We start from the raw sequence: 122,988 nt of genomic DNA, 5'->3' as shown, positions 1-122,988 counted from the left end.
AGATCATTGGCAATCAGAAGAAATTCACGGGTGATTGCTGATCCAGTGTGCTAACATTTCCTTTCCCATTGGAGTCACTGCAGCTTCCATGACAGTGTTTGGTTCTAAAACTCTAAAACAAGGCTGGTTCTCCAAAGGTGCCAAGGAAGAAGTCTTGAGGAAGTCTGGTCACATGACTAGGATGACTGCATCACAGAGATGCTGTCCTAAGATGTTTTGGACTCATATAGAGTTCCCAGATTCTCAGCCACCACACCATGTTTGAGGTTAGGAAAAACCTTCTCAATTCCCGACACAGAACCCTTTGAAGTAGAAAAGCCTGGTGTATTTATTTTCAACTGTTGGCACCTGATAGAGTCCAAAGTGGCCACTTTGACATGTTTTGTCTGGATGCGCTTTAGTTTCTTATATTTTCCTCATTTTTTGGTAACCTTTTGCTCTCAGTCTCAGGTGGAGTTGTTGGACTGGCATTAAGTCTCAGGTTTTCCTGTCTGGACAGTTCTTCCCACGCCTGTTCCTAATGGTGTGATTAATGAATAATTTTGTTGATGGGTGGTGATTGTCCTTGCTGTGGTTGTCTGTAATCTCCTGTGCCTGTGTAATGCTCTTTCTCTGTGAACATGCTGCCTCCAAGTCACACATTCCTGAAGACTGTGAGCACCATCAGCTGCTTTTCTCAGCTCTGGCATGCCAGCACAGTCACCCTCAAAGGACTAACCTCTTCTCCACCTGCTTGCCAGCTCTCCACCCATCTCCTCTCAGCAACTAGCTAACCAAGTATACCTCCTGAGTTCTGAGTAAGACACTTGAAAACTCTCACTCTTACCAGTATCCGTCTTGCTGCACTTCAATAAACATCTAAACCTGCCAGCGTCTGCTCTTGGTTGGTTGTTCAAACCAGCTTAAGACACAGTAACAGGTGAGAAATCATATTTCATTACAGAATGAGTGTGGACATTAAAGGGAGTGGTAAAGCAAATATACAGAGAGCTCATAAGGCACATCTATCTGCACAGCTGAGGCTATTAGAACATATCTGCTTAACTCTGGTTCTAATGTATACACCACAGATCTGCAGTGAAAGACCTGCAGTCAAAACAGTAACCTGCAATACTGCAAGACTGACCTGGGAAATGTTTGCAGGTGAGACTGATCTGGAAGACTATGCCAGTTCAGTTCTGGGATGCAGACACTTTTGCATTACAAAAAAAGGACAATAAAGCTGTACAGCAAAGCAGGAATGCAGCCTTCAGGTCAGGGTACAGAGGAGCCTACAGCTCAGCCATATTTACTTCCTCCTCTCCATCTGCTTTCACGCATTCACTCATTTAGGGATCTGAATTCAGCCTACAAGAAGTGTAGCTCCTTGATCTTCCCAGTCATTCATCTGACACCAAGAAATACCAAGCAGGATGCAAACAGGCAGACAACTGCTCCGATTTGACTGTATATCATTTTATTTTGCGTTCTCAACATTGTCACAGTACTAGTTTTACATCAATGGGTATTTTTCTACTTAGAAACAGAATGCATAATAAAATAAGAGCACTCCTCTCTTCCCTTTGACTTCAGAAGTCTGGCTGTGAGTGTGAGAAAACAGAAGCATCTCAGGAAAGACGACAGAAACGGTGTTAGCCGTGTAACAATTGGCTGTTCATCTCTAGATCCTATGATAATTCAGTCCTGTCGGAGGCAGAGAGAAGCAGTTTGATTATGTAAAGATCACAAGGGAGCAGGAATGCACCTTCAATGTAACTGTAGACACTGAATAGTAATAATAAGAATAATTAATAACAATAATTTACAGACTATTTACATATGTTACTCATTCTTTATTACCAGCTTGCCATTAAAATATTTCCTCCATGTCCAGCCCTCTTTACTTTTACTTCAAGTCACATTAGATTCCATATTTACACTCAGCAGTACCCTGCCAGGTCTTTATACTCTACAGTGGAAATATGGGTGAAATGCATGCCGGAGGAGAATGATGCACAAACAAAAAGACACACTAGCAGGCCAAAACTCGTCTAGATGTAAACAAGCACAAGTCAGGGAAGTCGTAGCTATGCTGGAAGGTTAAGTTCTAGTCAAGCACGCCGCTTGACAGAGCAACGGTTGAAAAAACAACAACAAATGAAACCAAAAAAAGAGAGTAGAAGAAAGAAACAGTAGGCATCAATGGCATGCAGCAAAGCACCTCACATGGAATCTGGACAGGTTTCACAATAGATCAGTGCTCTGAAGGAACTGGAAGGTTGTAGGGTAATAAAAGTAACTCGGGCTCCTTTTTTGGGATCTGCCTGTACCTTTACTCTCTAATAGCCTGTTGGTGTTCGAATCCTGGTCTGAAGACAAACTTTGTGATTGGTCGGGTACAGCGTTGGGTTTTAAATACAGCCCGCAGTAGATTTCATGTTAAACTGATTTTAACAATGCAATATTGGCACTTTCCTGACACTGTAGCACAGAAACTGCAGCCAACTATAAGGTGTGAAAGTTACAGGAGCCTACAGTGCACGGACACAACAAAATCTATTTTAAAGGTACTTTTTGTAAGGACATATTGCAAATTGTACACATGCGTTAATAAAACTTTCACCACCAGGAGGCAGTGGTTTTCTCAGCAGGTGTGTTGAAATGTTTACGGAGGCGTCGTTCTTTTCATTTTTTATGTTTTTTATTGTGTTGCCTTTTGCAGGCTACCATTGCAAATAGGAATGTTTTCGTAATGATTTACCTGATTTACAAGTTGTAAAGTTACATTTATTTCAGCACCATCTTGTGGAACAAATGTGCATTGCATGAAAGTACGGCTGGGCCTTATTTTAACTTAACCCTGTAACGCCAAGTATATCATAACTGATACATGAGATTTTTAGACCCTTACATTATCAGTGTGATTTATTTTTTCCTGAAAAACCTGAATAAACTGCACAATAAAATTTTAAGCAATAAATTGCATAAAAATGCCAGTTGTAGCAATAAATTAAAACTCATATATGCAAATTGATATTTCACTTCTTTTTTTGTAAAAAATGAAAAGTGAGGTTGAATAAACACTCTCAAATGAATTTTCTGGCAGTTATTTCTTGGTTCAGGCTTTTCAGGGTTAATCCCATACAGAGATGACGTCGATGAAGTCATAGTATTTGGTTTCCCCCCCCACATTATTTGACAGCTTCAGTTCATTTCAGAAGTTTTTTATTCTAATGGAATAGATTTTAAATACGTACCTTTAAATAAAATTTTACTTTTTCTACAAAAAAAAAAGAAAAAAAAAGAAAGAATCTAATTGTTTTTTTTTAAAAACATTACTAAATGCTTTACAAAATCAGTAATAAAACTTTAAGAAGCACAAGCTCTGGGTTGCCAGGTTGTAAGGTCTTGGCAAATCTACATCCTCACTGAACATTTCCAGGAAATATTGAAGCAGTTCTCATAGTTTTTGTATCTTATTTGCTTAGAGTATCACCTCAATAAGAGGCAGGTTATACTGTTTTATGTGAGAGTGGAGGGGAAACTGTGCCAAGTGTGGAACCTGCTTTGTATATCAACGAAAATCACTTGAAACTGCCCTATGGACTTTGCACAAACTCTAAATTCTGCTTGCACACGTGGGAAGTTTTACTTGTGCTTTCCAAACCAGAGTGGAATCATATAAAATTGCTTATTAAACCTACTAATGTTTGGAAACTCAACAGAGCACCTTTAGCCTGTGGAAAAAATTTGAAAATTACATTTGAAAATCTATATACTGATAACATTGTGCAGCCAATCAGAAACTAAATGGCTTAAAAAGAAGGAGAACAGAGCTGTAACTGCTTGTTTCAGACAGCGCTAAACTGAGTATGTAATGGATTATTCTGAACAGTGAAAAGCATGCAAAGCTACTGCAATAAAAGCAGAGAGCTAAAAAACAGTGTAGCAAATACCATTTATAATAATCAGCCAGCTGCAGACTACAGATTCCTGGAAAAAAAAGCTACTTTTGGCTGCTCTTTGCCAAAGCAGTTAGCGCCTCATGTTTGATGCCCGTCCTTACACAAACACCAAGGGATCTGTGTCTCTTCTCTGGGTTGAAGAGGGGACGTTTGGCTTGTTGGGTGAATGTGTAAACTACTAGACTGTTAGAGAGAAACCTTAAAAACGTGTAATTTATAGTATATCATAAAAATGTGTAATTTCCTGTATAACTGGGTAAACATTAGGCCACAAGACACTTTCCAGAACCTGGCAACCCAAAAGTTGTCTTATAATGAATACAAAGAGCATTTCTAAGCGTATTATTCAATCAAACATTATGAAGCAAGTACAAAGTGTGGCTTTAACTGAGGGCATATATATTTAAGAATACTGATCTACTGGACACCACTTGAAAATGGTAACGTGTGCGCCGCTGACAGACAGAGAGAAAATGTGAAGATAAAAGTTTCCTTTTTAAATAATCGATTATCACTCTGATTTTCAAATGACAGAACACACAGAGCTTCCCCGTTACAGCTTTGATCAGGTCCTGCTTTAACTACAGTTGAACACTAACGATCCAGTTTAACTACTGTACTGCATGTGGATCGGGTTAAAATACAGATTTGGTTACTTATCGTCTGGAGTGACATGAACACATCGCTGACTTCGGTTAGCTGTATTTGAAGAAGTCAAAACTATTCTACCATTCTTTTTTTTTTAAACAACTGTCAACTGTAACACTGATATAGTTTGGGAGTACACAGTTTGAAAATAGCCTCAAGATATAACGTTACATGCAGTTCTTTTCTGTGACACTCTGCATCAGTGTGAAAGGTCCAGTTCCTCCAAATCCATGTGGATACTTGCACTTCACTGAAACACTGAGAAAGAAATGCCAGAGGACGCCGGAGGGAGAAAGTAAAGGGCGAAACTAACAGAACGACCAACAGATTGAACTTGTTCTTCAACAAAAACAAACAACAACAACAACAAAAAACAGTAAATACATATTGCACTAGTTTAAAAAATGCATCTCACAGTCTTTAAGCAGATACAGACTAACTCCTGCCATTGATATCAGCTATGTAGAATGAGCGCTGCATCTGTTGCTTTCAGAAACAGAAAATATGCTCCAGGACAGCAGCCCCCCTGCCTCCGCTCCACACACACACCACAGATACTGTGCACGGGATGACCGGGAGGTACAAGCAGCCATCCCATAATATGTCAGAAAGATGATTGATATAAAACCGCTCTCCGTAATGAGTCAAGCATAAGGGCGCTGTCACCATCACAGAATGATAATTATTGATTTTTGCTCTGTGGCGTCCATCCCAGGGAAAAAACCTCAAGACAAAACAAAACAGTCAGTTACGGCACGCTCGCCGTTCCAGCAGACGCACGGGGAAACCGAAGAGGGAGAGGCCACGCTCAGCCAGCTGAGAGCTTCCACAGTGGGACATGTTTCCCTGCTGCACAGTTTCTCCCTCAGTTTCCACATGAAAAACATCCAGCGTCGTCCTCCTCCCCCTGCAGGACAGACTTGCAGAGTCCCACCAGGCTGCAGGACAGCCTTTATATATTCGTATTGTTCATTGGATTCTAAAAAAATAGTTAAAAAAATAAAAGGAGGGCAGGCAAGCAGCGAGTGCCGCTGGCTTCCTTTGCTTTCAGAGCAGGGGAGAGAGAGAGCTCCGGCCCGGAGACACGTGCAGTGGATGAGACTGTAGGTGGGCTGGAGTGCAGCAGCCCTCAACAATCTAACTTCTAGCTCAAAGGCAACCATTCACAGCAGTACTCTTGCGTCCGACTGCCTAACTAAGAAAAGCTTTGATTGGTTTCTTAACAGTGAAACTACGCCATCTATGTGCAAGTATAATACTGAGAGTTTTCATCGATGCTGTTTGTTCTGTAGTAATAACTATAATAATAACATTTGATATTATTATTTTACAAAATACTATGCACAATATACATAAAGCAATCTGTGTGACTAAATTAGTAAATGCTTTAATAATTGGCACATTTATCACTGCTAACAGAGATATCACAGTGCACTGTGAGCTACTGCTACATTAAATACTTGCACAGCCACGGCTGAGGCTGAGCTGTCGTCTTCGTGTCTGTTCAGCCAAACCGTCTTGACAACGTTTAAAGTTACTGTGTGAAGATTAATATGTACTTCTTGTGTAAAATACTAGTAAGCGAGTTCCGGTAGTTTACTGAGAAACAAACAGTAGTTGTGGTCTTTGTGCATGCTCTTGTCTGTTGCTCCTGAAGCGGGTAGACATGTCTTATGTCCTGAAACAAAATGATAGAAGCGGCTCTACAAGAAAGGAAAAAAATCTGAAGGAGGCACAACGGGATCTCGTCTGGCTTCGTAGCCCCAGACCGGCGATGCACAGTGCCACCATCATGTCAGCCCAGGAGGAAAAAGTTCAGCTGCAGGGTCCAGAGAGGACGACCTGCCCCTCACACCACTGTGCTGATGCCGCTGTGCTTGGGCTTGGTGCTGCTGGGTCCCTGGGAGGATGGTGGCGGTGCGCCGTGGTGGTGGGGAGGGCCGTGAGTGGGGTGGGTGGAGGAGTGCGGTGGGTGGCTCCCGTGCCCATGGGGCCCGTGAGGATGAGCCGGGTACGGCTGCTGCTGGCTGTGAGACGGGGGAGGGTGGTACTGGTGCGGTGGGTGCTGCAAGTGGGCCGGCGGGTGGTAGTGGTGATGGTGGTGATAAGGGGGTGGGTTCTGGGTCATGTGGCAGAACTGGGCGTGGTGCGGGTGCATGGGCACCGGTCCTTCCGTCTCCACGCGGGCTGTGTGGTGCAGGTTGGCTGGGTGCGGGGTGTGGGAGATGAGAGTAGGGTGCAGCTGGGGCTGAGGGGTGGGGCTTGGCGACTTCACACGCCTGGTGCCGAACAACGATCCGAGCAACGAGGAAGAGTTGGGCAGGGACTGGGCGCTGTGACGGGATGGGCAGTCTCGGCTGGACGGGGCTCTCCGCCGCATGTGAGGACTGCTAATGATGGACCCCTGCAAGAGAGAAGGCTGTCAGATCACACAGACAATCACGAGATCCACAGCAGACAAACGCACACCTGCACTTTCGTATGCTCTGCAGCGTGCACAGCCTCGCTCAATTCTTTTCACAGCGACACCGACCACATGACCAGCTACAGCTGATCTCAAATCTCCCATGATTGCTTGTGCTGCCTTGTGGAAAAGCATCGCCATTTCCTTTTCCAGTTCACTGCCTTTGTTTGTCTATCCATGCTAACATCTCACGCTCCACTCTCCCTAAATGGTCTGGAGGCTCAGCTTGCCGAGCCTGTCAGAGCCTGCAGTGTCTGCGCTGTCATGAGTAGACACACAGCTTGTACGTCTTCAGCTCTGACAGCAGATGCTTTTGTGAGTTTTCATCACTCCTACCTCTGGTTTCTGAGCTCTCTAAATACATGTAAAATCACTTATGGATCTGTGGACAACAATCTGACACTGCAGACCTGAATAAGGTTTTTTGCCATTTGCATGCAGCTCATACTTTTAGATTTACTGTCTTTAACTTAAAACAGAAATTTCCCCCAAGCCTGGTGAAGAAGTAATTTGTACATTTTCTTTACATTTTCATAGCACAAAACACACAATAAACGATAAATATAACATAAGATAAATACAACACAGTCTAACCAAAATTAATAAAGCCATGCATAAAGTGCACAATGAACTTATAATAGATGATCTTCAAAATCCAAAAGTTCAGCCTATTTAATTATGATCTATACGTGTGTTTTTACACATGAATACTGCTAAATTAACAGAGTTGCATAATATTCTGAATGATTTGCGATGGTGTCAGCGTGCTTTGAAGGTAGTGCATTTTATTTAAATGACAAGGAAGGGTAGTTGTGAACTGTTTTTAAAAGTTAAACACTTTGAGCTGGAACTAATTGACTTGTGATGTTGGTTTATAGTGCTGAAGGAATTTAAATCAATCTATTTATACGGCGTCAAATCACAACAACAGTCACCTCAAAGTACGATATAATGTAGGGTAAAGACTGCAAAAATACAGAGAAAACTCCAATAATCAGATGACCTCTATGTGGAAGCCCTTGGTGACAGTGGGAAGGAAAAACTCCCTTTTAACAGGAAGAAACCTCCAGTACAGCTTGGGGGAGAAGGGATGGAGTAGATTCAAAGTAAATGTGTTTTAAATGTGTTTTAAAGCCTTTAATATTTCTGTGTTCTGTTCTAAAACATAAAATACATTTTAAAAAATGGTAACGTAGCGATCATGCTTCAGTCCCAGTGATTCTGAATCTAGTCTGAAGCTTTTCAGAGATGGAGAAATAGTAAGTTGTGGTATCTCTTCATGGGACTTGTGTAGTAATAGTTAGATTCAAGCTAGCATTGAAGTAAACTAAAAATGTATGCTAGTCTCAAATCATTAAATCAAGTTAACTCTGTCAGCCATATATAAAACAGACCAGGTCATGTTCTCATTACTTTATAATTTACAGTATCATTTTTTTATTTTTGAATTACTCATCTGAATCTGCTAACATAAGTTATCAATGCAAACAATAGGGTAAAAACTTCCATATTATCCTGTAATACAAAGGTAATGCAGAACACTGGACTGGAGCACAAACTGGAGGAAGTTCAGAACAGTCCCACTCTGAGTAGGTACAACATATCATCCTCTATGTTGGATAAGTGCAACAGTGAAAAAGGAAAGGACTTTCTTGTTGATGTCAGAGGTCTGTAAAAGAAACTTCAAACTGTGTCAGCATGCAGTAGAACTGTCAGGATCATCCTGAGTGATCAAAAAAGGACAACATTCGGGTAATGGCTAAAAACTGTTCCCACTACAAAAGCCAAGATAACTCAAACGTAAGAGCCGATCATCAACGGAGCTGTCAGGACTTTATTAGTCGTGCCATGCTGTGTACGTGAAGGGTTAACATGCTAGATGCAACATCATTCCCGTTCTACTCAAAACATGCACAGCAGCCAATATGCTCACGACTAAAACACAGACACTCAAAAAAAGAGAGAAAAACACTACAAAGAAACAATGAAACAGAAACTTGTGATCACAGTGAGCAACGTAAAGTCGGAGGACAGCTCAGCATCAGTTGATCCAAACTTACTTCCATATTGCTGTCTAGTGATCCTGCACTGCTGCGTCTCCCACGCTTGCCTGCCCAGAACATGTAACATGACAGATAAGACATGCCTGGTTAAAATATGGAGGTGCACATATTTCTTGTCTGCGACGGCAGGATGCTAACACGCTAAAGTGGTACACGGCTAGCTGGTGGCAGACTAGCGTGGCAGAGGGAGGCGAATAAGAACTAAAGGAAATGGGAAAGGAACAAGACACTGCTCCGAAACAAGGTCAGAGATAAATCTGTGCAGTCAACTTGAGTCACTGCTGGCAGGAAACCTTCCCATCAGCAAAACAACTGATCTGACTGCAAGAAAATGATTCTCATGTCCATTAAGATGAAAGACTCCCAAGGGACAGTTCTAAAAAAGACTGGGTGAAATCAGGGGCTAAAATATGCAATTATAAGCAATATTCAGTGTTTTAAACTCAATGTCACTAACTAAGGAATGTCAATGAATGTTACTGACTCAGGCTGATGGTCTAAAATTCTCAAAGGAACTATTACACCCACAAAACTGTGGCTCTCCTCATAACTGGTACTGGTAGATGTGTAGAGCTCCCCTTTAAAGATAGAGAACGTTCCCCGAGAACATCTAGGCTTCCGAAATCCAGATATTGATCAGGCTTTTAAAGGCTGTCCCCTCATTTACCAAAAAGACACACTGATAAAAAACGACAGCTCACTTCAGTCTTCGAGGTTGCTTCCTCACTTTGAGGTCATTGAGTGTGCTTGTGCAGAGCCGACTGTCTACACCCCGCCTGAATGGTAACATTAATTCCTCTTACTGCTAAGACTCTCAAATTGATCGCACTGACCTACATAGCTCTGCCTCCTCCCCCTTGCGATGCAGGATTATTAGTTGATAGCCTCTGGTAAATTATACGTAGGCCCATTAGCAAACACACCCATCTCTATCTCCTTGCTTCACTGGCTCAGACACTCTGTACCGGCAGGATGGCCGCCATGCCGTATTCCAAGTTTCTAAATCGATTAACATCCAGAAGGAGTAAACAGTGTCATGCCAGCATCTAGCACAGGTACACAATCTACTCAGCCTAGATGAGGGATGAGACAGCATGTTACTATGGCAACCCCTGACTTTACCTGCATCTGAGAGATCGCGTAGGGAGCTGCTGAGGGCGCTTCTCTTCAGACCTTCACCGATGGCATAGCTGTCGTCGAGGCTTGCTCGGCTCAGGTTTCCGTTTCCTGCATCCTTCTTTAACCCGGAGCTCTGGGACATGCTAGGCCTCACCACGCCCTTCTGTTTTTCCAGCTCAGCTGTGCAAGGAGAAAATACATATGTGCCATATACTCCTGGCTTCCACATATTTTCTACTGATGCGAGACAGCTGCTGATATCGTCTATAAAAAATGGGAACAATTTACTCACATTCTATCCGGTACTTCTCCATCTCTTGGACTTCTGCAATAGATTCTCGCAAATCATCAGTGAACTTTTTGCGGTCCTGAGGATTGGGTGCATTGAAGTTGATGAGGACTTTGATATCAGCTCCAGGAATGGCTGAAGTCAGGCGAACGCCATTGGGATAGTCTAAAGAATGATGAAAATAACATTTCAGACATTATACTATTGAAGTCTATTAGAGTTAGGACTGATGTTACCAGTAGGACATAATAGGATCTGAAACCAGCTGCGGGATATCAGAACTACCATCAGAGACAACAGATTTAGGATATTAAAGTATGTGTATGTGGAGTATGTGACTTGGATTATAGATATAATTCAAAGTTTCCATGATGGCAAGCTCTGAGGTTGGCTGTTATCCATCAAAAAGGAACTTTCCAATAGACTTTCCCATTGGGATTTCTGTTAAAGGAACCATGTGACTTAAGTTTAAGTGCGAGAGTTTAACCTTCAAACAGTCCTTGTTTAGGAGGTTCTGTTGATGGAACATTTGGGATCTTTGACTTTGTTCATTTGTATTCTTGTATTTTCCCACTAGTGTCCATTGGCCATTTATAAGAACCTGCAACTGCAAACAGTTATTTTTTGTGCCCGCTTAGCTTTGAAAAGTCATGGAGCTACAGAGGAAGTCCTGAACTGTCTAGGAAGTTTTTGCATAGAAAGGCATCAAACCGGATTTTCAAGCATGACTTTTGTCGGTGCTATATAAATAAAAACGAATCAAATGAAATGAAATTTGACACAACAGCCTACAATGAGAAAGTCAGCTTTAACATTCGTAATAATAATTTAAAAAGATGCAGTTTAAAAGTAATAGTTTCTGAAAATGTCCGCTAATCAATTTGCGTTATGAGATCAGACCAAAAACAGGGCTGAAGAAACTTGTGGTTCCCTAACATTAGTTCCCTAACATTAGTTCCTAGAACTAAGGGGTCTGGGGACTCTCAGTGGACACACATCTATATCACAGTGAGTGCTTCATGCAAATACTACTTACACTGATTCTCAAAGAGGAGGACTTGCATGCCATAAAGAGAGAAGGACTGTCGAAAGCTGTATGTCACAGAATTCTTTTTCTTCTGGAAGATTTTTGTAACCTGTGAAAAAAGCAAAGCACACACTCTTTTTAAGAGTCTTTCACTCTAAAACAGAGTTTGTTCTCTTTTTACTGAAAGTAACATCTGCCGTACCACTAGCAAGTCATTGAAAAGGAAGATCTCCCTTTGGTGCAGGCCCAACTTTTGAGGTTTGTTGGGGTCGGGCACTTCAAAAAGTCTGCAGTAACAGACCAGTCTCCGGTGGGGTAGAGATAGTACCTGCACAACACAATACAGTATAATTTCTTATTCTGTCTCTTGGTGCTTCACAGAGAGCTTTCAAACATGCTGCTTCAAACTTTATGCCTCATACAGCCTTGAGGAATAACAGAAAAATCCCACTCAGTGCTAATATGAAAATAATTGAAAGGAAATACTTACACAGCCAAGACCATGATGTAAAGAGCCAATCTAAGGAGTAAGAAATCAAACAAAACACATTTCAGAGCTTGAGGGACACATGTGAAAATGTATGCAACAAGAATGATAAGAAGTTTCAAGCAATGTTTAAGACCAAATTAAAAACCAAAACAGTTTTACGGATGACAGAACCACGCTGCCAGAGTCCTTCACTTTCCTCTTTTCCGACTCCGTCCCCCATAATGGTCATGACATCATAAGGATCATCTCTCAGGTATCGACTCACAGGAGTAGTTTTCAAATAAACGGCTTCAAGATCATTATGAGCGAGGCTGTTTATCTCATTTTTACACAGCTTGTTAGCTCAGACTTTTCTTGTGGTTGGTACTCAGGGCAAACAACATACTGCAGTAATTCACAATGGTATAGTAGCCCTGAAGGGTCGCACGGTGAAGAAAGCTGGCCATGAATTAACCATCACACTATAGCAGTTCAGAGGCACACTGGGTAATTTAGTGTTAATGCTCCTGCTTGGATTCAGCTCTTGAGTGGAGGTTTTTAAAGGAAAAGGAGTTACACTTCACATGTAGCTGTCCAAGGTCAAACTCCAACTTACTGGCTTTTTTCCAACGATTAGCTTTTCCACTTTCTGAACCTGGGAAACGTGGTCTTCATTTGTCTTGAGCTCCCGCTTGCGAATCCGTTCGTATATCCCTACGAGCATCTCTCGGGGGATGTCCTCCCCATCATCGACTCCTGCCGGGGGATAAGAGGAAAAGAGAAATAGAGAAAAAAAGAGGGATTAATGATTAAATTGCAGATTTATGCAAGCCAAACCTCTAAATATACTTACTTGCTGCATTGCTTATGTATCTCAAAATACATACAGAAATGTCCTTCAAAGCTCTTTGTGGACAAGTATTTTCTCCTCCATTCAATACTGTACTTTAATTACAGACACTTCAATAGGCAGAAAAATTATTCAGTCATGCCATAAAGCCATTTCCTAATACCCTCAAAATCTGTTGAGGACAACTAAAAAGTACTTTGCTTCGACAGGAAAGCTTTCTTGGCCATGACTTCCAAAAAAATAAATACCTTATTGACATGGCCATTAATCAAGGCAATGTGCATGCACAAAACTCAATTTTAAGATGAATATTTATCCTCAGAGAAACAGTAATGTGTCAGGGGAATACTGGTTTTGTGACAGAACGTTGGATGTGGTGCAGTGAGGGAGAACAAAGTACCTCTAAGGTTCTTAACAAAGTCCTCCAGCTTCATCTTCCTCTCAGGCTTGACGTTGGGGCTGTACATGTCAGTGTTGAGGAGGATGATTGCAAAGGCAAGGATGAAGATGGTGTCGGGGTTCCTGAATTGTCGCACCACACCGGGGTTGCAGATGCAGTAACGCTGGCTGGGAAGAATATGTAAGGAGCAGAAACTGAATGCAAAAATCATTGTTCTGATAAAAACAATATGTGTGTAAATTAATATTTGGGCCATTAATCCACCTATATTTACCCCTAACAGACAAAAGCAAAACTATTTACTTTAATAGCACAACTGTGCTATCAAAGTGCAGCCATTGCTAACTTTAGCTAGATAAACTAATATATTAACAGAGCTATTGTATGTATTATAAGAATTTACTATGATGTCTTTACATAGTCTACATCTAAATATAAGCATTACATTAACAGACAGAGGTGCAACAACTAGAGTCATGGTGCCACGACAATAACTTGGTCTTAAACACCAAAAAGACCAAGGAGATCATTGTAGATTTCCGGAAGAGGGGTCATAACAACCATCTGCCTCTCTTCATTGGCAGTGAGGCGGTGGAGAGGGTGAGCAGTTTTAAATTCTTGGGGGTAACTGTGACCGAGGACCTGTCCTGGGGCAACCATATCACCTCAGTTGTACGGAAGGCCCAACAGCGCCTCTACTACCTGAGGAGACTGCGGAGCGCACACATTCCCAGATCTCTGATGTTGAACTTCTACAACTGTGCCATCAGCAGCGTTCTGACGTATGGATTTCTAGTGTGGTTCCCCAGCTGCACCAAGGCCGATCAGCAAGCACTCCAGCGGGTGGTGAAAGAAGCTGGCAGAATTATTGGAACAAGTCTGCCAGAGATCAGTAATATCTTCCCTACTCGCTGTCTGAGGAGGGTGCACAGTATCCTGCGGGACCAACATCACCCTGCGCGCCACCTTTTCCATCTGCTGCCCTCAGGGAGAAGGTACAGGTCTATACAGGCCAGAACATCCAGACTGGCCAACAGCCTGTATCCACAGGCTGTGAGGCTCCTGAACTCTCTGCCCCCCTCTCACGGACAATAACCATATCCAACTTCTTAATAGCAATGAACTGGTCTGCATTGGTGCATCATATCTTTATTCTCTTCCCCCTCCTGCCCCCCCCCCCCTCTTTCTTAAATAGATAACTATCATATCTGATATCATATCTCACAGTACAATAATATTGAATGGGTTGCATTGTTGTATTTTGTCATGTTTCTCAGGTCTTTGTCTGAATTTCTACGAACATTATTGCTAAGGATTGTCTTATTGCATTGGAGTCACACTGGGTTAAATATGTACACTTGGGTTTTAAGGGGTATTTATTTATTATTTTCTTCTTTTTTTTGGGTTGTATGGAAGCCCCAAACGCAATTTCATTGTTCTTGACAATGACAATAAATAAATAAATACCAAATACCAAATACCAAATGCATCAGTACTGACTAACGTACAGTAGGTGACAATATGCTAAAATTAGCACGCTAGACTAATTAGCTCATTTAGACTACCCAAAGACTTGAGACCTGAGCCAGTTTCTAAAAATGACCTTAATGCTACTGAAATAACACAAATAATATTACATCAATTTCACTTTGACTTATGTTAGATGCATTCTGGAAAGTTACAATGCAATGTTTTGCTTGAACATAGGAGCTAGTTGATAAGAAGGCATCAGTAAGACAACTTACTGGCAAAGTAAAGGTGTAAGCTTCCCTGTAAGCGATTAGTTCGGGGCATAGGTATCAATGCTTCACCTGATATTAATATTGAGCTCTCTGCTATCTGTTCTGCAGTCAAAGAAATAATGTGCAAGTACAGTAACATTTGTCAATACAGCCTCCATGTATTACACGGGCAATTTCTGAACCACCACAAAGGGAGCTTGTACTCATATCTGGATATGGCTGCAGGTGAGCACCAGATGAGCAGTCATCACTATCTCCCCTGTAACTGTGCTGTTTACTGAGGCCGAAATGTCCTTGCTCACTGCTGATCGAAGCGAATTCTCTATGCACACGAGGGCACCTTTTCTGCTGGAAGTTTTGGAAAAGTAAATGAGGCACAAACAACATCTATCAGCAGCCCTGAGGGAGGTATTCCTTCACTCTTTGAACTAATTTTCTCTAAATCATTTTCTACAATGCCTTGGTCGAACAAAAGTCTGGATTTGAAATGGCTTTGCACCGCTCTATTGCTTTCTGCTCGCGACCGTTACATTTAGACTTTTTGGTGTCACCTTTGTTTTAGAGGATAATGGTGTTGTTGAAATGGAGCAAAGCTGGTTTGTGCTATCCATTAATCATAAACGCTATATTGGTGGTAAATACTAGACACGGCAATGAACCCCATAATGACCATCCTGTCACATAATCAGTTAGTCTAAATTGATGTATGACCCTATTTGCAAAAACATCATTTTACACCTCCTTTCTACAGAAAGGCACATGAAGTGGTTTAGATTTAAGCTACCTACATTGGTTTGGGAACTAAAGCCATGGTTTTGCACCCAACTTTTAAAAGCATGCCTTACCTGAAGGCCTCTATCAGTCGCTCTACCTTCTGTGCTTCCCCTTGGACTCTGATGTGTGCCTGGAATTTCCTGAGCGCTTCATCCAGCTCCATAGCTGAGAAGTCCATTTCATCCACTACGCAGCTGGTGAAAAACACACGAGTTCACAGTGAGCAGGAAGTTTGGGAGTGTAACAAGCACCTGCCAGTTCAACTGAGAATATTTTAGAAGTTGTTGGGTTTTTTTTGGCCACGTAGGTGAAGAACAGTTGCAGAAGTTTAAGATTAAGGATGACTACAAACTTGGCTGTTGTCAGTGAGTAAGCTGATCTGCTGTTGATTTTTCAGATTATATGCAGGACATGAAAGGGAGCAAGAGTTTTTCTGCTCACTTGACACTTACTTAAGTAGAAGAAATGTTCATTTCTTCCTCTGCTGAGAAGAGGATTGTGACTCAGCACTCCAGAGCAGTGATACCTTGCATGTCTGGATTTATAGACATTTTCTCAAGGAGCCCTTTAGTTATGCCTGTCAAACTGACACCAGCGGACCTTTTCTGGCCTTATCCTCCAATGAATCTCAATAGGCTCTGACAGAGCTGGTGTATTTCAAGTGGGTCTAAGATAAGTCTGTGCAATCTAAAGCATGAGGCACTATTGGAATGATACAAAGGAGTGGAGAGTAGACAATCTATACGACTGCTCTCTCATATCAAAAAACCTGGAAACTATAAAGAGGATCTGTATGTTTATCTGAGCATCATGGCAATTTCCTGAGTGGATTCCATTTCTGCTTATTTCCTGCATGTAACTTGAGTCATTATATAGTCCTTAGACAGTGTGAATGAGGGTAAATTACAAACTGCCAACCTTATGTGCAACTAAATGATGATTTATATTTATGTTCCCAGGAGGCAAATAAACTAACATTCTGTGCACTGGCATAGTTGGCAACTTAAATCAAAAGCCTGAAATGATTCATCCTCAAATACAAATATTCCAAAAGAGTACACCGGCATGATCTGCTGCAGACTCACTCGAGGACATCCCGGTTGAACTGTTTCTGCCGATTACCCAGGAACTCGCCAATCATCTGCCTACTCAAGCCTTTCCTCTGGAGCAGGAAGTGGGCCACACCCACCGGAGTGTCTGGAACAAAGTTTCGCTCTATCAGATACTGAATGCCTTTTTCTGGCTTCCTAGAGACACAGGAAAGAGTAGAGAAAGAGAGACCAAAAAAGAAAGAGGCAAAATGAGAGTGGGTGAGGACACATTCCAAATCTGTGATTATCCCGTTGCGCTCCTAACCCGGCCAAATGTGTGTCGCATGAGGGACAGGACGTAGGGAAGCCAGGAGAGAGTTACAACTCTCTACGGTGTTGATCACAAATGATTAAAAGGCATTTTATAGCGGGCTCAGAAAGCAACCAAATCCACAATCAGCAATGATTAAACAGATTCAGCCGGGCTCAAACGAACTGGAGCAGAATGAGTTTGAAGCTTGCTTGCACTTTACGCAGAACAGGCAGAGATAGTTCTTGTTCCAAACAACTTCATTGCATTTTAATGTGAGGTTCATTTCGAGTTTCTAAGACAAAACAAACACAAAAATCCCATTTTGTAAGTCATGTGAAATGAACTGCATCGAATTTGAACAAGCCAAAGAGTGTGAATGTATCATGTGTTAAGTGACGTTCTATCGTGTGGACGTACTTGTTGAAGAGATTTAGGCCAATGCGGTAATGCCTCTTGCGAATGATGTCATTGCTGAATGCAGGTGAGTCCCAGCTGTTGCGAGTTTCTTTGTGGTACGTCTGCTTGCTGAGCGTCTGTTCACGCAGGCTGTCCCTGGACGAGGATTCAGAACTACAATTGATGGTATCGTTGGAGTTCGATGTGCTGTTGATGCTGTCATTGTCGCCATCTGAGAAATCCGACTCTGACTTGCTCTGCCGGTTTGCTGTACCATTGATTGCCAGATGGGCCTCCAGCTGTCGCGATCGATGTCGGGAAGTGTCTTCTTCTCTGGAAGGCCCTCGAGGTGGCAGGCTGTGGCTGACTTGTTTAGGGCTACTCTGCTGGTTGCTGATGCTTCGTTCGTAGGCATTCTGTCTCTTTAAAGAGCTGCGGTCAGAACGATCACTCAGCTCCACTGAGCTATCACTGGGAGGCTCTATGGTCAATAAGGGTAGGTGATCTACCCGTAGACGTTGCTCTTGGCATTCCAAGGAAGGTGTACTGCGGCAGCTGGTATCGGTGTCCCCTTTTTCATCCTTATGAGCAAGAGACCAATAATCTTGTGAGGAGTTGAGCGAACGCTGGCGCAAGTCTGATTCTGTGCTTGAGGGCCGGTCTACAGACTGAGAAAGAGGAAGGGGTGGTGATAACTCCTCTTCGTCGATGTACAGGGTGACATCGCTGTAAGACGCTGTCATCTCATCGAGTTTACGGTGTTCTGAGGCGCTGTGGGAGGGTTTCACCTGACAGGTGACCTCTCTGTCCATATCCTGGAGGCCTCTCCCTGGCTCTGACTGACTGTCTTCACCATGTAGGCTGCGGCAGTTCAGAGCATCATCTATGGACTCGGCTAGAGATTTCACCTGCCTTGAAAAGGCATCTTCTAGTTCTGTGATGGCATCTGTGAAGTCGCTCTGTGTGGTGGGGGTCTTGGCCTGCACACCCATCTCCCCGCCATGGTCTGACTGCCTTAGTGCACCAATTTTAGTGCCATCATCTGTGAGAGAGACCTGCTTTCCCTCGAAGTAGGAGCTATGGACTTTTTCAGGTCCTTCAAAGGAAAACTGCATTCTCATATTGGATAGGACGATCCGTCTGGACATACGGTTCTCAGACATAGAGCTTCTAAGACGCTCAAAGTTTTTGTTCATCTGGTATTGGCGGAAAGCTGTCTGTATGGTGCGGGCAGCATGCCGGGTTATGAAACGCCCACCATATTTGCGCTCTAGCATCTCCACCTGTAGGGAAAGGAGGGGAATTTGAGAGAAATGAAAACGTATTGGAAACATGGGAACACTTTCCTCAATAGTCCCTTTAGACGTGTTCTTACGAGACTTGAGACTTGCAAAAGCATCCTACAATGGTACAACCGAAGCAAAAAACCAAAAACTAAACAAAAATAAGAAAACCCAGAAAGCTAATTTCCTGAGCTCTCTGGCAAAATATATTTGTCTGACACACAAAAAACATCGTTATGATAAAGATGGTTCATCTATGATCACACAGTCTAATTAAAGACACTTGACCACATTATTTTTAAGAGATGCTAACACCAATAACTAAACAAGCTTTGTTCACTGAATGAAGCCTTGGGAGTAACAGCTGAAAGCTCTGAAAAAACTAGCAAGGATTCTAATCCTTCTGTCCAAAACAACAAAATGTGTGTCTGTACGCCACAGCCTGTAAGCACAATAGGTACAGGTGGCTTGTTTTATGAGAAACAGTACATTTTCTAACTGTATGACCACTTTAGTTCATTAACATAAATGTAAGATAACCAGAAACTGCTTTTTTCTCTGAAACTGAAAAGAACAAATCCTACTGAATCATTGCAGTGCTTGAGAGAAACAGTATCCTGTCTTGTATTCTGTATATGACTATACTGAAAAGTCTCAAACTATATGCCTCTAATTAGAATAATGTCAGGGCTGAATTGCATTGTCCCCCTCTCATTCCCGTACCGCTTACACTGACCTGGTTTCCACCTATGGACTCATGGGGGTAAAAAATGACACTAAATCTATACCACTTCTGTATGGGACGGCCAAGGAGGCGAGTGGGTTTATACTTGCCACAAATGGAACATGACAGGAAGTTTCAATGCAAGAAGTTAAGCAGTGACAAAAGGATTAAGCGGTGATATCATTTCCTATCGATAATGTATTACTAATATAGATGTCATACAGATGCTATTTATTATTGAAACACTATTATTTTGAAACAATGACAGTTTGACGTGTCATGTGATAAATAACTCAGAAGAGCATTTAGCTACATTTGACAGTGTGCTTAGTAACTCTGGTCTTTCTGGTTCATTCTAAGTTCTTAGTGCTTTCCTGTGGGCTTCAGCTATATGAAACTATAGAAGTAATAAATAAATGCAAACAGACTCTAGATACTCTATATAAACAAACTATGCTGTGAGTCTGTTTGGTTGGCACACAACCAGAGCTAAGGAGGGAATGATGCTCTCTACTGGGGTCACCAAAGTCACTAGATGATCTTTTATGTAGTTCTTCTAAAGGCCATGCACATATTTTCCTGTCATGTCCTTATACAAGAGTCTCAAATTCTACTCAGCAACACACTTTAATGCCTAGTTGCCTGCTTTTTCTTTGGGCTTGCTTACAGATAATACGCTGTATGGTTTCCACTACCCATAGTCCTCTCCATGTTGTGGTCAAGCCACAACCTCTGAGGCTGAACAATGAAGTCGACTTTAAAATGCCAAAAACTTCAGTTCCTCTAATGAGTACGGTACTTGAGGATGGTAGCAAATCTCAATATACGCTCAACTTACTCCTATTTAAGTCACTGAACAGGACCCTTTGACTGTGTTGATGCCTAATTTTGCTGCTAATTAAGTTATTGGTGTCCTCTGGAAAAAATGGAGGGATTCACTGTCATGTGGAGCCTTAGTACATGGCTGAAGACCAAGCAAACCATCCATGCCTACTACTGCTGGAAAAAGAAATGACTCTGACTATGAATTTTTTATGTGTTGAAAGCCTGTAACAGTCTGCACGGCCCTAAATACACATTACAAACTAACTGGACTTCCAAACTAGAAGGACTTGATGCACCACATCAGATATCATGGGGTGTAAAGCTAATAGATAATGGTGGGCAGCAAACAACAGGTTGCAATTTTTTTTAATGTTGACAGAAGTTTTGTTTTTATACTTTCAGAATGAATCAGTCAGAAAGTGAAAAATGGAAAAACCTTGGCAGGGAACTGCAGTTTTGGCTAATAATTCTCCTTTGATGTGCCACGAAAAACTAGGATCTACTACACATCTGCTCATAATGCCTCTGTGTTCAAGCTACTCATTACTCTAAGTTTTAACAAATTTAAGTTAGTGTGGCCCTTTCCCGTCTCACCTGCTTGTCCTGTAGGTCAGATGAGAGCTCATAGCTCTCTGACAGCGAGCGGGAGCGCTTGATTGCCTCCTCTTCTGCTTGCTTGCGGAGGATGGACTGAGAGTGCTGAAGCTTGGGCCGTCTGGGCCGTGGGTGGCCTGGCAGCAAGATGTGCCCGTAGAGCTGGCTGTCCAGGTGGTCGGGGCCGAGCCCGCCGCTGTGGGTCACTGGGACACAACTGTAGCCACCACTAGGGTCCACAGAAGCTCCCACTTCAGTTCCTGGAGCATCACCTTCCACACTGCGGCACACAAACACAGAGAGCACGCCAAGTTAGTCTGCTTAGTCATTTTCCTGAGTGCACACACTCCCTTGTGTGTGTCAGCACAGAGCACGTGACAGATGGAAAAAGTGAACTTTGATACTGCTGGCAGGGTATAAATGCGAGCGAGTGAATTTATAGCAGCAGTCAGTGTGCAGCCTGTCGTCTTTACACATTCTCTTTCCAGAGCAGGAAAAACCTCAGGCTATCCCAAGCAGCCGTACGAGCGAGGCACTATGTCTTAATTAAAACAAATGAAATGACTGTGAATAAAAGCTGACTGTTAAAGACACACTTTAACTCCACCGATGCTGAAATTACCACAACATTATCAGAAACCCAATCTTACTATAAACAAAGGGGCACCATGTCAGAACTGATTAAAGCATGTGAAGTAGTGCCTTGAATATTGAGATCAATACAGACCTTTGTTCTCTCACAGAAGTTCAAACATCAGTTTGGATAAACTGGCAATGACCGACCGGCTCGTTCCAGACTATAGATCGGTTCTCCCAGCATACAGCTGGTCTCCACACATCTTACACTGTTGTGATTTTCTACCATATATTCTCAAAGACAGCTCCATAAGTATTCCTGTAAAGAATCAAAGATTCTGCCTTACAGGACTGATCTGACTGCTTTTTGAATGTTTGACGTAGTGAGATCTTCCTCTCCACTGACAAATGTTTGATTTAAGAAACTTTTTCTTTGTACAAGACTGGATGTCAATGTAAGGACATTAAATGCTTATGAGACTGCAGATAAACATTTTAGTCAAAAAAAGGAAGGAAGCTGAAATGAGGATTGCTGACGATAGAAAAAAAAAAAGATGGCAAATGAATCTATCATGAATCAAAGTGAAACTGCACTTCCTCCCTCCCAATAGTTGCAAATCATTTTTTGCTCATTTACGGCTTATACTATCCACTGCTATCTACACACTTAAAACACAAAGTATAGAGTTGCAGGTGACAGCAGCGTGTCGGTCATACAGCTGGACAGCTGTGTGGCTCACTTTAAAGTTGCTATCGGCAGGCTTCCTTTTACTTCTCTTTTTACTTCTTCATTTTGGAATAAATGTTCATTTCACAATGTAGTGGCTATAATAATGAGAACATGCGTGTTCCCTATCAGTCACACATTTACTATGCAATTCTGTTTATCACCTTGTATGATGATGATGGCTACCAAAACAGGAAGGGCATATCTACTGGGAACTTACCATAAGGAGCTGAAATACTAATGGCAGAGACAAAATTAAAGGAAACCTGTTAGCCTAATACAGGTGTTTAAAAAAGACGTTTGGCTAGCTTTGATGGGTATTCTAATGACTTACAGCTGGGAGACATGACTTTAGGTCCACGACATGAATCATCCTTTAAACTCTACATCCTTTAAACAAGCATTACTACTTAAGCATTACTGCAACTACTAAAGGTTCATTAGCTTTGCAATCCCCCTCCACCCCAGCTCCTCCTTTCATGCCATCATGTCACTGATTCCTGCTCTGTTCTGCACTGGGTCTTGCTGATGCTCTTACTCCATGGTGTTCCATGTATGCACATGTGTGGAGGTCCCAGAACAGAGCTACACAGCCAAATATAAATGACAGCAGATGAAATAGCTGCCTCTCTTTAAATGCCGTGGTTTTGATTGAACTGCAAATACAATCCAACAAAAGGTGACTGCTGATATGTTCACAGTGGAATGTTTCTCATGCATGCAGTTGGTTTGCTTTCTGCACATGCCATTTTCCCGTGAATGTAGTCATGGAATTATTTGTTGCAAAAACAACAAGAAGGAGATCACACTGAAGCAATTGGTGAACACCTCAGGTTGGTGGCCTCTTAATATGCAGTGAGGTGGGGATAATAATCATGGTGCACAACTACACTTGTATCTTTTGTTGTAGTTCTCACATATGAGTCTGAGTTGCTCTTCAGTACTAATCATTTAGACAGCAACCACTGGAGACAGCTTAACTGAATTTTTGTGTCTACATTGTTTTGTGAAAGATATCAATCAACACTACAAGAACAGGTATAATATAGTACAACTCCAATTGCTACTTCCTATTAGTGTAAGCCGTCAACTGCAGTCGAGCTCACTTCTAAATTAGGCAGAACACTACATTAAATTGCTAATCAACAAAAAAAAAGACAAGCCTATCATTAAGGCTGGCTGCGAACCCCTCTGTTCACCACCTCCATCTAAGAACCACATGTGGTATATATCATGACTTTTTTTTGGTTTATTTGGTGAGGTCTCACTTTGGGGAGGCCTGAAAAATAGATTAGCCTAGAGCTTGGCCTCTGACCATTGATGTGTTTTGGCTCAAGTGGGGTACTTAAAGGACAGCCCAGCTGCTTATACATAGTGTGTAGGCATATTTCTGTATGTGGAGAACTGCTGTTTAAGAAACTCTGTGGTATCAGTGCAGAAGAATGGGATGTAACATTTGTTCCCCAATTCTTGATATTTTGTAACATGCATCCATGGTTGTTACTCTTCATCTGCATCTCCTAAACAATTATTTCTGCATGACAGACTCTCTTTTTCGGCCCTCAGGAAGCAAATTTACAAGTCCACCAGCAACCAGCAACCAGGCTGAGACATCACACAAATCAGAAAGTTGCCAATAGCTTCATGTGCAATCGTGATTTGTAAAAGATCACACCAACTACTGCACTGGCATGAGGAGTGAGACATCCAGAAACACTTAGCAGATATGCTTTTCATTATCAATTCATTTCACACAGCAGTACACAACGGCAATGTCAGAAAAAACAAGACATCCATGTTGCAGGATGTTGGCCTATTGTTGGCTGTGTACCATCTGACCTGAACAGTCAGTCAGAGACAGAAACGTGTCAGTGCTTCATCAAGCCAGGACGTGGTGGGGTCTGACTTTAAAAACAATGCATAATCAGTTTGACCAGATTTCAGCAGTTTTCTCTTAAAACAAAAATGTTCCTTTTGTCATCAGTGTGATGGGTGAGGTGGAAAGGCTCATCTCTGTGGGAGAATGTGTCAAAATTAGATAATAAAGGGTGAAGTAAAAGTTTGAACAGGAAAGAGATTTGACATCCAGGATAGGGTCAAAGCGGTAGACTAATGATTCCTGTCATCATTCTGAAGAGGATGATATTTAAATGGGGCTACATTCACATAAGTTAGACTTCTGCTGAGAAATATGACATATCAAAGCAAAACAGCTACATTTTATATTGGTGGTGTTCTGAGATAAATCTGAAAAATGATTCATTTGTTCAGATGCTCTAAAGAACCAAATGTGTGTTCATCTCCACACTGGGAGGTGTCCGCTCTACTCTGACCCACACAATCTGAGAAGTCCATTTCTAACATTTGTTTGTGCAATTTTATTCTTTCAGTCTAGTCTTTGGACAAGTTCCAATTTGGTTCCAATAATGCTTCGCTGACATGGAAACCTTTCTACTCCTGTCCTTGCATGGTTAGTATGGAGTTTAAACAACTCTGAAAAACAGCTGTGGTGTAACTTCTCCTGAAACCACAAACTACTGTGTTCCTGTTTTGCTCTGTGTAAAACATTTAAACAAAAAAAAGAAGGGTTGTGTTAGTTTGTGAACTTTGAGATGAGTGAGTCGACAGATATTTAAACACTGAGAGGAGCTACGTTAACTATTTCTCCCTTCTTCAAAACTTTAAGCTCAAGTTTGTACTGGGGAAAAAAAAAAGTGCCTAAAATTAACAATAGCTTAGTAGTGGCATTTAGAACAAATTTGGAAGGCCGCACATTCCTGTGGGATACTTTGCAATAATGTTTATTTGGCCAAGTCACTGTAATGAACGACAGTTTCTCTGTCACGTGATAACATCTCTCATTAGGGAAAACGTCCCCGCTCTCCAAGCTGGACACTCACGCTCATTTTAAAACCACTTTCAGCATTTTCATTCCCTTCCCTGTGCACCCTCAACACATTTTTAATTTTTAAAGGAACTAATCTAATCAGACAGAGAGAGCCCTTTAATTAGACTGAAGGGCGGGCCATAATACATCTGCTCCAGCAGAGGAAGTTTAATTGGAAATATCAATTCCGTTAGACGGAAGAAGAGCTTGGCATGCTCGAAACGTGGCACCAAACTCAAACCACTTACAGCATGCTGATGTCTTCAGTTAGCTGGTTATGTTGCATGAGAATGACTGAAGAGTATGTTGCTTATATTTCAACATATATGAAGTATATGTTGAAATATCCCCAGCAGTCAGAGAGGGAGAGAGAGAGATTTGTTCAGAGCAGGAAGAATGAGTGTGACAGGTTTTAGAAAACGCAAAAGGATCTCCTTCCTAGATAGCTCCAGTCTTCATACTGTAGTACTGTATAGGTGCATATTAATTAGAGGTTATACATGTAGCCAATTAACTAGCAAACTTCTAAAAAGAATGTAACTACATATTATTGCTAAAGAGATATCATAAAGATGCTGGAAGAACTGGGATTGGCACCTCCAATGTTTGAGATGCTGATGGAGGTAATTCCACTACCGCAGTTTGGTACGTGTTTGGATCAGTGCTGGACCATAAACTGAGGTGCAGCAGCGACTGTGGGGAGCATGACTGAAGCAGGAAGTACCCGGATCACTGATATTTGTTTAAGCTAAGTGTATCAGTGTTACTGTGTTGGGACTCCACTTGTGTTAACTATAATCTGGCTTCAACCTAACACACTGCTACAGCTTCCAAAATGTCAGCCAGTTGAATAATTGAACTGCTTTCATAAGAGTAGCTCTTTCTATTTCACTTATCCTGTTAGCAGTGGAACATTTCAGCCTTACATCTGAACACCCCGCTCATATTTCAGTGATTGACAGCCATCTTGTTACTACATTAGACCGAGTAACATTTCTGAATGAGTTTCAGTGCAGAACAAACACGAATGCAGTTGACAACTGACAAACGCCTAACAGCCACGTGACATAATCCTAGAGCCTAATCCTTAGCAGAATTCCCCCAGGAGGACTCTTTGTACGGCAGGCATTTGTTTATTTGCATTGATTATTTTAGAAATTAGTTTAAGAATACTTAGTTTGAATTATATATCCATCCAACCTCTTTTCTACTATGTGTTAATAATAAATCTGATTCAACAAACAGCTGCATCTGAGTGCAGATATTTCACTGTTACTATGACAGACGTGCATAATTCAGTTCCATTCAATTTTCTTTATATAATGGCAAATCACAGCAGCAGTCACCTCAAGGCACTTTCTATTGTAAGGTAAAGAGCCTACTATAATACAGAGAAAACCCCAACAATCAAACTTGGCGACTGTGGGAAGCAAAAACTCCCTTTTAACAGGAAGAAACATGAGACAGGGCAAAAGACACACTAATTATTGATAACTAACGATTAAAGGGAGAGTGTGAAAAGAGGTAAGCAAAGAAGAAAGACTCAGTGCATCATGAGGTCTGTAAGATTAGTTGGGGCTGATTACTCAAGACCTTGTATGTGACGAGAAGGATTTAAAACTTAATTCTTAATTTAACAGGGAGCCAATAAAGAGAATCCCCTATGGGAGAAATGTGCTGTCTCTTTCCCTGCCAGTACTCTCAACTGAAGCCTTTTAAGGGAGGTTTTAGGACAGCCTGATAATAATTATTTACAATAATCCAGCCTAGAAATAATACATACATGAAGCAGTTTTTCAGCATCACTCTGAGACAAGACATTGCACGTCACGGTATTTACATTTCTGTGGAAAGAAATGTAAAGAAAGTGTAACTTCCTCTTATGTCAGGGAGTCAGATACATAATACTGGGCCTTACTGCCAGATTTCACTTGGAAACAGTCAGTTTGACTGCAAATACATGCAGAAATTGGTCTGATGCCGAGATCAGAGAACTGCTCTCCCTTCATGTCAAGGATAAGATAACGAGTGTTTAACAGGACTGCAAAGGTCTTACACGTAATACCCAACTTCCTGCACCGCCTGGTCTAAATTAGATGCCAAAGTTCTCTGAAATCCTCAGCATGGCTGTAACGAGCTGTAAGGAAGCCCTAACATAACAGCCACCCACGTGTGTATAACACAAACCCAAACCAATAATATCGCGACAACCCCAGAAAATCACGTAAGGAGTTGTTTTCTTCCCTGTCTGGAAAGTCCATTTGAGAAATGGTCCAAAGCGAACGATTTATTTACAGAGTGGCTGAATCGGTGAGACGCTCTGCACATTAGACCCGCCCTGTTTTATAAACAGCCGCTTCTTCCGCTTTCCATGATAAAACTTCAGTCTCCTGGTTCAAGCTAACATTACTCCAGTGACGTCGCAAATCTCAGGTTTCAGAAAACTCCACTGGAGCCACTGAAGACATTACGCAACTCTTTTCACCATTTCAAAATATTAACCTCTTCCTGACGTTTAGAGGTCCTGCCGTCCAGCAGAGGTGCCAGATGTGGTGTTAAAACGTGAAGTCTTAACACAAACAATCACACCCACATTTCCTCCAGGGTGCACCTTCCCTCTTGTTTCATTACAGCTGCCGTTTCGAATCAGAAACTCACAAAGTGCCTCAGAGTCCCATGACAGTGCATAAATTGCGGCCTGATAGAATTTTAATGATGTGTTGGTAGCGGGCGCTGGTGTGTCAGAGCAAGTGGAGGGGGAGGGAGGGGGAGGGAGGGCAGGTGATGCGAGGACAGTGCTGGTGTCACCACCTCCCCTGGAGACATCCTCCCTGTGCTGCTGTGTGACTTCTTCAAAAACCAGAGTCTCTTCTCACTGTGTCACTCTGCAGTGATGAATTAATTACTGCGACCTGCCACTCACACGTTTGCCGTGCAGCCACGCTGACTTGTACGTTTCATCGTGAGCTGATTAAGCCTAACTTGATGAAACCTGAGTTAGAGGGCACTGAGTTGGGAACAGTAAAATATGAGTCAGCTGCATTCACTTGCTTGGCACTCAGTGGGAAAATCAAAGGCTTTCATGCAAAGCGGGCTTCTTCATCAGCAGCTACACCCTGGCACAAAAATCTACTTCATTAAATGCAATTCATCTAATAAGCAGTACCAGCAGTTTTGTTGGACATTTATTAATGCTTTTTCAATTGAGCTGGCAGTGGCCCCTAAATACAGCAGCTGCCATTAGTGAAATGTTCAAGCTGCATCACGAGACCCGTTCAGAGCCAAATCAGAAGCTAAGTACGTGTCCAGCAGCTATTAAAAGACTCAGAGCAAGCACGCACACTTACCAGCTGTATGACTCCAGCTCCAGTAAGGACTGAGTCCTGTCAGAGGCACACTGCAGACACCACATGTTACCCTGCGAGCCCCTACTCTAGACCCATCACCGCCCTGACCTCGCTTACTCCATCCCTGGGCTAAATGTTCATTTGCTGGCTGACTGTGCTGTGTTCTGACAGAGGACGGCTCCCCTCTCCTTCAACTCTTCTCCACTAAAGCTCTGGCCTCCCTTCTCGGCTTGTGAGGAGGGGCGTTCGCAGGAAGAGGGAGGGAATTCCTCCAGAGGAAAACTGGGTCGTGTGGCAGCGGGGGCACTAGTGTCCCATGGATTTGGAGGGTCTTTAGCAGGAAGGGGCAAGAAGTTAAAACTGGACAGAGAGGGAGAAAACTCTGGTGGTGAGAGAGAACTGCAGTAAGGATGAGGCCTGGGAAAAACCCCCTGGATATAGCGTTTTAGCTGGAGTTGGGATTGCATTAATATCAGTTCACCTCAGTAGATCTGCCCAACGTTCAGCTTTAATCAGCACCTGATAATCAGCTCTCTAGGACTGCTGATCAAAGGCCTTGAAAGTGTGCATTAGAAGATAGTATCACAGCCACAGCTTTCCAGCCAACATTACCCAAGGAACAGCTGCTCAGCCAGCTGACTGGCTCAACCATCCTTTAAACAAACAATCCGAGTTTAGAGGGAATGTTTGACTCACAACTCTTTGCATCTTTGTGCTGATGATGTTCCCACCTCAACCACATAAACTAAAGCCCTGAGGAGGGCCCCTCCACTTCCGGTTCATGACATCATTACCTCTCCCCCCCAAAAAAGATGGGTGTGGACCAAAGATTATATCAACCACATATAGTAAAGCAGTGTGATAAGACAGCTAACAGTGGTAGCTGGGACTGTAAGGCCTCTCTGGTTACACATCTTATATCCTATTTCCCCTCAAGGAAACAAAGAATAATGGAAAATAATCCTGAATACAATAAGTCAAAGGTAAAAATAAAGATAGAGTATGAAGTGAATAAGCCATTACAGAACTTAGAAAAGAGGACAAAATGTCTCCCTTATGGAGGTTTTATATATGGTGCAGCAGAGTGTAGTGATAAGAGTTTAGCATTCATTACTGCTATCTGTGGTACACAAGGGAAGCTCAGCTAGCAGCAGAAATGTTTTCACAGCAGAAGAATATTGAACTAAAACGGGTCTGAACTGAGCTCAAGTGATGCAAAAACCTGGATAAGATCTGAAAATCCCACAAAGTCCCCGTCACTGGCTGAGTCATTATTTATTAATTAAAGTATTCACCCCCACTGAACATCGCCGGGGGAACCTGGTTCTCCTTTAGCTTTAATCATGACTGCGCAGCTTAAGGTAGAGCAGCAGCATTTAACACTCACTCTGCTTGAATGCAGAGAGGGACAGTTGGAGCCAGCTGCCTTTGATCAGACCTTGGGTTATTTTGGTCTCTCGCATCTCTATCGTGACAGCGATTACGGTACAGTAGTTAACAGAGATGGGATGTATTCTTACCTCCCAGATGAGTTTGAGACAGTGCGATAAGCTGACATGGAAGGACTCGTAAACACACTGCAGCTTGGTAAAAACATTAAAATAATCTTAAGTGTTGCCTGCTCCATATAAAAGCAAAGTTGCTGATTGCCTCTCATTCATCTTAGATTAGGGTTCCAGCTGGATCCCTAATCTAAGATGTTAACTAATGTGAATTTCTGTGTATGGAGACGCAACAAATTTGCAATCAATGGCAAGAGATATTCACAGCTATATCACACCTAATCACTGTATTATCGCAGGCGGATTGGTACAGCTTTTGTTTTATTGCCGTCTCGATGCATCAAAGACGGTTTGAACATGTTTGACTGACACTATTTTAGCTAGTGTGACTGTAGCATTGCTGGACCTTCAAGCTATTTCCAAGGTTGAACCATTGCTCACTTTAAGCTAACCAATTTACATCTTGATATAGTTTTCACATACTCTCTAAATTAAGCAACAAGGACATACATATAATTTTTATATTAAAATTTCAGCACAACTAAGAGACAATCAATAGTTTGTGAAATAAAATAAAATTCAAAATTTAGTACTCACTGTGTGAGCCATTAAAATACATATGACACAACAGATCTTATTATTCATCCAGTGCTGTCTACTTCTCCCCCACACCACCTTACATCAGGTTCCCCCTGTGACCTTTGAGCTACGTGAGCAGAATCACATCATCTGAATGTCTGTATGTGACAGGAATAACTCAGAACATTAATATTACAAATGTGTTGATTTACAGACATGTTGTCAGTTTTTTAAGGTAAGCTAGCTTTTCTGTGCTTACAGTTAACTCCCATTTTTCACTGCACTGGTATGTGCGTCCTCGTGTGTTTACCCTTTATTGATCCGACACAAAAGCACACGGAGGAATTCATAAAGCAGCTGGTCTTTTTCAAACAGCCAAACAGTTTCAATTGAGTGCATTCAAAGCGAGTTTAAAGAGTGACAACTCATCACAGGATGGCTCTTTTAAGGGCTTGAGTTACAGACACACCTGTCACACTCTGTCTAGACTCCAAAGTGGGAACAGCAGTGCTCCTTGTCCTTGTATTAATCCCTATATCACTTCCAGTTCCTCAGCGCTGAGGACGGAGGGTGTGACAGCTCCGGTCCAACTATAACGACCAGATCTTACTCTCGTCTTACACACACTTCAGTCTCCGTCTACGGCAGGCAAACCTTAGCTCTTCTCACTACCAACACCTCCTTATACAGCCAGGATGACAACATGCCACACCCACAGCTGTGTGGGTGTGGCACATTTCACATACTGCACGAGACACCAGCGGGGGCAAAAATAGAGTCATTGACAGACACTACATTTTCTGCTTCACTTGGTAAGTAAATTGAGCAGTCTGTGTGAGTCGGGTACCTGGAGACAAATGTGTCTGCATGTCCACCTTCCCCAGATGCTCTGATCTGTGGTTTAAAACAACAGCAGCACTGATTAGAAGCTCAGGGAGCTTACCCGGATTCACTAGGCAGAGTCTCAGAGGAGAGACATTTTTCACAGGGAGAGGTGATGAATAAGTCGCATCAAATAATGAGATCATCAGCTTTAAAGATCTGGGGGCCTGATGCTTTTCCCTGTGTTAGATCATTGCTAGTTAAATAACCTGACAGTTAGATAACCCGCATAGCAGGGAAACATTTTTACAGACACATCTGAAAAACTTAAGGAAGCTTGGTCACAGCCATGGAGCTGCTATTTTTAGTTTCTGTTTACTTCCTGTAAGTTCTATTCTGATGAGTTGCACTCTCGCACAGAGAACAAATATCAGCTTCTGTTTCAAACAGACTCAAATGTTGCATCACTGGTTACGAGAGCTGTTCCTCCAGCTACGATTGGGTTGAAGGACCCGAGGTTTCCAGGCCGGATAGTGGCTGAATGTTCAGAGAGTGCATCTTCTTTTTGTCTGACATTCACCAAGAATTCATCTTCTAGGGTGAGACTGTCAATGTTGAGCTCTACTGTAATTTCTGAGAACCCAGAGCAGTGCCACAGTGCACTTGTGTGCTGGCTTAGAGCTTTTCAGGAGATTTTTAGCCAAACCAACACAATCCCGGCTAATCACCAGATCACTTGCCACACTTGAGTGCCTGAAAGTTGAGGCATTGTTTTGACACACTCGAGGTGATTCAGCAGGAACCATAGAGGTATGGTAGAAATGACAGCTCTTCCATTGAATGTGATTCATGAGAATATGATCTTGAATAAGATCATACTGAATAAGAGATCTTCTAAAAATATTTTCTTTTCATTTTATCAGCAGCTGACCTCATTCAGTTACAGCAACGAATCACCTTTTCCCCCATTTTTTTCTACCAAGCTGTTTTCATACATGTAAAAATGTAAAAAAGTGAGAAGGAAAACTCACTTTTCAAGGTGCTTGGAAGATTTCACAAAGAGTAAAACACAACCTTGTTTGCAGTTGCTATACAATAAGCATGGTCTGCGGTGCACTCCCTCCCCCCCGTTACCACCACAACAAAGTCTAATTCTATGGGAAACACTGATGTGACTCAGGAAGTAAAAATATTTTCAGAGTTGAGAATGTCTTTGTTATAGTTAGAAATATGAGATTATATTTGAACTGATTCTTTTTACAAGCCACTTCACTTTAATTATGGGTCAGAACTAAACGTACACAAACAGGCACCATTTCAAAAATTCAGTGGAGCCATAAAAGCCGTTTTTCCATTAACCTACACCGACTTGGAGCAGAAGCTGTAGCATATTTTCACAAGTACCAGCTCATTCCTAATTATCTCCTGTTTACAGACGCTAGGGAATACGTTCATGTAGAAGTGAAAACAAAGATCCAGGCCCTTGTGCTCTGTTGGAGCTGGTCACACCACCCACAACCCAAACTGAGCGCTCCTCAGGCCCAACCCAGAAAGCAGACAGGGCGTCTGGCTGCCCGTTCTAAAGCTGTTTGGCTCCACTTCAGCCCTGTAATCCCTGAGCACAGAACCCACCCACGTGTGGCCTTCACGGGGAGGCGGTGGCCCTGCCCTCTCAGCCTCAAGCCTCTTCATGAGAGAGAGAGACAGAGAGCGAGAGAGGGAGGATTAACTTAACTAACCGCTGGTTCTCATGCTCTGTGCTGGTCATGTTGCTCCTAGCCAGCAACAGAGCACATGCAGCGCACAGCTCACATTACTTAAAAACAAATAACATTCACATGCAAGCATCACCCATTAAAAGCTATGAAACAAACACACACATACTGCAGATACAAGAGCTGGCAGATGAAAACATACTTGATGGTTTGTTGGTGTCCTTATGGAATAATATCTGTTCACGTTTATGCTCTGCTGTTGTAGCTCCTCCGACCACCACGCAGTTATTTAGCTTATCTCCTCTAATCCTCAAGCCATAACTCTTCCTCCATCCTGTATCTGAGCTGCCCATGAGCTCTAATACCAAACCGTTAACTCACAGCAGCACAGGGAGAAGTAAATATTGAGCAGCATCACAGGACGTTATTACAACCCGAGTCTTATCATGTATCGTTTCACTTTTAAGAGCTATGAACACAGTGATGGATGCTGGATCAGTGGTTCTGCAGCACTCACCAGGATACAATGTAGGCCTCTCTTAGAGAATAAAAGAAATATTCTCCTACTTTGCTCTTATGTAGAAAACAAATTAATATATTTCTCAAAAACAGTTGACGTCAGTTTTACTCAGTTTGGGATCTTCCTTGCAGAGGTCACATAATTCAATTCAATTCAATTTTATTTATACAGCGCCAAATCACAACAACAGTCACCTCAAGGTGCTTTATATTGTAAGGTAGACCTCACAATAACACATACATAGAGAAACCCAACAATCATATGACCCCTTATGAGCAAGCACTTTGGTGACAGTGGGAAGGAAAAACTCCCTTTTAACAGGAAGAAACCTTCGGCAGAACCAGGCTCAGGGAGGCTGCCCAGTCGTGGCAGATAGCCGATCACATAAATTCACAGTGATATGCTTGCACTTGCAACAACTTGCTGATGTTACTTTCTACATTAACAAATACAAATAATACTTTTTAATATAATATGACATTTAAGGGCACTGTAAAGGTTTAATCTGTTCAGATAAAGTGTTTATAGTAAATGTCAAGATTATTTGACCCTGGTTGATTTATTTTTATTTTCCTCATCAGTAGAAGTTTGACTAAACCAATCCAACTATATTTTAAAATCTTTTCAAATCTGCTAAAGGTTTCCAGTATTACTTAAAATAAAACCAAAGTTTTAATAAACCACACATATCTGTTAATCAAGCCAGTTTATTCCCAGCTCTAGTAAACAAGATTTATCGCTGCCTCGGATTCTAAAATCAACCAGTGTCACTCTCGGGTATAAGTCCGTGCATGGTGTTAAGTTCTACTTTATGTATGTGTTCCAAAACAGGGCTGAGCTTTTAGAACCGCATCCTATCTTCAGTATTTGTTGTTGTAATGTCTGTGCATTCAATCCACCCAAACCATGATGCTATCAGGTGATTCAAGACAGGAAGTATTTTTCAGATGTCCCCCACAGATGGTGATGCTGTCTCGTCATTCTTTTTTACAGATTTTTTTCCATTAAGAAAAACAAAAGAAAAAACAATCAGATTTCATCCAACCAAATGACAGTAGATAACATTTACTGAAGCTCATCGTGTCGGTGTCTCAGACAGAACACATGGCAGATCCCGACACGTTTAGTTTGCAGTAAAAACAGATGAGCATCTTGCAGTGGCGTAAACCTGAGGCGCTCTCTGTAAAGCTGCTGCTGCTTCATTAGTATTCATAAACATTTTTCTATTCCAGGCAGAGCGGCTGGCTGAGTGTGCTCAGTTTGAGTCTGAGAATGGCTGGACACTGGCTATGCGTGATGGGAAAATGCAAAAGTACCAAGGGGAATAAAAAAAACAAGGCGCGCTGACTTCAGATAAACTGAAACAGGATAGGAACACGGTTCACAACAAGGATGCTGAAACACTCAGTCCGCACTTTACTGGGACAATTTTGACTTTCCAAATCTTTCCTCATTTGCCTTGTGCATAAAAGCAATTTTTATTTCTTCCAAAATTTTTACCCAATCCAGTTATTGTCCACTGGTCAGTTCACAGCATATCAAAGTGTAACTACTAACAACCAGTGGTGTGCCGATCATCATTATTAACTGTGCTTGTTTTTGAAATTCTTATCTAAAGTTCTGATGTCAGGTGGCATACTCACACAAGTTTCAACCTATAAGAAGTTGCTGCATATGAAACTAACATCTGCTACCTTGTTCCACTAAAGCCTTGCATTTTTTGCATGTTATGACAATGTTGTTTTAAAATGAACAAGTCTTGGAAGAAGAGAGAAGAGGGAAAGTCAAAGTTTCAACCCACTGTGGTTTGGTATTACCCACCCACACTAACTATCAGATGGCTTGAGACTGTATAAAATCGAAAGCAACAACGGCTAAGCAAACTCCCTAGAAGTGAATCAGTAGACTGAGCTTTGGTATTCAGTAACCTCTGAATGTGAAAGTTGCTTCCTGGTAACAAACTAGTGAAATGGGATTTAATTCTAGGTGGAGCAGAGACGCGCTGCCAAGTTTCCTTTTCCCTGAAGCTTCCACACGCTTATGAAGAAGCTGTGTCCTTCTGTTGCAACTTTTAACTTAGCTTTTATAGACTGCACATTTACACCCTTTACAGGCAAATTAAATATCAGTTTGCATAAAGGTAATAAACACTGATAAGTGAAATTCTGAAAAACTGCATTGTAGTGTCTGCAGAATTTGACTGGTTGGTGTGAATGCTGTTGGGATAAAGGGCATAAAGGGAAACAGACATGGATGGATGGCTAAAACACAGGACGTCGCATACAAGACTGACTTTCAAGTCTTTTCCCATTTTCAGTTGTTCTTTGGTTAGTTTTAGGCAAGAGAACTACAAAGTCAAGTTTAGTAAAAGGTTATGGTTTAGATTTTACAAACTGAAGACAAACTTCTTTGCTTTCTGCCGGGCCACAGGAAATGAGAGAAACTGATGACGGCTGAATACCCTTCACGGGTCCCTCGGATCACCTCCCCTTTCTCTTTATGTCCCTTCTCTACTATCCATTGCTCATCGCTGGCACCGAGTGGGCAGCACTGCTGCCAAAGTGACTGATGGGCAGCACCCTCCGCTGTCCGCTCTGAGCAGGACCATCAGGCCAAAATTATGCAGTCTGAGATCCTGGCTGAGCGATCATGACAGGTTATGGATTTGCCTGCTGCCCCTGCTGGTTTCAAGGGCATTTTATCCAGACAAGGGAAACAATTCAGAGGCTCAGGAGAAGCACCTGTACATCATCTGCTGCAAGACACAAATGATGGAGGTGGTGGTGGTGGAGTGGGGGTGTGTGGGTGCTCTATTATCAACCAGGAGAAGAGACGAAACCCATCTGGTTCAGGCCTAACAGGATAGTTCCCAAAATGTCACAGATGATACAGGACAAGAAATGGAAATAATCAGGACCTTAAACTAACAAAGAAATGAAATGTCATTCTGTGTTAAAGAAAGAAAATGAAAACAGAAGAGAAAATTCGTTCTCTGTGAAGCACGCATGCTGTACGACTGTTGACACGAAGAAAACCAAAGACACCAGAGGTTTAAAGACAAACTAAAGCCACGGCAAGATTACGCTAAGAACATGAACCTACCTTCATTGTAGAGAAGCTCAATAAGGACAGAGGCCTGTCTCGACCTAGGGAGACCCAGCTAGACTGTTCATTGACAAGTCCAGACAGCCTGTGGCAGCAGGGCACCGGCTGACGCTACTACCACTCTACACCGACAGACTTCCAGAGAAGCACGGCTCTAGTTCTGGTTAGTGTGAGTAGTAGACGGCTCCTTTCCCGCCCCTTTTTCTGTGATGTAGAACATACACACACATATACACACTGAGGCTGTGAAGGACAGGCAGCACCTCTGTCTATACACGCTGGCTTTGGGCGCTGCTGATGTTGGCATCTGTAATAAAGACCGCCTTTCTCTTTGCTGTGCACTCCTGCCTTCCCGCTGGAGTTTTCACCTCTGCCAAGGAGAGCTGCAAGGCTGAAATGGAAGAAAGGTTGTATGACGGCATTGTGCCGCCTGTGTGTGCCTGCCTGTCAGGGGAAGGGAGTGGCAGCCTGGTGTGACACACTCAATTACACTGGCTGATTGGGGATTATTTTTGGCTTCTACTGGCACCCTAATAAAAGCGAAACACTATACTGCGTTTTCTCCTATAATTACCTCTTCCACTCGTTGCATTAGTTGACCATCGTTCATCTGACATCAAATTACCCTGTTTTATTTAGAGGAAAACACGCTATCACATAACCAATCTTTTTAAAGTGCAACATATGACACCCTGTCAACTGACACCCTGTGCGAACTTCAAGAAACAGTGAGTTCAGTAGGAGTGGCAGTAAGTTAGAGTTATCAGCATTTCTGGAACAGCACATGGTAACTTGCGTGGTTTGCGAGTAATAATGGAGTTTCCATTCTTAATCTAATTGCAGATAATTAACTATTGATAATCAGTGGGGCGAGCCACAAAATAGCTTCACGGCTTAGCCATCTGGAATGCCCTAAAAGTACTTGGACAGAAAAAAAACATGGCTGATTACTACCATATTTTGCCAGAAGACAACAAAATCCTAAATCCACACTAACTACCGAAAAGTTCCTTCTAGCATTTTACTGACCTGAGTAGACTTTTCATTTTTTTTAACATCAGGCTTGAAAAAGCTGGGATGGCCTTTTCTTTTAGAATGAAGAAAGTCCCATGTAAAGATGGTTTAACACAAAGATCAAGACATTACAAGCTGCACTGCAATGGGATGAAATTGTACATACTTCCTGTATCTTCAGTAGGCACAGCTGGAAGTCTTGTAAACATTACATGGATAGAATAAAATAAAATTGAGTTGTATTTTTGTTATTGACCAAATACTTATTTTCCACCCTGATTTACGAATAAATTCTTTACAAATCCTACCATGTGGATTCATGGATTTTTTTTTTCACATTCTGTCTCTCACAGTTGAAGTGTACCTCTGGTGCAAATTACTGACCTCTGTCATCATTTTAGGTGGGGGAACTTGCACAATCGGTGGCTGACTAAATACTTTTTTGCCCCACTGTATGTGCGTTCATGTCCAGTTTGAATTGAATAGACAGAATAATCTGCCACTAGTCTACTGAAGGGGCAGGGAAGTGGCAAAATCCATCAAACACAGATCAAGTGCAACCTGAAGAAAACAAAGAAAACCAATGCACACATTCATAAAAGTTCCTTAAACTGCAGTTACTCTTTTGGCCACTGGAGGCTGGCGCTAAAAAAAGCCAACCCGATTCGAGTACCCAAATGCCCAACTTTACAAATTCATAAAAATGCAATGTTAAGGGATTTCTTACCTGTTTGATTTTGTTAAAGATTAATCAGACAGATAAGTTGATTACTAGGTCTCTTTCTCACTGGGACCTCTCGACTGCATTTGTCATGTTGGTACCTTTAGTTGTTCTTTTAATGGGATAAACTTGAGAATTTCCTGCGTGGTGCAGGCCATTCAAGAAGTCTGTTCTTTCAGTTTTGGTGAAATGCTAGTATATTATTGGTCTGTTACTTAGTACTATCTACTTCTATGTGATGTAGCTAACTAACTAAGCTTGCTAGCATTGAGTCCAGAAACTAAATGCTATTTTCATCTTTTATATACAGTTTATGACACAGATATACGCAGTGACTTTAAGATACAATGTTTTGTTTTGCAACCATTGTCTATATCCAACTGTGATCCCTTTAGAAAATGTTTCACGATATCTTGTTGTTGTTTTTTTGCTGAATGCTGGTGAGCTAGCATGTGATTTAGTTAGCTGTTAGATTAAATGAGGTCCAAAGAATGCAGAATGAGCTTTATTACTGCCTACCAATAAAAGTAATGTGCTTTACTTTTACAACTGACCCCACCTCTGTCAGGTAGACTAACCAACTCTAAATCCTCCACACACACCTTGTATCTTGCATTTAACATGTGTAGAAACAGAAAACAAGATTCTAGATTAACAGACAGGCAGCTATCCAGTTTGGATGAGTGACCACCAAGTTCAAATAGAGCTAAGTGACTTCTGAATGTTCTCAGAGCTTTGGTTAGCAAGCCAGCGAAGAACATAACAATGTTTACATAAGACAACTCCAGATTTAAAGATGCAGCTACAACATCAGCAGCAATTCCAACTAGCATCAACAGCTACGTTCACTGAAAATAGCATCAATCGTCTGTATGTCTAATATTAAAATCTGTTTGATGATCTGAAGCATCTAAGTGGGAGAAATAGCACTTTCTTATTGTACTGTCCCAAATATATGTGTATTTTTTAAATTTTCTGATTTGCATTGAAGACATGTGCGTGGTCTTTACACAAAGACCTTCAAATAAAGCTAGGTGAATTCTCAAGGTACTCAGACCTGTTAAAATGTTAGCTAGCCAGCTAAAAGCATAAAGATCAGTTCCACCAACAGTCAGCAGCCATGTTCAGTCAAAACAAGTGTAATAAATCCTCAGACAAAACAGCTACAAGAAATATACAGTGCAGTTAAAGACCCTCATTCTTTTTTCTGTTCTCCAGACAGAAACTGAGCTTATACACCATCACCCACTCTACACTAATTTAAAACTTTTGCTGCAGTTCAATCATATAACTCCCATTCACTGCCTCAGCTATAGCCTAATCCTTAATACTTCAAAAAGCAATCTACCATATGTTAAAGTCAATCAGTATAATTTATTTCCCATTAATTTGCTGATACAGGCTTTGAAATGGCCACTTTCAATCATGCTCTGCGGCATGTACTTGTTGTTAAGGCTTTAAACATTTCATTTGCATTCATGATGTATGTTGCCAGGCACATTTTATCCTGTACATTTGTGTAGCATAAGTAATTGGCCAGCTGGCCGAGCTGTCGATATTAGTTTTAATGAGCAGGACAAAGAGGTCCAACATGCATACCAACATATACACTGCCAGTTAGGTAACAGAGGCAAGCGCAAATTTATTTTAATGCCATTCAAGACAGCACATGCTGAAAAGACTCAGCCAAGCAGAGGTCAACCAGGGGCCACTGAAAATGCTTACTCTTTCCCAAATAGATCCTTAGACTGATGAAAGGATTTTTGGTTCACTCCTTCTCCCCGAGAGATCCATTCTCCTCACCTTGAACGCTTCCTCTTCAAATGGGAATGCTGCTAACCTTTTGAACCAGCATTTCCTCTACAAATCTACACGCCAAGGGGCCCCTTTTCCACAGTTCGCTCTTACTCTAGCATGTAAAGGAAACCTGAAACACTTCAAAACATGACAAATCTGAGCAGGCAGACTGGGTGGTGTTAAAACATGCAAGTACTACTGCTGACGTACAAGTGCAAAAAAATCACTGTAGAATAACCGTAAATTTCAGGGAAATATGATTTGGACAGTTAGAAGTTATTTCCCTAAGCTAAACAAAATATGGATGTCATGAAAAGGAAGGAGATGGAATTGTTTTTAAGAATGAGAAGGTGAACAGCACGATATATCAAAAAGAAGAGGAAGGAACATTTCCACTCATCATTTCCTACACTGTTGTGGGCCTCAATCTCAAGAACTAGCAAAAGCTTTTTAGTGAAGTGAGCATCACGTGTCCCTAGAAACTATTTGTCAACTAGTGTTCTGAAGTGTTTGGTGGAAAAAGCAGACTGTGAGGTACCGATGACTAGTGGCTGTTTTCTAAAAAAAATCCTACTGAGGTGGATTCCCAGCAGCAAGATTTCCCAGAAGACAATCATCTTTTTCTGTCTCCTGAGACTATGAATACACCATTTGAATATCTTTCCAAGCAGGCAGCTGAATGGCCTGATAAGACCTGTAGGTTTGAACACGATTGCCAGGCACATCCATCCACTCCCTCCCCTTCACAAGGTTACGTGTACGCTTAACGACATGACATTTTCTTTCCAAGAAGCGAGATTATCACCACGATCTACTGAACTGATTCTGAAATTTCCCATATACACAGCTAATATATTCAAGAAATAATTTCTTGAGTACAAACTCAAAATTGTTTCATCCCCTAATGAGCCCCCCCACTCCCCCACAGAACTGTGACATTTTGACACCAAATTAGCAACAGTTCATGTTTGCTATGGTGCTGTGAGACTGTCCTTGCACTTCTTTAAAACTTAAAAACGGTGATGATTCTCAGCAAAGTTTATTTTTTATGCATTTTCCATTTAAACCAAATTACTTCATGTTTATCTTTTAGTTCAGTTTTTTCTCAACTCGGTTCTCTATTTCATACAAACTGGGAGTGTCTCATATGCACATTTTCACACAGCTTGGCTGATTGCACTAAAGCCCCGCCTACCTTTGTTTTAAACTTTTGTGTGTAAAGGACAGCCAGTGGGATGGAAGCTTGCTTTAAAACAGGGGAAATAATGCTAAAACAATGTTTCAGGCTCAGTACAACCCTCAGTTCATCCTAAATTGTACTAAGCTGGAAATAAGAGATGAATGTGGACTACATCTTTACCAACAAGCGGGAATTTGATGCCAACTCCAGCAGCTGGGTGCCAAAACTCATCACGCTCAAAAAGAAATCTAAATTTTGTCATTAATTCATTCCAACAAACATGTTTTTTTGGGTCTGAGAAAATGGCTAACATTTCTTAGACTAAATAGAGATTGTAAATGTCTCACACAATTGTTTCAGCTGCTGAACGTCCAGTTGGGTGCATCAATTAAGCATTTAACAGCATTACATTCTTCACTTTAAGCTCATTTAGCAGTTTTAATTCCAGTTAGGAATCTATTTGAAAATCCATATTCAATGAAGGTCACCTACTTGATGTAGAGCACAAAGCACATGGCCGAAATTATTTGCCTATCTGACCTCAGTCTGCCTTAAGAATCACATCAAGTCTCATTTGAGAAATAACAAAAATTAGTCTGCAAATGAGCTGCTATTTGCTTATCATGAAATTCCAACAGCTCTAATAAGTCTTTCTTTTAAGCATTACATCCAGCGGTACATCCTCTCTCTTCACATTCCAGCAATTGGAAGCTGACTAGCTGCACCTGTGGAAATGTTTTCCTTGAGTAGAAATGTGGAAAACCCAGCTGCCAAGCCACAGTCACCATGGCCAATCTGGTGCAGACCTAGAGTACAAATGGAAAAAAACTGTTCCAACTTTTCACACCACATGCTGTAGACTCAGGATACACTGTACTTTATAACTCAACAATAACATTTCAGCTAACTCAGAGAAATGACAGGGTGCAAGGGGACAGAGAACATGAGATATTACAATTCATAATCAGTGCATTAATTCCCAGAGGGCCAGTAAGTTACTTCAGCTTAAGCATCTGTTTATTGAATGTTTGGTTTTTGTTTATGTGGACAAATGAGCCGGGATAGAACCACATGGTTCACACTGACACAGGGATAGATAATCTTAAGCAGCACACAAAGCGTGTGAGGAGATTTTCCACTGATCCTAAATGCAAAGCACACAATCGTATTCCCATTTTCCTTGGCGAGAGTACAGGAAAAGTATGGCCGCTATGAAAGCTCCATTCACTTTATGTTTGTAACAACACAGAGGTACAGTGTGGATTTATTTGAACCATTAGAGTCACAAAAACAAGCTTCATTTGTATGTCGTTACAGTGTGTTTGCACATTTTGAAAGCCACGAACAGAAGAAGTTTATGAATGTCTTTTGTTTTTTTGTTTTTTTTTAGTTCTATGAGTTTAGGTTCATTTAGGTTTGGGTAAACAAACACCCAAGTTTTATTTTTAATATTTGCTGTTTTGCTTTTCTGGACTTTGATGAACAGTTTTCCTAAGACAATTTACACTTTCATGTAGGGTTAGGATTAGAACTAGGGTTAGGGATTAAGGGGGACTTAGACCACGAGCACATCAAAAACAGATCAAATGGAGGAATCTCCTTTGCAAGGTTACACACCCAACAAGAAAAACACAGTCACATGAAGAAGAAAGTTTACACAGAAGTCTGCATGGTCCGCAGAAACCTAAGCATTCTGTTACTGCTTTCATTTCTCAACATGACTGAAATGCTGTATCAGGACCATAAGAGAGCTGTGCATGTACAAATCCCTGCAAATGTCAATGAACTGAAGCAACTTGGCAAAAACAAGATTGCTCCATAGTGAGGTAGAGAAAATGATACAGAATAATGGGATATACTATATTTTTCACATGACGACACAGAGTAGGGTAAAAACTTTCTTTTTCACTTGATTGTCACTCCCACCCCTTAAACCACCCTTTATTTAAAGGCCTGATTTAATCCCACAGGAAACTGTCAGCCTGTTACAGCATGCAGAATACTCATTCCTGTAGTGGGTTTGCCATTCTGCATCAAAAATGCATTGTAGTAGTGAAACTAAATCACTATGACACACGATCGTCCACAATTTAGAGCATCTCAAGAACCCCTGTTATAGCTGCTGACAGTAATTGTGGTAATAATAGGAAGAGACGAGGTGAGCACCAGCATAATAATCCCCTGCAGCCTTTCCCTGCCACATGTTATTGGGCTTTATGGCAGCCTGTTGACACCAATCCTAGAGACTCAGTGGACCAATGCTGGGCAGGCATAAACAGGCTGTAATCTCTATGGCAGACTGGCTGGAACCATACGTCTTATCACTGGGCATTTGAGAGGTGGAGAATTGTGTGTATACAAAGACTTGTACTTTCGTCTAAACAGTAATGCCCACATCCTCAGGTATAACGTAGAGCCAATCAATTAGTAACACAACAATCAGAAGTGCACGGCCACCATAAGGCCATTTGTGTGCCTGTTCTCTAGAACCATGCAGGGGTCAAAAGTCACGAGTGGTCATCAAGCACGGCAATAAAAAAGACAACAAGAATGGGAAATTGTGGTGGTTCCAAAACATGACGGCTTGGACTTGAACAAGTTTGTTCCCTTCACAGTGAGCCTGCACCAGTTTGGAGTGAAAGGCCTGTCTCACCCTGTGCCTCACGCTCCACCACTGAAGGACATCTTGTGTGCATAAACTGGCAGACCACATGCTTTGACCAAATGGTCAATGACACTCTGCGAATGAGAAAGGTTGGACTGTGCATGTGCAAAAATGTAAAGAGTAACTATAATCTAAAAAATCTCTCAACATTTCTATTCAGGATGCTTTGAGTGATATCACTCTAGCATTCTTGCTGCATATGATTCACTTGACCAAACACAAAGAGGGCAACTCAAATTTAAAGATGAGAACAAATGTGGCTCTGATGACTCTGTGTATCAGATTTTGGATTCCATTCAACCTCAGCAAACTCCAATCAGAATCATTATCCTGGAGTCGAGTCTCCTTGGAGTGATAATGACTGATGGGCCAGCAGAGTGAGCCTCTGTCCGGCCGGCTGGGCCCATACCTAATGCCTTTCAAATCATATGCAAGATGAGTCATCAGGAGCTTGTCAAAGCTTCCTGGCTCCTTTTCACCTCCTTTGATTCGTCCTCCTCCTTCTGATGAGCCTGTGATTTATCGAGCACTCGCTGATGTAGTTTGCATTAAAAAAACAGCCTAAACCTTTCTGCCTGCTTCACTCTTGGAGTGATTTGGATGCGTTCTCTTCTCAGAACACTTATGGCACCATCCGCTTTATTTTCTGCACCCGAGCTGCAGATTCAAAACAGGCAGGAAATGTCTTCCTAAACGTTGGACAAGGCAACAAATTTCCTGTTTAGCAACAGCTGTGATGCACTGAATCTAAACCCTAAAAAAAGTGTAGAGTCACAAACATTCTCATGAGTGCAACACAACGGCAGAGCTCAACCCATTTTAATTCATAACCCTAGAGGATTTCATCATTGTAGAATTATCTGATACCAAGCAGCTTAATGCTGCATAATCTACCCAACCTGAAAATCCTGCCCCTGAGGACAGAAACCAAGAACCGAAAAAGCAGTTCTGGCCTCAGAGCCTGAAAGCCCTGGATGTGGGCTGTCAGGCTACATACAGGGAAAAAAAAATCACACAAGTTAGACGTAATCCTGTGCTGCGGGCCAAAGCAGGATGAATTAATATTGAATTAATATTATTAAACCGTATTAAGACATGCAAGCCAATGAGTACTGGTACAAGGCAGAGGGGAGTGACTGCTGAGGACCCTCCATCTCATTTGCAATAATGGTTAGTATGGCACAGGAGCCTGTCCACTTTGTACGCTGAATGCTGTCTAGGTCAGCAGAGAGAAGCCTGATGTAATGAACTATTCCTGGGTCTGTTTAAATGATCAATAGGAATTCATCACACGAACGCCTGCCCTCAGCAAAAGTAGAACCGGGATGCAGCAGAGTTAAAGACAACACCAAAGAAAAAAAACATCAACAACAAGTGCACAACCCCTGGTTTGCAAGGCTGCTCGGAGGACACATCTGCCTCTGCATAGAGGGAGAGCAGATGGGGGGAGAGAGAGAGATAAAGGACAACAACAGTCCAGGCGCTGTCTGAGAAGTTGGACTGTCCCTTCAACCCCAGTTTGCTACAGCGAGCAGCAGGCAGCAAACATCAGCTGCCATGACATCAGACTATTCGAGAGAGATGGGAAGAGGGAGTGATGAGCGAGGGTGGAAGTGGTGGGGCGTAGGGTGGGGGGTGGGCACAGTGCATTTGCAGCTGCTGCAGTCATCCCTGCCAGACACCTGCTCAGGCAGCGGGTGTAAACAAGATCATACGTAGCCCGCAAGCACTCTCTTTCTCCGTCTCTGCTCTCACCTCACACACACTCCAAAGATTAGAAAAGAAGAAAAAGCAGTCCCAGCTAGGCCAATATGCAGGTATGACATGACAGAAAATGAAAATAACAGAAGCACGAGGAGAAGCAGCCCTACCGGCAGGGAGAGACAGCGAGCAGCCCGGCATATGGTCGACACTGGCAGCGTGAAGGCAGGGGACCATCCGTCCACATTCACCTCCAGCTTCAGAGAGAGAGAGACAGCTCGGGCCCTGCTGTACTCTGAGTCCCCTCAACACCACCACCACTTTCTGTCACTCTCTCAGCATAGCCCCTCCTCTATTCCCTTTCTCTAACTCTCTGTTTCTCTCTCTCTAACCCCCACTCACTCCCTCCCTCTCAGTGGAGTTGTGTGTCCAGCCTGACGCAGCCCGGCAAGTCCTTGCCGCTCGCTGGCAGCACAGCAAGGTCAAGGTTTTTCTCTGCACCTAGTCCTTCACACTGACAGAGAGCGAGAGAGAGGGAGGCAGCACTGAGACCTGAGTGCGTGCAGCGGCTTATTCTCCTCTCTGGGCGAATGTGCAGTAATTAATGAGATGAACTGCTCCGAGTTTGATTGCAGGGAAACATGCAGACAGCAAAGTGGGAAATAAAGAGACGTAAACATCAGTGATTCTTCTGGGAAAATGGTGAATTTAATCCGTATGACTGAACAAGAAATGATCTGTTTTTGCTGAGTAAGCCTCTGAGTTTGATATTGTGAAGATTTTAGACTGACAGTGATGCCAATAACTGATAGCTTGCTTGGAGAAAAAAAAAGGTGTATATTTACTCCATTGAGCCAAAACAAAAAAAATATTACCTCCATGTTGTATGTGGGATCAATCAGCAGGTATAAAGATATGATTGAAAAAGGCAGGACCCAAACTGCAAAGTTCACATGATGGTAATTTGACAGTAGAGAGACCACATTCTGATGGTGGTGTGACTTACCATCAACAGCAGCAGGATGTTGGAGGAAGTGTTGGAATAAGCCTCATCCCATTCTAAGTCACAGCTTACATGACCTATAGGATGTGCTGCTAATGTCTTGGCACCAGATAGATAGAGGAATCTTCGAGGCCTGGACTCTAGAAGACCTGTGATCGGTTAGAGGTAATTTGGCTGCATGCAAAGTGTCACGGTCCTGGGTCTCCTGACCCAGCGTTTTTAGTTCTTTGTGATTTTCGTATTATTGTACTTGTGTGTGATTTTATTTTATGGCTTCTAGTTTTGATCCCTTGCCCTTCATGTCTCCCTGTGTGCCCCTCTGTGTATCTGTGAGCCCTCGTCTCTCCTTATGTTTTATTCCATGCTTCCCCTGCCCATTATGTCTAAGTTCTCCCCGTGCTCTCTTCCCCCTGTGTGCCCTCTATGTATTTATGAGCCCTCGTCCCCTTTCGTGTTTATTCCGTGTCTCCCCTGCCTGTTACGTTGGTGTTCTACTCGTGCTCTCTCTCCTCTGTACTTCCTGTTTCACCTCTCCCGTCAGTGTTCAGTTCACCCCGCCCTGTCTCGTTATGATTATCAGTGTCACCTGTGTTCCCCGTGTGTTCCCACTCCCCTCGTTAACCCTCTGTGTATTTCTGTCTGCGTCTCCCTCTGTTCAGTGTGACGTCGTCCCTCATGTTGTGTGGATCTCCCTGTGTCTCTTCGCGTATGTTAGTTTACTTTTCCCAGTTTAGTTTTGTATTTCCTATGTTCGGCCATTCCAGCATTAAAGCTGTGATTTTGAGTTCATCCCCGTGTCTGTGAGTTTTGCGTTTGGGTCCTCCTCCTGCCTGCCACACAGCCGAGCCGTGACAGTACGACGTCACCAGTAATGGACCCAGCAACTCACAACCCCTCCGCTGAGCTCCGGGAGGATTTGATCTATACGGTGGAGTACCACTGTCAGGAGTGGGAGGCGCTGCCAGGAGACGAACACCGGGAGGTCGTAGCCGCCCGTCTACAGCGGATGGTGTCCGGACTCCCGTGGCTGTTCGGCGCGCTGCACCCCCACATCCGGGACTTCCTTGTTTCCACCGTAGGCGTCCGCCCGGAGCTGCCTCTCCAGTGTGAGGGGTCGGAGGACGTTCAGCCCGGTCCGCTGGAGGATTCGCGGCCCGGCTCATCTCCTCCCCCCTCTCGGCGAAAACGGCGCTCACGCCGCCGCCGCCCTAACGTTTCTGAGCAAACTCCGGTGGTGAGTGACACTAACTGTTTCTTCCATGCCACTTCCAAGTCGGACCAACTCGGACAATATTCTGCTCCTGAGTCCGCTGTTTTTCAGAAGCCGCCTGTAGCCCAGACACCAACTCCACCACCACCATTTTCGCCCGAAGCTCTGTCAGCCGCCCGGCCCGAAGCTCTGTCAGCCGCCCGGCCCGAAGCTCAGTCGCCACCTCCACCACATTCAGCCTCGCTTCCCATAGCACAGTCACATCCACAGCCTGACTTACTACAAACTTTATTTCAATCCTTAGCCCAATCAATAGCTCAGTTGGTAGAGGAATCATCAGCCTTATCGACAGCTCAGTTAGCTCCCTCGCCGCCACCCGCAGCTCAGTTAGCTCCCTCGCCGCCACCCGCAGCGCAGTCTCCAGTGTCCCCAGTGCAGTCTCCAGTGTCCCCAGTGCAGTCTCCAGTGTCCCCAGTGCAGTCCCCAGTGCAGTCCCCAGTGCAGTCCCCAGTGCAGTCCCCAGTGCAGTCTCCCACTCAACCACCACAACCATCACTACCTCTAGTTCATTCCCCTGTGCAGTCATTAACTCCACCACCTACTCCACTCTCACCACCACCGTTACTACAGACATCAGTTCAGTCCCCTGTGCAGTCATTTACTTCTCCACCGTTAGCAGCTCAGGTCCCCGTGTGTCCAGCAGCTCAGGTCCCCGTGTGTCCAGCAGCTCAGCTCGCACCTGAACCATTGGCCCAGTCCCCGATAGCAATACGGTCTTCTGTTCGGCTTAACATTCAGCCAGGGGTCCCAAACCTCTCTGGCTCTACATCAGCTCCTGCTGGAAGCTCGGATGAGCTCATCCAGGACTCCGCGGCTCCCACGCCGCCATCTACCTCGTCCGCTGGGGGTTCCAGTGAGCCCGGCCAGCACCTCCCTGTCTCCGCTGGAGGGTCCGAGGGGCCCGTTCAGCCTCCTGTCTCCGCTGGAGGGTCCGAGGGGCCCGTTCAGCCTCCTGTCTCCGCTGGAGGGTCCGAGGGGCCCGTTCAGCCTCCTGTCTCCGCTGGAGGGTCCGAGGGGCCCGTTCAGCCTCCTGTCTCCGCTGGAGGGTCCGAGGGGCCCGTTCAGCCTCACGCCGCATCAGCTGGAGGGCCCGAAGGGCCTGTCCAGCCGCCATCTGCGACCGCTTCGTCATCGCCTGGGCCAGCCTCAGCCTCTGCAGCTCCGCCTGGTCCGGCCTCAGCCTCTGCAGCTCCGCCTGGTCCGGCCTCAGCCTCTGCAACCTCGCCTGGCCCGGCCTCAGCCTCTGCAACCTCGCCTGGCCCGGCCTCAGCCTCTGCAACCTCGCCTGGCCCGGCCTCAGCCTCTGCAACCTCGCCTGGCCCGGCCTCAGCCTCTGCAACCTCGCCTGGCCCGGCCTCCGGGTCTTCGTCTGCCGCAGCCTCCTCTTCAGAGCCTTCGTCTGCCGCAGCCTCCTCTTCAGAGCCTTCGTCTGCCGCAGCCTCCTCTTCAGAGCCTTCGTCTGCCGCAGCCTCCTCTTCAGAGCCTTCGTCTGCCGCAGCCTCCTCTTCAGCTGCCTCGTCTGCCGCAGCCTCCTCTTCAGCTGCCTCGTCTGGTCCGGCCTCCTCTTCAGCTGCCTCGTCTGGTCCGGCCTCCTCATCAGCTGCCTCGTCTGGTCCGGCCTCCTCATCAGCTGCCTCGTCTGGTCCGGCCTCCTCATCAGCTGCCTCGTCTGGTCCGGCATCCTCATCAGCTGCCTCGTCTGGTCCGGCATCCTCATCAGCTGCCTCGTCTGGCCCTGCGCCCACCGGGCCATGGCCGGCACGCCTGGGACTGGAGGGCCGCCGCCGCCGTCCGCGCGGCCGGCCTCCTGAACTGCTCCGTCGTCTCCTTCGCTGCCTTGCGCACGGCCGGCCTCCTGAACTGTTTCCGCGTCGCCGCCGTTGCCTTGCGCACGGTCGGCCTCCTGAACTGCTCTGTGTTTTGGGTTGTTTTCTTGGGCTCCGGTGTTTTCTGTGCTCTTTGTTTTCTGTTCCGAGCCCTCCGTCCTGGGCCCCCGCCGCCCGCCCTGGGTTGTTTTCTGTTTGGTTTTGTTTCTCTGTGTTTGGGCTGTCTGGAGCCAGCCCTTGAGGGGGGGGTACTGTCACGGTCCTGGGTCTCCTGACCCAGCGTTTTTAGTTCTTTGTGATTTTCGTATTATTGTACTTGTGTGTGATTTTATTTTATGGCTTCTAGTTTTGATCCCTTGCCCTTCATGTCTCCCTGTGTGCCCCTCTGTGTATCTGTGAGCCCTCGTCTCTCCTCGTCCTCCTCCTGCCTGCCACACAGCCGAGCCGTGACACAAAGACTGACAGCATATTAGCTACTTAGGTGGTCAGGATGCTTTGGCACATTGGTAACCTTTTGTGATTTGACCAATTTTAAATGCTTTCATTTAAGAACTTTGACTATTTGTGGATTGGAATGAAGTGGTATTTAAAAAGCCATATTACCTTTTTCACATGCATTTATGAATCCACGCACTTGAGCAATTTATCTACCTTGTATTACACTCATGGCAAATTTTGAATTACCAGATAACGTAACAACTTAACTGTGGAAACTCACAGAGAAACACACAGAGATGTGCCTTTACCTACCAGGAGGTTTGAACCAGCTGCCTTCTAGCTGTGAGATAATGCTACTTTTTGGATAATAACCCAAAGTATCTGAATTGAAAATACCTCCAAATCATTACTAAAGTTAAGTACTACCATTAGTACTGACTTTGAGCTCTACTTGGTTTCTATGTTTAGCTGAAACCCATTACTACAACACCACCACCATCAACAACAATAACACAGCAGCGTGGCATTAAGCCAATGGTCTAAATTTAGCTAAAACTGTGAGGTGATAAGCACTGCTGAAGCTGACAAAACTGGCTGAAAGGTGGTGATGAAGCACGCAGTCCTGCATCTGACAGACGATGGAAGTCAATTAAACAGACTAACAGAGAGAAGCGTTCTTTTTTTAAATGAAGGAGCTTCTAAGAGTGTACGACTCACTGTTTCGACAATGAACTGCAGCTGGCATGGAACGGCATTAATATCCTGAGCTCGTTTCTCTGTCCACTTGCTGAAAGTTTGCCAAGGGTCATGTCCTCTTCCAAGACTGGCACTCACAGGCTTGTGGCCACTACTGTTTATACAGCGAGGCCACGAGAAACTGACATAAGGAGAGAGTGGAGACTACTTACTGTGCTCCTATCACTGGGCCTATAGGATTACTAGTAATGGGATTTCCCACTAATGGCTCCTCCTGACAGGTGGCGTCCCAGTTTAGATCACATCACCTAGGTTTAAATATTTCTCTTCCATGTGCTGCCAAAAAAACCTGCCTTAGCTGTTTACACCAGCGTGTTCCCTGCAGCGAGAATAAAAATAACTACTAGTAGCTTCAAATAATTCATTCTGCAAACAAGTGACACCGACATGACAGCACCTTGAAGAAAGCCAGATTACTGAATCAAATCGTGTTTTTAGTTTGCTGTTTCTAAAAGATGGAACTCAAGACAGCAAAAACAGAAAGACAGGGCAAACGGGTGGATTTGGAGTACATATACCTACCTATGTAGGCTAATACAATGCTAGGATTTTAGTCAGAAAACCTGAAGCATGGATGAGTTTAACCCCACAGCAGGTCAAATTATTTCCACTAAAATGCTCCAAAAGCCACAAACAGCATTACACAAGAGAGAGGTCGAGTTCAGAGAGGTATTAGCTGAGCTAACAAAAACCTAGCAGGATCCCATCTGACACTCAACGGAGACCGAATATAATAATGCACAAATTCGAGCCTGAACAAGTTTAAGAATAACCCCTATGAGCTTTCTGTGGGGAATGATGCAGTCAGCCTCACGGCAGCTATTTCAACTTCCACACTAGCTTCATTTCTCAGTCTTAGAAGTTGCTGTTCAGTTAGGGGAAAAACTGTATGTGCTCTCATATTAGCTTTAACAACACTAACTGAATTCCACCAGTCAGAAGCACAGACTGTATAAAAAGATATGGAATAAGCTCTGGGTCAGAAACATTGATTTGATTTTACATGTCCATCTAATGTATATCAGAATATCTGTTTTAAAGAGACACTCAGGAGTTGCTTTTAGCACCTTTCTCTTGAGCAAATGTACTTTTTCTGTTTCCACCATTTCTAGTGGGACAGAGTTGTAGCAGGCAGCCCTGAGATTTCCTCGACAATGTTATGCTTTCCTCACGTGTCTCTTCTCCAGACAAAGTTAACTAAGATACAGCTTGTCTGGCTGGTTGTGTCTCAGGCAGGGAAGGGAAGGAAAACAAAGGGGAGACGGAGAAAGACAACAATAGCTAGAGGCTACGTCATAATGTAATGGCGCTAATGAGGATAAAGGAGCTTGTTATCGTTTCTCCATAAGCCTCTGAAAGCAGGACAGCCTGTGACATCACAGGCATCAGCGGCAGCGCTTCAAATGTTGCAGAGCAAACCAGAGGAAGAGCACGAAGAAAGCCAGAGAGATCTTTCAGCCTTTTAAATCTAGTTGGAAAAGGCTGATAATTTTAAAAAAGTGCAATTTTTAAAAAGTATATTTTTTTAGTATATGGTAAGACTTTCCAGTTTGAATCCAGTTTAAGTTTGGAGGTGGCAGAGCTGAAGAGGTTAAGATGTTCAGGTTTCCAATCAGAATGACCAAGAGTACATCACAGGGACAGCTCAGGTTGAGCAGTTTGGAGGAGGAATGATTGAAATGGTCTGGACATGTGCAGAGCAGGGATAGTGGATATATTGGACAAAGGATGTTGAAGACGGAACTGCCAGGCAGGAGGAAAAGAGGAAGACCACAGAGGGGGTTCTTGCATGTAGTGACATGCAGAGAGTTGATGTTATGAAGGAGGATGTTGGGGTTGTTGTGAATGGAGCCAGATGATCCCCTGTGGTGACCCCTGAAGGGAGCAGGTGAAAAAAGTAGAAACAAAAGTAGAAGAAGAAAGGAGGAAGAAGAAACCTGATCTGAAACCACTCCACCAAGTCTTGACTATCTAAGTACTGCATAATTTTAGAGCAGCATATTCACTTTGCTAAAACAGCAGTTCTTAGAAACAAGAACAGATTATATCAGGATGATAGGTGGTGACGTAATTATGAAGCTCTCTGGCTAGTTGGCTAGCTGCTTCTTAGATCATTCACAGGTTGAGCCAACAACACACTGTCCCCTCTTCACTCACATTTTCAGCTTCACTTACAGTTTATAAATCTCAACAAGCAGTGCCCCCAGAGTGTCAAGTCACTTTAAGCAGCAGCAAGTGCTCAGTGGCTAAGTTCTGGGTCTGGGCTGTAAGACTAATTACATGAAAATTAACCATATGGCAGTTATACATATTTGGTTTTACAGCTCTGTTCAAAGACTTCCACACCTATCCAATTTCATACCCTGAAGGCCAAAATACAGGGAGAGAAGCAACAAAACTCCCTTTAAAAATAGAGCAGATATCAACAACCATGACATGACATAGCATGAATAATATAAAGGGTTGAGGTGGGTTGCAAAGCACCTTGGAGTGACAGCAGCCACCGTGCTATACTGGCCTGAAGCAGCCAGCACTACGCTTCATATGAAATTAGCCAATCATCATTTTTGCACAGTAAGACTCATGATCACAGGTTTGTGATGAATAAATCCAAACATTAGCCAATTAGCAACGCGCTGATTTTTCACATTTTGTTTGATATATTTTGTGTAATATTTTCGGATTTCTAAACTTTGGATTGAATTAAAGAAAAGAAATGTGAATGCATCATCTCAGAGTTGAGAACAGAATTACTGCAGGCATTTATTGAATACAAAGATGAATCCAGACACAAATAGGCAGGTTAAAGTTTATGTTGGCCGACCATTCTTAAGCTTAGTGTGAATGCATTTAAATGGAAGGCATTCACACAGAAAATGAGAGTTTATTGTATCCAGCCGACTTCTGAAAAACGGCCTTGAATGCATGACACAGAGTGATCTCAGAAACACGAGAGAGAGTGGAGTAGAAGTAAAGTCAGTGCCATACAGAAGAAGATCAAGGAAAAGTTTTAGGCGTGACATCCTTGAGACAGCTCAGACGGGGTTTGTAATTAGAGCTGGGCAGATGTAGGAGTTACATAACAGAGGTACAGCCTCGAGAAATAGTTGATGTAACAGAGCGTTTTAAATGATCAAGACTGGTTTCTCTGAAGCTCCGGGTTCACACTATGGTAACAGTGCTTCAGAACATAGTAGCACAGTGTAGTCCACTGAAGCGTACACTGTAAGTACTTTTGTGTGGTTTTCAATTAATATTTTCACACCGGGCAAACAATCCAGAGCAAAAGAAGCTGCAATTTCATCCTGATGAAGGCTGAGGTAGAAGAACTTTTACCATTTTCTGCCATCCATCTATTGTTAAGGTGAAAGGCAGGGGCCACCCCGGACAGGTCACCAATCTTTCACGAGGCTCCGATACACTCAGAGATCAATATAATAAACACTCTCTGACTCTGAATGTGTATGATAATCAACTATAACCACAGTAAATGTAAAATGTTTGTAGATTCAAAGGTTTTTGTGGAGAAATTCATATATGACTAACCTAAGAAAGGAATTTTATTGGACGCTAACTTACTGCTTGTGCATCATTGGTGTTTTAGAAATCAGCTTCTAAAGATAACAGAGCAAAAGAACCCAGCAGCTCATTTTTGGCCCCCAAGCAGCAATTTAATTTGGCTGTGCAAGTGATGGACTAAATGACTAATAAATATGGATGATCAACAGAATCAACACACCAGGCCTTTTAATTTATTTAAGCATCCATTTTTCTTCTTGCTAATACTTTATCACACTTTGCATAAGAATTTAGTTTGTTTCCGCACATTTTGTATCCACGTAATGTGATGTGTGCACACAATTTGGTGAGCCAAATGACACGAGTACACTGTTCTTCCTGGAAACCCTGGATCTTGGCACACGTGGGTGTGCTACTGTGACACCAGAATGCTTAAATACATTTTTAAAATCCAAAATATGTCTTTGAATAATGTTGCCACAAGCTTGCTTTGATAAAGAGAACCGAAACACAAAGATTTCATGTCATAATTGCCTGAGCTTCACGCCCTGAGCAGTTATCAAGCCTCTGCTTTGAGCTGCATTCACACACACACACACACACACACTGAACACTGTCCAGACGTGTCTCATAGCAACAATATGAGAAATGGCTTGCTCCACCTCTTAAACCACAGCCATGCCTTTACTAGAATTAATAAAAAAATAAAGACATTTCACTGTGTTTCCCTCTGGATCCTTTGGTGGTTGAGCTGAGCTAACATGTACCACGGTCCCCTGTTGATTTTGTTTCCCTCTGTTGGCTGTGTTGCTAACTGAGCAGTAGAGGGCGTCATTATTCCAGTCATTCCAAAGAGCACTTTGACATTAAGAGCCAACAGTGTGATTAAAACTAGGTGAAAAAGCAGCATTCATTTGGCACATCAGAGTCTCCCATCGTCCAAAACGAACACCTGACTCTGCTCGCGTCACCCATGTCTTTCTCCTCGGGCTCAGGACATACTGGACGACGTAAACCTCGGGCCTTTGCCAGAAATTATAATTGGGGTGAGAGGACCTGCTTTCACATGAGGCAGAAATAGATTTTTCTTTTACTTTTTGTGTCACTCACTTTAAACAAAGCTTTGTCTCCTGTTAGAGTGAAGTCCCTCTTTCTTCTCCCACCAATTAGAGGCGAGCACGCTGAGCGAGGGGGAGGAGAGAGGACGGGCCATCTCCATCGGCCTGCTTACCACTCAGGGGAGCTCATTAGAGGCGCCCGCAGCCCAGCGGCTTGGTGTTGTGCTGGCACTACTTCTGACACCACATCAGCACTGTCGGCTTCAACGCCACGAAGAGAAACGAGTCGGCGTAAGAAAGCAAGACACCGTCTCCTGACAGCCTGTCACAACATTAAGGTGTCCAGATGTAACACGCTACTAAAGACAGCGCTCACAGCATGTCTGCTTTCTCACAGCGGCCTCCTGGAACCACAAATTGAATTGTGACTTTTACTTTTTGTGGTACAATGAATAAAGCAGCTCAAGCTGATAACGGCTGCACAAATCTAAGCAGACACTTCACACAGACCAGGTTGATGTTATCACTTTGATAGAAATGATAAGTCACTTCCTCAGAAAAGCACCTCTGTACAGGAAACAGAATCTGAGGAGAATCCTCGAAAATGAAACCAGGCCTTGCCCCACAGCCTGCGATATCAGGACGGACGCCGTCTGCAGAAAGGCAGCGAGGGCCTGGGTTGTGCTGCGTCAGGGCTTCTGTCGGAGCATTTAAACATCCGTCCACGCACATGTGAGCAAGCAGCAGGCTCTGCGCAGGATCCGGGATTCCCTCTAACACACAGCGGACCTGCTTCAAGCCACGAGGAGGCGGCTGCTTTGTTTTGGTACCAGGACCGGCTGGCATTGTGTGCACTGAAATACGGTGCGCAGAAAGGCATGCTACGGTGCCTGCTGGATGGGGTCCATTGAGTCACCACGGCAACAGACGGCAGATGTTTGTGTGTTCTGGCAGAGCTGGAATTAATGAGTGTTTACCGTCAGGCAGCTGAGTGCCACCTCATGGCCCGACGCCATGCATCACTTTAAAGATAAATCTGATGTAGTACGAGAGTTCAATAAGAAGCGTACTGTTGCTGGATTTGTGAGAGAAACGTCTTCAATATAACAGTTTGGATGCTAACAAACCATAAATGCAGATGTACTGCTACTGACTGTAGGGAGGGGTTTTCATCAGATGATCTGATCATTTAAAAGCAGAGCCAGAGTGGGACAATGGCAGAATCATTCTTTGGAAAGAGTCTCCAAGTCTTTCTATAAGATATGAGAAGACTAGAAGCCAATCCCCCCCTACCAGTCCCCCCCTTACCAATCCCCACTTCCCCAAATATTTCAGGCCTCTTTTTTTCTCTTCATCCTGAACTGAAAGGAGCATCTCAGTTTCATGCTCTCTCTCTCTCTCTCTCTCTCTCATACCCATTTACACGCACAGACACGCAAATCACAATCTGTCTGTGTAGAAGAAAAGAACTCTCACACTATGCAGCTTATCTGGGATTTTTTTGGGTGCGCTGCCTATGCCCCTCTCGCATGACTTATAAATTAATCAGTGTGTTCATGCGGCAATTTTTAATGCTGCTGCATAGAAGCAGTGCTTGAGTGTTCCTTGCATATTAGCGACCACAACAGACGTGCACTGTGTCCATTCCAACTGGTCCGTGTCTGAGCAAGCGTGTTCTGACACACTAGGGTATGCTAAAGACACGCAAGCCACGTGAACCTTAGGGATCAGTGGATTGCCCAGTGGGCTAAGACGACATATTCTTATGGCAGGTTTTCATGAAATGCAGTTTAATCTGATGCTATCTGCTTCTTTTCATTATGAAGAAGGCATTCTTTAGCATTGCTGCCTTGACGTTGGTTATTGAGAGATTTTAGTCCTGAGATCAAGTCTGCTATCGAACATGTGCCGTGCATGTGTGCATTCATTCCATAAATTTAAACATTTAAAAGATTTGCCCATATACAAAAAAACCTCTGTGGGGAGATTAAAGCACTCAAATCTACTCTGACAGAGTAGATTCAGGACAAGATCTTGGTTTGGGGTAAAATATGTCTCATCACAATAGCGATCCTGCATGCAGAAAAAAGGTGAGCTGGGAGTGACAGATATGTCTCACTAATAGCATAAACTGGTGCATCATTCACTGCTGCTAAAGGATACCTTGTGCAAAACAGACATGCCAGTGACTTTCACTTAATTGATGCCCCTTGAAGACATCCATGGATTGCATCATAAACAGCATCAACCAAGCAAGTGACTAATTGATGATCGCTGTGGCTGCTGTGACTCTGTGACGAGTCAGAGCAGGCTGTTTGAAAGACGAGTCTGTGGAGGATACACGGACAAATTTATCGTTTTAAAGGAAATATGTTTCTGCTTCTTTATTATTTTGAATGATACACCTTGGAAAGTTCACGGGCAACAGGATTCTGATACATTGGCCTAATCCAGGGATGTCAAACATAAGGCCCAGGAGCCAGAGTCAGCCCCAGTCAATGTGGCTCATTGGATGGCTTTGAAAAATGTGAAGTAGGACATAAATTCTGGACTTTTCACTCTATTTTTTTTACAAGTTTTATAGCTTTTCCTAGTGACAAAGATGTCCCCCATGGCCATTCATACTACACCAAATTGTGTAATTACAGAGTTCTTAATTTTACACATTTACTTCTAACAATTTAAGCCCAAAGAGGGGTGCTGACAGAGCAGAGCATTTTTTTTATCATGTAGAAAAACTGAGACTCAATGTTGAAACTTCACTTCTTTTTCTCATATCAAGCTATCTCTAACCCTAACCAAATAAGATCAAAGTGGGCTGTACGTGGCCTGCAATGTAAAATGACTTTGACATTGTCTTAAGTTAGAAACAAATCAAGGTATGTAAGTGTTTAAAAAAACCGCTTTGACCCATGTTTCAGGTTTAAACAGGTCAGCAAATGGGCTACTGAATCATGTGCAAATGTATTAAAACTTGGACAGGAATTTCCTTTGAGCTTTAGTGTTCACCTGCCACGATCAGTTTGGCGGCCATTTATATTTAACAAGTATGCAGGATGCACCATAACAGCTGAACACATTTCACACAGCACACACACACAGCTACAGCTGAGCGGCAATCAAACAGCCCGGCAAAAACCCACTACCTTTAGGTCCTGGCTGCTTTGCGCAGCCAGATATTAAATAATGTGTGGCATGCTTCTGCACTGTCACTACAAAGCATCCTTCCAAAGTGCTGTCTCTGGTGAAAAATGATGATTCAGCGACATCTGTGACGAGGTTTTAGTCAAAGAGTGAAAACAAACCTTTGAAAAAAGAACAAATAGAAATAGAATACAACAAAAAGTCCACAAATTGTTTGCATGGACTTCCTTCAAAGACAACTCGTATTGATGCAGCATGAGAGCTCATTTCTGCAAGAGAGCTCTTGTCACCGTGACTTGATAGAGGCGATCGGATGAAAGCTGCCGGCGTGAAGCACAAGCAGAACAATATGATTGTTAGAGACTCTTTGAAGAATTGTTGTTTTCAAAAATTAGAGTGGTTAAGTCACGAAAAGGAAACAATATCACAGAAAGTGGTGGAAAATGCCAACGACAGCCATTATGTCTCTGATGTCCATTTTCATTTGAGCTGTGTGGATAATCTGCTATGAATTTCTAATGGGCCCGGGCTCTCCTGTGTCATCAAATACTTTATCTGTACAATCCATCAAAGGGACACCTCTGCGGGCCGAAATGGAGACTAGGAAGAAACCATAAAAGGCTGCACATAAACACGCAACCGCACACTTATGAAAACATTACTGACCTCCGGTGTAATTATATCTCCACCTGCATCCCTCGGCTCTTCAATCAAAAATGACAAACTGCCGGCAAGCAGGCCCATTTTCCTAGTCTCTAATAAAAGTCTCCAGACCACACCCACTCCCACAGAGTGACATTAAAAGCTAATCAGATATTAAAAGGCTTTTCATTAGGGTCCAGAAGAAGACAGACTGGTGTGTTGGGACCACTAACTGAGCAGCAGGGCTTCCCAGTAATTACCACTGGTCCACCACCTGCACCCTCCCTCCCCAGTCACACTACCATCTCATCCTGCTGCTCATAAAACATGCTTCCACACAGCTGTGCACATCTACTAGCCATAGACCCTATCTGAGACAATGGACCCCTGGAAACGTCACATTGAGGACGCGAGGGCCGTTTGCAGTCAGTTTGAATCTCTGCGTGGTGGTTTCACAGCTGTTTTCATGTTTTGTTAATTTGTGATTTTTTTTGTGCGTTTCTGTGGAAATGTTGTACTTGTTTATAGCCCTTACTCTGTGCTTTTATTATTTTGTGTAGCATTGCTGGAAAACTCATTGTGCAATAAACTTGGTCATATACTCTGGAGAGTGTATGACTACATTCAAACAGTGCACACACAAATACAGGATTTATTTTATTATCTGAAATCTCGTTAAAAACATTAGTGAACCATCACCACTCCCAAGGAAACTTTGTCTTTTGTGACTTCCTTCTTGGACCCTATTATGTCAGTTTCTATAGTCACAGAAGTCACACATTTGAATCCTGTAACACCATGAAAGTTGGGGACTGGTGGTGTTTGCGATAGCAGATTGAAAGTTTGATTTAAAATTATTCTGATTCATTAACATGCATGCTGGTTAATAGTAAGCAGCCAATGCACGGGTTTCACTAATCTAATTTTACTTGTAGACTTGTTTTGTAGATAGTGTTGTCACGACTGCCGCGGCAGCCATGTGAAGTCGAAGGGAAAAGGACCCAATCGCAGGCACTGATGATGCAATGAGTGAGCTTTATTGACATGAGGTAATAATACAGACAGAGCCAAGATGGGACAGACGGAAGCTAAGAACAAACCTAAACTGGGACAATCTAACCAACAAATCTAAAACCATAACTCACAGGAAACCATAAAGAGTGGAACACAGGATGACACGTGGAGGTAACGCAGATGGACCAGTAACAAGCAGAAGAAAACACGAGGCTTATATACACACAGGAGCAATCAGGGAATGGGAGACAGGAGGGAAACACAACTGGGAGAAATCAGAGCTGACGAGACAAGAGGAAGCAAAACCAGGCACACTACACACAGGACAGGGACTATCAAAGTAAAACAGGAGGTACAACAGGCACGCACAGACACGAGACATAAGACATGGCAACAGGAAGGAAACACAGAGACACAGAACAAAAGGAGCTCAAAATACAAAACAGAAACCAAACCTAAGAACAAGAAAATCTTAACATGAATTAACTTTAAACATAAGATAATAATCCAAACCAAAACCACAGGTCCACAGGCTCAGGACAAGTGTAGGAACATTTCAGGCATTTCTAAGTGATAATGATTTCAGCTGTAATCACCTTTCAACATTTTCTTTTTTCTTTTTCTGGCTTGATTTTAAATGAGCCAAAAACGCGAGAGCATAATTTGCAGTCATTTGGGGTTGCAGCACTGCAGAAAATGTGCTTATCTTTGTTGCAAGAGGTTTGGCACAAAAGGCCCGAACAGTTTTCTGCATCACACTCCACTGAAGAGAAATGTCATGCAAAATAAATTAATTAATAAAAAAAAAATGAAGGATGTCCTTGAGCAAATTCTGACATTGTGGACAGTTTGTCCTTGGGGGACAGTTACCAACACGGGCTGCTCGAGTTTACTCTTGTGACGACGTTCAGAACATACGCAATATATATTTACTTCTCCATAGCAGTGCATTCACTGACTGTCATATGGACAGAACTGTAAAGCGTCTGTCGCCAAGTCCAGCTTCACTTCTTTACTGTTGGGCCTGCTGTACAAAGCAAGCATGGCCCGCTACACTGATAATTAGTGATGTCTGGATGAGCAGCAGGCGATAAGGCAAAGACTCTCCCACCCCCTTCCACTCCCCCACCCCCAGAATCCCCCCACCCCCCGCCCCTCAATCTCCTCCGCATTAATTATGACATTGGTAATAAAGGAAAGTGTTTAACGGGCAGGAATTGCAAATGAGTGGGAATTGATTGGGCCTTCTCTCATACTAATTGATTGCAGACTTCAACCAGAAATAATAAAAGCGGATGAAGAGGAGGAGATGAGGGAAAGAGAATGAAAGCTGGGTGGGGTGAGTTAGGGGATGGGGGGTTTATTTAAAGGGCGGGTGGCCAGCAGGAGGTGGAAGTGGGAGGAGAAAGGGTAAACACAATTGATGCAGCAGCTTACAAATAAGGAAAGTGTGTCTCTAATTACTGTTATTATTCTATTGTAAAAGTGCATTTCTCAGATTTGCACAATTAATCAGTGCGATGCAAAACACATGGGGTGACAACATGCAGTCCAAACATATAATAAAACACTCAGTTCCTGCAGCCTTTGCAAATGCACCACACCATTAACAACATGCATTTCCTCAAGCAGTAATAGCACTAATGTCCATCCTCTGTCGACACACTGCCGCTCCTGGCATATGCTACACAACAGTGAAAACAAAAACCCCGAGCTGCCAGTGAACGATACTCTCCCATAATACAAGCCGAAGGGTGTGGGCACGAAGCAGGAGGTGTTCCAGGAACCATTAGCCCCCTATTGATTAGCTACGTAACATTATAAACTATGCTGCAGTCATATTAACTAAGATGTTCATGAAGTGAATAGCCGAGAGCTTAACCTCTCTCTTTTATTCATTCATAGCTTTGCTCCTTTGTTTTCATGAGATGAAAACTGAAACAAAAAGCTAAATCGCACATTCCAGGTGAAGATGAATTCAGACTTTTTAAACGAGAGAGTAATATTCGAAATTCTGTTTAATAAGCTGCTTAAGTTTCCTTCTCAAAACCTTCTACTTGACTACCCAGAGGTTTGGGGCGATAACTCGACTCAAACAATTGCAAATGCATAATATGTGACTAGCCTGATGTTAGCAGGGTGTTCACACTGGTAAATGCTGGTGAGTGCCACTTCCAGCTGGAACCTAGCAATCCTTTCTGAGTTTACAAAGATGGAGGCGGAGCCCTTCCTGAGGATAATGGCCTGGCTCACACCATACTGGGAAAAGCACTTTGGAAGGGAAAGGTCCTGGTGAATATGGTTAGCATTCAATAGTTTAGATTTTAATTGGTTATGGGATACTATGAGAGCACTGCCGAGCTTCTAATCCATCAGAGGGCCGTGACCAAGTGGCACATTGCTGTTACCAGAGTCGGAGTGAATTTAGGCTTCACGGGGCAGCTAGGGCCGGGTCGGGAGTACCTCTCCTGGACCACTGACAGCTCAGGGTCATAGTCTAGCTGACGGAGGTAGAGCGATCCAAGCTTTGGCCATTAATGTTTGATGAGCTTGGCCTCACTGGCATGTATAAAAGATGGAGGAGGACCCCAGGTGGCTGTGGCGTCCCCCTCCCCCCAAGAGCAACTATCCGATCATTATTGACCGGGCCATCGGCCACCGGTAGTAGCACCTGATAGTGATTAAAAAAGGGACTCAGAGCACAGCAGTTTCCTGAGCTACAGTGACACGCCATTATTTTTGAGAGATTTATTCTTGATTATGGCAATTTAAATCCATCATACTTTCATCCAAGCATGTACTGAGATCATTAGAAAGAGATCTTGTCTAACTGAAATATTATGGTTTATCTCCTCACCTGCTGTGTATATGCAGACATGGTGAAAAGAAGGTTTCAAATGAAACATTAACATTATTCCCTCTTTTCTCCCGTTTTTCCTACAGAACTGTAAGCTAAACATTCAGATGCTCTCTGTTTCAGTAGGGGCAGGAACATGTGACATCTACCAACAGAATGTGTCCATGTTTAACCTCCATAGTCATTTAACTGGCACTCACTCATGTAAATGAAGTAGACTCATTTTATAACGCGTTTTCATGTACATTACAGTAACTGTACAATCTGAATACACATACAATGTTCCTGAGAAAACCGTTTTCACTTGAGCTTTATTATTAATCATTTAAACATATTTAAGTAAACGATGAAATGAATGCTACACGTGTATATATCATCATAAATAAAATATTGTGTAAAGTATATCAAAAAGGGTTCAAATTTTTTATTTCACTGCAAACCTCTGGAAATACTTTTCAAAAGAATAAAGGAAAGTTTGAGCTCTTGAAGTACTTATTGTATTATAATATGGCTTTTTGCTCAGATTTCTCACCAGTGAAACTGATTTCTAAACTTTATTAAACAGGAAAATGATGATATTTGGGGTTAGCCTATAACTCACCAGCTGGAGCGTTTAACCACTTCTTGTTTTATATAGACTAGGCATAGGAGTAAAGGTGAGGGGGAACTAGAGCTAATGTTGAGTTAGCACTGCCTTAGGCTGGTTCATTTAAAATAAATGAACTACACAAACTATGAAATATTTAAAAGGTAAATTAGTACTGGCTTGCCATTTTTTGCCTCTGATAATGTCTTGGGCTGAGCCCTGTAGCTCACTTTATCAATCAGGATCCAGGTGAACACATTTGGATTAAATATGATAAAAATTTTAAACACACGAGAGAGAAAAAACATTAAACAAACACAGAGTCCAAACAGGAGTCCAGGAAAGAAGACCTGGATCAAATTACAGGCGGCAATAAGACACTGTGGTGTTAAATTATTTATAACACAATATTGGCATGCAGTCCAACAACAAGCAGCTTATTAAGGGACAAATGTGCACTTGTGCATTATCCTGACGTTCGACTTCTTCAAAAGTAACGACAGAAACAGCTAAACACAACACTGTGTCTAGTTGCAGAGATTTAGATTATAGCTATAGAGTTTCTGTATCGTAAGTGTGGCATCGGTCGTCAGTGACACCACAGTGAGTCAAACAAGCCTAATCAGGATGAAAAGAATTCCTTCCACATTAACGACAAAAAGTGTGAAATTGCTGAGGAATGGCAGAAGTGCAGTGACACAGTAATGCAGACACACGTCAGTTATACCGACTGACATCCCAGCACACACAAAGCACAAGAACATAAAATGCAGTTTTATCATCATGTGACATTATTCTAGGCTGCAGACCAGCAAACATCTATTAACATCTGCATTTCCTTAAACAATCCGTTCAGCAGACACCAGTGAATTAGACCCACACTCACCATACGCCTCCTCCTAGGTGCTCTGTCTGTCTCTCGGTTGTGTTAAAAGCTCGTCTGCCTCCCGCCTGCCTGCCTCAGGTGTTCGACGGCAGAAAGCTCCTGAGATACTGCAGCTGCTCTTCACCAGTGACAGGGCAGAGGGAGTTTCTGTCAGACAGTGAATGGCCAACAGCTCACTGACTCCGCTCCGTACTCTTTACACAAGGCCCTCTACACCACCACTCCCCGCTTAAGGCAGAAATGACTTTACCATTAAAGTGCAGCCTTTATGGAGGACCAGGTGGGTATCGATTCACAACACAGGCGCACATCTGCTTGTAGACAACTCTCAACTGCCGTGTTTACACGCATGCCAGGAAGCTGCAGAGCTACAGTAATTGTCCAGACAGCTGAGGGTTTGTTGTCCAGTTCAGGAGGGAAACCGTATTTCCTCTCGTCGGGGAGACTAGGAGCACAGGAAGCAGACACACAGACACGTACTCCACTGTAGGTCACCTCAAACAGGCTGCAGCTCCAGTCTGAGTCCCCAAGTTAAATAAATAATGTCTGCACTCCTAGCAGATCAGGTTTGCTAGCTTCTACTATTTCACTGGCAAACCTTTTTAAATGGGCTGCATGAACACAGTCTTTGAACTAAACACGGTCTGCTAAGAGTTCAAACAAAGATTGGGACAGCCTCTGCTGTGCAGCCAGGCTCTTTACAGGGAATTTATTACAAAAGCAGGTTAAAATTCCCTGCAGAGAGTGAATACCTGGGGGGACCACTCTCACACTCACAGATGGGGTTGGTATGCAGACAGACATTCAGGAGAAGAATCAGAGAAACAGGGTGAGGACCTGCATGTGAGCACGTGAGTTATTGAGCTATGACTTCTGTCCTCAGGAATGTTCTGCAGACATGCTGCTCTACCATCAGCTCAGAGAGAGGAGGGCTACAAAAGGTCATTCTGCCAGAGACAGCAATAACACTGCAAAAGGTTTTAATTATGCAAAACAACCCAAGAACGCCAAAAAATCCTGTGTCAACTACTTGTAATTTTCACATATTTATTGAACTGAAAGTCCACCTCATCATTCCCTGTACAGAGATTTTGTGGATGTGGGTAAAAGAAGACGAAGCACCACGACAATGCTGGAAAGCAGAAAACGTTGATCTTCTTAAATGTTGTGCTAGAATTTTCTTCTGCTGCCACTGTTACTATCAAAAAAGTGGCAAAAAAAAGACTCTAGCGTAAATATAGACCAGGCTAATTAAAGTCAGCTATTTAAAAACACCACACATTTGCCTCCAGATCATGTGTGCATGTGTGAGTAAATGTGTTGTCAATTTTAGCAGAGCAGACAGAAGGGACTCCAAGCCAAGAGGAAAAAGCATGTAACTGTGGCATTCATGAGAAATCGGCACGGACGGAAAATGTCTGATGGCCAAGTTACACAAGGCTGTTTGCGTGCGCAGAACCAGACAGAGATCAGAAATTCAATATAACGCCTGGACTTGCTGAGAATCCCAGGAGGAACATTTGTGTTGTGGCCGGCAGACCCAAGGAGACTGGAATTACAGGCCGTAGCAGTTTATGAATGGTGATTGTCTACTGCTGAGTCAGGCTGCTCTAGCCACAGTGGCCACTAATTTTAGCCTTGCTGTGGTGAAACCACTGCGAGGAACCATTAATGCTTCAGCCCATCCCCTGCAGCATCTTCAGTATGTTTAATACGACAACACAGATGGAGGGCACTGCATGGAACGAAGCATAGTAAGTCTTCTTCCAGTCATCTCCAAAGAAACAACAGTTTTTCTAAGCTACTGCTGAAACACTTTGCCCATTAAGTCATCAAATTATACGACTAATTTAATAATCAATACTTTCAGTAAGTGGTTCCTGATAGGGGTCATTATGGGTCCAGTTGGTTCAGAGGAATCGAGACCTGACCTGATTGTACCTGTGTCGTACTGGGACCATATTCTACATTAACTGCTCTAGTCTAATAAAGTTGGGTAGGGTTTCATTTTCCTGACACAGATCTAATTATCTTTGTATTAGAGTTGGGTCTTGCAGAGCTTGGATCACCCCTTTGGACACATCTCAGATTAAGAAGTCCAAAACTCGGCGTAACTGAAAGACCTCTAGTTTTAAATCCCAGACAGCACTGGAGGGTCACAGCGTGGATAATATAATTCTGTTTATTTGGGAAGATGAACATGATTAAAAAAATCATAGCTGTTAAGAAACTGGTAGATACTCAATCACAAAAGGTCACAGGGACCACTCACATGCTCAGCAGCCATTTTTCAAAGAAAAGTATTTACTGGATCAACACTAAGCTAATTAAACGAGTACTTTCAATCTGAAGTACCATACATTTGGATGTTTGGGCTCTTGTATAAAAATGACTTGTTTCAAGATGGATGTTTTCACTATTCTGTAACATTTGATGGACTAAATGTTGAAAACAAAGGATTTAAATGATTTAAAACAGAGAAAAAACAACAAGAAATCAACTAAACAACTTTTGATCTTAAATCATCTGATGATTTATTGCATACCACAGCTTTGTTTGTTTGTTTTAAAACTTGTGGTAAACCATACAGTCTCACAGTGCAGCCTAACTCATCTTGCAATAATCTATTTAAAAAAAGAAAAGGCTAACTTACCACCCCTGATCTACAGGTGTCCAATTTTATTAAAACGCGTTACCCCGGGGAAGGAACCAGCATGAGCCCGAATGCTTTCCCAGCCACACACCAACACCACACTTTTGAGCTCTGGAGTAAGAGGATCCCCCTACCTTATCGTGCGCACTGAAATGCAGTATTTCCACATTAGATTCCACATGCCCCTGACATCGTCAGGACAGATTTGGCTTGTTTAAGTTCTTGAGTGAGAGACCCAAATGTTTTTAGGCAACTCAGAGCTGGGAAAAGCCTGCCTCAGGAGAAGCAGCATCCACCCATGCCACTCCTTCTCTCTCTCCTCACTTGACCACAAAACATGTACTAGTCTTTGCTCGCTCCTGAGAAAAAATGACTAATTCTCCATCCTGTAGGCTGGGTTTTTTCAGTCACTGCTCCTTTCTGAGTTCCTCTTTTTTCATTTCTTTATTCTACATTTGCAAAAGTAGACACAAGCTGTTCTTGTCTGAGGAGAGCAGAGCAGAGACTTATCCAGCATTACCAAGTAAGGCCAGCTTCTAAGTGGACCAGACAGGGAGGAAAATCCCTTCTTGCTTTAGTGTGTAACACTAGTGAGTGTTCACATTCCACTAGCTGGCTGCAGCCCCTTTCCTCAGTAGCTTATCTTTTACTGCTGCCACGCCATTCCTCCTCTAAATCATCCCACTGGCTGAGTACGGGATGTGCAAAGGTTCAGGTATTGTTTTCTCCTGTGGTGTCAAGTCTCACTGTTTTTCACAAACTCTCAATAGATGGTATCTGACCTAAGGATCGTGAAACATGCTGCAGCTGAATAAGATTATTTTGGTCATGCTACAGTGGGTGTGATGCGTCAGCTATCTTTAAACAGCAGTAAGAGGAAAATAAAACATCCAAGTCAACATGCTGAGTCAGTGAATGTAAAGAAAAAGTAAAAAACTCTTTGATGTCTGGTGTTTATCATCTGTCTCATGAGAGACAACGCACCAAGTGTGTAACGCGTGAGGGTTTACGGTTCAGTTAAGCAACTGAGTTAACTGGACCAAGTATTTACTCTCCTATTTTTATATTTTTAATAGCTGATTTTCTGTAAAGACTGTTGCTTTGGGTGCAGTCTGGGATTAGGTTGCAGCTTTTTAAGCATCACTTCTTAAACTGCCATGTCTGGCGGTAATCTTGTTCATGCTTCAAGAGCATTTAAAAAGCAAGATAAGGACAGGCTAGATGGAGCGAATGAAAAATGTCATGTAATGGTGCTATTAAATAAGAAGTAGAAAAACACTGCCTTTATGGAGTTTATGCCACTAATTCATATTTGCCAGTGTTAATGCATTCACACACTCTTCTACTGTAATGATACTAATGCATAAATATCACCAGGTCTGAGGTCTAAGATCTTTCTTCTGTAGAAAAGTCAGCAGCTTTTCCACACATGACACTGACACCTTCAATTGCAATCAGAGTAAGACTTGCGTGTCTGGAAGGGGCTTTAGCTGCGAACAGCTGTGCAGTCTGAAAATCCTTCTACAAAGAATGACAGAAAGGAGGAGAGGTGCTCCGTGTTCCAGCAAAGGAAACTTGAACTTTGAATGCAGGGTAACTCGTGATGCAGACAAAGACTTGAAAGAAGCTCAACTGAACTCATGGGGAGAGTTACAAAAAACTAGCCTCCATCAGTACGTGTTTAAATGTTGACACCGGTTATTAGCGCTTTCTCCCAAAGCTCATCTTTCTACGACTGATTACTTGGAATTTATTTTTTTATTTTGGCACTGAGTGAGGACTGTAGATGTTGCCCTCAGTGCATACTGCAGTCTCCATTTGAATGGATCTTTTTCACACAGTAAGCTGGCATTCATGCATGTTGTTTTTATCCTGGACTTGAAAACATAAAACCACCCTTGGACATTAATCATCATTACTACCTGTTTGTTTATCAGAATATAATGGATTAAAAATCATTTTATTTTAAATATCAGTATTTAAAAACACATCTATAATCTATCCTTTGTTACAGGTACAAACTTTTGAAATGTTTTGGAAAGTTAAATAAGATACCTTGGTTTCTTATGTTTGTATATACAGTGTATTTGAGTTCGATTCATATATTATAAGGTAAAGAACTGATTAGAATTTACTTTTTGTAGGTAGCATCTACACTAGAGTATTATAGTGTAGTGACCTAAATAACCATAACAGCTAGGCATATCAACGGCTCCAAACAAGCTTCAGCTGCATGTAAACGATATGCTGACACATAGTAAAGGAAATCCTTACAGTGACCATCTGAGACCTTTGCCTTTGTTATTTTAGATGTTTAAGAATAACCAAGTATTTCCATTGCCTGCTGGTCTCTGTGTCTTCCTATATGAGCAGCTGCCAAACATTTCTCTGTCTATCTTTGACCTCCACTCTCATGGCTGGGTCAGCTACTAAGAGTTAGAATGAATGCTGATACTAATGCTTCAGTATAAAAACGTCAGTGTGAATTATCTGCTTGATAAAGACTCACAATATTTTCACAATATTTCAATTCAATGAAGAAACAAGAGCAGAAACAGATGAAAAATGGCAGATATAATTAATATGTAATGCAAGCTAATCAACAAAAGGGAGAATCAGTGGCCACAGGCACCAGAGCTGTGAACCACAGTGACGGCAGCTCCAGGCTCGCACTGCCACACTCTGTACACATTCACACAGCAGATTGATTTGACAGGGGCTTCGTACTTTGATGTTTCCATTTCATGCCATGGAGAAAATCACAGAAAGAGTGACTGATATCAAACTGACCGCTACGAGCCATATCTGCTACTGGGTGGTGCAGTCTGGGCGAACAAGCTGCTAGTGTATCAGCTACAAAATGTTCACTCGCAGGCCAGACAACACCAGAATGTCCACACTGTAATTTCTTTAACAAAGTTGCATGGTCAGTCAGTACAGACTGGCTGAGGAACACTTACAGACCCCCTTTGAATAAGCAGAGGATCATTGGATGTAATATTATGTAACCTGTAATTACACGGCAGTAATTTGGTGCACATGGCTCGACTAACTCATTAATCTTGAATGATATTTACATGTTGGGGTGGAATATACAGTATACTGCCATCCAATGAAAGGTCTTGCTTTTTTCAGCAAGATCATGTCAAACCACATTCTGCATTTATTCCACCAACATGGTTCACTAAAACATCTGGGTGCTAAACTGGCCTGTCTGAAACGAAACATGACAAATGAGGCGTTGAACTGCCGAGCAGCCGAAATCTTGTATCAAACAAACGTGTTTTGCTTTTAAAATGACAGCAATTGGTCACTTTTTGCTGATTGTGATTAAAAAAGGTGGTCCAACACATTAGGAAACACATTTCTGAAAAGTGTGGCTGGCATCAAATTAAAATGAGCATATATTTTAACACACTAACATTAATGCAACTTTAAGTTATATTAACTCTCTTTCTAATGTAACCTATATTATATAGTGAGTGTTAAACAGTTTGCTTATTTTTTTTGTACATCTAAATAAAAAACAAATAAAAAAACACTTCAATCACTTGGGTGAGTAGGTAAGAATCTGAAAAGCATCTGGAGATTTATCAGGATTCATCGGTGTCTGCGAGGACTTTGGGCAAACTCCACAGGGATCTGTCTTAGAAGGACCACAGACCTGCCTGATGCCTTTAGGATGGCTTTTGATGTCATGCATTTAGTGAAACCCTCTCAATCCAGGCCACAGTGAATGTGCAATATTAAAAAGCCACTGCTCTGCCTGCTAACTTCAGATAGAAACACTGTAATCTGATGAATCCTTTAGGAAAAAGCCAAAGTCTCAATCTTTGTACGGGCGAATTGAGATCCATAAATGAGCCACTTATACGGACAATTATTCTGTTAGGACTTGGCAGCTGTACATGTTGGGGCTCAGGTCACATCGACATGAGGAAAAATGGATGAGGAAGTCAAGTCAGTGTGAATGATGAAAGAGGTGGGGGGAGGCTTGTGTGTGTGTGTGTGTGTGTGTGTGTGTGTGTGTGTGTGTGTGTGTGTGTGCGTGTGTGTGTGTGTTGGGGGGGGGCTTCAGCGCTGATGAACTGCCATGTTTGGACAATATTTAAATGTATTTCTCAGTACGGCACAATCACAGGTTTCTGGTCCCATCAACACAACACCCGTTATTGTGGTCCGTCCATAGCTATTAAAACACAGATAAATCCATTAGCAGACACTGGGCAAGAGTTGAAATATTATCAGTAAGGTCACCGATCTACTGGAATCACAGGCAAAACACAGAGGCTGAAACACAGAAACCTGAAATCAGAAGTTTAATTTAAAGGCTCCTTAAGGCTCTATTTCACTTTCTGATGTGCATTTTTCAGATTAAAGAGATGCATTGAATTTTCTACACATAAGTGAAAACTCTGAGGAACAGCAAACAGACAGATACAGCATATTGCTGATTGTTCCATTTTAACAGACTGAACAGTGTTCTTTGTATACAACCTCTTATTGACCCAAGCAAAGAACTGCAACTCATTACTGTCTGGCTCCCAAAGCGGAGCTCAGAAGCCTACAGCAAATGAAGATTTTCCATTTACACCACACTCCAAAACAACACTGCTGTTGAGTTTGGCTCATCCTCAAGCATAATGAAATGTGTCTCCACCAGGCAAACACTGACTTGTACTTCAATGGAAAACAGAGTATTAAGTCATGTTATCAGGAGGGGGTTATGCTATTTTTTGTGGACTCTAAAACAATTATAGATATAAAGATGGCCTTGGGGTGTGTGACAGTTCATCCTTTTAGATGATCAACTCCACATCACATATTCCCCTTTTTTCTTTTCACTTGACCCAACCCGCAGGGCAGTCTTTCTCATTACTTTTACAAAATGAAATAAAACACAAGCCAGAAAACAAACAAACAACAAAATTAGCTTTGAAGCAAACATGTCAGTGATTTTGGCTGTCTTATCACACAGTGTAAAATTCATTTCATTTCTTGCATTAAAAAGCATCCTGCTGGTGTAATAGATCATTAGTAACCATACTAAAAGCCAACAGATAGGTTTTTGACAGAAAAGTCATCATCATTAATTTTGTATTAGCTTAAACATACACATCTTTGACATGCTGTAAGTATTTTGGGGTAAATAGCAACCCTCTCACAGAAGATAACACTGTAACCAGTATGCTTTGGACCAATGATTAAAACAAGTTGTTAATGTTAATATGTTATCGGCAAGGTCTCATATTGTGCTGATTTATACGAACATAATGGAAACACATTACGTGTTCAGGTTCCCAAACGAAAGTTGAAAAACACAAACAGCTACAGGACAGGGTTAGGGGTTTAGCTATTTAGCTAATGTGTGTAAACTGCGACATAGGGCCCTGGAACATGGATAAACAAAACACCACCAACAACAAACTTTTCCGAAGAGCTTGACTTTGTATTGTATTGGAGCTGACAAGCACACGGCAGGTTTTATGTCTATACTTGAAACTGTCAGAAGCAGTTATAAGAAGTGTGTTTCAATGATGATGTTGCTAATAAAAAAAAACAACTCTCTCTCTCTACACGCAGATGTTTTACGGTATATATTTATTTGTAGCAAGTAGGTTATAGCAAGTATAGAGAGAGAGGTCCAACAGGACTTAAAGTTATCATGGAAACAAATAATTGGCATAAAGAAATAGTTTTTTCTTCATAATGTAGACATTAAACTAAAGCAAAAAATAGTGATCAAAATAATCTGATTATATTCTTTTAATTCAATAGCTCTATAAAGTTGTTTTCCACACTGTAGCCTCCAGGGTGTGATATGGATTTCCAGCGGAGTACTACAGCTTCCCAGATTGACTGTACAGCTGCTGATGTGTGAATTCTCTAAAATTCTACTTTAACCAGCAGGAATTAATAAGTGTTTTTGTACAAACTCTTTAAAATGTGTTTATATAAAGTACATGAAGGTAAACATGGATATTGTTGTACAAACTCAGAAAAAATATAAACAACAACAAACAACAACAAAAGACCCCCATCTGGATGCAATACTGGGGCTGGACAAAGGACCACAGAGCACGTGCCTCCTCATGCTGCCTGAGCCGATGGGACCACACATACAATAGACTGAATACTGCGCTGGAGCTTGTCCGAGGCAAACCACAACAATAGCTCTTCCATTCAGAGCAGCTGACCTCGCTGACACGTGGGTCCTTTGTCCCCGTTTCATCCTCTCTCGACATAAAAAAAGCAGAGAGGGTGAAAAGTGTCCGCTGTCTGTCAGCCACGACTGGGTCAAACATGACACTTTGTGTTCATGTGGGAATTAAAATGGGAACTAAAAGACTACATATATGATTGCATTTCCACAAGAGGAACTGACGTGATGTGACAAAACATTCTTTCTTTTAGTAAGCTGGCTTTTTCCCTAGTCATGCAAAATGTGAGATTCTGAAGTCTCTTAATGAACACAGCGAGCATCTTACCTTTTATAGAAACCGTGCAGAGGCTGTAGACACAGGAACTGCCAGTAGTCCAAACAAAAAGCTTTGAACTTCAACATTTTGTCAGCCAGTTAAAAAGGCTTAGACTAAAAATGTCATTCTGCATGGAAAAAAAGAACTTGCTTAAAAAGAATGGCTTACATTTAGAGGAACAAAACAAATCATGCACAGTTCAGACTGCATGTCAAAAACACTGACACCCCACATGGTACAATCCCATCTCAGCGTCTGCCTGTGTGTCTCTGGGCCACATGGAGGGGGTTGAACCTGCATCCCTCTGCTGCTGCTGCCTTTGTTAACGCTGAGCGGTCGCCTGCAGTCCTGTGCTATATGTCCAGTTATAAGCTCCTTTTGGTGTGATAGAGATGTCAAAGACCAGACACCGTGGATCTGTCTGGGGTTCCTGAGCAAAAGGTTCACCTTGGCAATCTTATGGTGGATTCAACCTACTCCGTCCCACCATGCTCAATCTTTTCAAGTTAATCAATAGCAGAGATGGTCTCAGTTTCCATCATTGCTGCTCCTCAGAGTTGAGTTACAGCTGCTCCTATTGTCTAAGCAGCCACACTGACAAGGTCTGACTCTGCTGCGCCTCGCTGGGCCAACAAAGCACACAAAGGCCTCCCTCGGCGACCGTATCAATTAGGCTTTATCAGATGCTGCACAGCCTGCACCAGCCCAGCCTGCTCAGGGAGAGGCTAATCAGCAGCAGCACATGGTGCGCAGAGGGGCGAGGCAAGTACCCATGAGGGCCAACCTCAATCACGTTTTGTACACATAAAGCCTGAGCTGGTTGCCAAGACAACTCCAAACACAGGATTTACAGAAAGTAATGGACCCTTGATGTGAATCTTTCTCACTGAATGAAGATGAGAGGTGAGGGTCAATTTCAAGAGTTCTCAGAAGCCTTCCAAGAACAAAAATCCCCAACCAAACAAAACACGCTCCAACATCAAAAACGTCTTATGTACAAATTATTAAAATGATGCCAAAAAAAGAGAACAGACGATTCACGTGCATGAATGAATTAATGACGAATACAGGAACACCGTCACTAGCTTATCATAACGTGTTCTTCCAAGTACAAATCTACAACCTGCAACGGATCATGGTGTTCACATATCACCATTTTTACTCCACAAGTTTTACTTGGAAAAAGAAAAACATACTTTCATAATAATCAAAGAGATGATAAGTGAATCAGTTTTATCGTAACCAGTGTAAACAAGTCCCATGATCACTCTGTTTAATACAGATATCCCTGTTGGATGGGCGGTGTTGCTCTCTGCCATGATGATTCAGCTGTCAGTAGCATCCTGTCAGCCAGGTTTAAGACAATCACTGCTACAGCTTTCAGCTCCATCGGCTCACAGAGCCACAGAGTGGGCTGGGTGGGGAGCCACACGGAACGATACGGCAATTATTCAGCCGGGCAAACAGCTTTGAAGTGAGAACAGACAGCATTTTGTAAAAGGCTGCGAGTGAGAGAAAAGTTTACAGTAATGAACAGTACACTGAAGTATGATGCTGCAAACTCAAAATGCAATCCTATTCTGTGTGTTATGTGGATGAGCCAGTTGTTAAAGGCCTACACTAATAACACTAATGACTTATATGAAGTCTTTGGTAATTATACAGCATTATACTAGAATAGAAGCACCAAGTGAACAAACCGGCCAGCTAAGCTTGACAGAAATGTTAAAGGGGCTCCCAGTGAATTTCTTCCTCTCTTTAATAAAACTGAGAGATTTACAAATGATTAAATAAGAACTTCATGACATCCAGGCTTTGGAAAAATGTAACTTTTACACAGATGCCTATGGTGTCATCACCCTCCTGAATTTTGACTGTTTTCAGTGCACTACTGTAAACATAATTTTACATGTTAATTAATAAAATAATATGCACTGAAAGCTTTTTAAAAAATGAAATCCCCTTCATATTGGCTCCCAGTAATTTGGCCCACTGCCTAACATTCACTGACTTGTTCACTTTGCAAAGGTAAACTAAAAGCATTTTGTTAACTTTGCTACCTTACTGTTGAATGTTTTGTGTTACTGCATATTGTTAACCAGCAAGCATGTCCGTGTGAGCCCACAGTGGGCAGGTGTGAGGCTGTGTGGAGCACAGCTCCTATGGGCAAATCCATAACTGGCTTGCCAACAGAATGTGGCACCGATTTTGGGTCCATGTGAGGCTCATGAGCCAATGCAGTTTTGCCTTTATGGGGCCTAATGGGGGAATCCTGTGGGCCCTACACTATTGTGCTTCACAGAACCTCACAGAAAACCCATGTGGGGATAATGCAGGCTACCTCATGTGGGGCCTATAGCAGTTTTGCCCATTTGGGTCGTGAAGTGGGAATTTTGTTGGTAGGATTACTCACAGAAAAAACATGTGGTGCCAATGAAGGCAACCTTATAAGGGGTCCACAGCAGTTTTGCCATTTTGAGCCTCAGTGCCAATCTGTGGGCACACCACACTTGCCCTTATTAGACCTGCCCACACAAAATCCAAACAAGAGCCCCTATGGGCTTGCATGAATCTGGTTAAATCATGATCACACATGATCGACTCCTTTAAAAGTTCATTTTTAAAGCCCCTTGCAGCTTCATCTTTGTGGCAGTACCAGCCAATTGGAATATTAAGATACTATCTTCCATCACCATAGTGACAGATATAAAATAGCTTTTCAAAACGCTGAACCTGATGTGTTAGTTTTCAAAAGTCTACAGTCACACTGCAATGTGCTATCTGAAATGCGTGTTTGAATTCAGGCACTAACAACACTGCAGTAAATGTCCCTGTTTTATTCAAGGCCACCAGAGGTCAGGTCATGGACTGAGCCACACACGTTCCTCTCAGCTTATTAAGGAGCAGTGAGGGGGGTGGTGGGTGGGGGTATGGGAGCAGCACATTATTGAGAGGTGTGATGCAGTCAGATGGGAGCTCATCTATCATGTGGTTTCTAGAGCCTGAAGTGTGTAAGCAGACAAAGTGAGATGTCACAGTGACCATTCACCTCTCACAAGGCGTAGACAATAGAAATCCCACACCAGCGTTCGTAATTATTCATACATAGTATGTAAAAATACAGACTTCTGTATAACTCATGTTTTTGGATATGTGATGCTAATCTCACAGCCTGACATCTTCTATCAGTGAATATGTTCCAGTAGTGAAGGATAGAAAGTAGATTCTGCTGCATTAGCTTAACTGGTTAACTCCTGAACCCAGCAGAAAGCTGGAGTAAAATGAGCTGGAGGAAAGCATTATGGTAATAACTGCAGATTCCATTTGGCACCTGGGGAAGGACAAGCCCTTCACTCCAGCTGAGCTTCTTTAGTTCACAGGCTTTAGCTGTCTCGGAAACAACAAACCCAACGCTACAACACCAGGTGTACCTCCGGCAGGCCATGAACAACAAGCAATATGGGTATCCTATTCACTGTGTAATGTACATAAAGACTGCCACAATACACTTGAAATTCATGGAAACCACAGAGTAAAACGCACAGTGGCTAATGTCACACTTTTAAAAGGAAATTCTGGTAGTTGTCCACCAAATTCATGATTTCAAAAGCATTCTGTGACTAATTTGGTCTGAGGGTTTTTGAAATGACACACTACAAAGTAGTTTCTTTTTTATTTTGTGTCCACAACCAAAAACAATATCATGACTACCTCCAAGAAAAGACAAGTGTGAGGTGTTTTCCCCTTTTACTGACAGGCTTTTCATCCCAGCTTAAAGAGTGACTCCATGCAGCACATCTACCCACTTCTGGACGCAGATGTACTGCATAAACCATAAAATAGCATCCCCCCCACTTTTAATATGCAGTATGTAAAATCTCATTTTCATACCCCTCTCAATTTAAGTTCATAATCCTACAGTGGTCACTATAGGACAAACAGCTGTGGCTGCCATCCATGTGTAGGCTGTCCACTGTTCACTGTTCACTGTTTAATGTGGCTGCGGTGGCAATATGCAGAGTGTCCACATCTATTTGTGAAAATTGAAGTTTGATATGAGACAATGAGCCAGTGAAGCTCATTTCTGACCAAGTAAAGTGATGCTGAGGTGAATTGTTGAGGATAGCTTGAACTTTTCTGTTGGTACGTGCTGCTGTTTTTGCCACTGTTGCAGCTAACAGGCATTAGCGAAACATTGTTGGACTGAATACTAAGTAGGATTTCTTGAATTGCTTAAAGATTGGAAATCATGTTTTGAAGAATCATCCAAACTGAAAGTAAAAATCACTTTTTGTCTTTTACCAACGTGCATAGCAATGCAGCTCAGTTCTGCAAAGCTGATTTCTAATTGAATCTGACAATATTAGAAAGATTGGGGGTTTGTCCTCCAGGTTCTCTTTCCACATGAATAAAAGTATTTTTATTTCAAACTGCAATCCCTGCTGGATAGAACGTCATGGCAACAAAACTCTAAAGCATTAGTTCAAAGTGGCAACCACATGATGCCTACAGAAAAACGAAACATAACAGGAGTAAGACGCTTTATTCAGCACCTCCCCGGCCAGTGAAAAGCTTGTTAGGCTGCTGCTTGATGAGTGCTTTAAGCTCCTCCCCAAGAAATATCATTATTGAAATTCTGTCAACATTACACAGAAGAAGGCTGAGAAAGGCAATGAAGAAAGGCAAAGTCACAGTTTGTTGAATCTGTTGTGCTGCCACTCCAGCAAGAGCTGGGTATTGGAAAAATACAGTAGTTTTTATTTCCTTAAAAAAAGCAAAACAACAACAAAAAAACCTCTGGCAAAAACCCTCTCCTAGCTGTCATACTATTCTGCTCACTCATTTGGCAGAACAGATCCTATTATCTTGTTTATCCTCATGGAAATTTAACGGTTTACCACGTGGTGTACATTTTCTCAGCAAATGCAGGTCTGAGACAGCCAGTGAGAAGTGCTGCGGGTGACTTTAGAGGGAGTCTGAAATTTGCACGATATGATCAAAATACGAGTTTGATGCCTTGTTCCCCCTGCATGAGAGGAAACATCTTTACAGGCATGACTGAGGAAGCATGAGGGGGAAAAGCCACATTTGTGCCATTATCTCAGGGCAGCACCTCAACTCTGACCTGCTCTCCTCGGAGTTCATTAAAGAAGTCATTTGCTGGCATAATAGGATTCCTTATCCGATACGAGGTTTCCTCCCCGTTCACCCGCTGTGCTCGAATGCTGTGATAATTCCTCAAGAAGAACACGCAGCTCTCTCTACAGAGTGATAAACAGTCAACGCTGGCATTATCATTATCTCTACGGTCTGACACCAACAAAGGTGGCCCACGGCGTCCCTGCTCGGCCATAACAGCCCCCGCGAGCCTGTCGGTACCCAGGGGACCGCTGCCTGTGTAATTGCAGCTATTGTGAGGCCAGCTGAGGTCTGAGAAGGAGTGATGAGCAGAAAGATGAGAAGGTTATGTTGTGAAGGCAGATTACCTTCACGCGTGGCTCTCACTAGGCACTGATTGATGGCTATTTGCCTCAGCTTTAGCACAGGATCTGCCACAGGATAAAGCTCTTTTCCTTATGACTTCTAGGACTGACTGAACAAAGCTTTGGATGACACTCTTTCTTGAGTATGGCTTGAAATCCTGATACAATCCATCATATATCACATGCAACGAAGAAAGTTCAGAACTGTCTAAACCACCACACTAAAACATCTCTGGAATAGAAAACATTCAGATTCTATCTAGCACAGAAAGTCTCGTTTGCCTTTATCAATAATGGCTAGGCCAAATATTAAGAGCTTATATCAAATAAAAGTTGTAGCTAGCAAGTAAATCCTGCAGCCGTCGCTTTCGCTTGATGTTGTTTGACATTTCAAGCTCAATAGAAAAGGCTGACTCATTTTGTCCCATTTCCATCCTGACACCAGGGTTAACCCTGTGAGCACTCCGACTGATTGCAGTGAAGATGGGGTTACATGTTTTTATTTCTGCTTTAATGCAATTTCTATAATGTAATTACATTTCCAGCTTATTATTCTAAATCATATTGATTGATATTAGTACCGTGGTTAGCACTGTTGAATCACAACATGAAGGTCTTACTAAGTTTGCATGCTCTCCTCTTGGCGAGTGGGGTTGGGTTAATTAGTGAGTCTAAATTGCTCATAGGTGTGAACGTTAATGGTTCTATAGACAGACTAGCGACCTGTCCAGGGTGTATTCTGCCTCCCACCCCATGCCAACGGAGATAGACTCCAGCACCCCCCAAGAGCCTCAACTGAAGAAGCAGAAAAAGATGGATGGACTTAGTATAATAAATTTTTTTGTATTTGAATTTTATTCACTATTGGTAATATATGAGCATCTCCAACATTGTATAATGGAGACCTGTAAACAGCTGCTGAAGGATAAGCTTAGAAAGTCTCAGCAGCTACAACATCAAATATGAAAGTGAACATATGAATTATAAGAGTTAAAAGTACCAAGACTGATTTCTACAAGCTCTAAATAATAAACTTGAGTGAAACAGAGCTTTTTAAGGTATTTATTTTAGATACTGCAGAGGATTACCCAAAGGCAGACTGCACTATCTGTATTTTTTAGCTATTGTATGGCAGTTTCTTTTTTGGGTGAAGAAAAAGGGAGAAATCCCACAGAGACAAGAGCGAGGGAATTGGCTATGAGCAATATCTAAAGCTGGAAGCCTGACAAAAAGAGTGTCTCTGTGAAGTCAGAGTAGTGTGTTCCTGGTGTGTGGGACCCCCCCTGAGCAGCTCAGTTACCACTCCAGGTGATACATAACACTCAAAGGATGCTTGTATAGTGGTGCTTCAGGATTTCAGAGCTATTAATTAGGAAAATATTGTTTGTGAAACTAAAATGCCACAGAGCATGTGGACCTGGCATCAGTGTAGTAGTTCAACAAGTGAAACATCTCAGAAACAATGCTTTTATCTAACCTTAGATAAAAGCGTGATGGGCTTGTTGGGAAAGAAAACAAAACTTGGTTCCTTGTCGTGAATTGCTGGTTTAGACCACAAGTCACAATGTAACATGTAACTGTATGGAAATGATTCGCTGTCATCTCCCAGAGTCCAAGACACCTTCTTGAAAACTCAACCCTCACCCTGGCTCCTCCAACAGAAAGACCAACACCAAAAAACAGCTCTTCATCTGATGCAATTGAATTGAATGTTTCAAAAGAAATAGCACTTTATTTATTTATTTATTTTTTACCCCAAACAGGTCATAGTTCCTAAAACATGACAGCAGACATTTTATAAGAGTAGAAAAAAATATGTAAATAATGAAAATAATTACTGTTACACTCGAACAGAACAGATGACGTGTTAATTACAGCAGAAATACACCAGCTTTTACTACTGAAAGCCAAAATGTCTGCTTTGATAAAAGCCTTTTCAAATTAGCTTCTTATCAATGCTTCATTATCTTTTGTATTCAATATCAACATGGTTATCAACTAAATGCTAAATTAATGTACTGGAGAGCAGAGTCTGATGTTTGACGGTGAATGTTTACTGGCCAAATAAAGTATAATTAAAATACACAGCTCCTAGTCTATATTAGGATCAGTTTGCCATAATTAAATGATCAGACTGTTTTCACCCCCATCTTTCAGGCACAAATAATACAAATATATCAAAACATAAATTACGCTACATGTTTGAAAACTGGAAATCTGACTGAGTGTATTTTCCAAACGCTTCAGGAGGAAACTGGCTAATCTCACTTGTTGTTTGGCCAACTGTGTCCTGAAGCTCTGTGTGTTTGCTACCTTTTATGCCTTTGGGTGTCTAGCTCCGGGATTACACAACTTTGGTTTAGCACCACAAATAAATATACTGGGAAGATGCAACCTTTAAAGATCTAACTCTGCACTCCTCAAGACTCTCTTTTAATCAGTAAGTGGAGCAGATAACACTGTTAATGCCCGAGGCAGTCCTCAGTCAGCATTAGGGAGCATCTGTGGCTCTCTCCCAGACTGTCCTTATCTCCATCGACCGCTGCAGCTTCCCAGTCCTCTGGACTGGGGATTAATATGCTCTCGGGTGAACATTAGCAAAGCCTTAGAGCTGTGCTCCACCTAGTGGATTCCTGCCCTAAAGACTTACACTGGTGGGTAAACATCAACAGAGGTGTCCTCACACATGCTAGTGTGTTTCACCTCATGTGAGCTTACTTCACTGAGATGTGGCTGCTAAAAATCACAGACAGACTGTTTCCTCATGAGAATGCGCCTTGCTTGAATGATGGCATTAACTCATAATTATACTGTAATTAAGAGTAAGTGACACATGAGCAGTACAATCATTGGATACAGGGTGGTTAAATATACAGTGTTATTGCGTTTTTTGGGGTCAAACCTTGCATGACTATACATGTTATAGCCCTTGTTTCCATTTCTATTAATTAAAAGTGTGTACCTTTTGTTTGTGTACAGCAGTGCAGTAGTTAAGTAGTCATTACAGTCGCCTAATAACAAGAAGGTTCTGGGCTCAAATGTTTTCCCTCTTATTGCATGAATTCTCGTAGACTTCGTCCTACAGTGCAAAGACATCCATGTTCGGGTAATGCACAACGCTAAATTGGCCAGGTGTGACAGTGAGCATGAATACTTGTCTGTCTGCGTTAGCCCTGTGATGGACTGGTGGGCGGCCAGTGGTCCAGTGTGTCCCCTGCATCTCGCCCTGTGGCAGCAGGGATATGCTTCATTCTCCTGAAACCCTGAACTGAACAAGCTGTTAAGAAAAGTCTTGTCCAGTAGAGCACAATGTTCATATTGTTCAATATCAAGTAAAAAGATGATCTAAACATAATGATAAAGATCTCAAGATGTTTCGATTTTGCTTAGAAAATTCAAAATGTTACTTTTTTATAATCAGCAAAGTAAAAAATAAATAAAACATTTCCATGCTTCAACATATTAAAGGATAATTCTGTTATTTCTCAGGTTGATTTATCCCTGTGCTAACTTTTCACTCTTCAACTCTCTTAGCTATTTGGGAAAATTAGGAGTTGCACAAAACAAACATAGAAAAAACAACACAGAACAGTGTATATTGGGACAACAAGGACAAAGCCCCCGTGGTTTAAAAAATGTTTTTGAGTCTAACTAAAAATAAACACAGGAATTAGACACCTTGTCGAGCCATTTGCTCACTGCATTAGGGATCTCCATCTGGGGATATTTGCCTCATGATCTAATCACCGCACATATCCATCCATGCATGACAGTTTGTTTACATGTGAGAATGACTTTCTGGAGAATTAATGACTGTAGGTAATGGTCAATTACCATGTGGAGCATTTTGAGGCCGGTCATAGGTCATTTCAGTTTAATGGATGACTGTGTTTATTTGGAGACAGAAGTAAGAAGACAACAGGATGCCTCGAAACACAGTGTAGATCAGTATAGTGCTCACGGTCTGGGAAGAGAAAGAACAACTTGTACAAAAAAGTGATGCTGTGGCTGAACTTGCTATTGCACTTCATGCACAAGGACGAAAAGAAAAACTCAGACTGTAACACTGGAATATAACCACACTTGGTATTGGCTCTCACTGCTGTATCATATCACTTCCTGTTGTGGTCTACATATGCCTTATCAAAGCACACCTTCTTCTGCAGGGGTGTACATAAGTGGTGCGGACCACTTATGTGCACTTAGGTGCGCATTCGCTGTCAAAATAAAAGACGCGCACCAGATAAAAAATTGCAATGCGCGTTCGCGTACATATAAGGGCAGTGTTTTTGTCCGCTAGAGTGGGATTTTCACAGCATATTCTGCACCACATCTCTGTGCGTTCATCATTTGTTTGAAGCCAGCTCACCTTCTGCAACCACTTTTCCAAGAATGCGCGCTTCTTTTGCTGTTCGGTCTCCTTCTGACATTTCTTTGGAGGTGGAGGAACACCAAAGTAATTTCTTAAAGGAATTTGCTTCTTCGACATCTTTAAGAGTTCTAAAAAAATGTCTGTCCTCCTCCAGAAAATCGTATGTACGCAAACGCACGTAAACAAAGAAAGTAGGAGTGACCCCAGCTTTCTTTTCAGGACTGCAGCCAGGCTGACAGAGTCAAAGCCCTGTTGAGCTTTAGATTTAAACACTAATGACTGCGTGAATTTCTTCAGAAATAACATTTCAAACATTAGAGAAAAAAATATTCACAGCATTCCCACACAAGTGTCACTAAGTACATCAACTGTTTCTCTCCTATCAATCTTTATGAATTAACGTCTAAATTTTCTCCCTTTAAACCCTCGAAATGTTTTTAGAACCCATTCCTACCAGACTGCTCAAAGAAGGATCTCTATTAACTAATCCTTCAATTTTAAATATAATAAAAGACTATGTAACACAGGCTTTAAAGGTGGCAGTAAGTAAGTAACCATAACTTAGCTCCTTATTTCAGCTGCTCTCTTTAGGGGTTGCAGTGGTGCGTTACCTACCTCCATGTCCCCTATCCCTAGCATCCTCCTGTCATGGTCCTGGGCCATGTTGGCCCAGTGTTCTTAGTTTCCTTGTATGTTTGTATTTTATTCCATGCTTCCCCTGCCCTTTATGTCTAAGTTCTCCCTGTGCTCTCTCTTCCCCCTGTGTGCCCTCTATGTATTTATGAGCCCTCGTCCCCTTTCGTGTTTATTCCATGTCTCCCCTGCCTGTTACGTTGGTGTTCTACTCGTGCTCTCTCTCCTCCTGTACTTCCTGTTTCACCTCTCCCGTCAGTGTTCAGTTCACCCCACCCTGTCTCGTTATGATTATCAGTGTCACCTGTGTTCCCCGTGTGTTCCCACTTCCCTCGTTAACCCTCTGTGTATTTCTGTCTGCGTCTCCCTCTGTTCAGTGTGACGTCGTCCCTCATGTTGTGTGGATCTCCCTGTGTCTCTTCGCGTATGTTAGTTTACTTTTCCCAGTTTAGTTTTGTATTTCCTATGTTCGGCCATTCCAGCATTAAAGCTGTGATTTTGAGTTCATCCCCGTGTCTGTGAGTTTTGCGTTTGGGTCCTCCTCCTGCCTGCCACACAGCCGAGCCTTGACAGTACGACGTCACCAGATATGGACCCAGCAGCACTCAACCCACCAGAAGAACTGCGTCTGGACATAATCTACTCCGTGGAAAGACTCCTGCATCTGTGGCTCGAACATGAGGGGAAGGAATTTCGCCGTGCTGTGGAAACCAGACTACAGCGCTTGTTCTCTGGTCTTCCCTGGCTACTCAGTGCGCTCCACCCACTCGAACAGGATTTAATCCGCAACGAGCTCCACCTTCATCCCCCAGCTGCTACTACCCACCTGCCTGAAGGGCCGGATGTGGAGCCGCTCGGCCCGTCAGAGCCATCATCAAAAAAGAAACGGCATTCACGCCGCCGACGCGCCACCCCACAGCCGGACATTCGGCCTTCTAATTCACCTTCTGTGCTGCCAGAAGCTCCGTCGGCTCCCTCGCTGCTACTTCCAGCTCAGTTAGCTCCCTCGCAGCCCTTCGCAGCTCCGTTAGCTCCCTCGCCGCCACCCGCAGCTCAGTTAGCTCCCTCGCCGCCACCCGCAGCTCAGTTAGCTCCCTCGCCGCCACCCGCAGCTCAGTTAGCTCCCTCGCCGCCACCCTCAGTTCAGTCTCCTGTGTCCCCGCTAGCTCAGCCATTAACTCCACCACAAGCTCCATTTTCACCTCTACCATCGCTTCAGTCATCAGTTCGGTCTGCCACTCAGTCGCCCTTAGCTCCATCATCCACACTACCACCTGTTTCTCTTCCACCACAACCGTCGCTTCACCCAGCCACTCAGGCTGCTACTCAGTCAGTCATTCAACCCACAGCCCTGCCGTTAATATGCTCTGTAGCTGAGCCACTAGCCGCCCGACCCGCAGCCACTTCAGCCACTCCTCCACCCGTCACACCTCCACTACAACCATCACTGCGGTCTCTAGCGCAGTCACCTGCAGCTCTGCTTTCCCCAGTGCAGTCTCCAGTGTCCCCAGTGCAGTCTCCAGTGTCCCCAGTGCAGTCTCCAGTGTCCCCAGTGCAGTCTCCAGTGTCCCCAGTGCAGTCTCCTGCAGCCCTGCTGTCCCCAGTGCAGCCTCCTTTGGCACAGTCACCCACTCAACCACCAGCACCACAACCGTCACTACCTCTAGTTCGTTCCCCTGTGAAGTCATTAACTCCACCACCTACTCCACTCTCACCACCACCGTTACTACAGACATCAGTTCAGTCCCCTGTGCAGTCATTTACTTCTCCACCGTTAGCAGCTCAGGTCCCCGTGTGTCCAGCAGCTCAGGTCCCCGTGTGTCCAGCAGCTCAGGTCCCCGTGTGTCCAGCAGCTCAGGTCCCCGTGTGTCCAGCAGCTCAGGTCCCCGTGTGTCCAGCAGCTCAGGTCCCGCTCTCACCCGTGTCTCCAGTAACTCAGTTAGCTGCCCAGCAGCCACTCTCCGCTCAGTCTCCTGTGTCGCCAGTTTTGCTCATTCACTCCATGCAGAGAGGTAACTGGATTTCTACTCAGGGTACTTTCCATGGTTTAGCCGCCGTTGGCACAGTTTGCCACTCCAGGGCTTCCCCAGAGGCTAGGTCTCAGTCACCAGCTGATTCTGGACCCCTGAAGTTTAAGCAGCCCCCTAAGAACTGCACCATGTTCGCATTGCCTGGGCAGAGTCAGTGCTCAGTGCAGCGCCAGTTGTCCTCATGTCGGCCGAAGGACTTCATGCCTGTTGGCGTTGTTTTGGTCTCCGCTGGAGGGTCCGAGGGGCCCGTTCAGCCTCCTGTCTCCGCTGGAGGGTCCGAGGGGCCCGTTCAGCCTCCTGTCTCCGCTGGAGGGTCCGAGGGGCCCGTTCAGCCTCCTGTCTCCGCTGGAGGGTCCGAGGGGCCCGTTCAGCCTCACGCCGCATCAGCTGGAGGGCCCGAGGAGCCTGTCCAGCCGCCATCTGCGACAGCCTCTGCAACCTCGCCTGGCCCGGCCTCAGCCTCTGCAACCTCGCCTGGCCCGGCCTCAGCCTCTGCAACCTCGCCTGGCCCGGCCTCAGCCTCTGCGTCCTCGTCTGCTGCAGCCTCCTCAGAGCCTTCGTCTGCTGCAGCCTCCTCAGAGCCTTCGTCTGCTGCAGCCTCCTCAGAGCCTTCGTCTGCTGCAGCCGCCTCAGCCTGTGCTTCGCCTGCTGCAGCCGCCTCAGCCTGTGCTTCGCCTGCTGCAGCCGCCTCAGCCTGTGCTTCGCCTGGTCCCGTCTCGACTGGTCCTGTGCCCACCGGGCCTCGGCCAGTACGCCTGACACTGGAGGGCCGCCGCCGCTGCCTTCCGCGCGGCCGGCCCCCTGAACTGCACCGTCATCGCCTGAGTGGCCGCCGTCGCCTTCCGCACGGCCGGCCCCCGGACCCTCTTCTCCTGGGTGGCCGCCGTCGCCTTCCGCACGGTCGGCCCCCGGACCTGCGCTGTCATCGTCGCCGCCGCCTCCCGCGCGGTCGGCCTCCTGAACTGCTCCGTCGTCTCCTTCACCGCCGCCGTTGCCTTGCGCACGGCCGGCCTCCTGAACTGTTTCCACGTCGCCGCCGTTGCCTTGCGCACGGCCGGCCTCCTGAACTGTTTCCACGTCTCCGCCGTTGCCTTCCGCATGGTCGGCCCCCTGAACTGCTCTGTGTTTGAGTTATTTTCTTGGGCTCCGGTGTTTGCTGTGCTCTTTTGTTTTCTGTTCCGAGCCCTCCGTCCTGGGCCCCCGCCGCCCGCCCTGGGTTGTTTTCTGTTTGGTTTTGTTTTTCTGTGTTTGGGCTGTCTGGAGCCAGCCCTTGAGGGGGGGGTACTGTCATGGTCCTGGGCCATGTTGGCCCAGTGTTCTTAGTTTCCTTGTATGTTTGTATTTTATTCCATGCTTCCCCTGCCCTTTATGTCTAAGTTCTCCCTGTGCTCTCTCTTCCCCCTGTGTGCCCTCTATGTATTTATGAGCCCTCGTCCCCTTTCGTGTTTATTCCATGTCTCCCCTGCCTGTTACGTTGGTGTTCTACTCGTGCTCTCTCTCCTCCTGTACTTCCTGTTTCACCTCTCCCGTCAGTGTTCAGTTCACCCCACCCTGTCTCGTTATGATTATCAGTGTCACCTGTGTTCCCCGTGTGTTCCCACTTCCCTCGTTAACCCTCTGTGTATTTCTGTCTGCGTCTCCCTCTGTTCAGTGTGACGTCGTCCCTCATGTTGTGTGGATCTCCCTGTGTCTCTTCGCGTATGTTAGTTTACTTTTCCCAGTTTAGTTTTGTATTTCCTATGTTCGGCCATTCCAGCATTAAAGCTGTGATTTTGAGTTCATCCCCGTGTCTGTGAGTTTTGCGTTTGGGTCCTCCTCCTGCCTGCCACACAGCCGAGCCTTGACACCTCCTCTGTCACACCAACTCTCTACGTATCCCTGTACGTACCACCCTGCCCTAAACCCATAATACAGAAATGTATGAATTTACATTAGTAATAAAAACCAAAGAAAAGTAAAAATGAAGTTAGTTAAAAACAGTCACGTAATATGTGTGTAAGAAAGGAGTACAAACTTCATTAATAAATAGTATGTACACTGTGCATGAAGATATAATACAAAATATGTTTGGGATCTCAAAATAAAGACTTGTTATGCAGCTTTATAGAGAATGGTAGTAAAAAAAGTGCAGAAACAGCACTGGTGAAGGTTATGAATGATCTTCTTAGACTCATCTTTGTGCTTGTCTTGGTCGACTTTAGTGCAGATGATCTGATATCGTCGTGTCGGTGTTGTTCCCACATCATCATAATAAATGTTGTTCCAGGTTCAACATTGCACGTGACCAATCAGAATGTTGTGATGTCATACTTTTGCAAGCCAAGTGATTCATTCATTTATGAAATTCCAGTGTTGCAAGGACAATATGTATAATGCTTACCGTTTATCAAAGAACAGTATCCTGAAATGCAAAGAACTCAAACTGCTGGATCGGCAGACAGAGGCAAGTTTTTTTTTCCCGAAGTCGCAAAAGTATGACGTCTTAACAATGTGATTGGTCACTTGCAATGTTGAACCTGGAACAACATTTATTATGATGATGTGGGAACAACACAACCACGATGATATCAGATCGCAGCATTCCACTGCTGACCACAACATTTCAGTACAGAGATTAGGACACAGTTGGTGATGAAGACAATGGGGAGTCTTTATCACACATGAAATCACACATGTCACAGAGTTTTACACTGGGACCACTAGCATTTACAATATATGCTTCTTTCACAGGAGCTTTTGTGTTGTGTTTAAGTGTTTCCTATCTAACATTCACACTCTGTTTTAGTTTTTTGTTTTTTGCGTCTGTCCTGTGTGCACACCTGTGTGGATGAATGCACTTGTATGTTTAAAAGGTTTCTTCATGTAACGATCTGCTAGAGGGTGCAGGGAGCCACAGCCCCGTCCCCCAGGGAATGAAGCAGGCATGGAGGAGATCCAGGCCCCAGAGTACGAGAGCCCAAGGAGGACCACCGGAGGGGCATCCATGCCATCCTCCTGGGAAGAGCTGAGGAGAGCCCCAGACGAGGGGTCACCCAGCAGCCACGGAGCAGAAGCCAGAGGGGGCTGCAGTGGCGTTCCCGCGGGCTCTGCCGGCAGCCAGCTGTGCCAGAGTGAACCGAGCCGCAGGCCCAGAGGCCAGAGGCCTGAGGACCCCCCACCCCCCCGGAGGAGGCCCAACCGAGCCAAGGGTACCCGGCACCGCCAAGCAGCCACTGGGAGTGAGCCGGTACATACCTGAGCGCCCAGCCCAGACACCAGTTTATTCTCCACCTCTCCTATGTCTCACCCCCACCTGCAGAGTGAACTTCTGCAAGTATGTAACACCTCCCTACCAGTTGAAGCATCCCAGAACCCCACGCCCCTCACGGGTTTAAATTTCTCTTTTACTATGGATTTAATTTGTTGATATTCTAGAAATCTTTTCTTGTTGATCATATATTGTATAACTACTCTGTCGGAATAAAGTCTGTTCCTTCTAATATATGTTCCAAGTATTTCATTCCTTTACAATTTTCCAATCTGGAAAATTAATCATGTTATTGTTTTGTAATATGTCAGGGTTATTCCAGATAGGTGTACACCACATTCCAAATTATTATGCAAATTGTGTTTAAGTGTCATAAAGATTAAATAAGTTGTTTTTCATTCAAAACCATGGATGGAATTGTGTCTCATGACTCTTTGTATCACTGAAATCAATCTCGGACACCTATGATCACTAGTTTGCCAGGTGAGCCCAATTAAAGGAAAAACTACTAAAGAAGAATGTTTCACATTATTAAGCTGACCACCATTTTCAAGCAATATAGGAAAGAAAAATGATCTCTCTGCTGCTGAAAAGCGTGAAATAGTTGAATGCCTTGGACATGCAATGAAAACCTCAGGTATTTCACGAAAATTTAAGCGTGATCACCATAATGTTAAGAGATTTGTGGCTGAGCACACACGTGTTCGTGCAGATAAAGGCACAATGATGAAGGTTTCTGCCAGACAAATACATCAGATTAAGAGAGGAGCTGCTAAAAGGCTATAACAAAGCAGCAAACAGATATTTGAAGCTGCTGGTGCCTCTGGAGCCCTGCGAACATCAAGGTGTATATCCTCCAGGGACTTGCAGTTGTGCATAAACCCTCTATTCGGCCACCCCTAACAAGCAGAAACAGCTGCAGTGGGCCCAGAACTACATGAAGACTAATTTTCAAACAGTCTTGTTAACTGATGAGTGCAGTGCAACCCTGAATGGTCCAGATGGATGCAGTGGAGTCAGGTTTTGAGTCACGGGGAGAGAGCTGGTCGTCCCCTTTAGGGTTCCTGAAGGTGTGGAAAGTACCATCTGAAAGATGTAATTGTGGGAAAAATCTATTTCCTGCTGGTGAGAATAGTGGAGTATGTGGAGTTTCTGACTGACCACGTTCTTTCATTGGTAGAAAGAGAAGAACTGTGCCTTCTGCAACACAACTATCTTCATGCAAGACAATGCACCATCTCATGCTACAAGGAATACCTCTACATCATTGGAGTTCACATCCAAACAGCAGCTCTGGGAGGGTATTCTGACATCCTGCAAAGACATTTAAGTAGAAACCTTCCAAAAACTTACAAGTTCCATGGATGCAAGAATTGTAAAACTGCTATCAAATAAGGGGTCCTATGTTAATATATAACTTGGATTGAAATAGCTTTTGATTTCAGTGAAATTGATCTACTAATGCTGCAAATTCAACAAATGACCATTTTCAATTCTCTACAACCTATAAAATCTTTTGAAACTGTGTGTGCATAATAATTTGGAACAGTGCATTTTAAGTTTTTTATTTTTGAAAAACATACTGTTTTCATTGGGAGTTTTGTTCAGTAACATTTGAATTGTACTCTATTGGTAGATGACTCGAAAATTATGCCGAATGTCATTTGAATCGTCTATTTAGGAAAAACCGAGAAAAATATCATTTGCATAATAATTTGGAATGCGGTGTACGTTTGCATGGGATTAATGAAGACTCCGTAATTTTTAGAAACTCCCACCATGCTGTCAGAGGAGAGCTGATGTTAGTGCTTTTAAAGCATTCATGTCGTTTGATGTTTAAGCTGATAAATGGTAGGTCTGAAATCTCTAGATTATTGCATAGTGCCTGTTCTACATCTGACCAAGGCTCATCTGAGCGTGTATGTTTTAACCATCCTGAGATGAACTGAAGCCTGCTGGCTAAGAAGTATTGTTGAACGTTAGGCAGATCTAGTCCATTTTCACCCTGTTTAATACATCAGAGAGTAACGGGGTTCAGTATCCAGTCCAAGGCAGACTGTAACTGCCAGGGATCAAACCACCATCCTTCCAATTAGTGCCGAACCGCTCTTCCTCCTGAGCTACAGCCACCCCAGGTGGGTCAAAGGTTGCAATAACTGCTTTGACAAGTAGCTCAGGTAGAATGGAAAATGGTAGAATGAGCTCTAATTTCCTACTTTTAAATTGAACCAAAAATGATACTCTTTCATTCTGCCCTAAAAATCTTTGAACATGGTGTTTAACATTCTAACTTGCTGTGGATAACATTACTTTGACTTCCAGTAACACTGTGAAAAATCTTAGAGTCATTCAACCAAACATTACCAGTTCAGCCCTGGAAGACTGATGAGTAGGTGCCAAGCAGGACGACAGCCAAAGACAGATGGAAGGTCCCACACACTGTTCCTGGAGGGCTGCACTGAGCGATGCTAACTTTTTGGACTGTCCATGAGCCACATCTACAGAGCTGGAGAAGAGTCTCTTTGTTGTTCTTCAGCTTGTCCTCTTTATGGTGAGTGATCACATGATTAGTTCTTTTTTTGTAGAGTTTTGCAAACCTTTTGTGGTATCTAAATTTAAAGTTGCACGTGCCTCCTAAGCCTTTGGCACCAAGCATCAGCCAAGTCGAGCACAGTGATGCAGTGGTTCACACTCTGCCTTACAGCAAGAGGTTTCTGGTTTTGAGCTGAATGAGACCTTTCTCTGTAGAGTTTTTACAGCTTCCCGTGCCACACAGTTGCTTAAAGTACATAGAACTAAGTACTAAATGTGGCTAAAGGGAGTTGATATTTTGAAATACTCTTTTCTGTTAATTAAGGTCGTTGTCATGTCACGTTGACAGCTTGGGGGACTTGGGCAATAATTTTTAAAAGAAAACTTAAGATTTTCTTTTTTTTTCTATTTTAAATGGAAAATGAGGGAGTAAAAATGTGATATAGAAATTAACAATGAATTCATAGCATCATCTATAGATTTATATTACAATATTAATGTATGTTTGCCATAAAATGCGATGTTAGACCTGGAATTCTCTACAGGCATTCCAGGGTGTCTCAGCATGTCATTTGAGATTCACTGCTAAGGCTGCTATATCAGGCTGCAGATCACATCATTTTTATCGATTTGGATGAAAATGAGCTGTGAAATTGTGTTCCGAGCAGAGATAAAGTAACCATCTGGCGTGACTCGCTGCGTTTTTGTTGCCTCAGGCAGGTAGAACTGGGGCCTCGGTCTTTGAAGTATTTGTGTGTGGCAAGTGTGTCAGTGCATTGCCACAAACAAGATGAAAGGTGAAGCAAAATGTCAGCAGTGCCTGTATTCACACTGTCATTAGTTTAATACTGTACTGTACTTGTTAAATCTTAAAAGCGTGACACTTAAAAAAAAAAAGACATATAATGGATTAGATCAAGTTTATTACAGTAAGATTCATGCTAAGAGGTTTTTAGTTAAATATATATCGAAAAACTCATCAATTTGTACTATTTAATTATTGCCTTTTAAAGACTGCTCAGAATGACCTTTGAATGGTTACTTTTCTCACAAATTTCTTCTCAGCATGGTCAGCATGATGGGTGCAGCATTGATCTTGTTTTACTAATCTATATTGTACCAAGAACCACTTGGCAGTTATCAGATGTTATCAGTCTAGCCCAGAAAATGTCAAGTTCTTTATAAGTCCTCTTTCAGAAACCAACAAATGCTCCGATAACATTGCCTTCCCATATTTATTTTACATAGAGTTCAGATAGAACATACATGTCAGCTGCTAGAAATCTGTGAGAATCAAGCCTTGTGTGGTGGAACTTCTAATGGACTTTTTGGAGTTAACGCTGGTATTTATAAAGATTTCTATATTTGCAAGAGGAGCACAAATGGTCAGATCTGATGAAGCCTTAGGGAGTGACGACCGGCTTTGTCATGAGTGTTTTGTCATTAGAATGCAAAAGCTTGCAAAAGGCAGAGTGCAAAGGTATACTATCGTCCTTATTTGAAAGGTAAAGTTAAAAGGCCAACATTAAGATTTATATTTCAACATGTTATTCATTGATATTCCATCTGAGTGTACACTAATATTATCAAAAGTTTTCACTCATCTACCTTCACACTAATCTGAACCTGAGTGGCCTCCTATGCTTAATCCATAGGGTTTAACATGATTCTGGCCCGCACTTTGCAGCTATAATGGCTTCAGCTCTTCTGGGGAAGCTTTCCACGAGGTTTAGAAGTGTGTTTATAGGAATATGAATGCCTGTCTTGTCATCTCTGCTCTCATTTATTCCAAATGTGTTCTATTTAGTTGTCAAGTTCTTCCACACTAAAGACATCATCCATGTCTTTATGGACCTTACTTTGTGCACTAGTGGGCAGAGATGTTGGAACAGAAAGGGCCCATCCCAAAATTGTTCCCACAAAAGTTGGGAGCATGAATTATTCCATAATGTCTTGGTGTGCTGAAGCATTAAGAGCTCATTTCACTGGAACTGAGGGTCGAAGCCCAACTCCTGAAAAACAACCCCACACCATAATAACCCCCCGTCTTTTTTACTTGGGGCAATGCAGTCAGAAGAGTGACGTTCTCCTGGAAAGTGCCAAGGAGACATCAGAGCAGAGTCATCCCTGAATGAGTGACTGTTGTTCCCAATCACTTCCACTTTGTTATAATACAGCTGACTAGGGCTGGGCCATATTATACCGTTCACGGTAATACCGGTATAATGTTAGGCAACGATAGGAAAATGAAATATCGCGATAGAATATGAGTAAAACGCGCATGCGCAGTGCCTTTGTTTTCATACGCACATGGCCGATTGTTGAGTGAAACAAATGAACCAGAATTGGTTTGTAAAAATGGTGCAACTTCAGTGATGTGGAACTGGTTTGGTGTTTGTCCGTCAGATACACAACAAAGCACATTTTTTTGCAGAACATGCAAGCGGCCGTCGTTATTGTCGTATTTGTCGGACTAAGATGCTCTTAAATCTGGGAGTAATCTGGGTCCTAAACTCCATATGCTTCAGGTCAAACGAACACTGCAGCATCACTGAGCGTTAAAAACTGTCTAAATTCTTTCATCTTTAATAAAACGATCAGCATTGCTGCTTTACCAGGGGTAACTATGAAGTTTAACTTCCAGGCATCCATTAAAACAAAATTTATTACATTTAACGGAGTTAGAAGTTAGCAGGAAGCTAGCGGAAGTTAGCTCGCTAGTTTCGCTAGTTACCTAAGCCTGATATAGCATGTTCTGACTGAGAGATTTCTGAAAAAATTCAAACGTACAGCTCTGCTATCACTTCCAACATAAATGAAGATAGGAAACTAAACAGCAGTGATGTTTGTAGGGTTACTGAAGTTGGGCTAGCTGGTATATAATGATGTGCTACGTAATCGCTAGCGACACAGCTATGTTAGCATAACATAAACAGTGAAGCTGGAGGACGAACACTAACACTTTTCCACTTATAAAAGTTAACGTGAAGGTTCCTGATAGTTAGAGACAAATGCAATCGCACGGCAGGATGCTGTAAACCAGGGGTGCTCACACTTTTTCCGCATGTGAGCTACTTATAAAATGACCAAGTCAAAATGATCTACCCACTACAAAAATCCAAAACATATACTTATTTATAAATATATTGAGGATTCTTTATATCTACAATGTATATACATGCATAACCGCAATATCCAATATTTCACAACACAATTAAATATGTAAATTTTTTGTCATTACCTGAGTTTACTCTGATGACTTGCACTGAATTGGATCAGCCAGGGATGCATAGTCCGGACAGTAGCTGCTGACGGCCAGGTTTAAGAGAAAAAACCGAGAGCTAAAAATTGGAGTTAACTCGCTGACTAGCTTGTCAGTTTTACTACACTTCGCGCCGCTGTTTGCGCATGCGCAGCGACCTAAGCGTCAGAAAAAATCTGCTGTCATCTGACTGGCTTCCCTGTATCAATCAAGTGACGGGATGGATGATAGGCTGGCATCTATTTTTTTAATGCCATGGGATCTACCAATACTACCTTTGCGATCGACTGGTCGATCGCGATCGACGTATTGAGCACCCCTGCTGTAAACGGACCAAACTTCAGTCAGGAGAACAACTGAGATAATCCATCCACAATACGAGGTTAGTCATTAATATACTGCAACAACATGGGAATAGAGCAGCTGCCAGAGAATTCAACATTAATGAATCAATGGTACAGAAGTGGAGGAAGCAAGAAGAAGGAGTTTAATAAAGTTTGATTTATCTGACTGCTTTGTTTCGCTTAATGTGCCTTATAATCCCGTGCACCTTATGGTCCAAAAAATACGTACTGCACACTGCAGTTTAATGTTGCAAAGCACCTCTTTTTAACTTCAGTGGATATTATACATGGTTATGCTCAGGATATGTCAGCCCATTTCTACTGGAAATGCCTTTTGGTTAAACTTTCAGCAAGGAATTAGCATTTGCACTGTTACATTTTTATAAAGCTTTAATGTACATAAAAACCAGCTTCTTATTTAAGTGAAAATAAATGGAAGGTTGTCTTTTTGCGCTAGTAATGTTGTGGAGTTGTATTTTGTCTCGCATCAATTATATCGTCAGTTATATCGTTATCGCAAATTTTCAAATATATATCGTGATAAATGTTTTTGGCCATATCGCCCTGCTCTACAGCTGACTGTGGAATATTTAGTAGCGAGGAAGTTTTACGACTGGACTTGTTGCGCAGGTGGCATCCTATCACAGTACAACACTGGAAATCAGTGAGCTCCTGAGAGCGATCTGTTTTTTCATTAATGTTCCTGATTGCTCAGGATCACACATCATGAAGACTAGCATGAAGTCCTCTTAACATCTTTTCTGTTACTTAAGTCATTCAAAACTGAAAAATGTTTATTGTCATTGTAAAAGAAATATACAATGAAATTACGCTGCACTTGAGAGCTGTACTCAATAAATTTAAAAAAATTTAAAAAACTATTAGTGTTTATTATTTAAGAAACCGGGATCCTTAATTTTGCAAATTACCAATGCTATAAATAGACACAATAGCTTTGTTTGAGGATGACTTTAAACTGACACACTAACCATTTTTTCAGTGGTGGTACATTTATTTTTTTAAAAGGGAAATAATGGAAAAAAATGATGGGTGCAGCATTGATCTTGTAAAAGACTTCCTGATTAAACGATGGCAGCTGTTTGCCATAAAAGCTCAGCAACGGTTGTTATTTGGTGCAATTATGTTATGCAATCGTTTATGTCTGCAAGTCAAGTTCATGGGTACTTTTCCACATTGATTTTAAACAGTGTTATACAAAGGTGCAGGAAAAAAGGGTAAAAAGAATTATTGACCATATTTTATGCTGTTGAAAGAGACTCAATAAACTGATCTGATGGACTCTCTAAAGCTGGTGTTGGACAGGCAGATGTTATCTTAGTTAAGAACCCCCCCCATTCCACTCCATGACGTACTGGGCAGTCCCAGGAGCATTTACAGTGAAAGACTGAGATTACACAAATGTACCACTGAATGATCATTCCTGCCTGTGGCCATCTCTCTGTCCAAATCCTCCATCTAGAGCATAAGTACACACTGCAGTAGTTGCACACCGTTAATACTGGCACATCAGAGAAAAGAGCAAAGCCAGTTTGATAAGAAGGTACCTGAATTTCAACTTTATCTACATGCAGTTTTGTGTAATATGTTGGGATATTTGTATATTAGAGCTATTTGGACAGGAGTAAGCGATGAGGTAAAATGTTGTAGAACCACAAAGTTTGTCTAAAGACCTCTACACATTGGTTCAGCATGTGTGAAAGTTCATTGCAAGTCTACATAGATCACACAGGTCAATGAAAGGATATCTACCGGTTAGTAGACTGGTTCCTGCTGGTTAGTAGACATAGGCCATGCCAGCAGTCACACTGATAATTGAACGATTTCTCTTAATACTAAATGTTCCACAGTAAGAAAAACAGCAGCTAGAGGCTTTAGCTCTCAGAGCCCTCTCCTGTGGAACCAGCTCTGAGTTTGAGTTGAGGATGCAGACACTCTCTCCTCCACAAAATTGTGTTAAGACTCAATCTTAAGAAACGTATAAGACTGCAGTTTGATTAGGTGGCCTTAAACAGTCCTGTAGTTATATAACTCTATGCCAAGACTGCTGGAGGACCTCTGCACTGGACTACAAACATGCTCAGGGTGAGACTCGCAGCTATCTCATTTCCCCCGTGCCCCCATGTTCCAGCGCCCCTGCCCTAATTTGGATAAAATTAAGAAAATCGATGTATGCTGCGGGATATGTGTTACGCTCAGTTCCTCTCTTCTATCAGCTTTTGTTCTCCATTTTTTGTTGTTAAATATTATTCATTGGTTGGCTTCTTGTGGCTCCTGTCAAGAAGCCTGTGCCAAGTGCAGCTTGTGTCTTTCTGCAAATATCTCTTTACACTCAAAAAAATGAATGAGGTGGATTGTTCAGTGTATATTAATTATTTATTTTCATTTTACTTAAAATATATGTTTTTGTTAAGTTAACATATGTTTTTCTAATCAAGTCTACGTAATTGTGTCTATTATTCAACGTACATAATACTAATGTGTTACTTGATCGCATAACATTTAAGTTAAGTCAATGAGGATCGATATACCTTGTATATCCACAAGGTGGCAGTAATGCAAAAACAGTTGTAATGAAACCGCGCAGAACAAGAAGGTTTCACGGCTTGTGCCTGCTCATGCACAAGACTTCAAATTTAACTGAAAAAGGCTGTTTTGGCGCCAAGCTGCTGTTTCTTTGAGAGGTAAGACCACTTTTTTCTTTGACTATGTTGTGTAGTATCTATATGTCCAGCATGGTTATATTTTGCGTTTGTCTTACAAGACATGTTATATCGTTTGCGTGTGCTTGTTTTACATTAGTTTTACTGGGTCCTGGACATGCTTATTTTGTGGACTGTGTAAGAAACATTTTTATTGTTTTTTGTTTTATTAAGGGATTAGCTACAGGGGTTCATGGGGTTATTCTTTCAAGGGGTTATTTTTCCATTTGCTTTCTTGGGATTCCTTTTCTGTAATCCGAGAGTCGGAAATATCGAATAGGATAGCAAGGATAGCATAAAGTGACATTTAAAATCCAAAAAGTCAAGGGCGAAAGCCACTGTGACACCATTGTTCTGCTCTATCAGTAATCTGTATTATGTAAAAATGGTCTGTAAATACAGCATGTTTCCTAGCGGAGTTATACATATCAATGTAGTTATAAATTACAGTTTGTGAAAGTACACACTTAATTTTTTTAATAAAATTATTCAAGACATATGAGTGGACAGACAATGGAGGTCGACAGACCTGGTGATAATTGCTTCTATAGAAAGTTAGCACATGGCAGTGTCAATCTCTTGCTTTTCTTCTGAGTAGTATTTTATTTAGTTGTAATTCAAACAATAATTTGCTTCTTGAAATTAAGGAATTAATTTTTTTTTTCTTTATAAATCTCAGATCCTGCCTTTACCTGCTCCCTCCTATACTGATGTGGTGTATGTGGTATTGCTGAGCTTGTATGTGGTATGTGAACTGTTATACTTTTAAAAACAAAACTGTTTTATAAGTTAAGTTTTCTTTTGTGACCCATCCCATGCCCCTGTTATTTCTTCTCCACATCTGAACCATGGTAAAGGTTGCAGTTCAAGGGCCTGAGGCATGAAATTCTTTTCAGATCAGCTGTGATCAATATTTTTTGGAACTTGATAAATAACAATAAAAGCTGTAATGGCTCCATTAGCATTTTGTGTAAATGTTTGTGTTAAAATTATAGCTTTAATGAGGTCTTTCTACATTAGTTTTAGTTTGTATATGTGTACATATAGTATGTATATTTACAGTACAGTATGTTGTGTTTGTTGACATATTTTCAGGTGGAAGCAGAATATGTGAGGATTACTACTGCTGCACATGTTCCAAGGTTTTTTACACAACTTGACCAATACACTGACCAGCTCATAAAAGTCTTCAAGAAAAAAGGAGGCGTTGCAGGGAAGAAAATTAGACAAACTTTGGCCCCAGCCACACAGGTGCGTTATTCTGTTGGTAGCAAAATATTATGGCTAATAAGATCATTTTCAAATTTAAACAGCTAGTGTATGGTAGCTGCACAGTGCACTTACATTTATATTAAGCAAGACAAAGTTTGGTACTCAAAACGTTGGAAAATTTAAATTACCTAAACATATGTAAAATCTGATCCCTTGATTTAGGTTAAACCAGAAGTGAATGTTTTTATGTTATGTTTTGAATGCAAAAAAGATGATGTATTAGTTTGTCTTTACCTCCATTATGGACATATATAATGTGGTGGAAACCCTGCCCAACAGGTTAACTATTCATGTCCATGTGATGATTAGTTGGTCTTGTGTACATGTCTATCTGTGCAGTGGATATGTCATTCATTTTGCGTATAATGTGAGTTTCTGTCATCCTAAAGTATATCTGTTTTCTCTTCCTGTATCTCTGCCACTCTCTACAGAAGGAAACCATTGAAAAGGGGAGGGAGTGTGTCCTCAGGGCACTACCTTTTTACCTGAATGAAGACCCAAGCATCCTCTTCAAAGAATAATTGGTTGGTAATTTTAGTTTAGTTTTTTATCTGTATTAAACCAAATTTTGAATAACTAATGTTGTTGCATGTTGTAATGTTGTTGTTGTTGTTGTAATTTGCATGGAACCTGTTTAAATGTTTTGGGAAATCTTCTTGTATACCCAAACTATTTATATTTATCGTTGAATCTGTAGTCTAAAATAGTGGCGCACTGGGGTGCATGTTCCTAATATTGTGTTTATGTCATTAAAGGGTAGCTTTGGCCCTTTTTCTTTCTTTTTTTAAAACTGGATGCCATTTTTCTATGTTTTTGTGTCTAAGCTACAGCTGTTCAGAGGGAGCTGGAACAAATTACCCTTGCTATCTTTACCATCGAAAGAGCTGATGCCAGCACTCCTCCAGCCGATGTGGGTATAACCATCTAGTGTGTCCTGCATGACCTGGAAGACCTGGCCTCTGCATGTGCACTCTTAATGGGTGGGATATATGCACTGAATCTCAGTTAACCTCAAGACTGAAAGCTAAGAGACAATCAAAAGTATTGAGATTTAAAGGATTTAATTGAGAGATGATACTGCACCAGAAATGTTGAAGGGTGGTGTGTATATTAGCGTTCAAGGCATATTGTTATGAGGTAGAAATATGTTCATATTCAGTTTGTGTTACATTGTGTGCATTGTAAAGGTAATTGCAATACATACTAAAAATAAGGGTAAGTTAGGAGGTTGATCTGATATCCTCGTGTTGGTGTTGTTCCCAGATCATCATACTAAATGTTGTTCCAGGATCAACATTGCAAGTGACCAATCAGAATGTTGTGACGTCATACTTTTGCGACTTCGGGAAAAACCGGCGTAAAACAAAAAAACTGTACTTAAGCTGCGTGAAACCGCCTCTGTCCGCCGATCAACTGACCCTAACCCTAACCGTAACCCTTTAATAAACAGTAAGCAGAATTGATATTGTCCTTGCAACATTGGAATTTCATAAATGCACGAATGGCTTGGAATAGAATAACGTCACAACAATGTGATTGGTCACTTGCAATGTTGAACCTGGAACAACATTTTCATGATGGTCTGGGAACAACACCAACACGAGGATATCAGATCATCCAAGTTGGGAATGCAGGATGAATGTATATTTTGTGGACTTTTAAAGACGAACAATTGTTTCCATGTTAAAATGTTTCCATCTGAAGTTTTTTGCCCAAACACTGGTAAAATAAATGTTGACAGTGGCGAGTGTTAAATGGTTACTGCTGTGCTGTTGCAAAAAAACTGAACGCTGACAAGCTGTTTTATTGTTAGACCATAATGTTGGCATGTTTTGTTAAAGTTTTATTTGGGATGGTGATGTAATTTTCTTTGATTGCTAATATCAGTGGACTATTTATTATTATTATTGTTGTTGTTGTTGTTGTTGTTACTTTTTTTTTTTTAAATTGTGGCTGTTGAGGTGGACACTTCACTTTGCATTGTTAAAGGAAAGCACTTCATTGGCATTGTGTTACTGGACTGACCCTAAGCAATCATTGCAAATAGCAACTTTGCTATCCATTTTAGACACTAAAAGAAAAAAAACACTCACAGACCTTACTAGCATCACATGTGCATAACTCAAGTGTCATCTTATCAATGTGTTATGTGATCTTCAATGCGTTTTTTTTCTCTTCTATTTCTGGTAGATACAGACATTTAATTTAAAGTCTTGATGTTGCATCTGTCTACATACTGTTAATTACTAACCCTAATGAGCTGTTGTGTTTTATTTTGGACTGGGTTTACACAAATGCTCACTGAATGTGTTGGCAATAAAATAAATTTTAAAAAATAAGTTGGATGTACTTAATTCATTTGTGTGGAACCTGTTGACAAAATAGATTTATGTAAAACTAATTAATAAAGCACAAGGTGGCTGAAAATATAATATTTGAATTAATCTAACTTAAATTTAACATTTTACTGCCACAAATAAGAAATGTGTTGAAGTAACTAATCTAAACTATCTAACCTGAAAATATATCATCTATGTTCATACAACATAACTTGATTTAGTTAGTCTTAAATATGTCTTGTTAATCTTAAGTAGTTTTTTTAAATTAGATGAACTAAAGATTTTTGCTTTAAACTAACATAATTCAATTTCGTGGAACCTGTTGACAAAATAATTTTAATTAAAGTCAACGTTTCATTTTTTTGAGTATGTGGATCTGTAGCTACTGATGCTCTGCTTGCTCAATGTTAAATATCTGTTATTTCTAAAATTTCTTTCTTTTTCTTTCTTCTTTAAACCTCCACAACTAATTCTGCTTCTTTTAGTGCTAATGGAGACTTTATCCTCTCCACTGTGCCAAGTGCTGCTTCTCTCTGTAACACTACAAAGTCTTAACCCCAAAATGTAAAGTGCCCCAAAATGACTCATGTTATGGTTTGCTATAAAAGCTAAATTGGGATTGAACTGAATTAAATTGACCTTAACCACCAATTTATTACTGTAATCTGTAATAACGACAAAGGTCCTCTATTTAAAACTAAATACAAATGATTCCCTCGAGCTGAAAGGGCTGCTTTTGAGCCTAAAGCTATCATAACAAAATGACCATAAAAGGCATAAAAGGCATAGATCTCCTCCCTGTGCGTTGCATTCATATCAGAGGACTGGTTTGTTTAACTCACCTGAAAGAAAAAGTTTCAGTGCTTCACTGCAGACAATGAATGCTGTCTTCGCAGTCTAACTGTCTAACACAGTGGCTCCCAATTTTTTTTCTAGGCCCCCATTTGTTTTGCAAGAAAATCTTTCTGTAAACGTGTATTTTTTTTTTTTTTACTGTAAGAATATTCAACATTGCTATCAATACATTTTTCAAAAAATCCCTCTCTGTGCAAAATGGGTTTAAAAAACATAAACAACTGTCGGATACTGTTTGTCTGTGATTTGGACAGCCCGGCGCGTGCTCCCGACGCAGGAGAAACAAATTCTGTCTGGGATACCCACCTTGGCTCCACCGTTGTGCAGGTAAAGCCAAAGGCAAGATATTCTTCATCATATTTTCTAGTCTTTGGCTTAGAAGGAAGTTGGTTTGGAAACATATTTGGCGATGCTTCCTCTTCTGCTTTGTGTTTGTGTAGGAGCCCCGTCAAAAAAGAAGAAGTTACCTGGCTGCATAGTAATAACTTTTACAAACTGTATTACAGACACACATACTATCACACACACAGTTATAATGCTTAAAGGCTGCCTGTATAACAGCCATGTTATAGGAGCCTGGTCTGTGTATGACAGTGAGCTGAGATAAACATCTCTACCCATCATTTTAAATGACATAAAAATGACAGCTCCAGCCTGACTGCAATCACATAACCATGACAACCTCCTACAGTTCAGTTCATGCAACGTATCTTTGACAGACTCAAAATAGGTTAGCAAAACTTGGCACTCTTGAGTCAAGGTTACCTAATTTTGCATTTTAAGCATAAACAACTCTTACAGTGCAGTGTATCTAGTGGGTTAAATTTACTCAATGCAGATTTATGACAGAGTAAGTCTTTGATCTCTAATAGTCCACAGCACTGCCACGAGAGAGACTTTACAATTACATCAGTTTGGCACAAACACCCGTGACCAGAGAACCAGTAAAATATCAAATCCATTTATAGCTTCTCTATGCATGATGACAATACATATATGAAGTTATGCTTAATTAGCTGAAGTGTCTGGTTTGATGCACCATCGGACAATTTCCAGTTCTTATATCACTATGGCCAACAGCAACACTGCTGCACATTACGTAGATACACACAGCTTTTCCTCTACAATACAGTGAGGGTATCAAAACCAAGTCATAAATGCTCACTGCCTAAAACAACAGGCAGAAAGGGACCTGGAAGACAGTACTGCTTAGGATTACTTTACTACCTTATCATTTAGCCATATTCCTAAACTGTTTGAAGTAATGCAAAAAGGCCATGCGACACAGCTACAGCTAACTTTCAAGATGTAAAGCTGCAACACTGAGACACACATTAAAGTTTAACCACTGGCTCCTTAAATATTTCAGTGGTCCATCATTATAGACCTGTGGATAGATTTACCTTTGCAATAAATGGAAATAGGGAACAATACCGATGCCCAAAGATCCTGCTGAAAGCTCTGTGGAGAAATGCTGAACATTCTGGTAAAGACCAATTAATTTAAAACCCTGTGTTGCAGCTCTACCTGCTTGATTTGATTATTGTAAGGAAAAATAATATGACCTAAGTATGCTACAGTACATAGATGGGCAGACGAGTGTAATTTCTATAATGCAGTAATCAATCTTTTACATTAAGAATAGATTAAAAAGTGTCCTGTAAAAAGCATCACTCATAGTACGAAACTCCAAAAGAAAGAACTCCTTTCACAGGTGATATTTTGGCTTTGCAGAGCCATAAAAACACAAGCACAATTGGTAATGGTAAAGAAAACAGCAGCCAGTTTAGGCGATCCACTTCTATAGTGATGTGGCATAACTGAAAAAAACGGACTTGCAATCAGTTTTCAGTAAGACATGCTTGCCTCATTCACACAAGCACCTTTTTCTAGGGTTTTTCTATATAAGTGCTTTATATCTAACATTCACACACTTTCAAACTCTGATGGGTGCATCAGGGAGCAACTTGAAATATGTTATTGCAGTTCTAAGAACAGACACACGTGGTCGATGTTGAGCGTGGTCATGTTGTCATGGGTGGGGTCACCCTACAATCTCTTACAAACTAATCTAATCTATTACCCTTTTCCTGTATTCGCCACCAGGTTCTCATTTCGAGGGCTCATAAGAACTTTTGTCACTAAAAAGAGAACATTTTCTCATGACAGTCTGTCTGGTCTAGTAATAGCATGCATCTACCCTCTTCTGCCGGAAGGATGATAATGTTGTCCTCACAGAGCGATGTCAGTGTCTTCCTCGCCACAATGCTAATATTCTACGGTAAAGCAATCAGTATTTAAGATTTGATTGGCCCAGAAAACAGGTCTTTGCTCTATAAAAACAATCCTTCCCTGAAGCAAGACGATCGTAGAATTCCTCACTGAAAGACGACAGCAAGAATAATCCCAGATTTCTTCTCAGCACTCTAGCCTAGGTCTGTTGATTTGAGGATTCCCCTAACTTTAGCTAGTAATGACTTCATGAATTGCTTCACAATAAAATTGTAACAAAAAACCCCCCAAAACATTTATATATGTACCTTTTAGACCCTATTTCTGTCAGACTGCTCAAATAGTATTTAATACTTAAACCATAAATATGATGAATTTTTATTAATGGTTACTGTGCTTGTCTAGTTAGAAGTCAGTGCTGCATTTAGTACCATTAACCACAAGATTTTACCAGAGAGATTAGAACGTACCTTTGGTATCAAATGAATTTTGCCACTGTAGTTTGAATCATATCTATTTCATAGACTCCAGTAGGGATGGGAATCTGAGCAGTCCAATTCCTTGCCCTACAGCTGATTTCAGTTTTTGTGTCAGAGAAGGAAACAGTCTACACTGTCGATATGGACATTACTTTTTAACTGCGCAAAACAATGAGAATGCAATGGTAAAGTGCTGCTCATGCAACTTTGGCTCTTTGCAAGCATCTGCATATACAGCAAGAACCCAGCCATGAACTTAGAGTGATATTAAAGCTGAGTGAATGCTGAACCGAGCCCATCAGCCAGACTCTGAACTTGAACAAACTGATGAGCAGTAAGGCTGCGGCCTCTGTTTCTAGCTGTTCGTGTTTCTTTCGTAGAATCACTGTGGCGATCCCTTTAAAGCCCCTTTGTGCTATTTTTTTTTCTTTGCCTGCTCTGTGTACTACTAATAGAAAGATCATATGTGCATCCTCCTTAGGGTAGGGATTTGTGTTGGTGTGTAGGACTGTATCCTATAGGTTTATACTATTGAATGGTAATTATCAGACAGTGCCTTTTAGGTCATTTTGAAGAGTAACATGAAAGTAACGTATTACAACAAGTTATTTTCCCCTGGGAATAATTAAGTAATGTAATGCATTACTTTTAAGAAAAGTGTTCTGTGTAATATGCGTAATGATCCCAATGCTGATCACAGGCAAGGGGAAATACATCCAGCATCCACAAACTTTTGACCACACAACATGTAATTAATTTGCACTAATTTAATGTCTTTGATACACTGCTTAGAGATGATGGTGACTCTCAAAGTGGAGCCAATGAGAAACCAACGAGAATTGATAAGGAATCGAATCAATAAGTGATATCGATAATGGAATCGGAATCGCTAAATTCTTATCGATTCCCATCCAATTTGTTCATGTAAATGGGGAGTCTTTTTCACAAAATTAGTTCCAAAAGATTCTGTGCTGGGACCACTTCTTTTTACATTACGTAAAAATGTAAAAAGATTTCCTAAGGCAATATACATTTTCATTGCTATGTAGATGATACCATGGTTTATCTATCCAAGAGGACAGATGACACACACCAATCTTAAAGACATAAAGGCCTGGATGACCTGCGGCAGAACCCTCCCTGACCCTGGTTCTGCTCGCGGATTCTTCCTGTAAAAAAGGTTTTCTGTTCAAAATGACACCAAGTGTCTCCTTAAATGGTCTTGTTAAACTGTACAATTTATAAGGTTAGGCAAACCTGCAGTCAATTGAGATTGAAAAAGTGACTTGTATGAGTGACATAAAACTGATTCTGTTCATCTGGTTGTAGCATTTTCAGAGGGAACTCAGAAAATGCTACAACCAGATGAACAGAATCAGTTTTCTAGGATCCACTACTAAATCCTCTTTCTGCTTGAAAAACTTAAGCTGATTTGAAATTCATAAATCACAGGTGCAAATTGCAAATGGGATTCTTAGTAACTCTTTAAACAAGGTCTTTTATGATAATTTTTAATACATTATTTGAATGTAAGTGCAACATCAGCAGTTGCAGTGGCACTGCCTGTACCATCCCATTGAAAAATGAAAAGAATTATGTCGAAAATATAATAAATCTAATTAAAATAGTTTTTTTCCTTTGCTCTATGACTGATGATGACTTTATTGGCTAAATTCTTATTTTAATCCCAAGTTTAATCCTGAGAGCAATAGTAAAAGTGTGTAAACTATAGTCACTGATAAAGTAAGAATGTCGGCAATTATCCACTTTCTTACTCTATTATATTAATTATCCTTTACAGATCGATAGCCAGTGAGGATGAGATGGCTGCTGTTTCAAAGTCAAGTCCAATCATTGGTTTTCACATCCACCTTCAAAACACCAAGTAAAATCATACTCAGTTCAAGGCTTCACAACAGTACTGTGTATCTTTGCCTAACAAGGACTACAGCAGCCTATGTCAGGCCATCTGTCAGTCAAAAATATTCCCACCATGAATGTACTATAATGGATTAGGCATAGCCACCTAATCTATTCTTTGTTTATCATTTAAATTTGATAGTTGTTGGTCATTGGGAAAGTATAAGGAGTGGCTCACTGGAGTCAACCTCAAGTGGCCAGGAGTAGTACTGCAGTTTTTGGCACTTCTCCATGAGCTTCATTTTTCAGCACCTGGTGCTTTCTGCTTGGCACTCTAATGTCCCATCCATCATTATACTTCAAGTTGAATATGCTGAGCACTCAGCGTGGCCTTCCATTTTTAAGGTAATTCAGGCCAGCAGTGTATTACACAGATGGACTTCATTATAATAGAGCCATCAGCTTTTTCACACCTGCATCTACTTAGTGCATGTAAGGTCATGGAAGTAGGTTTACATATTCTCTAACACTAAAGCAGACAAGAAAGCCCATGTTTCTCAGCTGGACACGTGAAGGGTATGTTTAGCTGGGGAACTTCAGGAAATCTAGTGACCTTGAGCTTGGTCAGGTCACATGATCATCCATCACAGACGAACAGCTTTGCTGCTGTGCCTTGCTCTAGTGGGAGGGGGGAGGCAGCTTTGGTGTGATAATAAGATGAAAAGTCTGCTCAGTGCAGGCAAGCCAGCCCTGGGTGGAACAGATGGAAGCTCCTTCTTTCTTATGCAATCCAGCACTAGTGAGGCAGAAATGATGACTTTTATGTGACTCCCTGGATGTCGGAGAAAACAAAACGCCTAATGAAGATCATGGGACTAACAGATGAGATTTGTAGGCAGATGGGTAGTGGGAATAACAGGAGGTCAACACCACCCCACCGCATCTCCCATCATGCCTGCTGGCTGCTAGCACTGAGACTAATATGCAGTCGCTCACTTTAAATGATAAACAACACGTATCATGTAATTATGAAACCACACTGGAAATTCTTCTGTACAGTAAGTTGACTGTGTGTGTGTGTTTGTTGCCTGACAAACTTTGCTTTGTGAAAGCAATCAGTGGCTCATAGATTCTCTAAATTGACCAAAACAATGAGATTAAACGCGCTGAGGGAAGAACATGCACATGTGAAGGGCTCTGAATAGTAATAATGTTCCAGGAAATGTGCAGGAAAGAAGAAGGAGAGGAAGAAAAAACCCCACCAGTTTTCCTCAGACCATTTTCTAAAAATAGCTCTTCTGGTGTGACATCATCAGCGCTACGTAAATAAAGTCCAGCTTTACTTCTGTAGTGCAGCAGAAAAATGTTGAAGCCACTTTTTAGCCTCCAGGAGCAGCGCTGGTTGTTTTTGTTGCTGACAACATGCACACACAACATATGCACAGATCAGCATACATACAGTAAAAAGTGCACTGTGTGTTTCCTCCTTATTTCTTCCTTCATATGAAGAAATAAGAAACTAGATCAATTGCTAGGACTTAGCATTCCAAGCACACATTTTCCCTTCTCTTGATTGGATGTTTTTTGCTTCACAGCTTTAACACTTCAGCACATGGGCATAAAATTCCCATATGTACAACATTCAAATAATTACTCACGAGTGATGGTGGCGTCTGTGAATCATGACGGAGCTGGGGACCTCTGTGTCTGGTCTGGGGGGAACAGGAAAGCAGAAAGCTTAGGTACACAGCGACTACCACACAGTTAAATCTCCTACCCACTCCTTACACACACACACACACACTGAATTAGTGTGCCACTCATTCAAGCTCAGCAGCAGTTGAGATGGCTCACGTACAGCTGACTGGTGATATAACTGCTGCTACACATCGCACCACAAATTCTCCACTTAATTTATATTCATGCAAATAGACTAGAAATGTTTAAAGGACTAGATCCTGTCTATGTAGTCAACATCAGGTCACTGAGGTGCTGACAGAGGATTGGCCTGCTGGTCAATATGAGGGCTGGTCCACACTTCTGATTCAGAGCTGATGAGTCCCGTTACAGTGAAACGACTGTGCAAGTACAGACCTTAATCTCAGTTAATGTGGCTACAGTGAGAGAGCGCTGCATCAAGGAAAAACTAGAAAACCTTCTGTAGATTTCACAGAACTTAAATATAGCATTTAATTTATTAGTAGACTCAATTTGCTTCTTTCAAATGTAAATGACCCACTCACTGTTTTGATCCCACTCGATCTTGTCCGAACATATGGACATAATTTCCTAAGGGATTATGAAAGTAGTCTGATTCTAATGATATAGTAACATTTAACAGTATTCTATAAAAATCCTCTTTTGCCTGATCCTTTTTGAAAATAAAATGTTAGAATAATTATGCAAAAAAAATAAAAAATACTCCGAAATACTTTTTCATTACAGTACATGCCTCTCCCTACTATAGGTCGCCTTCTTTTCTGTCTTTGCTCTACTCTTTCCACTCACTCCTAACAGCTCCCTGAGCCTGGCTCTGCTGGAGGATTCTTCCTGTTAATAGGGAGTTTTTTTATTCTCACTTTCGCCAAGTGCTTGTTTATACGGGGTCATGTGATTGCGCTATATAAATAAAATAGAAGTGATGTAGGTGATTAACACTTTGTTTGCAGTCCCTTTGTTTTTTCTTATAGGTATCTTACTGAATATAGACTGCACAGGAGTATTCATTACAAAAGACACTGAGTAATTCCCTTCTGGCTGTGTAATGCACTTGGACTGTCTTGGCAATGTTTTTGTCTTTTCCAAAGTTTTTATGAACTTGTTTTCTTCACATGGCATTTTGAAACTCTAGGTCAAGGAACAGTGTTCAGAAAAATGGAAAAGATGTATGTTTCCATTGACTCTTCACAAGTGCCATAGGCAACCAGCACCGATGACTGCAAAGCTTTACTTCCCAGTTGAAATGCATCGGTTTTAAGTTGCATTTCTGACAAATGCATAACTGAGCCAGCTATACTTTGATTTGCGATTGAACCCTGACTGCAGTGGTTGGGGAAAAAAAAGAGTTACCTATGTATAATCCGTCCAACCAGCTGGTCACATCTTGTAACCTGCTAAACAAAAGATTATCAAGGTAAAGGAATCAGAATGACACAACAGAGTAAGCCTGGGTAGAAATGGTTCCACACCTTTCTTGTGTGCTGGCCCTTTTCTCGTCGAGTCGGGTTAAAAGCTTTCAAGAAAGCAGGTGAGGAAACGCTGGTTTTAGCAGGAATGAGGTGACTGCTTCTCAGTGACACCTTCCATTAAAGAGTAGAGCAAGAGTGAAGTTGTGTAGCATTGTGGAAGATATATACCCCAATCACAGAGTGGGAAAGGGGGGAGTGAAGACAGTCACAGAAGGCTGGAAATAGGCAGGGGGAGGCAGGTAAATTGCTTAACAACAAAATAAAAAGCTGTACTATCACTCAGCTGATAACAGAAATGCTGAATATGCTTTGTATGTATCACATGCCGCTGTGCTCGGCTGCACATCTCTCACAGGAATACACAATGTGCAGGAATGACTGAACTTCTCTGACATGACAAGAGGCAAGGTAGAAAGAAGCAGTGGAACATCAATCACAGATGAGGCATTTAAAGCAGTTGTCATGACAATAGCAATGGCTGAAAGCAAAGATCCTTTTCTTTCCCTCTCTGGAGACTTGGTGACATTCAAATAGCAGACATTGCTGCAAGTCCAACAGCCACGCCTCGCTTGGTGAACTGTGTAGTTTTAGCAAATGTGTCCGATTCAGGTTGGAAATGTTTTCAGTCTGCTCGGTCAGAAAGAAAGGTGGGGGTATAGGTCGGGGTGTGTTTATCACTTTGATGGATTGCGACAGATCAGTAACAGCATGTTACATCTGATTCACTACTAAAACCCACAGACACAGACAATCCACAGCATTCTCATAGGGCTACATCACTGCTTGTGTTTATCATCAGGAAACAACAACTGCAGAACTGGAAGGGTTATTATTATTATTATTAAATTCTTTACTTAAACAGATCTCAGTCTCACTGAGATTGAGACCCGTGTGCAAAAAGGCATACACAACAATTGAGACAGACATCTACATAATAAATGACACATTACACTTATTCACAAATTAAGAAAACAAGAGTAAGAGTCGTTCCAGACAGAGAAATACAGAGAAATACAAGTCTTTAAAAAATCAAAAGAATTCAGCTTCATTGTTTTCTGCAGCTCACTTTAGTTATAGGCAACAAAATATTTAAAGCCAGTTTCATCCAAGTCCAGTGTGAAAAAGAGGTAAACTAAAGTCAAAATGTCCTGCAGCCTGAAATTGTAAGCACTGTGTTTAAACTCAGTCAAGGAGTGGAGGTAAGCAGGCAATCAAGCAATTTTAGGGGCTTCTGTTCTGATGTGTACACTCGGTGCCGTTGGAGGTACAATCTTGTCTTGAATATATACAACTGCAAACCTAACTACAGACGAGTCTTTGGATATGAACGCTGATCTCGAGTTTGAAAATTGAGTACTTCAGTGCTTTCACAGACTGTATAAAAACACGGACATAGCCACCGTGATGTCACTTAGTGAATCACTTTGTGAAGATTTGAGCCGTCACCTTGCGCCACAATCAAACAGGGGATCTGGCTGACAAACAGAGAAGCTTGCAATGCTTAAAGAACGCAACTATTCACTTACAAGTTAGGATTGTCTTAAAGCATGCCCTCCTTTATTGTGCTTTTTGGCTTCATTAGGGACCCTTATTTAATAAAATTAACCCTATATTGTATTTCAGGTTTGAAACTAGCAATTGCAATCACATCTCATTAGCAAAGTGTTTATGGACATCATGCATTAAGGGAGTCGAGGGCTGTTTTCCTACACTTACTTTCAGCTTACCAAGGGGTCACCACAGCGCATGAATCTGCATGTTTGATTTAGTCTAAGCTAAATGAAACATTAATTAATGACAATATAAAAGATTCAAACAATAGATAAATGCATTGGAGGTTCACTTCCTAGCTGCTCCAGCATGTCAAAATATCCTTGGTCAAGACACTGAACCCCAATGTGCTGATCACTGTGTGTGCACAAATGTTAGCCAGGCTGCTTGGGTATAGGAAAAACACAGAAAATATATAGTTGAACGGTACTTGTAGTAAAAAGGGCTTTGAATACTCAGCTAGAGTAGAAAAGTGGTTTTCCTTTAAGGCAGAATTGTGTCAGGGGATGACATAATCATTTGGTTCTGATACTGAGAGCAGCAAACATAGATATGTGGCTGTGAAGCATTCCAAAGTGATTCAGGATGACAGGAGAACAATCAAACCGTGCACATGGGAAGGCCTGTGTGGCCTTCTGTCTTGTGCCAAGATTCCTCAACTGATTCTAATCAGAAATAAGGTTACTCTGTGCAGAAATAACCTACCATTATATAGCCGGAAGAGATATTTATGATTAATATGCCTTCTGGGATAAGGCCAGGTCTTCTTCTGGTCAGTTGATTAAACAATAACAAGAGTAAACAATAACAAACATCAAAAGAAGGTTGTAATATCAATTCAAGAGCTACACAGAAAACGTGACATAGAATCTTAATGTCTTATTTTTTCCATTCTTATTTCTATAGCTTATTTTTACACTAGTCTTATCAGAAGGAGCTCTTAGTCCAGTTTATCTAAATTCCATATGGTTGGTACTAGGGACACGATGCATTAGTCATACTGCTAGGCAAGCATTAAGGCCCAGACATGAGGCCCCTTCTTGATCAGAGAAAAAAGCCTGGGGCTCACAACAGCAACAACATCACACAAACACATAATTCCAGTTACTGCAGTACCCTGCTGGGAGTCAGGAGAACACGAAGCAGGATGGGAAAGAGGCTGTGAAGAGGAAGCTCAATCATGAGGTTCTTTAGTGCAGTAGATGATATGGCAGTTTATTGAGCACAAGCTTTTCTGTGGGAAAAACATTTTGCAGATTGTGTCATTGTTTTGCTAATCACTTCAAGGCAGTAGCAGGAAGGATGGGAGTGAATGCACGGCAATAATGAACTCTGTGTTTGTGTATGAGCACGTGTGCACGAGCATATTCTGGGTGTGAAGGAAAGTTAGGAGCTAAGAGGCAGTTCCATCTCTGCGGTCACTGTCTCCCTCCTCCGGCTGTCTTGCCTCACATCTAGATCAGAGCCCAATCAAAGCTTCTCTACCCAGGATCACATGACCCTTTTACTGTGACTTTAATATCATCAGACAAAGTCATTTTTTGTGTGGTGACCCAGCATACAAAATACAACACCGTACAAAAGTAAATGTAACACAACAGGAAAAATAGCCAAGCAATACTATAAAAACGACTAAAACTAACACCTTCTGGAAAGCACCACAGTTTGGAAAACACAATAAATAAAACACAATATAGAATAGTTGGCAAAGCCTGGCGACATAATGTAGTTTCATAAAATCTGTAATTAATATATTAATGCCTTTAGGCCTGTTACTACAGCTTCACACACATTTCCCTCAATGACGTTGCCAATACAACATGTCAAGTATGTGTTGTGTAACACCAAGTGAGAAGGTGGAAGAGATGGCGTGAAATAAATCTGTTGGCTCTGTTAGTAAGCAGTCAACTACAGTTTTTTACCCCTCAGTTGTAAAAGGCTGAATATTGCTGTCACCCTGCTGGGCTGGTGTCCGAGTGTGGGGGCAGTGTGGACACCGAAGTTTCCGACTGCGATAACTTGAGAATGAGGTGACAAAGCTCAGTGACCTTGATCTAAAGGTCAGAGGTCTAAGTTCAACTTTTTGGAAAATCTTGTGAATGCGATAACTCCAGAAGGAAGTCAGCTAGAATTTTGAAATCAATAGTATAGGTGTAGCTACTACCAACCTTGGACGAGTTCTTATCTCAGTGACCGCGACCTCAGTCAGCGGTTATGTTTTCTGCAAAGTTGGATTTTGAAATCAATAACTGAGTCACTGAAGGCTGAGGGGTAGCACAGGCAGTCAGCAGCATTTATCTAAAGATGTAAAACTGTTGCCTCAGGTCTTAATTTTAATAGAATCGGTTTAGTTCAGCTGGGTCTCAAAGATTTAGAGACAGTGAAAGTTTATCTTAATCATGTGCAAAGCTCTTGACAAAGCGCCAATCATCCTTAAACACAGATTAAAATACTTTATTTAATGTTAAAAGTGTCATTCACACCAGAGAGATTGACTGCTCATCTTTTGGGTTTTGCAGCCAACTACTTAAATGGTTTGGCTCATTCTAAATTCTTTTATGAGTCTTGTTTAGGGCTGCCACGATTAGTCCACGAGTCATGATTACATGATTACGTCAGCTATCAAAATCGTCGACGACTAATTTAATAGTCGACATGCCGTTTGAAGCTTTGTAAGATCCTGAAACAGAAGATAGCAGCAATACATCCACACACACACACACACACACACACACACACACACACACACACACACACAGATGTATAAGTCGATTTATTCAGGAACAAATAAAACACTGAGAAAAGCCAAAAAATAACTTTAAAATGTTATTGTTTGGCTTTCCTCAGTATTTTATTTGTTCCTGAATAAATCGTTTTGGCTGAGATTAAAGTTATATAGTTTTTACACAGCTTGAATAAACGTCAAACAGAAAACTGATTAAACAAAAGTGTGAGATGGTGGAGAATTTACTCCAGTGTCCTGTTATATTTTAGATCACAAGGAGCTGAGTTCATTAAACTCCACTGAGACAATCTGCAAATTTCATTAAAAGTTTAATAAACTATCATCTTGTCTTTATTTTTAGTTGGCACATACCCTAAACACTTCAAGCTGTAAGCTGATAGTTATGCAGTGCAGTAAGTTGTGCGTTTTACGTCCAATGGATGATGATCTGATTAGTCGACTAATCGCAAAAATAATCGGTGACTAGTCGACTATCAAAATAATCGTTTGTGTCAGCCCTAGTCTTGTTTCCAGCAGCTGCAGCATTACGGCATGCTACCTGCCCAGCACCAATCAGCAGACACTGTAAGTGCTGAACAGTCCCTTCTTATAGTAAGAGTGTTGGAAGTAGGAACAGAATATGTTGTTGTAAAGACTTAAGCGACTTCCACAAAAGCAAAATCTGTTACGGATGAATGACCGGGTCACCGACTGGCATCACTGAAATGCCAATGGCAAGCAATGCTGAGTACCTACTCAGAAACCATGTGACAGGGTTTTAGTAGATTCAGGGGAACAAGTTTTATATGTGCTGGCTGGAACTCACAACTTGAAGGATCTGCTGATAAAACCTTTTGACCAGATATTTACCGGCCATCTTTACAGCTGAGGGCTTTGTTGGTGAGGGGTGTTTTTGGGAGCATGCAAACAAGCACCAAATTACGTTAGGCAACTTTAAAGTTTTATCTGTTTTGTCTGTAACAAGAACATTACTGATGCTTTTAAGGCTTAATTAAAAGTTGATGAAGAGTTTGTGTTTAGAATGAAATCCTAAATTCTAACAGCCCTGACTCAAAAGACATGGTGCCAGTCAGTCCTGTTGCCAGATTTTTGGCAAATAGAGTCCCTAAAATGATGTTGCTCCCTCCTCTTTGCTGACACTTTGGGGCTGTGCAAGATCATACAGTTGCACATGTTTTATTAACTTCATGAGACAGCCAAGCTGAAAGCAGTTTTCAACATATCAGTGCAGCGAGCATGTACGCAAAAAAAAGTGACAAGGAGCATAAGTGCCCTGTTTCTTGTTACAAAGATGGTTAATTTCACCATGGTGACCCTCCGATGTCACTGATATCATCTGAGAAAATGGCTACAAAGTTTTAATAATGGTATGACTAAGTCAGAGTTGTGAGGCTTCACTGTGTGTGTGTGTGTGTGTGTGTGTGTGTGTGTGTGTGTGTGTGTGTGTGTGTGTGTCTTGCTGAGTGTGTGTGGAGTCACTAAAACTGATTGGCCCAACAGATGGCAGTGTGTTTTCACTGATTGAAGCTTGTCCCACATGTCCCACTGGACCTCTGCTTCAGAGCAAAAGGGTAGTGTCGGCACATTGTTAATCTAAAATCTACTTTCATCATGCCTCACATTAGGCCAAAGGCACACCTGAATAATTTATTTTCTATCTCTAGCCATGGAAATGGACCCGTCTTCACACTACTCTTACGTCAAGATACCATCAACTCTGATTTAGCTACAGCAGACTGGTTTAGTTGTCTGATTGGAAGCAACTCAAAGACTGTGTGTGTGCCAATATCAGTCCAGAAACATTAGTACTATATGTATTATGTATATGTGTTGATGGAGTGTAACCTTTAAAAATAAAAGCAGTTGTAGACATTGATCCATATCAGAAACTTCAGCTGCCTATACTTAAGCAGCAACTTGTGGGACTAAAAAGTGAAGGCAACGTGGAAGTGCTAAAAACAGTAGTTCCACTAATAGCCACTGGAGACAGAAGCTAGTCAATCCCATAGACCAGTGATTCCCAAAGTGGACGGAATGGGAAAAAAAAAAAAAAAAAGTATGCTTGGACACTGCTAGCATAATGGAAATGCAAAGCAAAGCAGAGGTTGAAGCATTGCTAGATATGCTTCCAAGCCAAAGACTAGAACATATGATGAAGCATATCTTGCCACTGGATTCACCTCCACGACAGTTGCCGTGCCAAGGTAGGGATCCCTGACAGAATTTCCCCTGCATCGGGAGCACACGCTGGGATCTCCAAACAAACAGTATCCCAAATTCTTGATTTTTAGTTCACAAACATTTCTTATAACGACTAAGGTTTTAGCTCTTTGTTCAGGAAAGTTATAGGAGGATAAAAATAATTATCAGGTAAAACGTCCTTCGTTTATTAAAATAACCCTGTCCAATACCACGTGAGAACAATAAATATATAATTTTTTGTTGTAACCCTCAAACTGAATGGTAATGTAATGACACTCACTTTTCACAAAACTAAAATATCACTGCTTCCACGCCCAATCTGTAATGGAGGTGGAGTAAACTGGATCCGCACTACGTGCCCAGCGAATGCTCCCTAAGTGTGGGGAGCGGGTTTTGTCGGGGATGCATACCTTGGCACAACACTGATCCTGCCACAATTTGTATTCCCGGTTCAAGTCACGGACAAACTGTATCCCACAGTTGTTTATGTTTTTAAACCCATTTTGCACATTTTTTAAAAAATGTATTGATGACAATGTTGAATATTATTACATAGTGGAAAAAAAACAAAAACAAAAGAAACCCAACAAACTATACCTAGCAAAAAAAGTTTGGGAACTACTGCCATAGACTATCATGTTGAAATTCTTAACTCTACAGCAGCAGTAAGCATACTCCGAGTCTGGTAAAAAAGCAGGTTCCCTCTTCCCAACAACTCCACAGTGGGTCATTTTTTATAACTCCGTTATACTATTGTTTGAAAATTAGGGGCTTGGCCTTTTGGATATTCAGGTCTGCAAAAACAGGGACATAAATCCTCTTGTTATCTGCTAGGCTTTACCTCCAGTAAAGCCTAGCAGAATCATTGAACTACACCATGATTGTAGTATTGATGTCTTTTAAGGTATTTTTCTAGAAATTATCTTAAAAAATAATATGACATGCTGTCAGTTACTGTATCCGGTTGTTCAGTCTGACGTCACTAGCCGTGTCTGGGTCTAAACTCCGCTGCAGGTCCATATATCAAACGATCACTATAGCATTACTGAGAGTTGAAAAACTGTCTAAAGTCTTTCATCTTTAATAAAATGATCAGCGTTCTGCTCTACCAGGTGTAACAATTGAGTTTAAGATAAGATAAGATAGAACTTTATTAATCCCTCGGGTGGGTTCCTCTGGGAAATTCGACTTCCAAAAAGCACAGCAACGACCGAAGTTACAGTTACAGAATTGTTATATATATATATTAGTATATATATATATATATATATATATATATATATATATATATATATACTAGAGATGGACCGATCCGATATTACGTATCGGTATCGGTCCGATACTGACCTAAATTACTGGATCGGATATCGGAGAAAAATAAAAAATGTAATCCGATCCATTAAATATCACGAAAGCACCTCACAAAACTTGCAACACGCCGTAACTCACCTCAGAACGTTAGCACGTCGGAGCAGTATGCATCACGTGATAGAGCAGCTGTGGCATGCGGGACCTGTAGGTGGTCTGGATAGCATGTGGAGCTTCGCTAGCAACCCGGCATTTCATCTCCGACAAAGTTATCCCCGAGAGAAGTAAAGCAAGTGTGTAAGTCCATCTCTGAATGTAAAGCATTCCTGCGTTAAGCTTAACAAACGACTGCCTCTCCTGCTGCTACTTCAATCATGAAACTGCTTAACGATCAGCTGATCGGCTTTTCTGTTGCGAGTCTGTGTCTCTAGTTTGCTTTTGGCCCACTTTGCACCAGAAAGAGGAAACCAGCGGCTGAACAACAGCAGCACGTTTAAGCTTGATCAGCTATTGTTAGAATGTATTTAATATTACTTTCTACACGAGGATCTTTTTCTACGTAGCTGACGGCTGGTAACTGTGCAGGGGCGGATCTAGCAAAGTTTAGCCAGGGGGGCCGATAGGGCATTAACAGGGAAAAGGGGGCACAAAGACATACTTTTCTTTCTTATTCTCATTTAAAATGTCTAGCTTTTAATAAATAATTATCTGACACCCAAAGTTTTAATCTGATGTAAAATGTATAGAAGTCCATTATTGTATATAGTAACTGTTAAGTCTAATATACCCTAGTAAGCTATAGTACTTTTTCCTTTGGGAAGGTACCATCTGTGCAGTCTGCAATTTTGTTGAAGAAAGATGTTGAATCTATTTAATATTTCTTGAAAAATAATTGATTTCTGTGCATTTTTTTTCACACTGCATCAAATTAAGGTTGATTACGTCGATTAAGCATCATGAGGTGGAGCGTGAGGGGTGGTTCCCTATTTTTTATTTTTTTATTTTTGTTGTTGCTGGGAGTTGGAACCCTATTAGTTAGGTTGCTTAATATTTATGCTAAGTACTCTTTAAAATACCAGAATAGGGAGGATGGTGCAGGTTTAAGTTTATTAGATTGATCAGTATTGCTGAACTATGAAATATTTTTTTTTGCATACAGGTATAACAGAATAGCTTTAGTGTAGTTGTTGTTTTAAACTTGAGTATGAACTTATACAAAATGCAGCAAGATATTTAAAAAACAGTTTTGTTGATTAAAAAACATTATATCGGATTCATATCGGTATCGGCAGATATCCAAATTTATGATATCGGTATCGGACATAAAAAAGTGGTATCGTGCCATCTCTAATATACACACACACACATATATAAATACAGAGACAAATATAAATAAAATATACAAAGGGGATAAATAGAATAAATAGGAATAAAAAATAAAAATACAAGTGAATTGCACATTTCAAGTATTGAGTCTATTGCACTGTTGACTATTTACAAAAAGTATTGCACAAGGTATTGTACAGTGAGGTGAAGAGGCACTACAGCTTAGTTGTTCCCCCCTCCTTTGTCCTGTTTAACATCCAGGCATCCATGAAAACGGAATTTATGACATTTAACGGAGTTAGAAGTTAGCAGGGAGTTAGCTCGCTAGCTTCTATCTAAATACAATATAGCATGTCCTGACGGCGGGGTTTTGGAAACAAATTAAAACGTACAGCTCTGCTATCACTTCCAGCATAAATGAAGACAGAAAACTAAACAGCAGTGACGTTTGTAAGGTTACTGAAGTTGGGCTAGCTGGTATATAATGATGTGCAACGTGACCGCTAGCGACACAGCTATGTTAGCATAATATAAACAAGCTAACTTTTTTTCCACTCGATAAAAGTTAACGTGAGTGTTCTCGGTGATCAGGAACAAATGTAATCGCATGGCAGGATGCTGTAAAAGGACCAAACTTCAGCCAGGAGAACAACTGAGATAATCCATCCACAATACGAGGTTAGTCACTTATATCATGCTGCATGGGCTGGGCTGTAGTTACATCCTAAGGTTTTAAAAACTGATCTTAAATAAATGATTAGTGGTAATAAAAGCCGAGGGAGGTCAACAGTGATCACTGACTGTTTTAGGAGCTTTTTGAGATCAAATAGAAGAAAATACATAACATTAAACATGTTAACAACACAAAAGCCATATTAAAACGCAGACTACTTTAGACCCGGAAGTAGGATTCGTCGCGTCATCACTGAACAACCGGATAGCCCATCCCGTGAGCAAATCCCTGTGAGCAAGCATTATCCTGTGCATTCTGTGGATGCAGTTTGCTAACTGGCCTGCTAGCTTAGCTTGCTGGCACTTCTCCTTCTAATTAAACTATGGTCACTTTTGGCACCAGAACATAAGGCTTCACAATGCATGTCCAAAAACAAACAGGTAATATCTCAGATGTCCATCTTTTATATACAGAGATGTCACAGTTTAATAAAGTAAAAGAAAACAGAAGTTTCTCATTAACACGGTAAAGATTTCATCCATCCATCCATTTTCTTCTACTTATCCAGGGCCGGGTCGCGGGGGCAGTAGCCCAAGCAGAGAAGCCCAGACCTCGCTCTCCCCAGCCGAGGAAACACCAAGGTGTTCCCAGGCCAGCTGAGAGATATAACCTCTCCAGCGTGTCCTGGGTCTGCCCCGGGGCCGCCTCCCTGTGGGATATGTCCGGAAAACCTCACCCAGGAGGCGTCCAGGAGGCATCCTTGTCAGATGCCCGAACCACCTCAACTGACTCCTTTTGATGTGGAGGTTTTACACTCAGCTCTCTCTTCACCACAACAGACCGGTACAGCATCCGCATCACTGTGGCCGCTGCACCAATCCGTCTGTCGATCTCCCGCTCCCTTCTCCTATCACTCGTGAACAAGACCCCGAGATACTTAAACTCCTCCACTTGGGGCAGGAACTCGTCCCTGACCCGGAGTGGACACACCACCCTTTTCCGGCTGAGGGCCATGGCCTCAGATTTGGAGGTGCATTCCCACTGCTTCACACTCGGCTGTGAACCGTTCCAAGGCGAGCTGGAGGCCATCACCCAATGAAGCCAACAGAACCACATCATCTGCAAAAAGCAGAGTTGAATGCCTTCTCCAAGTCCACAAAACACATGTAGACTAGTTGGGCAAACTCCCATGCACCCTCAAGTATCCTCGAGAGGATAAGAGCTGATCCAGTGTTCCACGACCAGGAACAGGAGTGTTCCTCCTGTATCCGAGGTTTGACTAACGGACGGACTCTCCTCTCCAGCACCCTGGCATAGACTTTCCCAGGGAGGCTGAGGAGTGTGATTTCCCTGTAGTTGGAACACACCCTCCGGTCTCCTTTCTTAAAGATGGGGACCACCACCCTGGTCTGCCAGTCCAGGGGTACTGCCCCTGATCTCCATGCAACATTGTAGAGACGTGTCAACCAAGACAGCCCTACAACATCAAGAGCCTTCAGGAACTCGGGGCAGACCTTGGCCACCCCAGGGGCTCTGCCACCAAGGAGTTGTTTAACTGCCTCAATGATCTCGCCCCCAGAGATTGGCGGGTCATCCCCTTCATCCCCAGACTCTGCTTCAGCCACAGAAGATGTGCCAGTGGGATTAAGGAGGTCCTCAAAGTATTCCTTCCACCACCCGACAATTTTCTCAGTCAAAGTCAGCAGCACTCCACCCGCACTACACACAGTGCAGGTAGAATACCGCTTTCCTCTCCTGAGTCGCCTGACGGTTTGCCAGAATCTCTTCGAGGCAGTCTGAAAGTCTTTTTCCATGGCCTCTCCAAACTCCTCCCACACCCGAGCTTTTGCTTCAGCCACCGCCTGCGCCACATTCCGCTTGGCCTGTCGGTACCTGTCAGCTGCCTCCAGAGTCCCACAGGCTAACCAAGCCCGGTAGGACTCCTTCTTCAGCTTGGTGGCTCCCCTCACCACTGTGTCCACCATTTGGTTCGGGGATTACCACCACGACAGGCACCAACTACCTTGTGGCCGCAGCTCAGTGCAGTGGCTTCGGCAATGGAGGTGCTGAACATGGTCCATTCGGACTCAATGCCTCCCCAGCCTCCCCGGGTTTCTCTAAAAAATGTGCGTGGCTTCTCATGTAATGCTGGTGATATCTAAACTGTTGGCTGCTAATTACCAGGCAGATAAGGCCTAATGTATATAACTGCATCCAGTGCTTTTTAAAATACACGGAGAGAAATTCCACAGCTAATTTATTAAATCAGTGCAGCCATTGAAGACAAACACTTTCACTGAAGTGTGAAAGAAGGTGCTGAGATGTGTATGCCAGGGTTAGATACCCTTAAGCAGTGCACTCACTCAATTACAAAACACTTTTCAAAGGCA

The 122,988-nt window shown here is 42.2% G+C and overlaps 1 protein-coding gene and 1 long non-coding RNA gene across 5 annotated transcripts; one reads left to right on the top strand and one right to left on the bottom strand.

The window, feature by feature from the left end:
• Positions 1 to 1,434: 1,434 nt before the first annotated feature.
• iqsec1b (IQ motif and Sec7 domain ArfGEF 1b) lies at positions 1,435 to 74,084 on the bottom strand. Of its 2 annotated transcripts, none has more exons than XM_085455653.1 (14): positions 73,954 to 74,084; positions 20,956 to 21,235; positions 17,551 to 18,812; positions 16,875 to 17,036; positions 15,861 to 15,983; positions 13,274 to 13,440; positions 12,640 to 12,779; positions 12,045 to 12,074; positions 11,757 to 11,882; positions 11,564 to 11,663; positions 10,531 to 10,692; positions 10,242 to 10,418; positions 9,117 to 9,166; positions 1,435 to 6,996 (listed from the first exon to the last, which is right to left on the bottom strand). In XM_085455653.1, exons 1-14 carry the CDS (start codon positions 74,028 to 74,030, stop codon positions 6,442 to 6,444), a joined length of 3,411 nt encoding a protein of 1,136 aa, XP_085311779.1. In that variant the 5' UTR covers positions 74,031 to 74,084; the 3' UTR covers positions 1,435 to 6,441. The 2 variants fall into 2 exon arrangements, with proteins under 2 accessions (XP_085311779.1, XP_085311778.1); XM_085455652.1 differs by lacking the exon at positions 73,954 to 74,084 and adding an exon at positions 45,984 to 46,107.
• A 24,118-nt stretch (positions 74,085 to 98,202) lies between these two features.
• Positions 98,203 to 101,854, top strand: LOC146708814 (uncharacterized). 3 transcript variants are annotated; one of them, XR_014920367.1, is made up of 5 exons: positions 98,203 to 98,549; positions 99,247 to 99,312; positions 99,663 to 99,818; positions 100,271 to 100,363; positions 100,664 to 101,854. It is a non-coding gene; the product is annotated as an uncharacterized LOC146708814 (long non-coding RNA). The 3 variants fall into 3 exon arrangements; XR_014920368.1 differs by having other exon boundaries at positions 98,203 to 98,705; XR_014920366.1 differs by having other exon boundaries at positions 98,203 to 99,312.
• The last annotated feature ends 21,134 nt before the right edge of the window (positions 101,855 to 122,988 follow it).

The sequence above is a fragment of the Copadichromis virginalis genome, linkage group LG5, assembly GCF_057382275.1.
Source record: "Copadichromis virginalis isolate Kocher_CV1m ecotype Utaka linkage group LG5, C_Virginalis_male_GT1.1, whole genome shotgun sequence".
In the NCBI taxonomy this organism is placed as follows: domain Eukaryota; kingdom Metazoa; phylum Chordata; class Actinopteri; order Cichliformes; family Cichlidae; genus Copadichromis; species Copadichromis virginalis.
This window is presented reverse-complemented; position numbering and strand designations above follow the sequence as displayed.

Excerpts from the sequence above, each read along its gene's own strand:
- iqsec1b (XM_085455653.1), bottom strand. The coding sequence starts at position 74,030 with ATGTTGAAGTTCAAAGCTTTTTGTTTGGACTACTGGCAGTTCCTGTGT. Across the intron at positions 10,693-11,563 it reads CCTCCTCTTTGAGAATCAGT|ACTATCCCAATGGCGTTCGC; the intron begins GTAAGTAGTATT and ends ATCATTCTTTAG. Across the intron at positions 9,167-10,241 it reads ACGCGATCTCTCAGATGCAG|GCAAGCGTGGGAGACGCAGC; the intron begins GTAAAGTCAGGG and ends TGTTCTGGGCAG.